The sequence below is a fragment of the Ranitomeya imitator genome, chromosome 4 (genome assembly GCF_032444005.1).
Source record: "Ranitomeya imitator isolate aRanImi1 chromosome 4, aRanImi1.pri, whole genome shotgun sequence".
NCBI classification, from domain to species: Eukaryota; Metazoa; Chordata; class Amphibia; order Anura; family Dendrobatidae; genus Ranitomeya; species Ranitomeya imitator.
In genome coordinates, this window is record NC_091285.1 from 176,245,756 (window position 1) to 176,389,934 (window position 144,179).

General features: G+C 44.2%; 1 long non-coding RNA gene across 1 annotated transcript; it reads left to right on the plus strand.

Moving 5' to 3' along the window:
• The first annotated feature begins 18,245 nt into the window (after positions 1-18,245).
• On the plus strand, positions 18,246-98,394 carry LOC138674007 (uncharacterized). The gene is made up of 3 exons (XR_011320425.1): positions 18,246-18,293; positions 27,300-27,391; positions 98,136-98,394. It is a non-coding gene; the product is annotated as an uncharacterized lncRNA (long non-coding RNA).
• The last annotated feature ends 45,785 nt before the right edge of the window (positions 98,395-144,179 follow it).

A 144,179-nucleotide genomic window follows, 5' to 3' on the forward strand; every position in this document is an offset into this window, starting at 1 on the left:
TGAGGAGGAGTCAATGGAGGAGGAAGACATCTGTCCAGAGGAGGGCGGTACACAATGCTCTAGTAGTCAGTATGTAGAGAGAGGGTGGGGTGATGCAGAGCAGGCAGAGATCACGCCTCAAGCAGGGGACAGCATTTCTTGGCTAGTTGGCAGTCTGCAGCACATGGTTGATTTCATGCTGCAGTGCCTGAGAAATGACTACCGCATCGCCCACATTCTCAACATGGCTGATTATTGGGTGTCCACCCTCCTAGATCCTTGCTACCGGGACAACTTACAAAGCCTCATAACACCGTTGAAGCGGGAGCGTAAAATGCGGGAGTACCAAGATGCACTGGTGCATTCCATCATGTTCTCCATTCCACCCAAGAGTAGTGCAGCTATTGCTTTACAAAGCAGCTCAGTGTGTTGAGGCAGTAGAGAAAGCTCTGCACAAAGAGGGAGCAGAAGCAGTGCCTCAGCACAAGGCACGACCAGTATGGCCCAAATGTGGCAAAATTTTGTGTCCCCGCCACAAATGTCTACACCATCACAGACTGCTCCAGTCAGCAGGAGGCAACGTTTCCGTCAGATGGTGACAGACTACATGTCTTGCTCTCTCAGTGTACACCCAGACGGCTCTTCCCCCTTCAAGTTTTGGGTCTCTAAGCTGGATACATGGCCAGAGCTTAGCCAGTATGCATTGGAGGTGCTGGCTTGCCCTGCTGCTAGTGTATTATCGGAACACGTCTTTAGTGCCGCAGGTGGTGTACTAACAGACCGTCACATGCAACTATCCGCCGATAACGTTGACTGGCTTACTTTTCTGAAAATGAAAAAGGCCTGGATCTCACAGGAATTTGCCAGTCCTCTTCCAGATTAAATAATTGGTTGGCAACAGTATCCAGGTCTCCTGTTGTGTTCATGTTTCTACCACCTGAACGTCAGCTGATCCCCTTCTATGTGTCCGGCAATTTCTCCTGCTCTGTCCACATTCACACTATTACTGATTTTAAATTTGCTCCGATTAGGCCTCTGCCTCCACTCTGTTTCTAATATTTACCCTGGGCTCCAGCACCGCCAGCTGTTTCTCGGCAGTTTCCTTGGCACGGGTACTCCCTCCTGCCCAGCCTGGTTCAAGCAAGCCAGCTGTTTCTGGGTAGGGTCAACGTCACTTTGCCTCCAATACGTTGTCCAGTCGTGTTGTGGTTGGGTTAGCCGACTCTATGGTGCCTGCAGTTTAGGCGCTTTCTATGTGGGCTGTGGGATCTGGCAATGAAGGCTGGTTCCGTAGTGCCAATAGGACAAGCACCCCCTGTAGGACTGTGGGTTTCGGTATCTCCGGTTGGCTCGCGGCCTTGCAACTTTTTTTTTCATGTGTACCTTCTGCTGCTGCCTATGTGAGTTCCAGTACCATTAGCTGGTTCTTTGGAAGTCAGTTTTGAATATGTCCCTCCAGTACCGTCAGCTGGTTTTCGGCAGGGTCTTTGGCACGGGTACTCCCTCCTGCCCAGCCTGGTTCCAGCACGCCAACTCCGGCCGGCTCACGGCCTTGCAACTTTTTTTTTCATGGGTACCTTCTGCTGCCTATCTGAGTTCCAGTACCATTAGCTGGTTCTTTGGAAGTCAATTTTGAATATGTCCCCTTGGGTTACAGTAAAATCAGCTCGGTTCCAGGCAGTGCCTTTGGATTAAGTGCCTCCTTCTCGGTATCCGAGTTCCACCAACGTCTGCTGGTCCTTGGTTGTGCTTTCTGGCACTGGTAATTCCTGCTTAGTAACCAGGTTCCAGTACCATCAGCTGGTCCTCGGTAGTTCCATTGGCTCTTGTACCTTCTGCTACCCATCCGGGTTCCAGTACCGTCAGCTGGTTCTCAGCAGTGTCTTTGGCATGGGTACTCCCTCCTGCCCAGCCTGGTTACAACACGCCAGCTGTTTCTGGGTAGTGTCAACATCACTTTGTCTCCAATACGTTGTCCTGTCGTGTGGCAGTCAGGTTAGCCGACTCTATGGTGCCTGCAGTTTAGGTGCTTCCTTTTTGGGCTGCGGGATCTTTCAATGAAGGTTGGTTCCGTAGTGCCAACAGGACAAACACCCCTGTAGGACTGTAACACCGGCCGGCTTGCAGCCTTGCAACTTTTTTTTTCATGTGTACCTTCTGCTGCCTATCTGAGTTCCAGTACCATTAGCTGGCTCTTTGGAAGTCAATCTTGAATATGTCCCCCTGAGTTCCAGTAACTTCAGCTGGTTCTAGGCAGTGCCTTTGGATTAGGTGCCTCCTTCTCGGTATCCAAGTTCCACCAATGTCTGCTGGTCCTTGGTAGTGCTTTCTGGCACAGGTTCCTCCTGCTTAGTAACCGGGTTCCAGTACCATCAGCTGGTCCTCAGTAGTTCCATTGGCTCTTATACCTTCTGCTACCCATCCGGGTTCCTGTACCGTCAACTGGTTCTTGGCAGTTCCTCAGCCTTCTTGTACCTTCTGCTACATTTCCAAGTTCAAGCTTTTTGAAATGGGTTTTGGAAATCACTCTGGATCTCCCTGACGATGACCCTAAAGACAACCCTGAAAACCCCCCGAAGAAGACGACGACCCTGAAGATGATGACCCTGAAGACCACACCGAAGAAGACGACAACCCCGATGACGACGACCCTGAAGATGACGACCCTGAAGACGACTACCCTGAAGACCACCCCGAAGAAGACGATGACCCTGAAAACGATGACCCTGAAGACCACCCCAAAGAAGACCAAGAAGATGATCCTGAAGAAGATGACCAAGAGGACAAATAAGAAGAAGATAACCACCAAGAAACAGAAGAACAAGAGACAGAAGACCAAGAAGCAGAAGAACAAGAAGCTGCAGAACAAAAAGCAAAAGAACTTTAAGCATAAGGCTAAAAAACAGAGCAAAAGATATTATCTAAATTATAAGCAGAAGAAGACTAAGCAGTGCGTGGGGGTGAGTCCGTTCCTCCTCGTGGTGCCCCTGGAAAATACCTGCTGCTGCAGTCCAAACTGAACGCGGACAAATTTTGTTGTAAATCTTTTGTGACAGGCAGAACGGAAGGTGTAATCTTCAAAGTTTTATAGATAACAACTACAGGAATGCCTGTCACAAATAAGAATATGATGAAGAAGAAGAATATGAAGAAGATGAAGAAGTAGAATATGACTAAGAATAATAGTTGAATAAGAAGAATATGAAAAATGTAAAAAAAAAGAATAATAGGAAGAAGGTGAAGAAGAAGAAGATGAATAAGGTGAAGAAGAAGTTGATGAAAAAGATGCTGCTGCTGAGGATGATGAAGGAGAATGTGTGGGAGAAGTAAAAAAGAAGGTGAAGAGCATGGAAGTAGTGAAACATAAATATCTGACAAAATATAAAAAAGCTTAACATAGTCAAAATCTTTGTAACTCCGAACGTCTTAAAAAAATATATAATTCCTGTTATTCCATTTGATTGGGCTAAACCTCTATGCCTTTAATGTCTCCTCGACCTCCCCAATACTGTACATCCTACATTATTCTTAGTTGTTTTCCTTCATGTAGAATTAACCTACAAGGAAAGAAAGGGTTTATTTTCATTCCGATATTTGTGTCCCATTGACTTGCATTGGTTTCCGGTATCGGAATCGGCGATATCTGATATTTTTTGGGTATCGGTCCGATCCAATCCGATCCGTTATTTCCCGATATCAGAAGGTATCGCTCAACACTATTAGTGACCCTTTCTATGCTGATCAGAAACTTGCAGCTCCATTTTCAACCGCTTCTTATCTGGTCATTACCTCTCTCTATAAAACCTGATCAGACTTTATCTTCCTTGCCAGTGAAGGCTTTGCTTTCTAGCTCTTGAGACGCTGTGCTGAAAAAGATTTTGTTGTTGCTACTGGAGATTCACCTTCCTGTGCTGAGTGCTAAAGCTAGAGTGGAGTTGTTGTAGTAGTGGTCTTTCGTTTGCTGTAGTACGTGTGTGTTTATCTCCTGGTCCCTATTCCCATTTGGTTGGTACATTCCTATCCTTCTCATTATACCTTTTTTCCTTTGGTGAGTGTTTGTGTGTTTGTTGCTTTCTGTTATCCCTGTTTGTCTTTGTGTCTTCTTTGCCTTATATTTCTGTCCCAGGCCTCATGGGATGGGTGAGGAGACAGATCAGGGAATAACAGGAGCACATTAAGGTCAGATACTCACGTCTCTTTACTAGGGTTGAGCAAAACGGATCGTTCATTTTCAAAAGTCGCCGACTTTTGGCAAAGTCGGGTTTCATGAAACCCGACCCGATCCCTGTGTGGGGTCGGCAATGCGGTACGCGACTTTAGCGGCAAAGTCGCGTTTCGTATGACGCGCTTGGCGCCATCTTTTCAGCCAATGAAGGAGCGTAGGCAGAGTGATGACATAGGTCTTAGGGGCGTGGACGCCTATCGCCATCTTGTCGCTTGTGTGCTGTAGCAATTTGCAATGTGTAACACCAGCTTTTCTGTTCAGGGATGGAGGAGAGAGAGAGAGAGAGAGAGACAAAAAAAAAAAAATCCCATTGACTTTGCATTGGGTTTCGTGTTTCGGTCGATCCCCGACTTTTCGCCATAATCGGCCGATTTCACTCGACTTGACTTTTGAGATAGTCGAGTTTCGCGAAACCCGACTCGACCCTAAAAACGTAAAAGTCACTCAACCCTACTCTTTACCTTTAAGAGTACCCCCGGGACAGGGATAGTTAGGGTCCAAGAATCAGGGACAGTTTGAGGCCCCCTTTTCTTGACGATGACCGTCATAGTGTGACATATTGGCTGTAAACTGTTGGTTATGGAAGGTCTAGAAAAGTTGTTGAATATACATGTTACGTTTACATGATTATGAATTATAATTAAAGACCATGGCCAATTTTACTCTCTCAAGCAAACGTGTCAGTACGTCTATTTTGGGCTGTATAGATAAGCTATAGCAGTTGTAATTTGTAATGCCAAGTTTCAGCCTTAACATTCCGGTCTACTACAAAGCACATATCCTTTACCTGTATCTATTATTTGTTTTGCTGTTCCTTGCTCTTCCCCCTACATTTTTCGTCATTTAACCCCTCCATAAATTAACCTGTTAAATGTTTCAATCTCATCTCTTTTGAGTGTGTTCAGAGCGTGGACAGGGGCTTCCCAAGTTGACCCCTGGCAGAAGAGGAAGACCCTCCTGATTTTCTTAGAGCTCACCGTAAGATTCGGGTGGAAGCACTGCTCCATATTGAGGTGAGAACTACCAGATACAGTGCCCACAGAGGCAGATTAAAGGGGTGTCACATAAGAAACCTACAAAGTCTGAAATTGCAGTGTTGTTAATTAAGTTATTGGTTACCGTCGCTTTACATCTGTTTTTCTCTAACCAGAAAGATTGAGGTCACTTGAACATTAAAAACTCTGTGTTTCTATTACAGTGTTCAAAACAGGTTCATTCGACTATAAGGGGAATTCAGAGTGATACAGAGGTTTTTTAGTTATGCAGTTCAGATAGTGTGGGAAAACTTGGGGAAAATGGCCAAATTTCAAATGTTAAAACATTTGATCATCTTTAATAACAACCATAATTATACAATTTACAATTAAGTTGCAAGTATACATTTTAAAAGTACAAATCAATGATACATGTATTTGTCTATGTTTTTAGAATAGCAGCGTATATAATATGTTACACTTTACGGAGAAACCAAATCTAATCATTTTTTCATTTTAATATGTTGGGGTATTGAAAGGGTGGTTTGGAGGTTGGGATGTCAATGCGCCACATCAATTCTTTCACATGGGTTCAAAAAATGCCTAGCTATAAACTCCATAGATCATAATCATATCTTTTTTACTTTCTACAAGTAAAAGTCCTTGACTGTAGTTATCTATATAAACCACATTTTGAGGTATGCTATTTTGCAAAAGTTCCATGCTGCTGGAAAATGAGCAACATATCAGACAAGTGACCATAATTTATTGATTTGCAGGATTCAGTAACCCACAGTTATTAGACCATAATTTTCAGGAATTAGTGGGAACATTAATTGCCTTATTTAATGAATTCAGTCATGGAATCCAGCGGTGGAGCACAGTGGAAACTCTAGAAATCAGGACTTTCCATTGCTGGAGGAAAGCTTTGATTATGATTAGAAAAAACTTTATGATTTCTTATAGCACAGCATGTTTGACATTATATTCTTATGAAAGCAATTTATTTTAAAATACTGATTCCTACTTTATATCCTAAGTTCTTACAGAAAAAAACTGGACTCCTTCAAAGGAATCATTCATCACTATTTACGTAGCCTAGAGATCTGACCAGTATGTGTATGAAGTGTCTGAGCTTATTTTTTTTTTTATTTTTCTCTTCATCTACATTCTGCAAAGAGTAAAATGTAATAATAAGTTACTTTAAATGAAATCTGCCATGTCGGGAAACTCTATTTACTGGCAGATATAGTGTTAATAGATAAATAGTGGTAAAATCATGTCTGCCATCTTGGAAGAGGTTCTACGGGGAGAAAATGATCAGCTACTTTTATATTCTCTATGTAGCTGATCACTTTCAATCATATTGGCAGTACCCAGAGTAGTCACCGCTCAATATACAGTGAAAGTGCTGTAATCACTTCCCGACACTTTGATTGACAACCTACTCTGCATGCACACACTGCAGAGTGCCTAGAATAAAGTATATCAGTTCACTTTTCCCTGTAGCTGTGCTTCCAGTAAGGCAGATAAGCATAATTTTAATGCTATATACCTGCTGATTAACCTTGCATCTGCAGCTAAATAGCATTTCCCGAAATGACAGGTTCCCCTTAAGAAATAGTTAAGAAATATGCATTAAACATCTTTGTATTGTAGATCTGATACAATAACAGATAGTGACATTATGTTCATGCTTATTTGCCATAAGTAATATTTTTAAGACAATCGCAACCAAATAGTGTATAAGAGCATACCTATTACTCACATAGTTAATAGCACAAAGGGTACCTGGCAACAGATTCATGCTACTTCATCCAAGCGCAGCATGAATCAGAAACTGGCGCTATCATTTTAGCCAGGTATGTTTTATTTTAAATTGATGTAGTGTTTCAGAGAAAACATACAATGAAAAAGGAGGTAATTAAATATTTGGTTGCACACCCTTTGGAATAAATAATTGCAATAAATCGATTTCTACCATCAACAAGTTTCTTACACCTCTCAAATGGAATTTTGGACCACTCTTCTTTGAAAAACTGCTCCAGGTCTCTCATATTTGAAGGGTGCTTGCTCCCAACAACAATTTTAAGATCTGTAAGCAGGTGTTCAATGGGATTTAGGTCCTGACTCATTGTGCACATTGTTTCCATCTATTTATGGGTGCTTCTTGAAGTGTGTTTGGGGTAAATGTCCTGTCAGAAGACCCATGACCTAGGATGAAAGCCCAGCTTTCTGACACTGGGCACTACATTGCGACCCAAAATCCTTGGTAATCTTCAGATTTCATGATGGCTAGCCCCCAGTGCCACAGGCAGCAAAACAATCATAAAATTATCTTTGAATCTGAACCATGTTTAACTGTAGGTAATTTGTTCCTTTCTTTGTAGGCCTTGTTCTGTTTTCTGTAAACAGTAGAATGATGTGCTTTACCAGAAAGCTATAGCTTGGTCTCATATGCCCACAAGACGCTTTCCCAGCAAGATTTTGGCTTACTCACATACTTTTTGGCAAAGTTCAGTCTAGCTTTTTATTTCTCTGTCTCATCAATCTGGTCCTCGTGGTTCAAAACCCAAATGCTAAAAAATCCCAAGTTCTAATATAGTAAAGCTTTATTTCCTTAGGTCATTGGCTGTTATTACAGCAAAATTAAATATCATAATGAAACTGTTGAATTTAGCAATCATTCACTGGCCATAATGTTTTGGTCAATGATGATGTTATAAGTCATGCACTGGGGATGTTCTTCAGGTTACTGTGGAGTCACAGGCTTGTAAAAACAACCCCTAAACAGTCCACTTTCTGTAACTACTTTACTTAGCTATAAGGGTAATTTAACAAGACAATAGAAAACTCAAAAAAAAACATTATACAGACATTTAGACAGAGAGCTGAAACCCCTGTGCTGGACAGCACGGTACCCAAACGATCTGTACCTACCTTATTTTCTATAAATCTATCTACTGGCATGTCTGTCTAAACTGGCTGCCTGTTACCTGTTTACACCCTGAAGACTGGATTTATTATATGAGAGTAACGTAAGGACTAGCCTGCGATTCAGCATAGCAGTTTATAATCTTACAAACATTTACTTCTATTCTCCAACCGAATATCCCTCTCCCATCCCGATGTGATCTCAATGAACTCAGAGGAATAGTCTGTCCTCAGTTATATTGAAAATATCTCAAAATTAACCATCTGTATCAGCGAATTAGCTGTGAAGACAGTCTATCGAAGTTGAACAACTGCCATGTATTATAATTTTCCACAGAAACACTCTCTCCTGAAACAAGGGGTGTTCAAGCTTTGTTGTGATCCATAGCGTGCCTTGTCAGCACCTAAGTGTAGAATAGGATTGTTAGTTACGGAACAAAACAGGAAGCAAGGAAAATAAAACAAAAGTTCTGGGTGCTGATTTTGGCAATAAATGTGGCCTGAACAGTCAATATAACTAACTATCTAACTACAGGCTCTATTCCATCCTTAAGTATTTTGCCGCCAGAATACAGTGTGATGCATGCACGGGTATTTACTGAAGTGGCGCAGTGGACCTTAGTGTTCTTACCGACCGGGGTCTGCTATGGACAAACAATTAGTATGTATGGACGGATGTGGGGACCCACCAACAGGTGAGTGGTACCGTTGATGCCTGCGGTTTAACTTCCCAGTGGCGTCCAACACCTCTCACACTAACACAAAAAAAGGAGCAAAAACTTCCACAACAACATAATTATGTATAAAAATCTATAAAGGTTTATTAGTTATATAAATATAGTAATGTATCAATACAAACAAAGCTCCAAAACTGCATAAATGTGCTGTATGCACTATGCATAAAATGGAGGTCAATGATGAGGAGTTAGGGGGATATTACAATACATCCTTAGGGCAGCAAACATGAACCAATCCCAAATCTATAATAGGTCTCGCAGGGTCCCCAGTAACATAAGTAGCGGTGTATATACTCAGGCTAGCCGCATACATAACATCCCACAATATTCAAGGATTCATGCTTACCCATTGCAATCATCAGGGAAAACACCCCCACCGTTCTCAGCACCCCCGGACGCGCGTTTCGCGTTCTAGCTTTTTCAACAGGGTCTGATTATAGCCAGTCTCATTGTGTTTATATATCGATAAAACCGGAAATGGTGCCGGGACAATAGCGCATGCGTGGTGACGTCCAGCAGGGTGCGTCATCACCAGGGCCGTCACAGCAGGGCGTGCATGGAGGCTGTTATGAAAGGTAATTCAGTACCACAATGGACATAGAGGTCAGCACACATACAGTGACCTGGCAAAAACCCAAAAAACAAGAACGAGCTCTGAGACGTGGGAACTCTGTTGACCGCAATCCCTAATCCTCTCCAACCACACTAAAGGCAGCCGTGGATTGCGCCTAACGCTCCCTATGCAACTCGGCACGGCCTGACAAACTAGCTAGCCTGAAGATAGAAAATAAGCTTACCTTGCCTCAGAGAAATACCCCAAAGGAAAAGGCAGCCCCCACATATAATGACTGTGAGTTAAGATGAAAAGACAAACGTAGAGATGAAATAGATTTAGCAAAGTGAGGCCCAACTTTCTGAACAGAGCGAGGATAGGAAAGGCAACTTTGCGGTCAACACAAAACCCTACAAAAACCACGCAAAGGGGGCAAAAAGACCCTCCGTACCGAACTAACGGCACGGAGGTACACCCTCTGCGTCCCAGAGCTTCCAGCAAGCAGTAAAAAACAAAATGACAAGCTGGACAGAAAAAAACAGCAAACAAATAGCAAAGAGGAACTTAACTATGCAGAGCAGCAGGCCACAGGAACGATCCAGGAGGAAACAGGTCCAATACTAGAACATTGACTGGAGGCCAGGATCAAAGCACTAGGTGGAGTTAAATAGAGCAGCACCTAACGACTTCACCACATCACCTGAAGAAGGAAACTCAGAAGCCGCAGTACCACTTTCCTCCACCAACGGAAGCTCACAGAGAGAACCAGCCGAAGTACCACTTGTGACCACAGGAGGGAGCTCTGCCACAGAATTCACAACAGTACTCCCCCCTTGAGGAGGGGTCACCGAACCCTCACCAGAGCTCCCAGGACGACCAGGATGAGCCATATGAAAGGCACGAACAAGATCGGGAGCATGGACATCAGAGGCAAAGACCTAGGAATTATCTTCCTGAGCATAACCCTTCCACTTAACCAGATACTGGAGTTTCCGCCTTGAAACACGAGAATCCAAAATCTTCTCCACAATATACTCCAACTCCCCCTCCACCAAAACCGGGGCAGGAGGATCAACAGATGGAACCATAGGTGCCACGTATCTCCGCAACAATGACCTATGGAATACGTTATGTATGGAAAAAGAATCTGGAAGGGTCAGACGAAAAGACTCAGGAATAAGAACCTCAGAAATCCTATACGGACCAATAAAACGAGGTTTAAACTAAGGAGAGGAAACCTTCATAGGAATATGACGAGAAGATAACCAAACCAAGTCCCCAACCCGAAGTCGGGGACCCACACAGCGTCTGCGATTAGCGAAACATTGAGCCTTCTCCTGGGACAAAGTCAAATTGTCCACTACATGAGTCCAAATCTGCTGCAACCTGTCCACCACAGTATCCACACCAGGACAGTCCGAAGACTCAACCTGCCCTGAAGAGAAACGAAGATGGAACCCAAAGTTGCAGAAAAACGGTGAAACCAAGGTAGCCGAGCTGGCCCGATTATTAAGGGCGAACTCAGCCAAAGGCAAAAAGGACACCCAGTCATCCTGATCAGCAGAAACAAAGCATCTCAGATATGTTTCCAAGGTCTGATTGGTTCGTTCGGTCTGGCCATTAGTCTGAGGATGGAAAGCCGAGGAAAAAGACAAGTCAATGCCCATCCTACCACAAAAGGCTCGCCAAAACCTCGAAACAAACTGGGAACCTCTGTCAGAAACGATATTCTCTGGAATGCCATGTAAACGAACCCCATGCTGGAAAAACAATGGCACCAAATCAGAGGAGGAAGGCAATTTAGACAAGGGTACCAAATGGACCATCTTGGAGAAGCGATCACAGACCACCCAAATGACTGACATCCTTTGAGAGACGGGAAGATCTGAAATAAAATCCATAGAGATATGTGTCCAAGGCCTCTTCGGGACCGGCAAGGGCAAAAGCAACCCACTGGCATGAGAACAGCAGGGCTTAGCCCGAGCACAAATCCCACAGGACTGCACAAAAGTACGCACATCCCGCGACAGAGATGGCAACCAAAAGGATCTAGCCACTAACTCTCTGGTACCAAAGATTCCAGGATGACCAGCCAACACCGAACAATGAACCTCAGAGATAACTTTATTCGTCCACCTATCAGGGACAAACAGTTTCTCCGCTGGGCAACGATCAGGTTTATTAGCCTGAAATTTTTGCAGCACCCGCCGTAAATCAGGGGAGATGGCAGACACAATTACTCCCTCTTTGAGGATACCCGCCGGCTCAGATACCCCCGGAGAGTCGGGCACAAAACTCCTAGACAGAGCATCCGCCTTCACATTTTTAGAGCCCGGAAGGTATGAAATCAAAAAGTCAAAATGGGCAAAAAACAACGACCAACGAGCTTGTCTAGGATTCAACTGCTTGGCGGACTCGAGATAAGTCAAGTTTTTATGATCAGTCAAGACCACCACGCGATGCTTAGCTCCTTCAAGCCAATGACGCCACTCCTCGAATGCCCACTTCATGGCCAGCAACTCTCGATTGCCCACATCATAATTTCGCTCAGCAGGCGAAAACTTCCTGGAAAAGAAGGCGCATGGTTTCATCACCGAGCAATCAGAACTTCTCTGCGACAAAACAGCCCCTGCTCCAATCTCAGAAGCATCAACCACGACCTGGAACGGAAGCGAAACATCTGGTTGACACAACACAGGGGCAGAAGAAAAACGATGCTTCAACTCTTGAAAAGCTTCCACCGCAGCAGAAGACCAATTGACCAAATCAGCACCTTTCTTGGTCAAATCGGTCAATGGTTTAGCAATACTAGAAAAATTGCAGATGAAGCGACGATAAAAATTAGCAAAGCCCAGGAACTTTTGCAGACTTTTCAGAGATGTCGGCTGAGTCCAATTATGGATGGCTTGGACCTTAACAGGATCCATCTCGATAGTAGAAGGGGAAAAGATGAACCCCAAAAATGAAACCTTCTGAACACCAAAGAGACACTTTGATCCCTTCACAAACAAAGAATTAGCACGCAGGACCTGAAACACCGTTCTGACCTGCTTCACATGAGACTCCCAATTATCCGAGAAGATCAAAATGTCATCTAAGTACACAATCAGGAATTTATCCAGGTACTCTCGGAAGATGTCATGCATAAAGGACTGAAACACTGATGGAGCAATGGCAAGTCCGAATGGCATTACTAGATACTCAAAATGGCCCTCGGACGTATTAAATGCAGTTTTCCACTCATCGCCTCGCTTAATACGCACAAGATTATACGCACCACGAAGATCTATCTTGGTGAACCAACTAGCCCCCTTAATCCGAGCAAACAAATCAGATAACAATGGCAAGGGGTACTGAAATTTAACCGTGATCTTATTTAGAAGGCGGTAATCTATACAAGGTCTCAGCGAACCATCCTTCTTGGCTACAAAAAAGAACCCTGCTCCCAATGGCGACGATGACGGGCGAATATGCCCCTTCTCCAAAGACTCCTTCACATAACTCCGCATAGCGGCGTGCTCAGGCACAGATAAATTAAACAGTCGACCTTTTGGGAATTTACTACCAGGAATCAAATCGATAGCACAATCACAATCCCTATGCGGAGGTAGGGTATCGGACTTGGGCTCATCAAATAAATCCCGGTAATCAGACAAGAACTCAGGAACCTCAGAAGGGGTGGATGACGAAATAGTCAGAAATGGGACATCACCATGTACCCCCTGACAACCCCAGCTGGACACAGACAAGGATTTCCAATCTAAAACTGGATTATGGACTTGTAGCAATGGCAATCCCAACACGACCACATCATGCAGATTATGCAACACCAGAAAGCGAATAACCTCCTGATGTGCAGGAGCCATGCACATGGTCAGCTGGGTCCAGTACTGAGGCTTATTCTTGGCCAAAGGCGTAGCATCAATTCCTCTCAATGGAATAGGACACTGCAAGGGCTCCAAGAAAAACCCACAACGCCTAGCATACTCCAAGTCCATCAAATTCAGAGCAGCGCCTGAGTCCACAAATGCCATGACAGAATATGATGACAAAGAGCAGATCAAGGTAACAGACAGAAGAAATTTTGACTCTACCATACCAATGGTGGCAGACCTAGCGAACCGCTTAGTGCGCTTAGGACAATCAGAGATAGCATGAGTGGAATCACCACAGTAGAAACACAGCCCATTCAGACGTCTGTGTTCTTGCCGTTCAACTCTGGTCAAAGTCCTATCGCACTGCATAGGCTCAGATTTAAGCTCAGGTAATACCGCCAAATGGTGCACAGATTTACGCTCGCACAAGCGTCGACCGATCTGAATGGCCAAAGACATAGACTCATTCAGACCAGCAGGCATAGGAAATCCCACCATGACATCCTTAAGGGCTTCAGAGAGACCTTTTCTGAAAATAGCTGCGAGCGCACCTTCATTCCACTGAGTGAGTACGGACCACTTTCTAAATTTCTGACAATATACCTCTATTTCATCCTGACCCTGACACAGAGCCAGCAAATTCTTCTCTGCCTGATCCACAGAATTAGGCTCATCGTACAGCAATCCGAGCGCCAGGAAAAATGCATCAATATTACTTAATGCAGGATCCCCTGGCGCAAGGGAAAATGCCCAGTCCTGAGGATCGCCACGCAAAAAAGAAATAACGATCCTAACTTGTTGAACTGGGTCACCAGAGGAGCGAGGTTTCAAAGCCAGAAATAGTTTACAATTATTTTTGAAACTCAGAAATTTAGTTCTATCTCCAAAAAACAAATCAGGAATAGGGATTCTCGGTTCTAACATAGAATTCTGAACCACAAAGTCTTGAATACTTTGTACTCTTGCCGTGAGCTGATCCACACATGAAGACAGACCTTTAATGTCCATTGCTACACCTGTGTCCTGAACCACCCAAATGTCTAGGAGAAAAAAAAGGCAAAACACAGTGCAAAGAAAAAAAAATGGTCTCAGAACTTCTTTTTTCCCTCTATTGAGAATCATTAGTACTTTAGGCCTCCAGTACTGTTATGAAAGGTAATTCAGTACCACAATGTACATAGAGGTCAGCACACATACAGTGACCTGGCAGTAACCCAAAAAACAAGAACGAGCTCTGAGACGTGGGAACTCTGTTGACCGCAATCCCTAATCCTCTCCAACCACACTAAAGACAGCCGTGGATTGCGCCTAACGCTCCCTATGCAACTCGGCACGGCCTGAGAAACTAGCTAGCCTGAAGATAGAAAATAAGCCTACCTTGCCTCAGAGAAATACCCCAAAGAAAAGGCAGCCCCCACATATAATGACTGTGAGTTAAGATGAAAAGACAAACGTAGAGATGAAATAGATTTAGCAAAGTGAGGCCCAACTTTCTGAACAGAGCGAGGATAGGAAAGGTAACTTTGCGGTCAACACAAAACCCTACAAAAACCACGCAAAGGGGGCAAAAAGACCCTCCGTACCGAACTAACGGCACGGAGGTACACCCTCTGCGTCCCAGAGCTTCCAGCAAGCAGTAAAAAACAAAATGACAAGCTGGACAGAAAAAAACAGCAAACAAATAGCAAAGAGGAACTTAACTATGCAGAGCAGCAGGCCACAGGAACGATCCAGGAGGAAACAGGTCCAATACTAGAACATTGACTGGAGGCCAGGATCAAAGCACTAGGTGGAGTTAAATAGAGCAGCACCTAACAACTTCACCACATCACCTGAGGAAGGAAACTCAGAAGCCGCAGTACCACTTTCCTCCACCAACGGAAGCTCACAGAGAGAACCAGCCGAAGTACCACTTGTGACCACAGGAGGGAGCTCTGCCACAGAATTCACAACAGGAGGCGTAACTCTGCCATAGGACGTCCAGTGACACGCACGCCCAGCTTATACTGATAGCCATAGTGAGAGACGAGCACGGTGGACGGCAGCGGGCATGCGCAACACCCGGCAGCCATACTCTAGAAGACCACGGCGGCGGCCATATTTGTAGTGATAAAATTGCTGCAGATTTCCAAATAAAATCACTATATGAAATGAATACCTCGTGCAGGGCAGTGAGTGAAATAAGGGGATATAATTAACCAACGCATTTATATAAATCTGCTAATGTGGGGGACTGCAATCATAATATTCTATAATCATGAACATAAACAAGTGCAATATACGCAAATCACACATATTACAAAAGATAAAGTGACAAGTAATAATATAATTAGTGCACATACATCGTAGTGGACATAATTGGTGGACAGCAATAACTTCTTATTTCTTTATAATTTCCACATGTGGAAGCAGGAGAATCCAGCGCAGCCTATATAACGTCTAAAGCCATGGTCATCTACAGACTATATACTAAAATAAAAAAGACACACAAGACAACAATTAATGCAAAAATATTAAAAAGAATGGTGGATAGACTCGCATTAGGGAGAGAAGGGAGACAAATACGTCAAAATATCTGCAATTCATCTAATATCACACAGGCACAATGGAACAAAAAAAGTGGTGCCCAGTATACCATATAAAATTATAAGGCGGGGTTAGTCACAGGAAAGGGGTGAAGCTAAGCTTCTCGTTCAGTCCTTTAGGGGCAAGGGTATCAAGGGTGATAATCCATTTGCACTCACATTGTGCCAATATTTTAATCATATTGCCACCCCTGATCCCTCCATGTATCCTATCTATGCCTCTCACTTTTAGGCCTCGGGGATCTGATCCGTGAAACGTTCGAAAGTGTCTCGGCAACGTCTTCAGACTAGAAAGATCCACCACTTCTTTAGCAGCCAGGATATCTCGTACATGTTCGCATGTCCGAACTTTCAGTTACCTAGAAGTGAGACCAATATAGATCAAGGAGCAGGGACAGGTGGCATAGTATATCACAAATGTCGTATTACACGAGATAAATTCCCGTATTTTGAATTCCCTGCTCCCATCTGAGGTTTTAAAGGTCTCACATCTGAGAATGTTCGGACACGCGACACATGATCCACAGAGAAAACATCCCTGTCTTGGACTCCTCACATCAAAGAAGTTTTTATTGATCGCTATATAGTGACTCCTCACCAAATTGTCTTTCAAATTCTTTCCCCTTCGCTGTGTCATCAAGGGGAACTCTGTCAAATGTGAAGCCAAGACACCATCAGTATGTAGTATGGGCCAGTGTCTATTAAATATTTCCCGGATACAATTCCACTGGCAATTAGAGGTAGAAATAAATCTAACTCCTATCCATTGTCTGATCTGAACTTCTTAGACTGTAACAATAAATCATCTCTTCGTGTTGACTTAGCCTGTCCATACCCTGCCCTGATACACCGGCGACTGTATCCCCGTGCCTTGAAACATTCAGTGAGGATGGCAGACTGCCTCTCAAAGCGGGCCTCCGTAGAGCATACCCGCCTATTCCTCAAGAACTGCCCAACTGGGATGGCCTTAATAACCGAGTAGTTGTGTGCCGAGGAGGCATGTAACAACAAATGTATGGATGACTCTTTACGATAAAGATCAGTTTCAATGGAGCCATCCTCGGCAACACACAAAGTAATATCCAAAAAAATCAATTTTGTTAACATGCCAAGTGTAACTGAATTTTAAATTAAATATATTATTGTTTAACTCCTGCATAAATTTGGATAGGCTGGTCTCGCCACCGTTCCAGATCATTAGAACATAGTCAATGTAGCGAAACCAGCCCACCACAGGGTCCACGGCATGTGCCCCATCGCCCTGGAAGATATGTCTCTCCCAGTAGCCCAGAAAGAGATTTGCATACGATGGAGCACATTCCGCGCCCATCGCAGTACCTTGCAACTGTAAATAAAACCTGTCTTTAAAAACAAAATAATTGTGAGTCAAAATAAATTCAAGCAAATCCACAATGAATTCAGTAAAATGACCATCCCAGTTGGCGGTCTCAAGGAAAAAGCGGGCAGCTCTTAGTCCATCCTCGTGTCTAATTGATGTATACAAGGATTCAAAATCGATAGTGACCAAAATCATACCCGCTTCAAGAGACAGCCCATCAACCCTCCTCAGCACATCAGTAGTGTCTCTGACATAGGAGGGGAGTGTCTCCACCAAAGGTTTCAAATAGAAATCAACAAATTTACAAATGTTATCACACAACCCCCCTATGCCAGAGACAATTGGCCGACCAGGCGGGTTAACAGCGTCCTTGTGTATCTTGGGCAGGGCATAAAAAATAGCAACCCTGGGAAATTTGGGCATAAGTCCATCAAAGACCTTCTTAGGAACAATACCCCACTCGTTCGCCAATCCCAAGATGTGTTCCAATTTATCATAGAAAATTTGAGTGGGGTTCTGAGGTAATACACGATATGTGTCCTTATTACTCAATTGCCGCAATACTTCCCTTTCGTATTTTTCAATTGGCCAGATCACCACATTCACATTAGGTAGGGACCTTTTCCGTCTCTTAGTCTTAGCAGTGTTACTGGCAGTAATTTCCTCAAATCTGGACAGGTTCTGGTCATGGGCAAGTTCAGCTCCAATCTGCTGCTGCTCTGGTCTCCTTGAGGTGCTTCCACAAGAGTATGTTGTCAGATTCCTCTCCAGCACATCCTCTCCCTGTTCTCAGTACCTACAGACTGCCCTTAAGATGGACCCACATCCTCTTCCTGTATTTTGCATCAGTCACATTTTATAAGCATATCACAGTCTTTGGGCAATGCTTAGGCAACAGCGATATCTTTTGACTGAATAACATTTACAGTAGGTAAGCAAATCTATTTACAACAGGTACAGAGGTTATACTGTTGTGGATACAGGTATACTCAATTATACCACTCTAATGAGCCGACACACCTTTCACAATGTCACTATAGAAGATATGTTCAACAGAAAGCAGCAAGAGACTCTATCGAACAACACTATGTGGTAAGTATAATAGTAATTTTAGCCTTTTGACATTTTAAGCTACTTGACTGAGATTTTTAAAGATCATAAAAACTTTTTATCTTGCTCTGGTCCAACTCATTTTCAAAGTTTTGATAGTATTTAGTATAATTACTATATATCAATATGGAAACTTTGGGGTAAAATAATGGTGTATAGCAATAATAATCATATTTGTGAAGGGAATAATAAAAATACTGGTGCAGATGTATTATATTACAATTCTTTCACAAAGTTCTGGTACAAAATAACCTCTTAACCCCTTAAAGACCAGGGGTATTTCAGTTTTTGAATTTTCGTTTTTTGCTCCCCTTCTTCCCAGAGCCATATCGTTTACATTTTTTGGTCAATATGGCCATGTGAGGGATTGTTTTTTGTGGGACAAGTTGTACTTTTGAAAGACACCATTTCTTTTAACATATTGTGTACTGGAAAACAGGAAAAAAAATTCCAAGTCCGGTGAAATTGCAAAAAAATGCAATTCAACAGTTAGTTTTTTTCACCATGGTCATTACATGCTAAAACTGACCTGTCACTATGATTTTCCAGGTCAGTATGAGTTAATAGACACCAAACATGTCAAGGTTCTTTTTCATTTATGTGGTGAAAAAATAATCCAAAATTTGGTTAAAAATGGTGCCATTATACAATATAGAGTCTACCTATGGGGAGCGCATTATATTATATAGAGTCTGCCTATGGGGTGTGTATTATACTATAAAGTCTGAATATGGGATGTGTATTATACTATATAGTCTGCCTATGGGGAGAGCAGTATACTAAAGCGTCTGCCTATGAGAAGTGCATTATACTATAGAGTCTGCCTATGGGGAGTGCATTATACTATAGAGTCTGCTATGAGTAGTGCATTATAATACATAGAGTCTGCCTATGGGAAGTGCATTATACTATAGAGTCTGCCTATGAGGGGTGCATTATATGATAGAGTCTGAATTATATTATAGAGTCTGTCTATGGGGTGAATTATACTATATAGACTATGTTTATGGTGAGTACATTATACTATAGAGCCTGCCAATGGGGAGTGGATTATAATATACAGAGTCTGCCACTGACAGTGGGCGCGATGATGTCACTACTCGGCGCCCACTGTATGGAAATGTGTAGGCTGTCAGAGCGGCAGGGGAACCATGAAGAGAGGGGAGTATTGTATTTACTTTTTATGATGGTGCTTTTTATTATATAGAGTCTGCCTATGGAGGGCTACATTATACTATAGATTTTGCCAATGGGGTGCATTATATTGTATAGAGTCTGCCTATGGGGGTGCATTATAAAATATAGAGTCTGTCTATGGGGGGTGCATTATTCTATATAGTCTGCCTATGGGAGGTGCATTATACTAAAGAGTCTGCCTATGGGTAGTGCATTATACTATAGAGTCTGCCTTTCGGGAGTGCATTATACTATATAGAGTCTGCCTATGGCAAGTGCATTATACTATAGAGTCTGTGTATGGGGGGTGCATTATACTAAAGAGTCTGCCTATGGGGAATGTATTATACTATAGAGTCTGCCTATGGGGAGTGCATTATACGTACCATAGAGTCTGCCTATGGGGAGTGCATTATAATATATATAGTCTGCCTATGGGGAGTGCATTATACTATAGAGTCTGCCTATGAGGGGTGCATTATACTATAGAGTCTGCCTATGGGGGTGCATTATACTGTACTATATGGAGGTTATTTAGGGGGCCATCATACAGTGTAGAGACTACAGTGATAGGGCCATCATACAGTACAGTATTGGAGCCATCAAACAGTTTGGGGGAACTAAGGCGTCATTATATATACAGTAAGGGGGCATTAGACTGTATAAGAGAAGAGAGGATCATATTGTGTAGAGCAGGGGTCCCCAACCTTTCTTATCTTGAGAGCCACATTCCGCTATGAAAATTGGTCGAGAGCCACAATGCAGATAAAGTCATAGAAAAATCTAGAGAAGGCACAAATAATAACATGCAGATTTTCACTTTCACTCTAGCCTTATGTATTTTACATTATTGTTATGCAAATTGCTTAGTCAAAGAGGACTTGAACTCTAGTGCCACCTATTGGAAGTAGCAATCTTAAAAGTCAATACCCTTTAACAGTCCCATAAGATGCTTCATATATTATTGGCCCCATATACAGCTCCATATGTAATTGGCCCCATATACTGCTCCATATTGAATTGGCCCCATAAGATGCTCCATATAGAATTGGCCCCATAAGATGGCCCAAATAGAATTGGCCCCATTAAGAAGCTCCATATAGAATTGGCCCCATAAGAAGCTCCATATAGAATTGGCCACATTAAGAAGCTCCATAATACATTGGCCCCATTAAGAAACTCCATATAGAATTGGCCCCATTAAATGCTCCATATAGAATTGGCCCCATTAAAAAGCTCCATATAGAATTGGCCCCATAAGATGCTCCATATAGCATTGGCCCCATTAAGAAGCTCCATATAGAATTGGCCCCATTAAGAAGCTCTGTATAGAATTGGCCCCATAAGATGCTCCATATAGCATTGGCCCCATTAAGAAGATCCATATAGAATTGGTCCCATTAAGAAGCTCCGTATAGAATTGGCCCCATAAGAAGCTCCATATAGAATAGGCCCCATAAGATGCTCCATATTAAATTGGCCCCATTAAGAGGCTCCATTTAGAATTGGCCCCATTAAGAAGCTCAATATAGAATATGCCCCATAAGATGCTCCATGTAGAATTCACCCCATTAAGAAACTCCATATAGAATTGGCCCAATTAACCCCTTCATGACCCAGCCTATTTTGACCTTAATGACCTGGCCGTTTTTTGCAATTCTGACCAGTGTCCCTTTATGAGGTAATAACTCAGGAACGCTTCAACGGATCCTAGCGGTTCTGAGATTGTTTTTTCGTGACATATTGGGCTTCATGTTAGTGGTAAATTTAGGTCAATAAATTCTGCGTCTATTTGTGATAAAAACGGAAATTTGGCGAAAATTTTGAAAATTTCGCAATTTTCACATTTTGAATTTTTATTCTGTTAAACCAGAGAGTTATGTGACACAAAATAGTTAATAAATAACATTTCCCACATGTCTACTTTACACCAGCACAATTTTGGAAACAAAATTTTTTTTTGCTAGGAAGTTATAAGAGTTAAAATTTGACCAGCGATTTCTCATTTTTACAACGAAATTTACAAAACCATTTTTTTTAGGGACCACCTCACATTTGAAGTCAGTTTGAGGGGTCTATATGGCTGAAAATACCCAAAAGTGACACCATTCTAAAAAATGCACCCCTCAAGGTGCTCAAAACCACATTCAAGAAGTTTTTTAACCCTTCAGGTGCTTCACAGCAGCAGAAGCAACATGGAAGGAAAAAATGAACATTTAACTTTTTAGTCACAAAAATTATCTTTTAGCAACATTTTTTTTATTTTCCCAATGGTACAAGGAGAAACTGAACCACGAAAGTTGTTGTCCAATTTGTCCTGAGTACGCTGATACCTCATATGTGGGGGTAAACCACTGTTTGGGCGCACGGCAGGGCTTGGAAGGGAAGGAGCGCCATTTGACTTTTTGAATGAAAAATTGGCTCCACTCTTTAGCGGACACCATGTCACGTTTGGAGAGCCCCCGTGTGCCTAAAAATTGGAGCTCCCCCACACGTGACCCCATTTTGGAAACTAGACGCCCCAAGGAACTTATCTAGATGCATAGTGAGAACTTTGAACCCCCGGGGGCTTCACAAATTGATCCGTAAAAATGAAAAAGTACTTTTTTTTCACAAAAAAATTCTTTTAGCCTCAATTTTTTTCATTTTCACATGGGCAACAGGATAAAATGGATCCTAAAATTTGTTGGGCAATTTCTCATGAGTACACCGATACCTCACATGTGGGGGTAAACCACTGTTTGGGCACATGGTAAGGTTCGGAAGGGAAGGAGCGCCATTTGACTTTTTGAATGAAAAATTATCTCCATCGTTAGCGGACACCATGTCGTGTTTGGAGAGCCCCCGTGTGCCTAAACATTGGAGCTCCCCCACAAATGACCCCATTTTGGAAACTAGACCCCCCAAGGAACTTATCTAGATGCATATTGAGCACTTTAAACCCTCAGGTGCTTCACAAATTGATCTGTAAAAATGAAAAAGTACTTTTTTTTTCACAAAAAAATTCTTTTCGCCTCAGTTTTTCATTTTCACATGGGCAATAGGATAAAATGAATCCTAAAATTTGTTGGGCAATTTCTCCCGAGTACGCCGATACCTCATATGTGGGGGTAAACCACTGTTTGGGCACACGGCAGGGCTCGGAAGGGAAGGCGCGCCATTTGACTTTTTGAATGGAAAATTAGCTCCAATTGTTAGCGGACACCATGTCGCGTTTAGAGAGCCCCTGTGTGCCTATGCATTGGAGCTCCCCCACAAGTGACCCCATTTTGGAAACTAGACCCCCCAAGGAACTTATCTAGATGCATATTGAGCACTTTAAACCCCCAGGTGCTTCACAGAAGTTTATAATGCAGAGCCATGAAAATAAAAAATAATTTTTCTTTCCTCAAAAATGATTTTTAGCCTGGAATTTCCTATTTTGCCAAGGGTAATAGGAGAAATTGGACCGCAAATGTTGTTGTCCAGTTTGTCCTGAGTACGCTGATACCCCATATGTGGGGGTAAACCACTGTTTGGGCGCACGGCAGGGCTCGGAAGGGAAGGCACGCCAATTGGCTTTTTAAATGGAAAATTAGCTCCAATCATTAGCCGACACCATGTCACGTTTGGAGAGCCCCTGTGTGCCTAAACATTGGAGATCCCCCACATATGACCCCATTTTGGAAACTAGACCCCCAAAGGAACTAATCTAGATGTGTGGTGAGGACTTTGAACTTCCAAGTGCTTCACAGAAGTTTATAACGCAGAGCCATGAAAATAAAATAAAAATTTTATTTTCTCTAAAATGATATTTTAGCCTGCAATTTATTATTTTCCCAAGGGTAACAGGAGAAATTTGACCCCAAAAGTTGTTGTACAGTTTCTCCTGAGTACGCTGATACCCCATATGTGGGGGTAAACCACAGTTTGGGCACATGTCGGGGCTCGGAAGTCAAGTAGTGACATTTTGAAATGCAGACTTTGATGGAATGCTCTGCGGGCGTTACGTTGCGTTTGCAGAGCCCCTGATGTGGCTAAACAGTAGAAACCCCCCACAAGTGACCCCATTTTAGAAACTAGACCCCGAAAGAAACTTATCTAGATGTGAGGTGAGCACTTTGAACCCCCAAGTGCTTCACAGAAGTTTATAACACAGAGCAGTGAAAATAATAAATACGTTTTCTTTCCTCAAAAATAATATTTAAGCCCAGAATTTTTTATTTTCCCAAGGGTTACAGGAGAAATTGGACCCCAAAAGTTGTTGTCCAGTTTCTCCTGAGTACGCTGATACCCCATATGTGGGGGTAAACCACTGTTTGGGCACACGTCGGGGCTCAGAAGGGAAGTAGTGACTTTTGAAATGCAGACTTTGATGGAATGGTCTGCGGGCGTCACGTTGCGTTTGCAGAGCCCCTGGTGTGCCTAAACAGTAGAAACCCCCCACAAGTGACCCCATTTTGGAAACTAGACCCCCCAAGGAACTTATCTAGATATGTGGTGAGCACTTTGAACCCCCAAGTGCTTCACAGACGTTTACAACGCAGAGCCGTGAAAATAAAAAATCATTTTTCTTTCCTCAAAAATGATGTTTTAGCAAGCAATTTATTATTTTCTCAAGGGTAACAGGAGAAATTGGACCCCAGTAATTGTTGCCCAGTTTGTCTTGAGTACACTGATACCCCATATGTGGGGGTAAACCACTGTTTGGGCACACGTCGGGGCTCGGAAGGGAAGGAGCACCATTTGACTTTTTGAATAAAAGATTGGCTGGAATCAATGGTGGCGCCATGTTGCGTTTGGAGACCCCCTGATGTGCCTAAACAGTGGAAACCCCTCAATTCTAACGCCAACACACCCCTAACCCTTATCCCAACTGTAGCCGTAACCCTAACCACAACCCTAACCGCAACACACCCCTAACCACAACCCTAACCCCAACACACCCCTAACCCTAACCACAACCCTAATTCCAACCCAACCCTAACCCTAAGGCTATGTACCCACGTTGCGGATTCGTGTGAGATTTTTCCGCACCATTTTTGAAAAATCCGCGGGTAAAAGGCACTGCGTATTACCTGCGGATTTACTGCGGATTTCACCTGCGGATTCCTATTGAGGAATAGGTGTAAAACGCTGCGGAATCCGCACAAAGAATTGACATGCTGCGGAAAATACAACGCAGCGTTTCCGTGCGGTATTTTCCGCACCATGGGCACAGCGGATTTGGTTTTCCATAGGTTTACATGGTACTGTAAACCTGATGGAACACTGCTGCGGATCCGCAGCGGCCAATCCGCTGCGGATCCGCAGCCAAATCCGCACCGTGTGCACATAGCCTAATTCTAAAGGTATGTGCACACGCTTCGAAAAACGCTGCGGATCCGCAGCAGTTTCCCATGAGTTTACATTTCAATGTAAACCTATGGGAAACAAAAATCGCTGTACACATGCTGCGGAAAAACTGCACGGAAACGCAGCGGTTTACATTCCGCAGCATGTCACTTCTTTCTGCGGATTCCACAGCGGTTTTACAACTGCTCCAATAGAAAATCGCAGTTGTAAAACCGCAGTGAAATGCGCAGAAAAACCGCGGTAAATCTGCCATAAATCCGCAGCGGTTTAGCACTGCGGATTTATCAAATCCGCTGCGGAAAAATCCGCAGAGGACCAGAATACGTGTGCACATACCGAAACCCTAACCCTAGCCCTAACCCTAACCCTACCCCTAACCCTACCCCTAGCCCTAACCCTAGCCCTAACCCTACCCCTAACCCTACCCCTAACCCTACCCCTACCCCTACCCCTAACCCTACCCCTAACCCTAACCCTAGTTCTAACTCCAACCTTAGTGGAAAAAAAAAAAATTCTTTATTTTATTATTGTCCCTATCTATGGGGGACAAATGGGGGGGGTCATTTACTGTTTTTTTATTTTGACCACTGTGATAGATTATATCACAGTGATCAAAATTCACATTGGAACGAATCTGCCGGCCGGCAGATTCGGCAGGCGCACTGCGCATGCGCCCGCCATTTTGGAACATGGCGGCGGCCGGGGAAGAAGACCCCGCCAGGATCGGTAAGTATAAGGGGGGGAGATCAGGGCACAGGGGGGGGAGATCAGGGCACGGGGGGGCGTCGGAGCACGGGGGGGAGGGATCGGAGCATGGGGGAGAGTGATCGGTGTGCGGGCGGGTGGATCGGTGTGCAGGGGGGGTGGATCGGTGTGCAGGGGGGGTGGATCGGAGCACGGGGGGGGGATCGGAGTGCGGGGGGGTTTGATTGGAGCACGGGGGGGTGTGATTGGAGCACGGGGGGAGCGGACAGGAGGACGGGGGAGCGGAGCACAGGACGGAGGGGAGCGGGCCACAGATCGGGGGGCTGGGGGGGCGATCGGTGGGGTGGGGTGGGGGCACATTAGTATTTCCAGCCATGGCCGATGATATTGCAGCATCGGCCATGGCTGGATTGTAATATTTCACCATTTTTTTAGGTGAAATATTACAAATCGCTCTGATTGGCAGTTTCACTTTCAACAGCCAATCAGAGCGATCGTAGCCACGAGGGGGTGAAGCCACCCCCCCTGGGCTAAACTACCACTCCCCCTGTCCCTGCAGATCGGGTGAAATGGGAGTTAACCCTTTCACCCGATCTGCAGGGACGCGATCTTTCTGTGACACAGCATATGCGTCACAGGTCGGATTGGCACCGACTTTCATGACGCATACGCTGTGTCACAGGTCGGGAAGGGGTTAAGAAGCTCCATATAGAATTGGCCCCATTAAGAAGCTCTATATAGAATTGGTTCCATTAAGAAGCTCCATATAGAATTGGCCCCATGAGATGCTCCATATAGAATTGGCCCCATAAGATGCTCCATATTCAATTGGCCCCATAAGATGCTTCCTATAGAATTGGCCCCATACGATGCTCCCTATATTATTGGCCCCCTAAGATGCTCCATATAGAATTAGCCTCATATAATGCTCCATATATGGGCCCCTTCTGATGGTCCCCATATATCGCTCCAAATATAAAAAAATGAAATACTCACCTCTCATTGCTTGTCGCTGCTCTGCTCTGGAGTCCTCAGCATCTTCCTGCTCTGTGCTGTGACTGCTCAGGCAGAGGGCGCACTCTGGGGACATCATCGCGCCCTCTGACCTGGACGTCACAGTCAGAGGATGGAAGAGGTTGCAGCGCTGGACCAGGGAGAGGTAAGTATCGCAAGTGATGGGGCCCGGAGCAAGCGGGGGGCGGCACCAAAGCACGACAGTGTCCCCGATGACGAGTGGGGCCCCTGCCTGCTCAGGGCCCCGGCACTTGCTTGGGTGCTGACGCCGGCCCTGGGTGGGTATTACAGGCAGCGGGGCAGCTCCCTGGGGACTTCTTTTCTGTGACCATTGGTGAGCCACATGTGGCTCGCGAGCTACGGGTTGGGGACCCCTAGTGTAGAGGATAGCTGTACAGGGGGGCACACTCGGGACATTATTAAATGTAAAGTGAGCACTTATTGTTATAGAGGAACTCAGGTTATTGTGACTGTCAAAGGGGCACACAGAGGGCATTATTACTTTCTAGGGGACAAAATGTGGGCACGATTTTCTCGAGCACTTGCACACAGCATTGATATATTCTAGAGGTTTGTTTTATCATCTACAGGGCACACAGAACCACACGGTAGGTGCAGTAATAGGGTCACATATGGCAGCAGCAGCTCAGTATTGGGGTATCAGCAGAATGAGGAGTTTGTGCATGTTGGCAATAGTCCCATTGGTGACAGTGCTGAAAATGTGAGAAGTGAAATGTGTGTTTGTTGTAATCTCTGCAGCCCAGTCGTGGCTGGAAAAAGTTGTCGTGTCGGTCTGGGCCAGATGGAGAAGACGGGAAAAATGAGCGATTCCATCAGAAAGAACGTCAGCAGTAAGTCACCATCTATAACAATGCTGTGATCTTTTATATGTTCTGTAGGACTGGTATCTACTATTGACCATATGGCAGTAATATCAATATTGCTCTTTATATAGAGATTATTTTTAGCAACAGTGTGGTCATCGTCCGAGGTTAATATTATTATTAAAGCACCATTTATTCCGTGGCGCTTTACATGTGAGGAGGGTTATACAAAATAAAAAACGAGTACAGTGATCTTAAACAATAAAAGTTATGACTGGTACAGGAGGAGCTTCTCCGACATCCATTATTAGGGTGCGTCACCCAGTTGTAATCAACGTTACCTGGTTAGGGGCCCACTGAGAAGTTTTGCCCCCTGAACCAAAACCCTGTCTACGCCTCTGAATGTATCCTAAATGTTATGCAGCAGTAGTAAATTTGCCCCATCACTGCTGCCTGTGTTACTGCAGTTACACCAGAACATAAGGCGAGCACAAACGCTCCTGAATTTTGGAGTTCGGGTTTGGCAAGCGGCTTAAAAATCTTTCTAATGACATAGCTGATATTTTACAGCTGCTAAATATATCTAGTTTTATCTGACGTTAATTATACAGTTCTAGGCAACGTAAAATGTTGATAAATACGCCCAACGTTTCAATCAATACCATGTGTGAATAGAATGACATAAAAACTATCACTGGCCAGGAAATCAAACAAATGTCTGTAAGCTAATGAAAAATTGCTCTTACTTCCTTTATAGATCATGGTCAAAGTCTGTAAAACGTCTACAGTGAAGAAAATTGTATACATTGGCTTTGTTTTTCCACGTGATACAAATACCTTTAGCTAATATTTGTTCTTTATGCACAATATTTGATACATAAAACCTTAATATCTTTAGTCTAAATATACATATTAATGCCGAAATGATTCTCTTCTGTGTTCATATAAGCTTGCCCTTGTGTTGCTCTTTATGAATGTTCTTAAAAAGAACCTGCCAACAGGATTTTGCTATGTAAAATACAGACATGGCTGTAATGGTGCTGTAATACTGATTACGTTGATAGCTTGGATGGAGAAATCAACTTTGTAGTTCTTCTTTAATCACCATTTGAAGTTATCTGCTAATTAGGTTTTGGTGCACAGGGGCCGGACAGTGCACTGAGTCTTCTCCTCTCAGTCTACAATTCCCCATTCCCTCGGTATGTCAATAACCTGCCTCCTCTGTTTGAAATCTCAGCAGTGACCTGTCATTCAAAACTGGAGGCAGGCGGAAGATGAAAATTTCAAATGATGATTACTAAAGAAGCACTAAGTGGATTTATTCACCAAAGGTATCAATGTCATCAGCGTTGCAGTACCCTTACAGTCATGTATTTCTTTCACATTACAAAATTGTGCTGACAGGTTATCATTAAAGGGTTATTCCCAATTCTGCAAGTTATCTACTTATCCATAGATCGCTGGAGGTCCAGCCACTGGGACCACCACCAATTTTAAGAAAGGGCTTTAAAATGCTCTGTTATAATGAATTGATGGACACACATGCTGAATTTTCAGCTATATTGGGAAGTCCATTAGACAATGAATTGAGTGGTGACCCAGGCGTCCACTACTCCATTCAAACAGGGCATTTTAAAACCCCATTCTAGGGATTGATCTGGTCTACAATCTTCATACTCCAAATAGTAAATGGCAAAAATCAGCCCAATACAGCTCTGGCAAAAATTGAGACCACTGCAAAATGTTCAGTTTGTCTGATTTTTATATAGGTATATTTTTGAGTAAAATGTAAATTGTTCTTTTATTCTACTGCCAACATGTCTCTGAATTTCCAAGCAATAAATTTTGTCTTTTTTTCTGACAAAGAAAAATGGTCAAAATAAAAAAACAGTGCTTTCAGACCTCAAATAATGCAAAGAAAACAAGTTCATAATCATTAGAAACAACAATACTAATGTTTTAACTCAGGAAGTGTCAATGTCACGCCGCTAACGGCGATTAAGGGGCAGGACGGCATACTGGGACCCGCACCTGTCCCTGCCATTATAATGGGGCCCTGACTTTCCTTTATCTCAGGGGTACCTATAATGGTTAGGAGGCCTGAGCCGCCAGCGTATCCCTGTCTCCTGTGCAGGCCCTATCAGTGGCCCCCTCTCCCCCTCAAGGGAGGTGGACTGCACCAGTGTATAAATACAACAATTAAACAGGGTATGCAGACAAGGTAACTAAAATCTTAAACTCACCAAATGCTCACACAACCACAGAGGAAACACAGAGAAGGGAAGAGAAGGAAAAAACTAGGAAGTAAAACAGGTTTAACATGCAACCAAAACAGCAGACACCAATCTCTGTAAAAAAAAAACCTCCAAGCTCCTAACTCCACGCTCCTTCCCACTTCAAGCCAGGCAGCAGAACTGATCACTGACAACAGTTGTAGTCAAAGCTGAGTCTATATAGGAGCGGAGATTACAAAAACCAAATCAGCTGAGAGACCAAGCTCTCAGTAACTTCAGTAACAAGGTTTAACTCCTGCCCTGCTGGCACAAGACAGCCAGGTAAGAATTCAGGAGAAGAGCTTCTGTTCATCATGTGTGAACGAGGCCCAGAGCGCTGCGGTTCTCTGGAACCTCTCTGTCGCGGTAGCCCTATGACAGGAAGAGTTCAGAAATCACCATCCTCTTGATTACATTCCAGACGTTTTCAATATGGTTCAGGTCTGGACATTGGGCTGCCATGACAGGGTTTTGATGTGGTGGTCTCATAATTTTTGCCTGAGCTGTAGTATCCCATTGTATTATATCAGCATTCAAATGTCCACAGATTGAAATCTCCTAGGGAGATTAAACAAAAAATGCAAAAAAAAATAACCTTTGAAAAAAAAAATGTTGAAAACCAATACAATTAATACATCTGCAAGGAGTTTGTATGTTCTCAAAGTGTTTGCGTGGGTTTTCTCGGGGTACTCCAGCTTCCTCCCACATTCCAAAGACATACTGATAGGGAATTTAGATTGTGAGCCCCATCAGGGACAGCGATGATAATGTGTGCAAACTGTAAAGCGCTGCAGAATATGTTAGCACTATATAAAAAATAAAGATTATTAGTAGAGAGGAAGCAGGTCTGCACCTATCAGAGCTTACCTACAGTGCAACAGTGAGGCCACCACAGGTGGCAGCAGAATAGTCAAAACAAGCAGGGTCAAATCCTAGACTGTAGCGCAGTACCAGAAAAAAAAGGAAAATCGAGGTCAGAGATATGCCAGGGTTCAGTAACAGTCAGGAGCGGATAAGCCAAAAGACAAATGACAGAAACGGGTCAGGATACAAGCCAAGTTAAAACCCGGGGAGTCTGCACACTAAAGGGGAATACTGAGCCAAGACGGGAACAGGGGAAAACAGAGACACGGGTTCAGAAAGCAAACGCAGCAGGACAAATCAGAGCAACCAGAGTCAGCTTACAGCAGCACCAGGCACAAACTATAACTGACATGATCTGCAGGACACAGCACGGCTCAATAGCAAACCTGTGACCAGATTGAGGCCGAGAAAAGTTAACCCTTGACATGAGTAAACTGTCATGAACCAAACCGGGAAAAGGGAAGACAGGACTCAACAACCGGTCTGGCTCATGACTGTTTACTGTCTAGATCAGTATTTAGCCAGTAAGTCAGTAGGTCATAAAGTAAATTGCCAAAGGTCACAAAGACATGATATGTATATACAAAACACAGTTACTATAGAACCTTAACGTATCTAAGTGTCCTGGTTCCATGGCCAAATGCAAAGGATTTTGTGTGTATCAGTCTTGTTGTGTATCAGTGGAGCTACATTTTCTAATAAGTGACAAATATATTCTATTGATACACAGTAAATACTATACACAGAAGAGCCAAAATATCTAAATGAGATTTGATCACCCTCTTGGAAGCTTGGCACTGTGTTTTTAGTGGGAGCTGGGTTGGATGGATATCACAACTAGACTTAACGCCTGGAGATTGACGTCATTTGTGACCCCTCATAGAAGCCAAGTATCATGTTGCAGATTGATGACATGCCTTCCAGTGAGTAAATTAATTTGTGTTATACCTTGCAGACTTAACTCCTTAAATAATAATCCATCTGTTTCAAAGCACACAAGGAGAAAAAAATGACAGGCATAAATATATAATAAAATAGTAAGAAAAATATAACTCTGCCTAGTTCATGAAAACTCAAATTTTTATCAAGTTCATTCAAAATGATCAATTTTCTCTCTTAGAAAACAAAAATAAAGGAAAAAAATATTCAAACAAACCATTCACAACATATTTTATAGATAAACTAAAATGACTCATTTCAAAATAAAAATAACTAATAATAAAAAAAATCCATGTGACTTTTATAATAATACAAGTAAAATATTATTATAGCGTGTCCGTAAAGTCATGGTGCACTTTTGACCAGTCAATGGAAAGAAACAAAAAACGATAGAAATGTGAAATCTGCTCCAAATAAAAGAAAAACTCTCCCAGTTTCATACGTATTCAGTGCAGTTCCATATGGGCTCCATTTGTTGCCCTACACACATCCAAACGATAATGAAATTCTTGCCACACATGGGTAAGGACGTCTGGTTTAACAGAGTGAAATAACGTCTGTGATTCTCTGGTTTAAGTGATTAATGTTGTTGATACGTTCAGTGTATACATGTTGCTTCACATAACCCCAAAAGTAAAAGTTTAAGTGCGTCAGATCTGGGGATCGTGGTGGCCATGGCTTGGCAGAATGCCTGCCTATCCACCACCGGGGGAATGTTCTATCCAGAAACTCACAAACAATTGGAAATTGTCGCACTGCATACTACAAACTTTGGCCCCAGTTTTTTAGAAGAGATCTTCAAACACAGATTCCTAGAGGATAACTAGACCATGTCCCCAAATGCAAACGATGCCTCCCTTCTTTTCTTGTCAAAATATTTCTTTGACCTCCTATTTGCCTCTTCCAGATTATGGCGTACATTGGTCCAAACCCTGTCCAAATTTGCAGAAAAAATCTCCTCCTCAGGCACTGCTGCCCCAATCTTCCAATCTTTGAAAATGGACCAAAAGATGGATGCCTCCCTGTACAGCAAAAAAAGGAGAACACCCAGCCAAGGAAGACGTATGATTATTAAGAGCAAACTCAGCTAGTGGTAGATATTTCGACAACATCTCCTGATTGTCTGCTACAAAACATCTCAGAAACTGCTAGATGTCCTGGTTCTTCGTTTCGGTCTGTTCATTGGACTCCGGATAATAACCTGACAAAAATAACAAATGAACCTTTAATCTTTCACAAAAAGCACGCCAAAAGCGAGCCACACACTATGGAGACAATGTCCGTGGAAAGCCCATGGAGCCTGACAATCTCATTAACAAATGCCTTAGCTAGAGTCTTGGCGCAGGGTAATTTATTGAACGGGACCAGATGACACATCTTACTAAACCGGTCCACAACAACCCAGATGACAGAAAAACCCTCAGAGACCGGCAGATCAGTGATAAAATCCATAGCAAGATGTGACCATGGTGAACTAGGAACCTCCAAAGGGCACAGCAACCCTGCAGCCGGGGCATGTGGGGCCTTAGACCTAGTGCAAACAGTACACTGATGCACCCACTTGATGATTTCTCTTTGCCACCCTGGCAACCAGAAACTTCGACCGATCGACTTTCTAGTTTCTGAAATCCCTGGATGACCCGCCAACCAAGACTCATGACATTCAGCAAACAAAGCTCTCCGCAAGGCTCGAGGCACAAGTAATTTACCATACGGAGTGTTATTTGGTGCAGCATTTGGGGCCTCTAAGATGCTACTCTCCAACTCAGAACCCAATGCTGCCACCACCACCCCTCTCAGCAAAATACATTGCTCCTTCTCAGTATTAACTGCTGGAGATAAACTACGAGACAAAGCATCCGCTTTAAATTCTTCGTCCCAGGGATACATGTTACGGAGAAATGAAACCGGGCAAAAAACAGTGCCCACCTAGCTTGACGGGCATTCAAACGTTTAGCAGCATCCAGATATATCAGATTCTTATGATCAATAAAAACCGGTGTCAGATGTCTAGCCCCCTCAAAAAAATGTCGCCAATGCTCAAACGAAAGTTTAATAGCCAGCAACTCTCTGTTCCCAACATCATAGAAGCACAGGGATGCACCCCATCCTCTCCCTCTTGAAACATAACTGCCCCACCCCTATTGAAGAGGCATCAACCTCTACCAGAAATGGCTTGGTCTCATCTGTCTGGATCAAAACAGGAGCAAAGCTAAACCTCTCCTTGAGATGCTCAAAAGCCTTAACAGCATCAGAGGACCATTGGACAGTATTGGAACCCTTCTTGGTGAGATAAGTTATAGGTTTAGCGATCACAGAAACATTCTTTATGAATTTTCTGTAATAATTAGCAAACCCTAAAAATCTCTGAACCGACTTCAAACATTCAGGCCTAGGCCACTCCAGCACTGCCTGAACCTTCACCGGGTCCATCTCAAACCCATCACTGGAGTCAAGGTACCCAAAAAAACTCATTTTCTGTACCGCAAACACACACTTCTCCAATTTAGCAAAGAGTGAGTTTTCTCTCAAAATCTGTAGAACTTCGTGGACTCTCTGCCAATGTGACTCCAGATCAGGTGAGTAACTCAAAATATCATCCATATAAACAATAACACTCCTACTGATCGACGACCTCAGAATGGCATAACCAGACACTCAAAATGACCTTCCAGGGTATTAAGAGCTGTCTTCCATTCATCACCCTCCTTCACCTGCAGCAAATTATTTGCCCCACGAAGGTCAATCTTAGAGAACCACTTCGCTCCGGTTAGTTGGTTAAACAAATCCAGAATCAGCGGCAACAGGTAAGGATTGAGCACAGTGATCTTATTAATCTCCCAAAATCCCAGATACGGCTCCATCATTCTTTTTGACAAAAAAGAATCCTACAGCCACAAGGGACTTAGAGGGTCTTATATGACCTGCAGCTAAACTAGTCTTAAGGTATTCCTTTAATGCCTCCCTCTCGGGAATCATCAGATTAAATAAACGACTCTTAGGAAGTGTGGCACCTGGGACGAACTCAATAGTGCAGTCGTAATCTCTATGGGGTGGTAGAGCATGAAGAAAGAAGAGCAGCACATGCACAAAAACGGTTGGAACACCACTGTTCAATAGTTTCAAAATATATCAAATTTTATTTAAACACAAAAAAAGTACTACACACAGATAAAAACATCTAAAAAGCTACTCCAACGAGTAGATGTAACCAAAATTCCATGTTCCAATTCAGTACATCTGGCCATCAATATTAGTTTGCACGACAATAATTATACACATAGTCACCATGCTGCATATATCTGAGACAACAAGAGAGGTTCTGTTTACCAGATCGACAGTATTCTCATGGGGGCTTTTGCTAGATCTCTGACCGCTCCATAAATGTGGATGTAGGGCAAAGAGACCGCTCACTTAATAACCCAAAAATACCTATAATCCAGCTATTTTTGAGTGTTACTCCTACTGACCTTTTTTTTTCTTTCCTTATGCGAACCTCACATTGCTTAATAAAATGGTCAGCCTTACCACAATACAAGCATAGCCCTTCTGAAAACCTCTTCTCCCTCTCCTGGGAACGAGAGGGCATCGCCCCAAGTTGCATCTTTTCCCCGCAGTTGACGGGGCTATCCTGAGAGATGGGGCTCAGCATTATAAGAGCCTTCTCTTCATTCTGTCTGCCTCTCAATCTTCTATCCATACGGATAGCTAACTGCATAGCAGTTTCCAAAGTATCAGGTGCAGGATATGCAATGAGCAAATCTTTAACTCTTTCACTCAAACCTGCTAAAAACTGACTCTTGAGTGCTGGCTGATTCCATCTGACCTCTGCGGACCATCGTCTGAACTGGGTGCAATAACTCTCAGCCTCAACAGAACACTGGTTAAGCCGTCTGAGCTCTGCCTCAGCTGATGTCACCCGATCAGGATCATCATATAACAACCCCATAGCAGAAAAAAATGCTTCTACTGATGTCAAACAAGGATCATCAGGATGTAATGAAAAAGCCCAGATTTGGGGTTCATTTTGCAATAAAGACATAATAATCCCCACATGCTGTAATTCACTCCCAGAGGATCTGGGTCTAAGCCGAAAAATAGTATACATGCATTTTAAAACGTAACAAAATCCTGCCGTTTACCAGAAAAAAACTCAGGTAATCCTACCTTAGGTTCTTCAGAGCATGCTCCAGAGTAATTACTTACATGCTGTTGCAGGTCGGCTACTTCCACAGTTAACCCTTGCAAGCATTGAGCAAGTTCTTGGATGCTGCATTTATTAAATATATATTAAAAAAATATATTTTTTTATATGTGTGGCTGGACAAACTGTTAGGGAACTGCAACACAGAACTAGAATAGAAGGGGGGAAACTGACCCTGCAATGAGACTAGGCTGATACCCTACGATGGAGTGGGCGACCCATTCCTAGCGAACAGACCCACAGAAGATCCTAGGTTAAACTCAAGCAAAGACCTATAGACAGGGGGAGGAGGTCCCTGAAAGAACTAAGGACTGGGTATAAAAACAGGTCACCTCCTAATAGAAAACACAGAGATGGTTGCAGGAACCAACCGAAAACAGAAACTAAGGATGGCAGAACCAGAGATCCCAGAACTGCACAATATCAAACACAGAAAGCTATCAAAGCACCTAGCCAGAACTCTAGCGGATAAACACTGTTGTCCAGCAAGGAATGGGAGGCAGGTGCTGGGTAATAAAGAGTGATTCAGTCACCTGACCTAAGACAACCCAGCACCAGGGGAAAAAGACCAGCAGCCAGAAAACCACAACAAGATGGCAGATGGTCAAAAAACAAAACAGATTCTAACACCTTCTTCTTCTCCCGCACCCATTTAGGACTGACACACTTCACCAAGGGACGTGGCTTTCTTCTTTTAGTGCCAGACTGCTTAGTTGATGCCCACGACAAACAGCCTCATCCTTAGTTTACGCTCCAACGACCGCCTTCTTTTACGTAGCGGTCGGCGCCATTTGTAAATCAGCAACATCCACCATCTTCACTTCTTTTAAAGCAGTCCACTGCTCAAAGACTCTGACAGTCACCTGCGAGTGAAAACACAAGTCCCAAATTCACAGTCACAAATCTCAGGATTGCTGTCAGCCAACAGCTCCATTTCTTCCAGTATGGGCAGCACATCACAAACTTCAAGCTCACAGTCACGGTCAGCCACCATCTCTATTTCTTCTATAGCAGACAGCATTCCAAAATCACTAGTCTTAGGTCTTCCATCAGTCCCCGAGTTGCAAGGCTGTTCAGGTCCATCCTGCTGCGCTACGCCAAGTGTAGCAAGGGCAACCGGGAGGATAGTTATGGCCGAGTTATTTAAAGACACAGTTCACAGAGTCCACTGAGCAAATGGTTAGCGAACCCCTAGGCCCCTTGTACATAAATAGACGGTACTGACACAGCTTCTCCCACAGTTTACCTTGTTCTCTCTCCAGCCATGGTAGTCCAGGTAGAGTCCAATAAGGCAACTGTTGTCCAACAGTGAATAACGTTTAATGAATAGAGATGGAATAAAATGAAAAGAGTACAACACTGAATTTCCTGATCTCTCCCTGCACTCTCTACAGCAGCACCCACAGCAACTGCAGCGGCCAAAGATGTTCAGTTGTCTACACGCTGGAATCTGGACACTTAAAACCCCATTCAGCGGGTGCCCTTCCAGAGTCCTGGGGCCCGTGTTGCTGTCTTTAGTCCTTTTTAGTCTTTGGTACCCCTCTTGAGTCCTCTCGTGTCCTTTCAAGCTCCTCTGAGTCCCTTGAGCCTGGGGCAACAGATCTCTCCCCATCTGGGAGTTTGGCAATGCCCTGGCTGTTACAATACATCTGCTCAGGGCTAATGTACCCGAGCTTCTGACTAGGGACAGCAGCTTCCTGCCGCCTTTCCTGCTGCTGGCCCAGCCCACAATTTAACTATCAACTAAATTAAATGGTACATAGCATTACACATGACAATACACAGACATTTTACAATACGGTATGCAACATATTTATATATCATGCACGGGGGCCACACTGACAAGGAGAGAGTGCAACTGAGGGGACCTGCCACCTCTGTACACTGACACCAATGACTACTATCAACAAGAGTGAGTATGGCTGCATACCTACTTTTTAAAGGGACTCACAGTTAGTATTTTAATGCTAGTTCAGGAGCTGAGCTCCTTTCCTTTTAAGTGAAAGTTTATGAGCAGATTACAAAATGTCTGCATGGAGGATTCAAAAGTAGCTCTTCTTACCCATCTTTTCCTCATATCTGGACAAACATAAGAAAGAGCAGAGGTTATGTCTGGGTTGTTCATGTGACTCTGGTTGCTGCGTGTTGCATACAAAAACTTTTCCCTAAACATTTCTTTTGCTATAGCAGTGGTCCCCAACTCCGGTCCTCAAGAGCCACACACAGGTCATGTTTTCAGGATTTCCTTAGTATTGAAGTGATGCAATTTTTGGCTGTCCAGGTGATACAATTTTCATCTGGGAAATACTGAGCAAATCCTGAAAACATGACCTGTGTGTGGCTCTTGAGGACCTGAGTTGGGGAACACTGTGCTATAGTCAGCCACATCTTGTCCTGGGTACAGCTAGTGTCACTTGCAGAAGCTAGTTTTCCTGAATTAGAAGAAGCACCTTCTTGTTGTGCCTCTCCCTGCACAACTGCCCATAACATTCCTAGAGTTGGTAAAGAAAGTCTTGCTGCTGGAACCCAAAAGTTTTGATGCATTTTCTGAGGGATTTTCTCTATTTTTTTTAGAGTCTCCAAGAGATTCCAGGGGAATTTCCAAGAAAAATAATTTACTTTAGCTTGCTAAGAAAAAATTATATAAATGACAGCATAGTTGACATTTTGCTTTAACTCCTTGCCACTATAGGGCATACAGTTACATTCTATCGCAGTTCCCTGACTTTGATACAGGCTCAGAAGGTGAGCCTACATCTTTCCCGGCAGAAGATGGCGGTGATAGTCAGCCATAAGCTGCCTCTAACAGCCACAGATCCAGTGGAGCTGTAATGCTGTTAAATGCTGTTGTTTATGTCTGACAGCAGAATTTACAGCATGTCGGCATGGGGTGCAGCCCTGCTATGTATAGCTAAAATGATCACCTGCTGGGCAGCGCTCATAACTAAACAGCAATGACAACCACAGGGGTCTCATGCAGACCCTGGGTTTTCATGCCAAGTCATCGGTGACCCGCGGGCATATAACAGAGGGGTTCGTGACGCTCTTCCGGCATGTTAAATGCCGCTGTCAGAGATTGACAGTGGCTTTTAACATGTTAACAGCCACGGGTGGAAGGCGATTCCATCTGTGGCTGTTAGGGACACATGTCAGATAATTAAATCAGCTGACTTGTGCCTGAAAAGTTGCGGACCCACCCCTGGAGAATGCAGCAAATGGGGGAAGTGACCTTAGACGTACATATACAGTTAGGTCCATATATTTGGACAGAGACAACATTTTTCTAATTTTGGTTATAGACATTACCACAATGAATTTTAAACAAAACATTTCAGATGCAGTTGAAGTTCAGACTTTCAGCTTTCATTTGAGGGTATCCACATTAAAATTGGATGAAGGGTTTAGGAGTTTCAGCTCCTTACCATGTGCCACCCCATTTTTAAAGGGACCAAAAGTAATTGGACAGATTCAATAATTGTAAATAAAATGTTCATTTTTAGTACTTGGTTGAAAACCCTTTGTTGGCAATGACTGCCTGAAGTCTTGAACTCATGGACATCACCAGACGCTGTGTTTCCTCCTTTTTGATTCTCTGCCAGGCCTTCACTGTGGTGGTTTTCAGTTGCTGTTTATTTGTGGGCCTTTCTGTCTGAAGTTTAGTGATAACAGAAATAAACGGAGATGTCTCCGTTACTTTTGCACAGATACATACAGTCCATGAAAAAACACAGTCATGTGAATAGCACCGTAGATTATAATAGGTGCATGCAAAAAAATGGATGGAAAACATGAGTCCAGCACACATACTCGAAATTGTATGCTAATGAATCACAAGTGCAATGGGGTTGGACATTAGATTTGAAGTTCTCCTGTTTCTCTACCTATTCCATGACTGCTGCCTGACTCCTGCCTCTGACATTCTCCTGTTTTAGTCTTGAAGACCTTAAGGCCGGGGTCACCACTAGCGTATGAAAATACGGTCCATTTTTTACAGTCTTAATGCGCAGAAATGTTCCCTGAACAGTGATCCGTATGTCAACTGTTGGCAAGGTGTGGCTGCGTATTTTGCGTATGTAATTTTGAGCTAATTAGCATGTCTAAGCTTCCTGATGGCTTGGCCCATTTCCTGTCACCTGGAAAAGTAATGCGTTTTTCTCGCACGTCATACGCATGGCCCATGTGTATTCCGTATTTTTCTTGCCCTCATAGACATGCATTGGCGTGTTTTTGTGCCTCTCACTCATCCGTATTTTTCTCTAGTGTGACCCCGGCCTAATACAAGACAAGAATAAAATACAGTAGATAACACATTTATAGAGAACAATGAAGATTACCATCTAAAAATAATATTACCATTTAAAAAGAATATACAGTATGTCATCTGTATGCCATCCCTATAGCATTTTTTCTTGCAACCTTCCAAAATGGACATTTAACGGTTTTGAGGCCTGCAAATAATTTAAATCATCATCAGCAACCCTATTTATTGCCTCTACAACAGGTGGCAGCCTCCAATCTGGCCATTTTATTGCTGTTCTTGTGTTTGTGTATTGGTGGTTTGTTGGCAACATGTCAGACAGACTTAGGTTCACCCCATCTGAGCGTGTTCTATACAACTGGGTTTTGTCATGCCACTTTGGCCAGCCATACCCAGTGATAGTGGATATGAGGAGGAGGAGACGAATGTGGGTCCATCCGCTTTTGAGGCAACGTCTCACTAAAGGCCATTTCCACCGTCTCTATGCATCTCTGCGGACACATTCCGAAAAGTTTTATCAATATTGTCACGAGTCTTGCCACCCTTGATCTTTTGTTGGAAACAGTGCGCCCTGGGATCACCTTTCAGGACACTAGGATGCATAAATGTATATCTGCTGAGGAGCATCTTCTCCTTATGTTACGGTATATATTCCTCCTCCTCATACTCTATGTTGATGATGTGTCTCTAAATGTCTTATCTAGTTCTGCTTACTAGCTTCTGCTACTTTTTTCTTAATATATCTCAAATCTCTACTCTTAGTAATAAGAATATTTTATTAATGTGAAAATCACATAGCCAGTGTCAATTTTTTAAGGTAGTGATAGCCTGGCTTGTTAGTTCCACACAGTACTTGTGCTCTATATGAATTGTTTAAAACCTTGAAACACATTTAATGTTTTGCTTTTCTTTTAGCTTCCTGACAACTGGTCTATCCTATGCAGCACTCCATCATGAATTTACTACAATCTCAGGCATAGTCCAGTTTATCTGTTAAGTAATCTGGTCCCGACTTCATCAAGTGGTCATGCCTGAGCCCAAGATGGAAGACTGGTTGCAGATTGCCTGTGGATTTGAGGAGCACTGCCAATTTCCCAATTGTATTGGAGCCCTTAAGGCTATGTTCACACCTAGGATGCGGGCTGCGGGTTCTCCCACGGGTTTTCCCGCAGCGGATTTGATAAATCTGCAGGGCAAACCCGCTGCGGTTATCCCTGCAGATTTATCGCCGTTTGTGTTGCGGGTTCCGCTGCTGGATTTACTCCTACTATTGATGCTGCATATGCAGCAATATGCAGCATCAATAGTAATGTTAAAAATAATAAAAATAATGATATACTCACCTTCTGACATCCCGATCGCCTCGGCGCTGCAGGCGGCGGTCCGGTTCCAAAGATGCTGTGCGAGAAGGACCTTCGTGACATCACTGTCATGTGACCGCGACGTCACCGCAGGTCCTGGTCGCATAGCACACCTGAGGCCGGACGGCCGCGTGTAGCACTGAGAGGTGAGTATATCATTATTTTTTATTTTAATTCTTTTTTTTTTACCCACAAATATGGTTCCAGGGGCCTGGAGGAGAGTCTCTTCTCCTCCACCCCGGGTACCACCCGCACATTATCCGCTTACTTCCCGCATGGTGGGCACAGCCCCATGCGGAAAGTAAGCGGATCAATGCATTTATATGGGTGCAGAATCGCTGCGATTCTGCACAAAGAAGTGACATGCTGCGGGTTGTAAACCGCTGCGTTCCCGCACGGTTTTTCCCGCAGCATGTGCACAGCGGTTTGCGGTTTCCATAGGGTTTACAGGTTACTGTAAACGCTATGGAAACTGCTGCGGACTCGCAGCTGCAAAATCACCGTGGTTCTGCGGTAAAAACCGCAAAGTGTGAACATGGCCTGATGGGAAGCACATCCATGTGCGTAAGTTGCCAAACTCAGGGTCCCAATTCTATAATTATAAACAATATTTTTCTGTAGTGTTGTTGGAGCTGGTTGCCAGTCACTACAGGTTTATAAATGTAGACATTGGTGGCTATGAGAGAACTGGAGACTCTAGAGTCTTAAATTCTTCCATTATGGGTTGGCGGCTGCGCAATAATCAGTTGGACCTACCACCACCTCGTCAGCTTCCAGGCTCCAATCAAGATTCTGTGCCTTATGTCCTTGTTGCAGATGAGGCCTTTCAATTAACCAGGCATGTGATGAGGCAATATCCTTGTCAAAACCTGGACCACCGGCATAGGATCTTTAACTTGCGCCTATCACGCGCACGGCATCTGGTGGAGTGCGCCTTTGGCATTATTTGTGCCAAATGGCGGGTCCTCCAGTCAGCGATTCAGCTGAATGAATGTCATCAAATGAGGTAATCAAAGCATGTGTGGTCCTACATAACTTCACCTGACTTCATTAATGCTCATCATCTGATGGTGCTGAAGGTGTTTTGGGCAATGTGGGTAGGCCTAGACCACATTTGATCCCTCAGCGTCATCCGCTTTCTGGACTGAAAGTACATGATGGTTTCACTAATTATTTTGTGACACCTCAGGGTGCTACTCTCTGGCAAGAGCATGCTGCATCTATGTTGTAAGTTTAAAATGTTTGTGTATATACATCTACTTTTTACATTTAAGTTGTTGGGTGTGTTCATTTGATTTATGTACTAGATGTTTTTGTTTTTCATTTGGTATCTTGTATTAATTATTGTAAGAGGAGACAAAAGTTGGCATTTCAAAAATTTTTATCAATCCAAAACAAGACTCTTTTTTAGAAAAACCATATTTAAGTCATATGGCTTTTGTGGCTATAGAACTTTGGCCATACCCTTTTTTCAAATGTTATAAAACATAACAATAAAACTTACACATTACTTTGCAAGAGCAAAATCACATAACAAAATACATTATAAATTTTGGAACGTTGGTGGAGGTGATGGCAGGAGTTCAGCCTCTCTTTCTTGCTGGCTTTGGTGTACAACTTGGCCTTCACCCTGTGTGGGTGCATAATCTTGGCCATGATGTATGTTCTGGCCAGGTCAGATTGGTGAGCGGAAAAGTGACCATAGGGAAAATGGAGATGAGACTCCTGGGGATTCTGGACTCATACCCCCAATATGGCCATGTCGTTCAAAGCCAGGTTGGGACCAGCCTCCAACACTGGGTCTGCACAAGTGGCCATATTGGGCAGGTTGGTTATAGGATGCCATTTGGGCCTGTTGTGGCCAAGGTTGGTTTTTGGGGGGAATGGGTTGAGGTGTAGGAACCCGTGGAGCAGGTGCATCAGATCCATGTTGCCCATGCACTTCTGGGTTTAGGTTAAGTCTGAGCAGGTGACGGGGTGACAGCTGCCACCTCTCCAAGAACTCAAAGACCTCATATGGGGTATTGGGGAGTGTATATGCATCAATGAGGATCTGTATTGATCCTCACACACGTAGCCTCACCTCACGGGGTAGGGGACGGAGGTATCGGGCCAGACTGCGGGAATATGCCTCCTTACCCTCATCCTGGGCAGCCCTGGACAGGTAATTGAGAACCTCCATGTCAACATGCCTCCTGGTATCAGAGGCAGGGATCTCTCGCCTTCGTCGCCCAAGGCGGGATATGACAGCAGTCTGCGAGGAGGCCTCCAGAGGAACAGTAGGGCTGCTGCTGTTGCCTTGTTCTTCAAGGCTGATGGGTGCTGGTGCAGCTGCTGGTCCAGGCCCTGTTGCAGCTACTGAAGCTGGTTCAGGTGGACCTTGGGTGATGAAGCTGGAAGGCTGAGAAGATGGGCTAGCCACCTCTTCACCTTCCCCAACAGGATCAATAATGGCCTCAGAATCCGACCCTGTCTCCCTCTCAGTGAGGTTGGACTGAGTTCTGTTTGGAAATGTTATTTTAAAAATAAAAATTTAGACATATGACCCTAAAAAGCATATGTGTAATGTGGTGTGATGTATATACTTACGGTCTGAGATCCATAATGGGAGCCAGAAATGCCAGGACTGCATTATACTATATATGTAAGGGGCTGAATTATACTATATATGACTGGGAGTGCATTATTCTGCTATGGGGGTGCATTATACTACTACGGGGGTGTATTATACTGCTACATATGACTATAGGGTACATTATACTATTGTAAATGATGATGGGGTCAATATGGAGAGACATGGGAGAAGTATGGAGAGACATGAGGCACAATGGGAGGAAATGTGAGGTCCAGAATGGGAGGACATGTGGGGTCCAGAATGTGGAATATTATTCCTGTAGGGGCTAGTTAAAGGATATTATTTTTGAGGATACTGCTTTCAGTGTGGGGGAGGAGAGGTCGTGTTACTGTGCAGGGTGACATGGTCGCTTTTATTCTTCATCTGGCGTAGTATAGAGGTTGGGGAAAAATTGGGGAATGTTCTCTAGATAACTGTCATTTTCTGCAGAGACGAGTCCTGGCTGGAGAAAGTGATGGTGGTGTGCGCTGGATGAAGATGAAAAGCAAAGATGAAGGATTTCAACTAGAGACGTCACTGGTGAGTCATTGTGTTAGGCCGGGATTATACTTAACGTATGGAAAATCAGTCCGAGTCTCCCTGCTAAGAGTCACACAAGTTTTCTCCATATGGCCTTCCATGTGTAATGCGTTTGCAATGAGATTATGCAATTTTCTTGCACCTATGCATCCGTATGACATCCGTATGACATCTGTATGACATGTGTATGGTTTTACATTTCTCACTGCTTTTCCCATTGAATTTGTTGGCTCAATGGGCTGAAATGAGGAAAATATGTGCGTATTTGCCGCAAGTCACACAAATGGTCCGTGTGGTGTCTGAGTTTTTCTCACACGCATAGGCATGCATTGGAGAGTCTCAGACGATATACGCTGACATGCATGTTGAATACGCCTGAGAAAAAATATGGTGATGTGAACTGTCTCATAGATTAACACTAGTCCGAGTGCTAGGCGATGTTTTCTCGCCTAGCACTCATCTGTATTTTATGGCAGTGTGACCCTGGCCTTACCTGTACACTGACACTATATACTGTATACTATACACAGAGCTCCTGTGTATAATGTCACTGGTGATTGCTGTATTACCTGTACACTGACAATAATATGCAGAGTTCCTGTGTATAATGTCACTGGTGTTCACTGTATTACTTGTACACTTACACTATTCCGTGTATATCACCGGTGATCACTGTATGACATGTATGCTGACACTAAACACTGTGCACTATATACAAAGCTCCTGTGTATAATGGTGCTTATGGTTAAATTTGTATTTTTTTTTATTAATGATCAGTATTGTAGTATTCGGTCACTATGTGGTTGTAATATGTGGTCCAGCCAGGGTGTGGCCATATTTGTCCCTTGTATGTGGTATTATTCGGTCACTATGTGGTAGTAATATGTGGTCTGATCATAGTGTGGTGGTACTTGTCCCTTGAATGTGGTATTATAGGCCAATACCTGTTGTCCAGCCATGGTGTGGCAGTATTTTTGCCTTGTATGTGGTATTATTTGGTCACTATGTGGTAATAATGTGGTCTGGTCATGGTGTGACAATATTTATCCCTAGTATATAGTGTTATTGTTCATTTTAAAAATTGTATATGACACATTCTCTTAAAGAAGCATAAATAAAAATATGGCTAAAAAGAGTATAGGATATTTTAACAATATGGCCTGGCAAAAAGAGACTACCTAGTCGTGATGGCAGCTTTTAATTTTTTTTTTGGCCAAAACAAAAGCTGATGGTTGTATATGTGATCTGGTGTTAGATGGGGACTGATAACGTGTGATTGGTGAGGATGTGGTGCAGATGTCTAATTTTTCTATATGTGGGTGTTGGGACTGTGGAAGGTTAGAGGTGGAGCTGGGGTGGAGCCTGGTTGGAGTCTCAAGGGGGTCAAAAAATTTGCCAGTGTGGTGCAACGAAACTCCTGGTGATAGCCCTGCCGGTGACTGCCTAGTAGTGGTACCTGGCGGCTACCTGCAGCTCAAGCATGAATGCATCATCAGGAGCTCCAGTAAAAACCAGGTAGCCCTTTAACTATGCCCATCTTAGGTAAGCCCGGCCCTTTGGCACAGTAGGTCCATGAACCACGTGCACCACCCGTATGTGTGACAATAGCAACAGAGGCTCATCATGTTGAAGCAGTGATTCTGCATCTTCACTACAATGACCTCATATTTTTCACAAACGCAAATATCACAACAGACAAATGGAAGGACATGTCCAAAAAGTGGCTGCTTCATGTGATTCCATTTTCCCTATTACATATTGAGTGCCGTAGTTGCCTACTCTATATTCATTGGATATCTATATCCTAGTCTTCAGCGCAAGAAGCTCATTAAGACCAACAAGGATCTGAGCAGATAATAAGATATGGTCACTGAGCACCTGAGAACTAGTAATACCGGCTTAAAGAATAGTGCACAAAAGTCTCATAAATTACATATTTTATTATAGTGACTTTGGTAAATAAGTAACAACAATTAAATAAATGGTAGAGAAACCCAATGGAGGACCACAAAAGCAATGTGTAGGAATATTTGTAAATTGTATACGATATATCCCAGTGCCAAAATGTGTGTCCCTGTGGACAATGCAAAAGCGTCATGCAATTTACACTAAAGGCAACACTTACAGCTTTTGATGAAGGGAAGAGATGGTTGCTATGTGGCCCTGGCACCCCAAAGACACGAAGCACAAGAAGCTCACCATGTGTGCTGACCATATTTCAACCCATTGATATGTCATTACAACTTAAGATGAGAGAGTGTCTTTAAATAATCAAGGGATTATTATTATGACTATTATTATTATTATTATTATTATTATTATTATTATTGTTATTATATGAAAGAAACTGGTAGAAGAGGTACCAAAAATTGGGACTTCCAGGAATCCCAAGAATAGGGTTATAAAACCTAGGAACCAATCATTGCAGAGTATCATATTGAATGGAGCATTGGTGTGTAATCTCCATTTCATTTATTATCTATGGGACTGCCTGAGAAATTCTAGCACAGCGCTCATAGAAAATAATGTAGGCCTTCTACAGTATGTCCAAATGACTACTCATATATTTTTGATATGTACAAAGTTTATATTTATTCTGTTCCATTGATTTACTGTGCATTCAAGCATGTTACACATGATTAGGATGACAGTATTGCTACATTGCACTTTGTTATGTTTGCATTGTGTAGTGGTTGTGATTGTCCCAAGGACATAGATTAGCCTGGGGTAAAGGTACCTTCACACTAAACAACTTCACAACGATATCGCTAGCGATCTGTGACGTTGCAGCGTCCTGGCTAGCGATATCGTTGTGTTTGACACTCAGCAGCGATCTGGATCCTGTTGTGCTGTCGTTGGTCGCTGCAGAAAGTCCAGAACTTTATTTCGTCGCTGGACTCCCTGCAGACATCGCTGAATCGGCGTGTGTGACACCGATTCAGCGATGTCTTCACTGGTAACCAGGGTAAACATCGGGTTACTAAGCGCAAGGCCGCGCTTTGTAACCCAATGTTTACCCTGGTTATCATCGTAAAAGTAAAAAAAACAAACAGTACATACTTACCTTCCGCTGTCTGTCCCCGGCGCTCTGCTTCTCTGCACTCCTCCTGCATCCTGTGTCAGCGTCGGCCAGCCGGAAAGCACAGCGGTGACGTCACCGCTGTGCTTTCCGGCCGCTGTGCTCACATTCAGAGCAGGAAAGCAGAGCGTCGGGGACAGACAGCTGAAGGTAAGTATGTAGTGTTTGTTTTTTTTACTTTTACGATGGTAACCATGGTAAACATCGGGTTACTAAGCGCGGCCCTGCGCTTAGTAACCCGATGTTTACCCTGGTTACCGGCATCGTTGGTCGCTGGAGAGCTGTCTGTGTGACAGCTCTCCAGCGACCAAACAGCGATGCTGCAGCGATCGACATCGTTGTTGGTATCGCTGCAGCGTCGCTGAGTGTGAAGGTACCTTACAGTACTTTAGGAGCGATCTCCTATTTGTAAGTGGAGGCGTGATGGAAAGAACAGAAGTCCTTTCCACCATTTCCCAGGTTTGTCAGGCACAGATTCCATTAGCTGAGAACCCTATGATGACAATCTTCAAATTCAGTGATGTATCACAGTGTTAATAGAACATGTAGAAAAGAACTTTGTCAAGAGAGTTAAATTCACACCAATAGGGTGGTTGGGTAGAAGCATATTGTATGCATAGGTTTATGCAGGAATAGATATAAATTATGTGAAGCAGTAGAAAGAAAATATGTGCTGGAACAGAAAGCAAGATTGTTGCAGGATGCAGCAGATGCCTACATGGACTGTAAAATAGTGACTAAATAGCTAGATAGTGGATGCTTTCCTGAAACGGAAAGTACTTGCAAGCAGCATAATACAAAGAATAGCAGGTTTACCCAGAATCCTTTGCAGTAGGCGGAGCTATGCAAATCATCTCTTTCCACCCCAGTCTAATCCACAGCGCTCGGAATCGCCAAGCGTGCAATGCTGCGGATTAGTTTCTAAATTTACACAGCCAACCAATTCCTACCTGTGGACACGTGTTTCGGGCTTTAGGCCCTCATCAGCACAGGGCTGGAAGGAAAGCATCCACTATGTATTTCCTTTAAGTAGAGGGCTTTTCGGTCTCTTTCGTCCCGCTACATTTAGCCCAACTTGGGTCTCTCCCTAAGGTGGCTAGCATGTATGTATCGCTTGCTCACCGAGCCTCACTCCATACAGCCAACCAATTCCAGCCCTGTGCTGATGAGGGCCTAAAGCCCGAAACACGTGTCCACAGGTAGGAATTGGTTGGCTGTGTAAATTTAGAAACTAATCCGCAGCATTGCACGCTTGGCGATTCCGAGCGCTGTGGATTAGACTGGGGTGGAAAGAGATGATTTGCATAGCTCCGCCTACTGCAAAGGATTCTGGGTAAACCTGCTATTCTTTGTATTATGCTGCTTGCAAGTACTTTCCGTTTCAGGAAAGCATCCACTATGTATTTCCTTTAAGTAGAGGGCTTTTCGGTCTCTTTCGTCCCGCTACATTTAGCCCAACTTGGGTCTCTCCCTAAGGTGGCTAGCATGTATGTAAATAGCTAGAGAAAGACAAGGTCTAACCAAGGTCTAGTGGCAGTAGGAAGAGAAAATCATTGTAAAAACTGTAATGAGCCAGTAATGTGCACAAGAGACCACCGAGTCTTCTGGTACAACAGAATGGTGGAAAGCCACCACCACGACTTAATGATCAGCAGCTAATGTAAATTCATTTGTTTTATGCCAGATTAGTGACCTTTGAGGAGAATATAAATTTGAACAGGTTCTAACTGGCTAAAGGACTTCCCTGTATTTCTGCCACGTTGTCGATTCTAACATGGATTGCTCTTGACTAAACAATCATGGCCGAAAGCGTTGGCAGTGGAACCCTTGAAATTATTCGACAAAATTATTTATCCCAGAAAATTATTACAATTGCGCATGTTTTGTTATACACATGCTTAGCTCCTTTGTGCTTATTGGAACAAGACAATAAAACTGAAAAAGGGCAAATTGTACAAAATTATTAGCACTTTTCCAAAAATGTGGGTAAACAACTTTGCTTCAAGCATGTGATGCTTGTTCAAACTCACCTGTGGCAAGTAACAGAAAATAACACCTGAAATCATTTAAAAAGGATAGAATTTGACGCAATCTTTGCATTGTGTATCTGTGTGTGGCACACTAAGCATGGAGAACAGAAAGAGGCGAAGAGAACAGTCTAAAGAATTGAGAACACAAAATGTAAAAAAAAAAAGAACAATCGCAAGGTTACAAGACCATCTCCAATTATCTTGGTTTTTCTTTGTCTACGGTGCTCAACATAATCAAGTTTACAATCCATGGCCCTGTAGATAATCTCCCTGGACATGGACGGCCGAGAAAAATTAATGAAAGGCTGAAATGCAGGTTAGTCCAGATAGTTGATAAGCACCTCCAACCAAGTTCCAAAGAAATTGAAGCTGTCTTGTAGGCTCAGGGTGTATAATTGTCAGCAAGAACTATCTGTCGACATTTGAATTAAATGAAACACTGTAGCCGGAGACCCAGGAGGACCTCACTGCTGACATATACATAAAAAAGCTTGACTACATTTAGCCAAAATGTTCGTGAGTCGCCCGCCAGGTCCGTGGGGTACTCGGTACTGGGTCTTGTACTTAAAGGGGAATGTCATGGTGGCGGGGTCCCAGTCCATGGCCCTGAGCGTGCATGTAAAAGGGAATGTCCCTAAAGGGGTTTGTAATAAAGTTTGTGTTTGTGATGCCACCTGTGGTATTCGGTCAGAGGGGACTGATGCTGCTTAAAAGGGGTCCCCTGGGTAATTTTATGGCAGCTAGATGGTATAAATTCTCACAGGTGGAGTAGGTCCCCAGGGCTCCCGGTGTATGGATGAATGTGAGTGGGGCAGTAAAGAACGGAGGACACAGGTTTGCAGTCTCTTTACCTGGTTTACAGAAGACTTCAGGCAGCCACAGTCCAGGGCACCAGATCACAGGTACAAGCAGGGTCTAGCCAGCTTGGAAGCGAGTTCTGAGCCCCCTTTACCAGGTGGAGTTAGAAGCCTTCCTACTAGCGTGGTGGTGTTGTAGTCCCTTACTGCCTATGACTTCTGGCAAGGTCCTCACAGTTCTCTCTGTCCTCGTTAAAGGTGGTGGGGCACAAACCCGTATGACAGGTGGCTTGAGCCTTTTTACAGGGTCTCTATCATGACCTGAGCTCTATGCACCACTCTATCTTCAGGTGTTAGAGTGGACAGGTGACATGTAGTCCAGCTGTCCTTCCTCCTGCTGGTTTCTGCTGTAAGTCTTGGAGTCCGACACAACCTCAGTCTTCCGGCTACCGGTATCTGCGCTTTTCAGGGAGGTTGCTCAATCACAGCTGTTCTCCCCTGGTGTTGCTCACTTGTGCTTTGCTCTCCTGCATGCTCACTACAAATCTGTTAGTCTTTCTGTGTTATCTCTGTCCAGAAGCTGCAGCTCTTTCTCGTGGCTGTACGGCCCCTCAGTCCTTTAACTCTTTTTCTGCCAGGAGCTGCAGACTGCCACATCTGCTCAGCTATACTCCTTTCTTACCAGATCCGCCTAGCTGAAGTTCCATGACAAGCTCCTCTCTGGCTTCCTCTGACTCACTGACTGACTTTCCCTCCAAACCAGAATGTATATATCTAGGGGAGCCACCCAAAAGCTGGATCAGAGCTCCTCCTTCTGGCATGGAGTGTGAACATGTTGTATGCTTGTGTTTACCTGGTGAAAGAGATCTTCCTTCACTTCCAAGCGTGACATCACTCTCCCCGTGAGGAAAGCAATGCCACTGTGACAAGCAGGACCCTGGGGTGTCAAATACATGAGTAGGGATGGGCGAACCTGTGGATGTTCGGGTCCTTTGGGTGCAGACAAACTTTAAAAAAGTTTTGGTTTGGGAACCTAAACTTGATCCCGAGCCCAAATCCCATTCAAGTGAATGGGGGGGCCTGCTTGGCAAGGTTGATAATAAAATGATCCTGCAAAGTAATCCACATTCATCTTCTTCTATGTCTCCGGTGCCTATGGAAGGCAGTAAAGCTACCGCTATGCACAGACTTTGGGTGATGACTACTACTGTCATGAGCGTCTCTTGCGCTTGCTGATAGCAGTGAAAGCAGTTGACGCTGATGAAGGTATTCATCAGCTGGAGCCTGTGCATAGTGGTAGTTTTACTGCCATCCAAAGGCACTGGAGACATAGAAGAAGATGAACGTAAAAAACTTTGTGGGATCATTTTCTTAGTAAATTGGAGAACGAGGGGAAGTGTGGGAGAATCTTTATTCAAATAAAGATTTTTTTCTGTGTGTGTTTATTTTTACTACTTGGCTGAGGGTGTCTGACTGACAACCCCATTATCAGTCCGCAGCTGTCTGTAATCCCTTAGCTGGTTATTAAAAATAAAGGAGACCACATGTCGTTTTTTAATTTATTTATTTAATACTAATAAACAGATACATGAAAAATGCTAACAAATAAATAGTCAGGTAGCAGCTGTGTGTTTTCCCTCAGCTGGTTATTAAAAATAGGGGTTATTTTTAATTACCAGCCAAGGGAAAACAGACATCTGTGAGCTGGTCTTATTATTCTGGGAAGAGGCCAATATCCATGGACATTCCCAACCTATTACTATCATCCTCCAGCTGCATGCTTTGCATTTGCTGGTTATTATTAATCCCCCTTATTTTTAATAGCCAGCTAAGGCAGACAAACAGCTGGGGGCTGATATTAATAGGCTGGAAAGGTCAATGGATTTTGTCCCTTTCCATTTTGTCCGTAAGATGCATCAATTCTGTCTCTTTCCACTTGCCTTAATGTGTTGGCATGCAGAGTAATATTTTGGGATTGATTTCAGCTGTGTAATGTCCACTGACATCAAGTCCAGAGGATAGTTATGGGGCAGCACCTATGAGACATTGCCATTACTAACACGGCAAGTGAGTAGTTAAAACAACACACACACGAAAAAACTTTATTTGAATTAAGGCTCCCCCACTCCTTTGTTTTCCCATTTATTAGTTAAAAATAAATCCAGGAAGTTCTGACGGTAATTCAATAGTGAAATGTCCCATGATGCCCATTGAATCCTATGGAGTCTTGTTACGAGAAAGTTCTAAGAACAAGACTTTATAGTTAACTCTCGGTCAGCAGCAGGCACTGAAATTCAAACGCTTGTGCCTGCCACTGCCTGCGAGTAAGACTACTGAGCCTCGCTCTGAGAACGAGGCTCAATAGAGTTACTCACAGTCACAATCATGAGAGATTTCCTTGCCTGCCACTGAACGGGTGTCAACTATAAAGTCTAGTTCTGTGCACTTTCTGAGAATGAAACTCATGTTATATGAAATAGATGGGGACCCAATGTCTTTTTTTTTTATTTTATTTTTACATACTGAGCCGATCAATCACAGCCATGCCAATACTTGGCATGGCTGTGATAGGTCCGGAAGTGCCCACATCGGAAAAGATTGTTGATTGGCTGCACTGCAGTCTTTCAACAAGCGTTGAACCAGAACAGTAACATGGGCTTTCCTGAGAAGTCAGACAGCAAACTTTACCATTCGGATTCAGCCATCATTATATGTGAGTAAGCAAAAATCCTTCTTGGAAAGTGTCTTGTCGGCAGATAGACCAAGATAGAGCTTTTTGGTAAACACATCATTCTACTGTTTATCAAAAATGGAATGAGTAATACAAAGAAAAGAACACAGAACCTACATTCAAATATGGTTGAGGTTCAAAGATGTTTTGGGGTTGTTTTGCTGCCTCTGGCACTATGTGCGTTGACTGTGTGCAAGGCATCATAAAATCTGAAGATTATAAAAGGATTTTGGATTGAAATGTAGTGCCTAGTGTCAGAAAGCTGGGTTTGCATCTTTGTTTATGGGTCTTTCAGAAGGACAATAACTCCGAGAAGCACCCAGAAATGGATGGAAACAAAGCACTTAAGAGTTCGGAAGAGGCCAGCAATGAGTCCGGATCTAAGTCCCATTGAACACCTGTGGAGAGATCTTAAAATGTTGGGAGAAGGCATTCTTTGAATATGAGAGATCTGCAGCATCTTGCAAAACAAGAGTGGTCCAAAATTCCAGTTTAGAAGTGTAAGAAGCTTGTTGGTGGTTATAGGAAGTGACTGATTACAGTTATTTATTTCAAATGTTGTGCAACCAAAGCTTAGGGTGCCAACAAATTTGTCCTGCCCATTTTTAGGGTTTTGTGTGAAATATTTCTAATTTGACTTTTTTTCTCAGTTTTTTGGGGTTGTTTCATTACACATTGGAAATAAACGTGTGCTATTTCAATAATTTTCTGGGAGAAATACTTAATTTTCTGGAAAAATTTCAATGGTGCAAGCACTTTCATCCGTGACTGTATATTGATACTCTCAGTGTGTACCAATAAGCTTTGTGCCCATTGTAAGTAAACACTACTTTGCAATACTCCTAAATTCTCCCCGACCATCAATATTGCAGTGAACCTGTGAGTTTCAATGAACCACGAATTCATTACATTAATGTACAGTATGCATCCTCCCACTGGCAGGTACTATGGCATGTAATTCAAAGATAATATGCTGTGCCTGGATGTGTGTCCTGACATATGGCACAATATATCCAAATAGCTTATCTTTTAATAATAAAGTGGATAAGTTATCCTCATAGCTTCAAAGCTCATGAACCATGCTTAAATGAACATTTCTTCTTTCACATCATGTTGAGAATTGAGTGACTTATTTTTACACATTGGCATTTTCAATTGACTTTAATCAGGATTTTTTTATTTTAAATTTAATTTTTCATTCAGACAAAATTGATATATTTACTAAAAAAATATAATCTTTTCCTTTTTCTTTTTGTTTAGCAAGGAATGCATTCAACGGGATGTGAGACCAAGTAGTTATGACTATAAAAAATACAGTAACAGATTTCAGATTAGTTTAGTCTTTTACAGAACACATTAGCACCTGATTCCCGTAATACAACATCAGATGAAGTATGCCATGATTCTATATGAAACTATTTTATGGGTGCATTATTATGGCCTCCAACCAATATGGACTGTAATATGACCATGTGCATAAAGATGCACTTTAATAAATAGACATCTTCTTGTGTCAGTAGGTGGTGAGTCTGCAGGATCATCTCTTTCTCCCTGTTGTATGTAAAGGGTAATTAATGTTTTTGCCTGTTTGGATTTCAGAGGATTAGATGGTAAATCCTTACAATTGTCATCTTCTGCAGGTGGCGAGTGAAAGCAAAATTGATTTGAATATAATATTAGATGAATCGTTTTTGTCTAAATCCAGTTTTACACCAACGTATTAAGGCTCAGTGCAGGAACCGTACATTTTGAGTATGGGGCTTACCTGATCTCATAGGGCAGGATCTAATCCTATCCGTTGCTGTAAATATACAGCGATAATGAGCTCATGTAAAATCTGCCTTATGTTGCATTCGAATGGCTGTACTGCAATATGTTCGGCAACCATATTCAGGTGCTTCTCACAATATTAGAATATCATCAAAAAGTTACATTATTTAACTTCTTCAATACAAAAAGTGAAACACATACATTTTATAGAGTCATTACAAACAGAGCGATCTATTTCAAGTGTTTATTTCTGTTAATGTTGATGATAATTGCTTACTGCCAATGAAAAGTCACTTTCTCAGTAAATTAGAATACTTTATAACACCAGCTGGAAAAATTATTATAATATCCGAAATTGTTGGCCTACTGAAATGTATGTTCAGTAAATTCACTTCAGTAAATGCACTCAATACTTGGTTGGGGCTCCTTTGCATCAATTACTGCATCAATGCGGCGTGACATGGAAGCGATCAGACTGTGGCACTGCTGAGGTGTTATGGAAACCCAGGTTGCTTTGATAGCAGCATTCAGCTCGTCTGCATTACTGAGTCTGGTGTCTCTCATCTTCCTCTTGACAATACCCCATAGATTATGGGGATAAGGACAGGTGAGTTTGCTGGCCAATCGAGCACAGTGATACTGCTGTTTTTAAACTATGTATTGGTACTTTTGGCATTGTGGACAGGTGCCAAGTCCTGCTGGAGAATTAAATTTTATATCTCCAAAATGCTTGTCGGCAGAGGGAAGCATGAAGTGCTCTAACATTTCCTTTTAGACGGCTGCACTGACTTTGGTCTTGATAAAACACAGTGGACCTACACCAGCAGATAACATGGCTCCCCAAACCATCACTGATTGTGGAAACTTCACTCTAGACCTCAGGCAGCTTGGATTGTGGCCTCTCCATTCTTTCTCCAGACTCTGAGACCTTGATTTCAAAATGAAATGCAAAATTTACTTTCATTTGAAAACAATACCTGGGACCACTGAGCAATAGTGATGAGCGAGTATACTTGTTACTTGGGTTTTCCAGAGCATGCCGAAGCTGCATGATTTGTGACTGCTAGACAGCCTGAATACATGTGGGAGTTGCCTGTTAGTTAGGAAATTCCCACATGTATTCAGCCTGCCTAGCAGCCGCAAATCATGCAGCTGCAGTGACGAAAACTAATTCTCCGAGCATGCCAAAATACTCGGAGACCACCGGATCATGCTTGGGGAAACCCGAGTAATGAGTATACTCGCTCTTCTCTACTGAGCAACAGTCCAGTTCTTTTTCTCCTTGGCCCAGGTAAGATGTTTCTTGTGTTGTCTATTAGTCATTAGTGGCTTGACACAAGGAATGCGACATTTGTAGCCCATGTCCTGGATATACCTGTGTCTGGTGGCTCTTGAAGCAATGACTCCATCAGCAGTCCACTCCCTGTGAATCTCACCCAAATTTTTGGTTGGCCTTTTCTTAACAATCCTGTCAAGGCTGTGGTTATCCCAGTTGCTGGGGTACCTTTTTCTACCACACTTTTTCCTTCCACTTAACTTTTAATTAATATGCTTGGATACAGCACTCTGTGAACAGCCAGCTTCTTTAGCAATTACCTTTTATGGCTTACCTTCCTTGTGGAGTGTGTCATTGACTGCCTTCTGGACATCTGTAAAGTCAACAGTCTTCCCCATGATTGTGGAGCCAACTGAAACTGAATAAGGAACCTTTCAAATGCTTAGGAAGCCTTTGTATGTGTTTTTGTTAATTATTCTAATTTACTGAGATAATGACTGTTGGGTTTTCATTGGCTGTAAGCCGTAATCATCAACATTAACAGAAATAAACACTTGAAATATATCACTCTGTTTGCAATGACTTTGTATAATATATGAGTTTCACTTTTTGTATTGAAGAACTGAAATAAATTAACTTTTTGATGATATTCTAATTTTGTGAGAAGCACTTGTATTTAGTGCTAAAATTATGTTGAATCCCAGCAATTAAAAATATTTCCCAAACCTTTTTATGGGAGCATTCCTCATTGTGCATGATGGATATGATATTTTTCCTGGCTGAATATTTGACCACTGCACAAAGTTATCTGAATGCAAAAATGAAAAGAGCAATAAGAAGCAAATGAAAAACTGGAAAAAAGGAACAAGGTAATCTAGACAAAAAAAGGTGCAAATGCAATAATGAAACAAGCCTAAAATGACATTACATATGATCTGATTCAATATCATTATTTACTTTTAATTTGCATACCTCTAGTTTTAAATTTCAGAAATATTATTGTTAAAATAATTTTAGAATATATTGTTAATATTTTATTACCTAGAGATGAATTGAATCTGACAAGATTCAAATGTGGTAAATCACACAAATTTAACAGGTTAATTCAATTCAAATCAACGTTATTCAATGCGAATTGAAAGTACCTTATTATGTTCTGGAGTCTCTCCAGACACCTGGGCATAAAATACATAGGATGTAAAAAAAAGTGATTTAATACTCAACACTGCTGTCCAGTTCTTTGTGCCTCTTGTTTTTGCGTGCAGTCTTTTTTTTATGCCTTGCTCTGCATTGAGGATTCTGGTGCAAAATAGATCTCTATTGTCACACTGCGTCATTTCAAAGAAAAACATACATTATTAGCTGCTGGGGGCCAAGATTGTGCTATAGACTAGTCGGACAAGTGGGCCCTGTCAGGTGGACAGGCGGGTATGCTCACGTAGGCAGAAATCTGTCAATCCAGAGCAGTGGGTAGGGAGAAACTGACCGGGATCCGTCTTTGCTGCTATTAAGGGTATGTGCACACATTGTGGATTTGGCTCTGCGGATCCGCAACAGTTTTCCATGTGGTGTACAGTACAATGTAAACCTATGGAAAACCAAATCCGCTGTGCCCATGCTGCAGAAAATTCCGCGCAGAAACGCAGCAGTTTATTTTCCGCAGCATGTCAATTCTTTGTGCGGATTTTATACCCATTTCATTATTGGAATCCGCAGGTGTTAAAAAGCAGGCGAAATCTGCGCAAAATCTGCACTAAATCCGCAGAAAACCCGCAGGGAATCTGCAGGTAAAACGCAGGTTATTTTACCTGCGGATTCTGTAGAATCTGAGTTGAAAAAAACGCAATGGAATCTGCAATGTGTGCACATACCCTAAAGCATGTTTTTCTCTGAAACAAAGTAGAGTTTCAGAGTCAAGCATACCTTGCTTATATCATGCAGACATTGTCTGAAACATACTACCCATGACTTGGATATCATGTAGCAGGTGTCAAGTTCTCTTTAAGTGTTATTGGAGCGCTCCTAACCATAGCAGCGGGGTACTCGATGCCGGGTCCAGTCATAAAAGGGATGTCACGGTGGCTGCAACCCGGTCCGTGGCCCTGGGCATCCAATTAAAGGGGAAAGGTCTTGTAAGGGGAATTGTGGTGAAGGGGTCCTAAGGTGTGTGGCAAGGTGGGGAATGCCGACGAATAAGTGGAGGACGCAAGTTGTAAAGTCTTTACCTGGTTTGCTGTAGTTAGCAGGCCACAGTCCAGGGTACCAGGCATGGATGATGGTATGTCCCTGCCGGCCTAGAGGCAATAGAGGGTTCCATTGTTCCAGTAGAGGTCTGTGAGCCTTTCCAACTAGCGCTTGCTGTATGTGAGGTCCCTGCTGCCTGAAGCTTCCTGCAGAGTCCTCTATCCCCCCTGTCCTGAGACAGGTACCTGCATGATGGGCAGCTTGAGACTTTTTACAGGGACTCTATCATGCTCCGGGCTCATCAGGTGCATCTGAGACTCAGGTGAGGTGTGGGCAATGTCTGTATGATCTTATGCCCTCCGGTTCTGCCAAGTGTCGTACAGTTCCACTAAGGCCTCGGGCTCCCGGTACTCGGCTTCTGCACTATGGCTCTGAGGGTGCCCAGTCACAGTTCCCCTCTGAGCCCTGTTCCTCTCCTTTGCTCCTTCCCTTCTGGCTCCTCCAAATTCAACTCCTCAGGTCTTTCTCCTTCCAGAGGTTGCAGCTCCCTTGTGGTTGCCGGGCCTTTCTGTCTGCTCTCAGTTCCAGAGTTCCTTCTACTTCAGTGGCTCTGAACCACTGTCCTGTCCCTTTGGTCTCCCTGGACCAACTGCCTAGCTCCTCCTCCAGGTCAGGATGCATATAGCTTAGGGAAGCTTTCCTGAATCCTTGTACTGAGCTCCCCTTCCTGGCCTGGATTTGAAATATGTTGTGTGTGAGTGTCTTACCTGGTAAAGAGAACTCCATTGCCTCTGAGCATGACATTACCCTCACCGAAAGGAAATAAACATCACTGCAGCAACCGGTCACCTGGGGTGCTGCACTATGTTTAAGTGCGCTATAGTTTTGAAGTTGGTACACACACCCTGTGTGGACTATATGCTAAACAAAATTAATGAATGTGAATTTGTTTTCTACACATATTTTAACTGAGAGAGCCTCTCACCTCATCTGATATGTACAGCTCTGGCAAAACTTAAGAGACCACTGCACAGTTTTCTAAAAATCACCATCTCTACTTGTCTGACAGCTATTGACAGCTTGTAGTTTCAAGGAGGGCTCCTACTGTGGGAAATTTAGAACTGCTGGGCTTCGGCTTCGGTACGGTCCTCACTGCACCTTGCGGTGCTCTCCCTACTTCCTCGCTGGCCTGTGTTCTGTGCTTAAACATCCCCTAGACTCCACCTCCGTTCACTGACCTGAACTTTTCAGGGGGCACCTTTCGTATGTCATGGATCTGCTCAGTACTCTATTGGATCAGGTGACCTACCTGACTGAAATGATGCAAAATTTGTCTGTGGAACAAAGGCCCTGGTTGCTTCTCACCAACAGGTGCAGAGATAGTTGTCTGAAACTGTTAACGCTGTGTGGGGTGCCTTCTTTTCATCTGGTGGTGTGTCAGATGTTTCCCTACCCTGTCCTGAACCCTCTGTCAAACTTCTGGATACCTTTTCTGGGAATAAAAGTAAATTCCGTTTTTTTAAAGAGAATTGCAAGTTACTGTTTTCTCTGTGTCCTCGGTCCTGGGGTGATGAGAGGCAAACGTGGTGGGGATAATTATAACTCTTTTACAGTAAGAGCCACAGGCTTGGGCCTTCTCCACATCCCCCACCTCCCTTAGGAGATTGTCTGTGGATCGGTTCTTTGAGGCCTTGGGTCTGATTTATGATGAACCTGATCGAGTGAGGTTGACTGAGGACATGATTATGGATCTGACCCAGGGAAAGCGCTCTGCCGAGTGGTACTGTTCTGAGTACAGACGATTTTACAGGATTGTACAGGCTTTTCCGAATGGGCCCTTTCCGAGCAACTAAAGGACACGTTGGCTCTACACCCACCTCCCGACTCTTTGGAGGAGGCCGTGACACAGGCCATCCGCATGGACCGCAGGTTGCCAGAGAGAGGAGTGGTGCAATGTGACTTTCCTTTTTTCCTGACTAAGTCTGAACCTTCACCATCAGTAGAGCCCATGGATGTGGGAACCGTCTCTGTGAAGGAAAAAGAGAGGAGATGTCGAAGGGAGAAAAAAATCTCTGCTTTTACTGTGGAGCCCCAGGACATTTGAGAAAGGACTGTCCCTCCTGTTCCCAAGGTCTCGGAAAATGCTTAGGTCTGGTTGGCTGCTGAGGAGGCTACCCAGACCCTCAGGTACTTTTTTCCTCAGTATTAAAATTGTTGCTTAAAGTGGAAATTGGTGTGAACAATTGTGTTTTTCCCACATCTTCTTTTGTGCATTGCAGTTCCTCAGTGAATTTGAATGACTCTAAGCTGGTGGACCATTGTGAGATAGGGACAGCTAGGTTGGGGACCCCCATGAAGGTTGTTGCTAATGACTCTACTCCTCTCACCAAGGATGGGGTCCGTTCTGTTTCTAAAGAATTCATACTTAATGTGGGCTCTGTTCATCTGGAGCACATAGCCTGTTTTGCTCTGGACAACCTCCCAGCTGGGTTGGTTTTCAGGTTCCCTTGGTTGCAATGTCATAATCCAGTCATTGACTGGGAGGCCCGTGAGAATGTTAAGTGGGGCCCTTAGTGTGTTAATAAATGTCTAATGTCTGCATCTGTGGTGTCCATCGGTCTGAAGAGTAGGGTTGAGCGAAACGGGTCGAACATTTTCAAAAGTCGCCGACTTTTGGCTAAGTCGGGGTTTCATGAAACCCGATCCGACCCCTGTGCGGGGTCGGCCATGCGGTACGCGACTTTCGCGCCAAAGTCGCGTTTCAATGACGCGAAAAGCGCCATTTCTCAGCCAATGAAGGTAAACGCAGAGTGTGGGCAGCGTGATGACATAGGTCCTGGTCCCCACCATCTTAGAGAAGGGCATTGCAGTGATTGGCTTGCTGTCTGCGACGTCACAGGGGCTATAAAGAGGCGTTCCCGCCGACCGCCATCTTACTGCTGCTGATCTGAGCTTAGGGAGAGGTTGCTGCCGCTTTGTCAGAAGCAGGGATAGCGTTAGGCAGGGTCCATTAACCACAAAACCGCTTGTGCTGCAGCGATTTGCACTGTCCAACACCACCCTCGGTGTGCAGGGACAGTGGAAGTTTTTTTTTTTTTTTTTTTCCCCTCAGCGCTGTAGCTCATTGGGCTGCCCTAGAAGGCTCCCTGATAGCTGCATTGCTGTGTGTACGCCGCTGTGCAAACCAACTGCTTTTTTCAAAGCACAAATCCTCTTGTTCCTTCCTTTCTGCACAGCTATCTTTTTTGTTTGTCCACACTTTTTATTTCATTTGTGCATCAGTCCACTCCTTATTGCTGCCTGCCATACCTGGCTGAGATTACTGCAGGCAGGGAGATAGTAGCTGCCTGCCATACCTGGCTGAGATTACTGCAGGCAGGGAGATAGTAATTGTAGGACATTCCCTGTTTTTTTTTTTTTTTTTTTTTTTTGGTGGGAGATTAAGATTGGCAATTTGGCATTTCTGCTAGAGTGCCATCCCTGTGTGTGCCATCTCTCTCACATAGTGGGCCATAGAAAGCCTTTTCATTTTTCTGTATTTTTTTTTGTGGGGTGTATAAATTCTCCCTGATAAAAATACAGTGGGAGATTAATATTGGCCTTTGGGCTTGTGTGCCAGTCCTGAGTGTGCCATCTCTCTCACAAATAGTGGGCCATAGAAAGCCTATTTTATTTTTTTTTGGGTTTTATAAATTCTCCCTGAAAAAAAGGGAGATTAATATTGGCCTCTGGGCTTGTGTGCCAGTCCTGAGCGTGCCATCTGTGCCAGCCCTGAGCGTGCCATCTCTCTCACAAATAGTGGGCCATAGAAAGCCTATTTAATTTTTTTTTTGGTTTTATAAATTCTCCCTGAAAAAAAGGGAGATTAATATTGGCCTCTGGGCTTGTGTGCCAGTTGTGAGCGTGCCATCTGTGCCAGTCCTGAGCGTGCCATCTCTCTCACAAATAGTGGGCCATAGAAAGCCTATTTAATTTTTTTTTTTGTTTTATAAATTTTCCCTGAAAAAAGGGAGATTAATATTGGCCTCTGGGCTTGTGTGCCAGTTGTGAGCGTGCCATCTGTGCCAGTCCTGAGCGTGCCATCTCTCTCACAAATAGTGGGCCATAGAAAGCCTATTTAATTTTTTTTTTTGTTTTATAAATTTTCCCTGAAAAAAGGGAGATTAATATTGGCCTCTGGGCTTGTGTGCCAGTTGTGAGCGTGCCATCTGTGCCAGTCCTGAGCGTGCCATCTCTCTCACAAATAGTGGGCCATAGAAAGCCTATTTAATTTTTTTTTTGGTTTTATAAATTTTCCCTGAAAAAAGGGAGATTAATATTGGCCTCTGGGCTTGTGTGCCAGTTGTGAGCGTGCCATCTGTGCCAGTCCTGAGCGTGCCATCTCTCTCACAAATAGTGGGCCATAGAAAGCCTATTTAAATATTTTTTTGGTTTTATAAATTCTCCCAGAAAAAAAGGGAGATTAATATTGGCCTCTGGGCTTCTGTGCCAGTCCTGAGCGTGCCATCTGTGCCAGTCCTGAGCGTCCCATCTCTCTCACAAATAGTGGGCCATAGAAAGCCTATTTTTTTTTTTTTTTGGGTTTTAGAAATTCTCCCTGGAAAAAAAAAGGGAGATTAATATTGCCCTTTGGGCTTGTGTGCCAGTACTAAGCGTTCCATCTCTCTCTCTCTCTCAGTCAGTGGGCCATAGAACGCCTATTTTTGGTTTTATTTGTTTTCTAAATTCTCCCTGAAAAAATCATTTTATTTTATTTGGTTTCTAAATTCTTCCTGATAAAATCATATTTTTTTTATTATTTTTTTTTCTAAAGTCTCCCTGAAAAAAAAAAAAAAAAAAAAAAAACAGTAGGAGATTAATATTGGCCTTTCTGCTTGTGTGCCAGTCTTGACTCCTGGGTGCGTCATCTCTCAGTCAGTGGGCCATAGAACGCCTATTTTTGGTTTTATTTGTTTTATAAATTCTCCCTGAAAAAATCATTTTATTTTATTTGGTTTCTAAATTCTTCCTGATAAAATCATATTTTTTTTATTATTTTTTTTTCTAAAGTCTCCCTGAAAAAAAAAAAAAAAAACAACCAAAAAAAACAGTGGGAGATTAACCCCTTTACCCCCAAGGGTGGTTTGCACGTTAATGACCAGGCCAATTTTTACAATTCTGACCACTGTCCCTTTATGAGGTTATAACTCCGAAACGCTTCAACGGATCCTGGTGATTCTGACATTGTTTTCTCGTGACATATTGTACTTCATGATAGTGGTAAAATTTCTTTGATAGTACCTGCGTTTATTTGTGAAAAAAACGGAAATTTGGCGAAAATTTTGAAAATTTCGCAATTTTCAAACTTTGAATTTTTATGCAATTAAATCACAGAGATATGTCACACAAAATACTTAATAAGTAACATTTCCCACATGTCTCCTTTACATCAGCATAATTTTGGAACCAATTTTTTTTTTTGTTAGGGAGTTATAAGGGTTAAAAGTTGACCAGCAATTTCTCATTTTTACAACACCATTTTTTTTTAGGGACCACGTCTCATTTGAAGTCATTTTGAGGGGTCTATATGATAGAAAATGCCCAAGTGTGACACCATTCTAAAAACTGCACCCCTCAAGGTGCTCAAAACCACATTCAAGAAGTTTATTAACCCTTCAGGTGTTTAATAGGAATTTTTGGAATGTTTAAATAAAAATGAACATTTAACTTTTTTACACAAAAAATTTACTTCAGCTCCAATTTGTTTTATTTTACCAAGGGTAACAGGAGAAATTGGACCCAAAAAGTTGTTGTCCAATTTGTCCTGAGTACGCTGATACCCCATATGTGGCAGTAAACCACTGTTTGGGCGCATGGGAGAGCTCGGAAGGGAAGGAGCGCTATTTGACTTTTCAATGCAAACTTGACAGGAATTGAGATGGGACGCCATGTTGCGTTTGGAGAGCCACTGATGTGCCTAAACATTGAAACCCCCCACAAGTGACACCATTTTGGAAAGTAGACCCCCTAAGGAACTTATCTGGATGTGTGGTGAGCACTTTGACCCACCAAGTGCTTCACAGAAGTTTATAATGCAGAACCGTAAAAATAAAAAATCATATTTTTTCACAAAAATTATATTTTTGCCCCCAATTTTTTATTTTTCCAAGGGTAAGAGAAGAAATTGGACCTCAAAAGTTGTTGTCCAATTTGTCCTGAGTACGCTGATACCCCATATGTGGCAGTAAACCACTGTTTGGGCGCATGGGAGAGCTCGGAAGGGAAGGAGCGCAGTTTGACTTTTCAATGCAAAATTGACAGAAATTGAGATGGGACGCCATGTTGCGTTTGGAGAGCCACTGATGTGCCTAAACATTGAAACCCCCCACAAGTGACACCATTTTGGAAAGTAGACCCCCTAAGGAACTTATCTAGAGGTGTGGTGAGCACTTTGACCCACCAAGTGCTTCACAGAAGTTTATAATGCAGAACCGTAAAAATAAAAAATCATATTTTTTCACAAAAATTATATTTTTGCCCCCAATTTTTTATTTTTCCAAGGGTAAGAGAAGAAATTGGACCTCAAAAGTTGTTGTCCAATTTGTCCCGAGTACGCTGATACCCCATATGTGGCAGTAAACCACTGTTTGGGCGCATGGGAGAGCTCGGAAGGGAAGGAGCGCCGTTTGACTTTTCAATGCAAAATTGACAGGAATTGAGATGGGACGCCATGTTGCGTTTGGAGAGCCACTGATGTGCCTAAACATTGAAACCCCCCACAAGTGACACCATTTTGGAAAGTAGACCCCCTAAGGAACTTATCTAGAGGTGTGGTGAGCACTTTGACCCACCAAGTGCTTCACAGAAGTTTATAATGCAGAACCGTAAAAATAAAAAATCATATTTTTTCACAAAAATTATATTTTTGCCCCCAATTTTTTATTTTTCCAAGGGTAAGAGAAGAAATTGGACCTCAAAAGTTGTTGTCCAATTTGTCCCGAGTACGCTGATACCCCATATGTGGCAGTAAACCACTGTTTGGGCGCATGGGAGAGCTCGGAAGGGAAGGAGCGCCGTTTGACTTTTCAATGCAAAATTGACAGGAATTGAGATGGGACGCCATGTTGCGTTTGGAGAGCCACTGATGTGCCTAAACATTGAAACCCCCCACAAGTGACACCATTTTGGAAAGTAGACCCCCTAAGGAACTTATCTGGATGTGTGGTGAGCACTTTGACCCACCAAGGGCTTCACAGAAGTTTATAATGCAGAGCCATAAAAATAAAACAAAATTTTTTTCCCACAAAAATTATTTTTTAGCCCCCAGTTTTGTATTTTCCCTAGGGTAAGAGGAGAAATTGGACCACAAAAGTTGTTGTCCAATTTGTCCTGAGTACGCTGATACCCCATATGTGGGGGGGAACCACCGTTTGGGCGCATGGGAGGGTTCGGAAGGGAAGGAGCGCCATTTGGAATGCAGACTTAGATGGAATGGTCTGCAGGCGTCACATTGCGTTTGCAGAGCCCCTAATGTACCTAAACAGTAGAAACCCCCCACAAGTGACACCATTTTGGAAAGTAGACCCCCTAAGGAACTCATCTTGATGTGTTGTGAGAGCTTTGAACCCCCAAGTATTTCACTACAGTTTATAACGCAGAGCCATGCAAATAAAAAATATTTTTTTTTCCACAAAAATTATATTTTAGCCCCCAGTTTTGTATTTTTCCAAGGTTAGCAGGAGAAATTGGACCCTAAATGTTGTTGTCCAATTTGTCCTGAGTATGCTGATACCCGATATGTGGGGGGGAACCACCGTTTGGGCGCATGGGAGGGCTCGGAAGGGAAGGAGCATCATTTGGAATGCAGACTTAGATGGATTGGTCTGCAGGCGTCACATTGCGTTTGCAGAGCCCCTAATGTACCTAAACAGTAGAAACCCCCCACAAGTGACCCCATATTGGAAACTAGACCCCTCAATGAACTTATCTAGATGTGTTGTGAGAACTTTGAACCCCCAAGTGTTTCACTACAGTTTATAACGCAGAGCCGTGAAAATAAAAAATCTTTTTGTTTTCCCACAAAAATTATTTTTTAGCCCCCAGTTTTGTATTTTCCCAAGGGTAACAGGAGAAATTGGTCCACAAAAGTTGTTGTCCAATTTGTCCTGAGTACGCTGATACCCGATATGTGGGGGGGAACCACCGTTTGGGCGCATGGGAGGGCTCGGAAGGGAAGGAGCATCATTTGGAATGCAGACTTAGATGGATTGGTCTGCAGGCGTCACATTGCGTTTGCAGAGCCCCTAATGTACCTAAACAGTAGAAACCCCCCACAAGTGACCCCATATTGGAAACTAGACCCCTCAATGAACTTATCTAGATGTGTTGTGAGAACTTTGAACCCCCAAGTGTTTCACTACAGTTTATAACGCAGAGCCGTGAAAATAAAAAATCTTTTTGTTTTCCCACAAAAATTATTTTTTAGCCCCCAGTTTTGTATTTTCCCAAGGGTAACAGGAGAAATTGGTCCACAAAAGTTGTTGTCCAATTTGTCCTGAGTACGCTGATACCCCATATGTTGGGGTAAACCCCTGTTTGGGCACACAGGAGAGCTCGGAAGGGAAGGAGCACTGTTTTACTTTTTCAACGCAGAATTGGCTGGAATTGAGATCGGACGCCATGTCGTGTTTGGAGAGCCCCTGATGTGCCGAAACAGTGGAAACCCCCCAATTATAACTGAAACCCTAATCTAAACACACCCCTAACCCTAATTCCAACGGTAACCCTAACCACACCTCTAACCCTGACACACCCCTAACCCTAATCCCAACCCTATTCCCAACTGTAAATGTAATCTAAACCCTAACCCTAACTTTAGCCCCAACCCTAACTGTAGCCCCAACCCTAACCCTAACCCTAATCCTAGCCCTAACCCTAGCCCTAACCCTAACCCTAGCCCTAACCCTAGCCCTAACCCTAGCCCTAACCCTAGCCCTAGCCCTAACCCTAGCCCTAACCCTAGCCCTAACCCTAGCCCTAACCCTAGCCCTAACCCTAACCCTAACCCTAGCCCTAACCCTAGCCCTAACCCTAGCCCTAGCCCTAACCCTAGCCCTAACCCTAATGGGAAAATGGAAATAAATACATTTTTTTTTATTTTTCCCTAACTAAGGGGGTGATGAAGGGGGGTTTGATTTACTTTTATAGCGAGTTTTTTAGCGGATTTTTATGATTGGCAGCCGTCACACACTGAAAGACCCTTTTTATTGCAAAAAATATTTTTTGCAATACCACATTTTGAGAGCTATAATTTTTCCATATTTTGGTCCACAGAGTCATGTGAGGTCTTGTTTTTTGCGGGACGAGTTGACGTTTTTATTGAAAACATTTTTGGGCACGTGACATTTTTTTATCGCTTTTTATTCCGATTTTTGTGAGGAAGAATGACCAAAAGCCAGCTATTCATGAATTTCTATTGGGGGAGGCGTTTATACCGTTCCGCGTTTGGTAAAATTGATAAATCAGTTTTATTCTTCGGGTCAGTACGATTACAGCGATACCTCATTTATATCATTTTTTTATGGTTTGGTGCTTTTATACGATAAAAACTATTTTACAGAAAAAATAATTATTTTTGCATCGCTTTATTCTCAGGACTATAACTTTTTTATTTTTTTGCTGATGATGCTGTATGGCGGCTCTTTTTTTGCGGGACAATATGACGCTTTCAGCGGTACCATGGTTATTTATATCTGTCCTTTTGATCGCGTGTTATTCCACTTTTTGTTCGGCGGTATGATAATAAAGCGTTGTTTTTTGCCTCGTTTTTTTTTTTTTTTTCTTACGGTGTTTACTGAAGGGGTTAACTAGTGGGCCAGTTTTATAGGTCGGGCCGTTACGGACGCGGCGATACTAAATATGTGTACTTTTATTGGTTTTTTTTTTTTATTTAGATGAAGAAATGTATTTATGGGAATAATATTTTTTTTTTTTTTCATTATTTTGGAATATTTTTTTTTATTTTTTTTACACATTTGGAAATTTTTTTTTTTACTTTTTTACTTTGTCCCAGGGGGGGACATCACAGATCAGTGATCTGACAGTGTGCACAGCACTCTGTCAGATCACTGATCTGATAGGAGTGCAGGCTGCTTCACAGTGCCTGCTCTGAGCAGGCTCTGTGAAGCCACCTCCCTCCCTGCAGGACCCGGATCCGCGGCCATCTTGGATCCGGGGCTCGAGCAGGGAGGGAGGTGAGGAGACCCTCGCAGCAACGCGATCACATCGCGTTGCTGCGGGGGGCTCAGGGAAGCCCGCAGGGAGCCCCCTCCCTGCGCGGTGCTTCCCTGTACCGCCGGCACATCGCGATCATCTTTGATCGCGGTGTGCCAGGGGTTAATGTGCCGGGGGCGGTCCGTGACCGCTCCTGGCACATAGTGCCGGATGTCAGCTGCGATAAGCAGCTGACACCCGGCCGCGATCGGCCGCGCTCCCCCCGTGAGCGCGGCCGATCGGCTATGACGTACTATCCCGTCCAGGGTCAGATAAGCCCAGGGCACCTCGACGGGATAGTACGTCTAAGGTCACAGAGGGGTTAATATTGGCCTTTCTGCTTGTGTGCCAGTCTTGACTCCTGGGTGTGCCATCTCTCTCTCTCTCTCTCTCTCCAATTGTGGTCCATAGAAAGCCTATATTTTTTTTCCTTGATTTGGGTTCCAAAATCTACCAGAGAAAATAACTCCATCAATCATTGGTAGAAAAATATTGGCCTCTGGGCTTGTGTGCCACTCCTGATTCCTGTGTGCGTCATCTCTCACTCAGTGGCCCATAGAAAGCATATAGTTTGTTACATTTGTTTTCTAAATTCTCCCTGCAAAAATCTATTTATTTTTTTTTGGGGGGTTTCTAAAGTGTTCCTGAAAAAAATAAAAATAAAAAAAAAATAATAGTGTGACATTAATATTAACATTTGTGCTTCAGTGACAGTCCTGCGTGTGGGGCATCTCTCTAATTTGCAGCCACCAAAAAAAGAGTGTGTAACATTGGGCCTGATTTTCGCTGTGGTCTCACCAACCTGTAAAGGGGTAGCTAAATCATACTGAAGTTATAGCTCACCGTGTAAGTTGTGTGACTGCAACAAATAACGTTAGTTTGGTTACGTTTTTAAAACAATGAGGAAGTCTAGTGGAAGAGGTCGTGGCCGGGGGCGTTCATTGTCAGCTGGTAATGAGGGTAGTGGTAGTGGTGGAGCATCAGGTGGTCGTGGGGAAAAAAATATTGCACCTAAGTCTGGAGCTGTGGAGCCAGGTTCGTCGTCCGGCTACACAAGGCCTCGAACGCTCCCTTTTCTGGGATTAGGAAAACCGCTTTTAAAGCCGGAGCAGCAAGAGCAAGTTTTGGCTTATCTTGCTGACTCAGCCTCTAGCTCTTTTGCCTCCTCTCGTGAAACTGGTAAAAGTAAAAGCAGCGCGTCGTTAGTGGATGTTCACGGTCAGGGACAAGTCACTTCCTTGTGCTCTTCAGCAAAAACAACAACAGAGAAGAATGCAGCAGGCGACACAACGGGTTACTCCATGGAGCTCTTTACACATACCGTCCCTGGCTTAGAAAGTGAAGCAGTTAACAGTCCATGCCCATTACAAATTGAATCTGACATGGAGTGCACTGACGCACAGCCACAGCCAGACTACTATGCTGGTCCTTTGACTCAGACCACAACATTGCCCTCGCAGGGTGCTGATCAAGAATCAGACCCTGATGAGACTATGTTGCCCCATCACGAACGCTATACCACCGAACGACACGGTGACACAGACGAAGTTGCGCAGGAGGTACAAGAAGAGTTATTAGATGACCCAGTTCTTGACCCCGATTGGCAGCCATTGGGGGAACAGGGTGCAGGCGGCAGCAGTTCTGAAGCAGAGGAGGAGGAGGGGCCGCAGCAGGCATCAACATCGCCACAGGTTCCATCTGCCGGGCCCGTATCTTGCCCAAAACGCGTGGCAAAGCCAAAACCTGGTGGAGGACAGCGTGGCCATCCGGTTAAAGCTCAGTCTGCAATGCCTGAAAAGGTATCCGATGCTAGAAAGAGTGCAGTCTGGCATTTTTTTAAACAACATCCAATTGATCAGCGCAAAGTCATCTGTCAAAAATGTTCTACTTCCTTAAGCAGAGGTCAGAATCTGAAAAGTCTCAATACTAGTTGCATGCATAGACATTTAACCACCATGCATTTGAAAGCTTGGACTAACTACCAAACGTCCCTTAAGGTTGTTGCACCCTCGGCCAATGAAGCTAGTCATCAACGCAACATCCCTTCCGGCAGTGTAGGACCACCATTTAGCGCACCACCTGCTGTATCTGTGCAGGTATCTTTGCCAGGCCAAAGCAGTCAGGGTCAGGGAATCACCAGTTTCGTAGTAGGAAACACTGCATCTAGGGCACCGGCGGCAACAATACCATCTCCCACCGTCTCTCAGTCTGCCATGTCCACCGGCACCCCCGCTAGTTCCACGATCTCCAGCTCTCCAGTCCAGCTCACCCTACATGAGACTATGGTTAGAAAAAGGAAATACTTAGCCTCGCATCCGCGTACACAGGGTTTGAACGCCCACATAGCTAGACTAATCTCGTTAGAGATGATGCCCTACCGGTTAGTTGAAAGCGAAGCTTTCAAAGACCTGATGGACTACGCTGTACCACGCTACGAGCTACCCAGTCGACACTTTTTTTCCAGAAAAGCCATCCCAGCCCTCCACCAGCATGTTAAAGAGCGCATCGTCCATGCACTCAGGCAATCTGTGAGCACAAAGGTGCACCTGACAACAGATGCATGGACCAGTAGGCATGGCCAGGGACGTTACGTGTCCATCACGGCACACTGGGTAAATGTGGTGGATTCAGGGTCCACAGGGGACAGCAAGTTTGGGACAGTTCTGCCTAGCCCACGGTCTAGTAAACAGTTGTCTGTAGCCGTTCGCACCCCCTCCTCCTCCTCCTCCTCCTCGTCCTCCTGCAGAAGCAAGAGCTCGTCCACAGACCGCAGTCGCACAAACACTCCATCCGCACCTGCCACTGTTGCACACCAGGTCTCCCATTATGGGGCAGCTACTGGCATACGTCAGCAGGCTGTATTGGCTATGAAGTGTTTGGGCGACAATAGACACACCGCGGAAGTTCTGTCCGAGTTCTTGCAGCAAGAAACGCAGTCGTGGCTGGGCACTGTAGATCTTGAGGCAGGCAAGGTAGTGAGTGATAACGGAAGGAATTTCATGGCTGCCATCTCCCTTTCCCAACTGAAACACATTCCTTGCCTGGCTCACACCTTAAACCTGGTGGTGCAGTGCTTCCTGAAAAGTTATCCGGGGTTATCCGACCTGCTCCTCAAAGTGCGTGGACTTTGCGCACATATCCGCCGTTCGCCTGTACACTCCAGCCGTATGCAGACCTATCAGCGTTCTTTGAACCTTCCCCAGCATCGCCTAATCATAGACGTTGCAACAAGGTGGAACTCAACACTGCACATGCTTCAGAGACTGTGCGAACAGAGGCGGGCTGTTATGTTTTTGTGGGAGGATACACATACACGGGCAGGCAGTAGGATGGCAGACATGGAGTTGTCAGGTGTGCAGTGGTCGAAGATTCAAGACATGTGTCAAGTCCTTCAGTGTTTTGAGGAATGCACACGGCTGGTTAGTGCAGACAACGCCATAATAAGCATGAGCATCCCCCTAATGCGTCTGCTGATGCAAAGTTTGACGCACATAAAGGATCAGGCGTCTGCACCAGAGGAAGAGGAAAGCCTTGATGACAGTCAGCGATTGTCTGGTCAGGGCAGTGTACATGACGAGGTACCGGGCGAAGAGGAGGTGGAGGATGAGGAGGATGATGGGGATGAGTATATTTTTAATGAGGAAGCTTTCCCGGGGGCACGGGAAATTGGTGGCGTGGCAAGGCCGGGTTCTGGTTTTTTGAGGGACACAAGTGACGTAGATTTGCCTGCAACTGCCCCTCAACCAAGCACAACCGCAGATTTGACAACGGGAACTTTGGCCCACATGGCGGATTATGCCTTGCGTATCCTCAAAAGGGACACACGCATTACAAAAATGATGAACGATGACGATTACTGGTTGGCCTGCCTCCTTGATCCTCGCTATAAAGGCAAATTGCAAAATATTATGCCACATGAGAACTTGGAACTAATATTAGCAACAAAACAATCAACTCTTGTTGACCGTTTGCTTCTGGCATTCCCTGCACACAGCGCCCGTGATCGTTCTCACACGAGCTCCAGGGGCCAGCAGACCAGAGGTGTTAGAGGGGCAGAAATCAGAAGTGGCGTTGGCCAGAGGGGTTTTCTGACCAGGTTGTGGAGTGATTTTTCTATGACCGCAGACAGGACAGGTACTGCAGCATCAATTCAAAGTGACAGGAGACAACATTTGTCCAGTATGGTTACAAACTATTTTTCATCCCTTATCGACGTTCTCCCTCAACCGTCATTCCCATTTGATTACTGGGCATCCAAATTAGACACCTGGCCAGAATTGGCAGAATATGCATTGCAGGAGCTTGCTTGCCCGGCAGCTAGTGTCCTATCAGAAAGAGTATTCAGTGCTGCAGGTTCAATACTAACAGAAAAAAGGACTCGTCTGGCTACCCAAAATGTAGATGATCTAACCTTCATTAAAATGAACCACAACTGGATTTCAAAATCTTTTGCCCCACCCTGCCCGGCTGACACCTAGCTTTCCTATGAAAAGGTCTTGCCTGTGGACTATTCTGAATGACTTTTCCAATCTCGTAATTTTCTTCACCTGATTGTCCAGCATACGACATGTTTCCACCTCACGAAATGGCCAAACTCCCCACACGGGGCCGTGCTATCGCCACTTTGCGCTTGGACCCTTGAGAGTGCTGTTTGTCTGAAGAGGTGGGTGTGGCCGCTTTTGGTCGACGGCACTGCCACTGGGTCCCTCATAGTACAATAAAGTGTCTCTGGCGGTGGTGGTGCGCACCCAACGTCAGACACACCGTTGTAATATGAGGGGCCCTGTGCCTGTACCGCCGGCCACAAGACAGTTCCCCCCCCAGCTCAAACAGTGCTCTACCACTAGCAAAATTATCTCTCACAGCTTCACCAATGTGTAGTCTAGGCGCTGACATCCTTCAATGCCTGGCACTGACAATACCATTGTTTTGACATTTTTGTTATGTTAGGCCTTCGAAGCCTGTCTGCGGTCCCTTCTTTCTACAACTACTACACTGACCAGGCCACTGCTGGCCGTGTTACCCTGGAACCAATTTAAAAGTGCCTACAGTCAGCCCAATTTTGTTATGTTAGGCCTTCGAAGACTGTCTGCCGTCACTCCTTCCACTAGACTTCCACTGACCAGACCACTGCTGCCCGTGTACCCCTGGAACCAATTTAAAAGTGCCTACAGCCAGCCCAAGTTTGTTATGTTAGGCCTTCGAAGCCTGTCTGCGGTCACTCCTTCCACTAGACTTCCACTGACCAGACCACTGCTGCCCGTGTACCCCTGGAACCAATTTAAAAGTGCCTACAGCCAGCCCAAGTTTGTTATGTTAGGCCTTGGAAGCCTGTCTGCGGTCACTCCTTCCACTAGACTTCCACTGACCAGACCACTGCTGCCCGTGTACCCCTGGAACCAATTTAAAAGTGCCTACAGCCAGCCCAAGTTTGTTATGTTAGGCCTTCGAAGCCTGTCTGCGGTCACTCCTTCCACTAGACTTCCACAGACCAGACCACTGCTGCCCGTGTACCCCTGGAACCAATTTAAAAGTGCCTACAGCCAGCCCAAGTTTGTTATGTTAGGCCTTGGAAGCCTGTCTGCGGTCACTCCTTCCACTAGACTTCCACTGACCAGACCACTGCTGCCCGTGTACCCCTGGAACCAATTTAAAAGTGCCTACAGCCAGCCCAAGTTTGTTATGTTAGGCCTTCGAAGCCTGTCTGCGGTCACTCCTTCCACTAGACTTCCACAGACCAGACCACTGCTGCCCGTGTACCCCTGGAACCAATTTAAAAGTGCCTACAGCCAGCCCAAGTTTGTTATGTTAGGCCTTGGAAGCCTGTCTGCGGTCACTCCTTCCACTAGACTTCCACTGACCAGACCACTGCTGCCCGTGTACCCCTGGAACCAATTTAAAAGTGCCTACAGCCAGCCCAAGTTTGTTATGTTAGGCCTTGGAAGCCTGTCTGCGGTCACTCCTTCCACTAGACTTCCACTGACCAGACCACTGCTGCCCGTGTACCCCTGGAACCAATTTAAAAGTGCCTACAGCCAGCCCAAGTTTGTTATGTTAGGCCTTCGAAGCCTGTCTGCGGTCACTCCTTCCACTAGACTTCCACAGACCAGACCACTGCTGCCCGTGTACCCCTGGAACTAATTTAAAAGTGCCTACAGCCAGCCCAAGTTTGTTATGTTAGGCCTTGGAAGCCTGTCTGCGGTCACTCCTTCCACTAGACTTCCACTGACCAGACCACTGCTGCCCGTGTACCCCTGGAACCAATTTAAAAGTGCCTACAGCCAGCCCAAGTTTGTTATGTTAGGCCTTCGAAGCCTGTCTGCGGTCACTCCTTCCACTAGACTTCCACTGACCATACACTGCTGCCCATGTACCCCTGGAACAAATTTAAAAGTGCCTACAGCCAGCCCAAGTTTGTTATGTTAGGCCTTCGAAGCCTGTCTGCGTCCCGTTCTTTCAACTACAACTACACTGACCAGGCCACTGATGGCCGTGTTCCCTTGGAACCAATTTTAACTTGCCTACAGCCAGCCCTATGTTATTATGTTAGGCCTTCGAAGCCTGTCTGCGTCCCGTTCTTTCAACTACAACTACACTGACCAGGCCACTGATGGCCGTGTTCCCCTGGAACCAATTTTAACTTGCCTACAGCCAGCCCAATGTTAGGCCTTTGATGCCTGTCTGCCGTCACTCCTTCCACTAGGCCTCCACTGACCTGTCTATTGCTGCCCGTGTACCCCTTGAACCAACATCATTAAATATAAAAAAAATTAATTTGATTATAAAAAATAAGATCGTGTTGAGATCTCAAATGCAGACATTTTAACAATCAAAACAAACACACAACAAATATCTGGAACTGTACTACAAAGGTCCAACAGCTACAATTTCTTTCTCCTGCAAGAAGTTAACTGAAAGTTTTTTGGAGTTGTTAACACAGATATGGCATCCACCGAGTGTTGTCCTGTCGCGTCTCCTTTAAATTATTTCCAATAAGATGTTAAACTATTAATTTAATAAAATCAATAATTAAAAAAATAATTGAGTACCGTATATACTCGAGTATAAGCCGACCCGAGTATAAGCCGACCCCCCTAATTTTGCCACAAAAAACTGGGAAAACTTATTGACTCGAGTATAAGCCTAGGGTGGAAATGCAGCATTTACCGGTGAATTTCAAAAATAAAAATAGATCATTATTTCCCCATAGCTGTGCCCCATATAGTGCTCTGCACCGTTCACTGTGCCCCCTAGCTGTGCCATATACAGTGCTCTGCACCGTTCACTGTGCCCCATAGCTGTGCCATATACGGTGCTCTGCACCGTTCATTGTGCCCCCTAGCTGTGCCATATACGGTGCTCTGCACCGTTCACTGTGCCCCCTAGCTGTGCCTTATACGGTGCTCTGCACCGTTCACTGTGCCCCATAGCTGTGCCATATACAGTGCTCTGCACCGTTCACTGTGCCCCCTAGCTGTGCCATATACGGTGCTCTGCACCGTTCATTGTGCCCCCTAGCTGTGCCTTATACGGTGCTCTGCACCATTCACTGTGCCCCCTAGCTGTGCCTTATACGGTGCTCTGCACCGTTCATTGTGCCCCCTAGCTGTGCCTTATACGGTGCTCTGCACCGTTCATTGTGCCCCCTAGCTGTGCCTTATACGGTGCTCTGCACCGTTCATTGTGCTTCCTAGCTGTGCCTTATACGGTGCTCTGCACCGTTCACTGTGCCCCATAGATGCTCCACATTAATCTCTGCCGCCGCCGCTGCTGCAATAAAAAAAAAAAACCACATACTCACCTCCCTTGATTGCAGCTCCCAGCGTCTCGTTCCGGCGCCTCCATCTTCCCGGCGTCTCTGCTCTGACTGATCAGGCAGAGGGCGCCGCGCACACTGTATGCGTCATCGCGCCCTCTGCCTGATCAGTCAGAGAGCGCAGACGCCGGGAAGATGGAGGCGCCGGCCGGGAAGATGGATCGGCGCCCGGCGGCTGGAACGAGGACAGGTGAATATAACATACTCACCTAGTCCTGGCGATCCTCGCGCTGTCCCCTCCTGTCTTCGGCGCTGCAGCTTCTTTCTCTATCAGCGGTCACCGGCACCGCTGATTAGAGAAATGAATAAGCGGCTCCGCCCCTATGGGAGGTGGAGCCGCTTATTCATTTCTGTAATGAGCGGTCCCACGTGACCGCTGAAGAGAGGAAGAAGCTGCAGCGCCGAAGCCCGTGGGACGGCAGGGACAGCGCGAGGATCGCTGGGACTAGGTAAGTATACCTCAGCGCCCTCAGCCCCTCACCCGCCGACCCCACCGCTACCGTGACTCGAGTATAAGCCGAGGGGGGCACTTTCAGCCCTAAAATTTGGGCTGAAAATCTCGGCTTATACTCGAGTATATACGGTAAGTCAAAAGCACATTGCAAATAAACATTAATTACAAATCAAGAAGCATGGCGCGTCCGAGGGTGAGTAGATACCGAATAAGAATATAATCACCCTCGGACGCGCAATGCTTATTTACAACAGCCTTCCTTCCTAAGAATCAGCCCTTTCGTGGTGTAGAGAGAGGTTGTGTTACACTCCAAGGTGTTCCCCGGGTTGCCTTTCATGAGCTTCGATCTTCCGGCTCTCGTTTAGTAGTTGGTGGAAACTACGCTGCATTAGGCCTACAAATTTGGTATGGGGTGTAGAGACAGGTTGTGTTACACTCCAAGGTTTTCACCAGGTTGCCTTTCCTGAGCTTCGATCTTCATGCTCTCGTTTAGTAGGTGTCGGAAAGTAGGCTGCATTAGGCCTAAAAAATGGGGAATGGGGTGGAGAGAGATGGTGTGTTACACTCCAAGGTGTTCCCCAGGTTTCCTTGCCATTGCTTCGGTCTTCCGACTCTCGTTTAGTAGTTGTAGAAAAGTACACTGCATTAGGCCTAAAAAATGGGTATGGGGTGGAGAGAGATGGTGTGTTACACTCCAAGGTGTTCCCCAGGTTGCCTTTCCTGAGCTTCGATCTTCATGCTCTCGTTTAGTAGGTGTCGGAAAGTAGGCTGCATTAGGCCTACAAATTGGGTATGGGGTGGAGAGAGATGGTGTGTTACACTCCAAGGTGTTCCCCAGGTTTCCTTGCCATTGCTTCGGTCTTCCGACTCTCGTTTAGTAGTTGTAGAAAAGTACACAGCATTAGGCCTACAAAATGGGTATGGGGTGGAGAGAGATGGTGTGTTACACTCCAAGGTGTTCCCCAGGTTGCCTTTCCTGAGCTTCTATCTTCAGGCTCTCATTAAATTGTGGTTAAATGGAACAACTGCATTTGGCGTACTAGTTGGTTTGGGGCCTACTATCGGTGTCTGCCACTCCTTGCTGTTCTCCTGGTTTCCTGTCCTGAAATACCATTTTCAGCCTCTCGTTAAGTAGTTGTTAATGTTAGACTGCATTTGGCCTACTAGTTGGGTTGGGGCCTACTATCGGTGTCTGCCACTCCTTGCTGTTCTCCTCCACTGAACAAATCTGTGCCGCCTGTTTACTACGGTTGCCAATTTTGAACTGCATTTCGACTACTTACTGATTTGGCCCTACTCTCTGTGTCAGCCTCTCATTCCAGTTGTCCTCCACTGCAATGCCCCCTGGTTATTCCTGTGTTACCAATTTTGAACTGCATTTAGCCCACTTTCTTCTTTGGGCCTATATCTGTGTTTCCACTTCATCGTGCCCATTGCCCAGCCAGTGATAGATGAGTCTGCTGGTACATTGACCCATAACGCAACATTCCCCGTGCACGCTACACAACAACATTGTGACCCTGCTGAAAGTCAGGTTGCTCTTCCCGCATACCATACCACCTTACACGGGGACAAAGAGGAAGGTGCAGATGAAAGTGCAGGTTCCTTCATCAGGTGGGGGGAGGAATACTAGTTGGCGACGTCACTGGCACAGGGCCGCTCATAGTACGCAAAAGTGTTGCTGCCGGTGGGAGGCGCCCCCGCCGTGCAAACACACCGCTGTACTTTGAGGGGCCCTGTGCCAGTGCCAATGCCAACGAGTGGGCCCCCCCTGCTTGCTCAGGTTCACAGCACTTGCAAAGTTGAAATACTTACCTCTCCCTGCTCCACTGCCGTGACGTGGTCCAGATTTCCTGGGCCCACTAATTACTTGAACCAGCCCTACCCCCCACAACTTTAGCCAAATGACCCCCAATTTCAAATGCCTTCCAATTATTATAAGGTAAATTACGCTTGACAAGCTTCATTAAGAAGAATGGATGGTTTTGACATTAAAATGGCCACTCTAGGTGTTTTCCTGGCCCCCACTCACTGCCGACTATGCTGCCCCATTGACTTGCATTGGGTTTCGTGTTTCGGTCGATCCCGACTTTACGTCATAATCGGCCGATTTCACTCGACCCGACTTTGGACATAGTCGGGTTTCGCAAAACCCGGCTCGACTCTAAAAAGGTCAAGGTCGCTCAACTCTACTGAAGAGTATTCTGGACTACCTGAAGGACTTCGAGGACGTGTTCTCCGAAAGTGAGGCTGAGGTGTTACCACCGCACTGCCCTTTTGATTTTGTTATTGACCTGATTCCTGGGGCTACATTGCCTAAGGCCCGATTCTTCAACCTTTCTGGCCCTGAGCAGACTGCCATGAAGAAATATATATCCGAGAGTCTCTGCAAGGGTCATATCTGCCCTTCTGCATCTCCTGTAGCTGCAGGATTCTTTCTTTGCAAAAAAAAGACAGTGGTCTCTGCCCATGTCTCAACTTTCTGGAACTTAATAAGATTACTGTAAGAAACACATATCCTCTTCCACTCATTCCCGATTTGTGTAATCAATTGTCCGGGGCCAAATGGTTTTCGAAGTTGGACTTGCGGGGGGGCATATAACTAGTAATGAGCGAGTGTACTCATTGCTCGGGTTTTCCCGAGCACGCTCGGATGGTCTCCGAGTATTTGTAACTGCTCGGAGATTAAGTTTTTGTTGGTGCAGCTGCATGATTTACGGCTTCTAGCCAGCCTGAGTACATGTGGGGATTGCCTCTTTGCTAGGGAATCCCCACATGTATTCAAGCTGTCTATCAGCTGGAAATCATGCAGCTGCATCAACTTAACAAAAACTTAATCTCCAAGCAGTTACCAATACTCAGAGACCACCCAAGCATGCTCGGGAAAACCTGAGCAATGAGTATACTCGCTCATCACTACATATAACCTTATCTGGGCATGGGGTTTTGAGTGGAAGTCTGCATTTCTCACTTCTGAGGGTTTATTTGTGATCTTGTGATGCCATTCGGTCTGACTAACGTGCCAGCGGCCTTCCATAATTTCATCAATTATGTGTTTTCTGATTTCATAGAGTGGTTTGTGGTCATTTACGTAGATGATATTCTGGTTTATTCTTCAGATAGGCAGGCCCATATTGGTCATCTGCGAGCAGTTCTCCAGAGACTCAGGGAGAACAAGCTCTTCGCTAAGTTAGAAAAATGCAAATTTTTGTCCAAGAACTGTCTTTTTTGGGGTTCATTGTATCAGGTGAGGGGTTTCGTATGGATCCCAAGAAGGTTCAATCCATTGTGAATTGGGTGCAGCCCCGTGACCCGAAAGGATTTCAGTGCATTTTGGGATTTGCCAATTATTACGGGAGGTTTATTAAGTGGTTCTCTCAAGTCGTCAAAACCCTCACTGATTTGACTACGAAGGGGGCTGATGTTAAGAACTGGTCAGTCTCAGCTGTTGCGGCATTTTCATCTTTGAAAAAATGCTTCATGACTGCTCCGGTCCTGGTTTAACCAGAACCCTTTGTGGTAGAGGTGGATATCTCAGAGATGGGGGTGGTGTTGTCTCAGGGGCCCGCCACGTTGACTAATCTGAGGCCATGCGCCTTCTTTTCTAAGACGTTTTCTCCCAGCAGAGAGGAACTATGACGTGGACAATCGGGAACTTCTGGCCATTAAATTGGCTTTTGAAGAGTGGAGGCATTTTTTGGAAGGGGTGGTTCATCCCATTAATGTGGTTACTGGTCACAAGAACCTAGCGTACATTGAGTTTGCCAAAAGATTTACCCCGAGGCAGGCTAGGTGGTTGCTTTTTTTTCTGGTTCCAGTTCTCGATCACTTTTCACCCTGAGTCCAAGAATGTTAAAGCCAATACCTTGTCCCGGAGTCTGGATCCGGTATCTCCCCCAAACCTCCATCCTCTGTTCTTCAACCTGGGGTGGTGGTGGCTGATGTGTCATCGGGGTTGGAACAGGAGATTTGAGAGGCTCAGTCATAGGCTCCTCCATCTAAACCAATGGATAATTTGGTTGTTCCCATTCAGTTTTGTCTCAAGGTTCTCAGGGAGTTCCTCGACTAGGTTCTGAGTGAACATCTGGGGTTCTCTGTTACTCGTTGGGCCATCGCAAGGGATTTTTGGTGGTCCTCGCTTGCGTCAGATTTAAGGAGGTTTGTGTATACCTGTGAAGTTTATGCCCATGCTAAGAGCTCCCACAACTGGCCAGCCGGGGAATTGGTGCCTTTGCCAATTCCTGATAGACCATGAACACATTTGTCCTTGGATTTTATCACCAATCTTCCCCCTTTCAAGGGGAATACTTTCATATGGGTGGTGGTGGACAGGTTTTCTAAACAAGCACACTTCGTACCTTTGGTGGCTTTGCCCTCTGCAGAGACCTTTTGTAGGTTGATTGTGCAGCATGTGATTTGGTTGCATGGGGTACCCTTGAGTGTGGTGTCTGATAGAGAAGTGCAGTTTGTGGCCAGGTTTTGGAGGGCATTTTGTAGGAGGTTGGGTGTTATGTTGTCCTTTTCATCTGCATACCACCCAGAGTCCAATGGTCAGACTGAGCAGACCAACCTGTCACTGGAGCAAATTTTGTGCTGTATTTCTACTACTAGATAGGATGATTGGTTTGATGCCATGCGGTTAGCAGAGATTGCATTCAATAACCATCTTAATCACTCCATAGGCATGTCCCCGTTTTTCTGCAATTACAGGTTCATCCCACAATTCAGGCAGTTCTCCCATTTGGACTCTGGTTGCCCTTGGGCTGACGTTGCGGTAAAACTGTTGGGGAAATTATGGCGGCAGGTCCAGAAGAATATGGGGAAGGTTCAGTGGAAGTTTAAGGTTTTTGCGGGCAGAAGACAGGCTGTGGGACCCATTCTCCGGGCTGGGGATACAGTTTGGCTGTCCCCTAAGAATATTAAACCTAAGTTTCCCTTGGTGAAACTGGGGCCTAAGTTTATTGGTCCATATGAAATCATAGAAGTAGTTAACTCAGTGTCATTTCGGTTGCGTCGTCCGTTGTCCTTTAGGATCCCCAATGTATCCATAGGGTCCAGTTGAAACCATTGGGGGCTGTTGAGGGGAAATCATTGGTTCCCTTGCCACCCATTTCGGTTGAGGATCAGATGGAGTATGAAGTGGAACACATAGTGGATTCTCGGATTGTCCATCATACCCTTTAGTATCTTGTAAGCTGGAAAGGTTATGGCCCAGATGACCATACTTGGGTTCCAGCCCGGTCGGTTAATGCTGATCATTTGCTTTGCTCCTTTCATGCCCTATATCGTGGGAAACCTGGGGGTTTGGTGTCCCCCCTGTTATGATCAGGTGACCTTGGAGCAGCATGAAAACTTTCACTGGAGTAGGTGGTAACTATATTGACCGCAAACCCTGATCTTAACACCGCAACTAGAAGTAGCCGTGGGGTGTGCCTAACAAAACCTAGACACCTCGACACAGCCGGAGGACTAAATACCCCTATAGATGGAAATAGGAATTCTACCTTGCCTCAGAGCAGAACCCCAAAGAATAGGCAGCCCCCACAAATAATGACTGTGAGTAGTAGGGGAAAAGACACACGCAGGCAGGAAACAGGATTTAGCAAAAGAGGCCACACTAGCTAAAATAGGAAAGGATAGGACAGTATACTAAGCAGTCAGTATTAAAATCCTTCCAAAAATATCCACAGCAGAAAATACAAAAACTCCACCATCTAACTAAAGATGTGGAGCGTATATCTGCAACTCCAGAGAGTCCAACAAGACTGAGAAAACACTGACACAGTCTAAGCTGGACAAGAGAAAACAAATGAATAGCACAGAATATAAACACACTGCATGTGTGCCACAGAAAAAGAAACAGACACTTATCTTTGCTGAATTGGCAGCAAAGCAGGAGAAGCCAGACAAAGATCCAACACTTCACATGAAACATTGACAACTGGCAAGGACTAATGAATCCTGCACACCTAAATATCCCAGTCAGAACTGCAATCAGCAGATACACCTGGCCAGGACTGCGCCTCAGAGACAACTGCATTCCCACCTACAACCACTGGAGGGAGCCCAAAAGCAGAATTCACAACAGTACCCCCCCCTTGAGGAGGGGTCACCGAACCCTCACCAGGGCCCCCAGGACGATCAGGATAAGCCAGATGAAAGGCACGGACCAAATCAGCAGCATGGACATCAGAGGCAAAAACCCAAGAATTGTTCTCCTGGCCATAACCCTTCCATTTGACAAGGTAGTGAAGCCTTCGCCTCGAAAAACGAGAATCCAAAGTCTTCTCAACTACATACTCCAACTCTCCATCAACCAACACAGGGGCCGGAGGATCAACAGAGGGAACAACGGGCACCACATATTTCCACAATAAAGATCTATGGAAGACATTATGGATAGCAAAAGAGGCCGGAAGCGCCAAACGAAAAGACAACGGATTAATAATCTCAGAAATCTTATAAGGACCAATAAACCGAGGCTTAAACTTAGGGGAAGAAACCTTCATAGGAACATGACGGAAGACAACCAGACCAGATCCCCAACCCGAAGCCGGGAACCAACACACAATGACGACGGTTAGCAAAACGTTGAGCCTCCTCCTGAGACAACACCAAATTGTCCACCACATGAGCCCAAATCTGCTGCAACCTGTCAACCACAGAATCCACACCAGGACAGTCAGAAGGCTCAACCTGCCCAGAAGAAAAACGAGGATGAAAACCAAAATTACAAAAGAAAGGCGAAACCAAAGTAGCCGAACTAGCCCGATTATTAAGGGCAAACTCGGCCAATGGCAAGAAGGCCACCCAATCATCCTGATCAGCAGACACAAAGCATCTCAAATAAGTCTCCAAAGTCTGATTAGTTCGCTCGGTCTGGTCATTTGTCTGAGGATGAAATGCAGAAGAAAAAGACAAATCAATGCCCAGCCTAGCACAAAAGGCCCGCCAAAACCTAGAAACAAACTGGGAACCTCTGTCGTACACAATATTCTCCGGAATACCATGCAAACGAACCACATGCTGAAAAAACAACGGAACCAAATCTGAAGAGGAAGGCAATTTAGGCAAAGGCACCAAATGAACCATCTTAGAGAACCGGTCACAAACAACCCAGATAACAGACATCTTCTGGGAGACCGGAAGGTCAGAAATAAAATCCATCGAAATATGCGTCCAGGGCCTCTCAGGGACTGGCAATGGCAAAAGCAACCCACTAGCACGGGAACAACAAGGCTTGGCCCACGCACAAGTCCCACAGCACTGTACAAAAGAACGCACATCACGCAACAAAGAAGGCCACCAAAAGGACCTACCAACCAAGTCTCTGGTACCAAAAATGCCAGGATGACCAGCCAACACGGAACAGTGAACCTCAGAAATCACTCTACTAGTCCATCTGTCAGGAACAAACAGTTTCCCCACAGGACAGCGGTCAGGTTTGTCAGCCTGAAATTCCTGAAGAACCCGTCGTAAATCAGGGGAAATGGCAGAAAGGACCACCCCTTCTTTCAGAATACCGACCGGTTCTAAGACCTCAGGAGAATCAGGCAAAAAACTCCTAAAGAGGGCATTAGCCTTAATATTCTTAGAACCTGAAAGGTACGAGACCACAAAATCAAAACGGGAAAAAAACAAAGACCATCGAGCCTGTCTAGGATTCAGCCGTTTGGCAGACTCGAGGTAAATCAAATTCTTATGATCGGTCAAGACCACAATACAGTGCTTAGCTCCCTCAAGCCAATGGCGCCACTCCTCAAACACCCACTTCATAGCCAACAACTCCTGATTGCCGACATCATAATTGCGTTCAGCAGGCGAAAACTCACGGGAAAAGAAGGCACACGGTTTCATCAAGGAACCAACAGGATCCCTCTGAGACACAACGGCCCCTGCCCCAATCTCAGAAGCGTCAACCTCAACCTGAAACGAAACAGAAACATCCGGTTGGCGCAACACCGGAGCAGAAGTAAATCGACGTTTAAGCTCCTGAAAGGCAGAGACAGCCGCAGAGGACCAATTCGCCACATCAGTACCTTTCTTCGTCAAATCAGTCAAGGGTTTAACCACACTGGAAAAATTAGCAATGAAACGGCGATAAAAATTTGCAAAACCCAAAAATTTCTGAAGGCTCTTCACGGATTTGTGGGCTGAATCCAATCATAAATGGCCTGAACCTTAACCGGATCCATCTCTATAGACGAGGGAGAAAAAATAAAGCCCAAAAAAGAAACCTTCTGCACCCCAAAGAGACACTTAGATCCTTTCACAAACAAAGCATTGTCACAAAGGATCTGAAATACCATCCTGACCTGTTGCACATGAGACTCCCAATCATCGGAAAAAATCAAAATATCGTCCAAATATACAATCAAGAATTTATCAAGATAATTCCGGATGATATCATGCATGAGGGACTGAAAAACAGATGGAGCATTAGAGAGTCCGAATGGCATCCCAAGGTATTCAAAATGGCCTTCAGGCGTGTTAAACGCAGTTTTCCATTCATCACCCTTCTTAATACGAACAAGATTATAAGCCCCCCGAAGGTCAATCTTCGTAAACCAATTAGCTCCCTTAATCCTAGCAAATAAATCGGAAAGCAAAGGTAGAGGGTATTGAAACTTGACCGTGATCTTATTCAAGAGGCGATAATCAATACAGGATCTCAAGGAACCATCTTTTTTAGCAACAAAAAAGAACCCCGCTCCCAACGGTGAAGAAGATGGTCGAATATGCCCTTTCTCCAAAGACTCCTTAATACAGCTCCGCATGTTGGTATGTTCAGGCACAGACAGGTTGAAAAGTCAACCCTTAGGAAACTTACAGCCTGGAATCAAGTCAATAGCACAATCGCAGTCCCTGTGCAGTGGAAGGAAACTGGACTTGGGCTCATCGAATACATCCTGAAAATCAAACAAAAACTCTGTAATTTCAGAAGAGGAAGAAGAGGAGATTGACATCAAAGGAACATCATTATGAACCCCCTGACAACCCCAACTAGTCACAGACATGGACTTCCAATCCAACACAGGATTATGTACCTGCAACCACGGAAAACCCAGCACGATAGCATCATGCAAATTATGCAACACCAGAAATCGACAATCTTCCTGATGGGCTGGCGCCATGCGCATGGTCCCCTGTGTCCAAAACTGGGGCTTATTTTTAGCCAAGGGTGTAGCATCAATGCCCCTTAAAGGAATAGGGTTCTGCAAAAGCTGCAAGGGAAAACCACAACACTTGGCAAACTCAAAGTCCATTAAGTTCAAGGCGGCGCCTGAATCCACAAACGCCATGACAGAAAATGATGACAATGAGCAGATCAAGGACACAGATAACAAAAATTTAGGTTGTACAGTACTGATGGTAATTGAACTGGCGATCCTCTTTGTCCGCTTAGGGCAGACAGAAATGACATGAGAAGCGTCGCCACAATAATAACACAACCTATTCTGACGTCTGAAACCTTGTCGTTCCGTTCTAGACAGAATCATATCACACTGCATTGGCTCAAGAATTTGCTCTGAGGATAGCGCCACAGTGCGCACAGTTCTGCGCTCCCGCAAGCGCCGGTCAATCTGAATGGCCAGAGACATAGAATCACTCAGACCGGAAGGCGTGTGAAACCCCACCATAACATCTTTAATGGATTCAGAAAGACCCTTTCTGAAAATTGCCGCCAAAGCATCATTATTCCATTTAGTCAACACAGACCATTTTCTGAATTTCTGACAATACAATTCTGCCACCTCTTGACCCTGAGACAGGGCCAACAAGGTCTTCTCAGCTTGATCCACAGAATTAGGTTCATCATATAATAATCCTAAGGCCTGAAAAAAGGAGTCTACATTAAGCAAAGCCGGATCCCCAGATTCCAGGGAAAATGCCCAATCCTGCGGGTCGCCACGCAGCAGAGAGATGACGATTTTATCCTGCTGAATGGAATCACCGGAGGATCGAGGTCTCAAAGCAAAAAACAGTTTACAGTTGATTTTGAAACTCAAAAATTTGGACCTGTGACCGAAAAACAAATCAGGAGTAGGAATCTTAGGTTCTAAAACAGGAGTCTAAACAATATAATCAGAAATACCCTGTACCCTAGCAGCAAGCTGGTCTACATGAGAAGCTAATTCCTGAACATTCATGCTTGCACAAGGCTCCTCAGCCACCCAGAGATTAAGAGGGAGGAGAAGACAAAGTAGACTGAAGAAAAAAAAAATGGCTCAAGACCTTTCTTCCTTTCTTCTGAGATGCATTTAACTCATTATTGGCCAGTTGTACTGTTATGATCAGGTGACCTTGGAGCAGCATGAAAACTTTCACTGGAGTAGGTGGTAACTATATTGACCGCAAACCCTGATCTTAACACCGCAACTAGAAGTAGCCGTGGGGTGTGCCTAACAAAACCTAGACACCTCGACACAGCCGGAGGACTAAATACCCCTATAGATGGAAATAGGAATTCTACCTTGCCTCAGAGCAGAACCCCAAAGAATAGGCAGCCCCCACAAATAATGACTGTGAGTAGTAGGGGAAAAGACACACGCAGGCAGGAAACAGGATTTAGCAAAAGAGGCCACACTAGCTAAAATAGGAAAGGATAGGACAGGATACTAAGCAGTCAGTATTAAAATCCTTCCAAAAATATCCACAGCAGAAAATACAAAAACTCCACCATCTAACTAAAGATGTGGAGCGTATATCTGCAACTCCAGAGAGTCCAACAAGACTGAGAAAACACTGACACAGTCTAAGCTGGACAAGAGAAAACAAATGAATAGCACAGAATATAAACACACTGCATGTGTGCCACAGAAAAAGAAACAGACACTTATCTTTGCTGAATTGGCAGCAAAGCAGGAGAAGCCAGACAAAGATCCAACACTTCACATGAAACATTGACAACTGGCAAAGACTAATGAATCCTGCACACCTAAATATGCCAGTCAGAACTGCAATCAGCAGATACACCTGGCCAGCACTGCGACTCAGAGACAACTGCATTCCCACCTACAACCACTGGAGGGAGCCCAAAAGCAGAATTCACAACACCCCCCGTTGAGAGGGGTGTACTGTCATGACTCAGGATGGGATGGTTCTGCCTCCATCTTGGTCAGGTCTGGGTTAATTCTAGTTAGTCTCTCTTGGGTTCTGGGGTGGCTATTTAATACTGGTTGTTCCTGGGTCTGGTGTTGATAATACTTTTGTTTCACTAGGCTAGTGTAGCTGACCCAGGTTACTCAGTTAACTATTGTTGTTCCTCTGTATACATGTGCTTATCTGTGAAAGGCCCGGTTTGTTCCTTAACTCGTTTCTGTCTCCTGTTTCTGTACCATCCTGACTTCGCTGTTTCTGACACTTGGCTCCTTTCCTGTCTATTCTCCTGTCCTGCACTTCGGATACCGTGCTCCCTCCTGGTCTCTGACCCACGGCTTGTTATTGGCTTCTCTCTTGTTTCACCCTTCGGCACCAATGAGCCCCGTCTGGCTTCCGACCCTCTTCTTGCTCCTGACTATGCCCCCATTACCACTTCCAGCCGGCTCCCATTTCATCGCGTGGTTGGCTCCACCCCCATCCTTCCCTCATGACCTCGCAAGTCCTGCTGGGCTTGGGTATGGTACTCACGGCACTTGCATTGCTCTTGCTACTTCCTCACTGGACTGTGTTCTCTGCTTAAGCACCCCCTAGACTTCATCTCCGGTTACACACACGCTATGTATTCATTACAGATGGTATTTGGATGTTGCTGCCTTGTTTGCCTCCTCATCATGGTTACCATATCCCTGTGGGATGCCAAGGTACTTATAGCATGTCTGTACATCTGCTATGTGCCCTACTGGTAATTCCAGGACATCAATCTTGACTACATTGCCTCTCTTTATTACCAACATCCGCACTTCTCGAGTCTGAAGGACATCCCAATGTCTTTGCTGTAGATCCTTGTCAGGTGGATCAGTGAATTGATGTCTCGTTAATTTTTCGCATGCAGCCTGATGTCATCCGTGTAGAGAGGGAGCCTGATGGAGCTTCCTCTCTTGTATCCACTTGTATCCTTAACAATACTCTGTAATTATCTCACTGAGGGGGTTCAAGACTATGCAGAACAGCAATGGGGACAGTGCATCACCTTAGTATATGCAGCATTTGATGGTCACTTGTGCTAGTTGTCTTGACTTCCAATTTTGTTCTCCATAGCCCCAATCAGTTTTTGAGGAAGGTTTTTAATTTCCTGTTGACATTGTAGAGAGCCAAGCATTCACAGATACATGTGTGTGGCATTGAGTCATGGGCTTTCCTGTATTCAATCCAGGCTGTGCGGAGATTGGTCTGTCTGGATCCTGAGTCTTGAGTGCCTGCTCCATCTACTAGGAGCTGGTGCTTAGAGCCTCTGGTGTTGGTCCAGCCTTTGCGAACTGGATTCATGTACTGGTTCATATGGTTCCGTAGCTTGGTGGCTATGATGCCTGACAGGAGTTTCCTTGTTGTTGCAAGGCAGTATTAGGTAGTAGTTTGATAGAAATTTTCCTTTGTGAGGATTCTTCATGATTGCCGCTGTTCTTTCTTGTGTTAGCCAAGCTGGGTGGTGGCCTGCTTTTAGCCATTGGTTCATCTGCTTTGCCATGCGTTCATGTACTGCTGTTAATTTCTTTAACCAGTAGGTGTGGATCATGTCTGGGCCAGGTGCTGTCTAGCTCTTCATGTTCTTGACCCACTGTTGGATGTCTGCTTCTGTAATGGTGACTGGTTCTTTTTCTAGGTGGTTTCTGTGTTTCATTCTCAGATCTTGCAGCCACACTGCACTGGTATTTTGTTTCTTTCCCTTCTCCCATATGTTCCTCCAGTATTGTTCAGTCTCTGCTATTGGTAGATTTGCTGCCTTTGTGCTATTACTCTGTAGTTTGGAATACATCTTGGATTAATCTTTGGAGAACAGGGCATTTATCTTCTTGGCCTCAGCTTTTCTAGTATATCACCCTAGTCTTGCAGCGTGAGCTTTGAGCCTTTGTTTAGTAGTCTCTCTAGTGCTTTAGTTGGGCTCAGGCTTTTGTACTTGTCCAGCTTGGTCTTATTCTTGATCTTTACACCCTTCTGTATTTCTGTTAGTTGGGTGACTACTAGTTTTGAGCGATACCGTCCGATACTTGAAAGTATCGGTATCGGATAGTATCGGCCGATACCCGAAAAATATCGGATATCGCCGATACCGATATCCGATACCAATACAAGTCAATGGGACATCAAGTATCGGAAGGTATTCTCATGGTTCCCAGGGTCTGAAGGAGAGGAAACTCTCCTTCAGGCCCTGGGATCCATAGGGATGTGTAAAATAAAGAATTAAAATAAAAAATATTGATATGCTCACCTCTCCGGCGGCCCCTGGACTTCACGCTGGTAACCGGACGGCTTCTTTGTTTAAAATGAGCGCCTTCAGGACCTGCGAATGACGTCACAGCTTCTGATTGGTCGCGTGCCGCCCATGTGACCGGCACGCGACCAATCAGAAGCCGCGATGTCATTCGCAGGTCCTTAATTCCTAGAATTAGGAGTTTTGTGAATGAGAATGACGTCGCGGCTTCTGATTGGTCGCGTGCCGGTCACATGGGCAGCACGCGACCAATCAGAAGCCGCGACGTCATTCGCAGGTCCTGAAGGCGCTCATTTTAAACAAAAAAGCCGGCCGGTTACCAGCATGATGTCCAGGGGCCGCCGGAGAGGTGAGCATATCAATATTTTTTATTTTAATTCTTTATTTTACACATCCCTATTGATCCGATACCGATACCCGATACCACAAAAGTATCGGATCTCGGTATTGGAATTCCGATACCGCAAGTATCGGCCGATACCCGATACTTGCGGTATTGGAATGCTCAACACTAGTGACTACCTTCTTGTCACCTTGATCTTTGTCTCCAGTCTTTTTTTCCAAGGGGGCACGTACTTCTGTTGTTCTTGCTGGTTGTATAGACAAGCATTTCCATGATTGCTGAGGCAGTAGTATACAGTAGATCAGTTTATTAGTTTGCGTTATGGTGGTGGCAGGTCTTGATTAAAGTGGTCTATTGGCATCTTCTGGCATACTGTCTGGTAATGTTTATTTGCTTAGCCTTGGCTGTCGATCTCTGGTGTTGATGGTATTTAGTTTATCTAAGAACTTGTGTTTCAGATCAGCTGCAGCGTTCTCTAGTTGCAAAATTGGATTATGATTTTCAGGGGATTGCACATGTTGTTTTTCCAGGTCTTCATGTGGGGTGGATCTACAGTTGATCCATCTGAAGTTGTGATAACACCTTTCTCTTTATGACATTGAACCTCTCACTCAGCCAAACCAGATCTCCACTTTGCACTGATGAGGGGCAGTACCCCAAAACACAGTGTCTTCAAATTGAGATTCTGGTTAGGCTTTTATCCTAAGTCATGTGACAGGGTTAGTAAAAAGATCAACATTGACTGTTAGGATTGCTACTTTCAATATGTAGCACTAGAATTCTAGTCCTCTTCCTCTCTGAAGAAACAATTTGCATATTTCCCAGAGGAGCATTGCGGCTTTAAGTCTCCTCACCTCGACATGCTTAACATGTCACTCTCCGCAAGGAGAAATTATACTTCTTGGATCCCGGTCAGACGCCTCTCACTCAGCCAAATCAGATCATCATTTTGCACTGATGAGGGGCAGTACCCGAAACACAGTGTCTGCAAATTGAGATTCTGGTTTGGCATTTATCCCAAGTCATGTGACAAGGCTCATTAACTTCGTCAGGCTGCATAATTTTACAACGTTAACAGGCTGCAGAGGTACAATTGTACCTTCATATATATTTTATTGAAATTTGGACAATATATTCTGGACCAAAACTGCAGAGATGTCACAAAATTTCAACCCTCTACGGCTTTTCGAAAAAAAAAGTTATTGCAATTTTAAAACGGAATAGTTACAATTGTACCTACTCAGCCGGACGAAGGTTAAAGGGTCGACATTAGCTGCTAGGATTGCTACTTCCAATATGTGGCACTAGAGTTCTAGTCCTCTTCCTCTCTGAAGAGACAATGTGCATCTTTATGACATTGAAAGGTTAGGTGACTAGTTGTTTCTCAGTCAGTGGACAAGCAGGACAAGCAGGTCTTGTATCCATCCAGAGTTTCCTCATATGCTTCATATATTCTCTCTCATTTGGTCTGCTGTTATAGTAGCATTTCATCAGATCCAGGTTCTCTTGGCTTGCCAATGTATGGTTGGTTCCAGTAGCCCATTTATCATCAGATCGTCCTGGTTACTCAACATCTTGCAGACCTTGTTAATCTGGGCAACTAGTGAGCTGGCATGACTCTTTTTTGTGACACTCTCATGTTTATTGAGGTAGGCACTATAGAGTTAGTAGTCTTGCCGAAGAATATATCACTACTCAGATTTGAACCCAATTGGTGGTTGTGCACTTTAACCACTATGCTATAATAGCCACCTAAGGTAGGTATTATAGTGATAGGAGCCTTGGTATATAATTTATTCAATTAATCTTCCACAGAGCCAGCATTTGAACCCCAGTCTCCCAGGCTGTTCACTTAGCCATTACACTATACCAGTCTTATATGGCCAGTCAAGTGGTATTGCAATTAAAAGCACAAAACATCCATATACCTCATAGTCACGTTTCTATGGACATGGACTGATATGTTCCATATCTACTCGAGTATAAGCAGATTTTTTTAGCACATTTGTTGTGCTGAATATGCCCACCTTGGCTTACACGCAATTCATTGTCCCAGAAGACAGTGGGGGAGGGGGAGTGGCGGTGCAGCAGATCACAGGAGGCAGGAGCTGGCGGCTGTGGCTAAAGCCTGTTCCCGCTGCTAAAGCGAAATTTATATTCACTGCACTGGCAGTAAATATTCATTTCTCTCACTCTTTCTCTGCATATTATCACTCGCATCCGTCACTCATTTCCTTAATGAGCGGGGACACATGATTGCCGCTAGAGCTGCTGGCACCGGGAACAAGGATGCTGCGAGGGAGCGCAGGGAATGTAAGTAGTATAAACATAAGGATGAATGACCTCGGGGAAATCAAAACATCCAACACTGCGGAGACACCATCACGTGTTTCTCAACGCAGTGAATCGTAAGTAGGATTTTTTTTATGCTAGGGATGTGGAACCATGCATACAAGGATAGGAATGAGGAACCATGCATACAATGATAGGGATGAGGACCCATGCATACTAGGGTGGGGATGCGGAGCCATGCAGGCAAGGATGAGGATAAGAAGCCATGCACACAAGGATGGGGATAAGGAGCCATGCAGACAAGTATGGGGATAAGGAGCCATGCAGACAAGGATGGGGACAAAGAGCCATGCAGACAAGGATGGGGATGAGGGGACAATACATATCCAGCTTACTTATACTCGAATCAACAAGTTTTCCCAGTTTTTCGTGGCAAAATTAGGTGCCTCTGCTTATACTCAGGTCAGCTTATACATGAGTATTTACTGTGTATATATTGTGACAGATTCACTGGTGTCATACATGAGTGGAGATATGTGTCACAAAGATTGTTTTCCTGTGTGATGTGAAAGCCATAAGTCTTTTCTCCAGCATGATATGTGCTGAGAGCAATCCAGTTGCTATATGGGCCTGGCTTTCATGGTGGGTAGGTCAGAGATGGGCGGGACACCTACCCACCACATCTCCACCTCCAGGGTGTGGCTGGAGGGAGTTAAATGTCCAGCCATTTTTTTCTCTGTCTGTATTGTGTGGAGAAAGGCAGTCTACATACTGAAGCTCATTTGAGAGCTGTCATAGGTGTTGTCCCATTAGTACTGGGCAGGACTTTATAGGAACATTTTACTTTCTTTTTTTGAGCAAGACAGACTGTTTTGTGTTACCAGTTTTGATTCCGGGTTAATGATGCAATAAACCACCCAGAGTCTTTAACCAAATGTGGTCAGGTGTCTACCTCGAGGAGCAGCTAGGCATCTCAACCCCTCACACATGGTGTTTCAGATGCGGGCAATGTTCCAGGAACATGTGTCGCAGCAGTGGATAAACCGTATGTCCTTGATGAAGGCTGCTACAGGAATGGAACCTACTCAAGCACCTCATCCTGAGCCAACAGCAGCAGCACCAGGTACAGCAGGAGACTAATAAACTCCTAATACAACAGATACAACAACAACAAAGGCATATGGAACTCCTGGCAGGGGATGTCCGCAGCAGAGAAACCACCCTCCCACATCAAGGTGATGAATCCTGCGTCCCAAAAGCGGTAAGACAAGCCATGCAAAAGTTGACCCCAGTGGATGATATAAAGGCATTTTTGACTGTGTTTGAGTGGGTGGCAGTGCGTGAGAAGCTACCACAAGAGCAGTGGGCAGAGATGCTGGCCTCCTATTTGACTGGTGAGCTCCAGAAGGTCTATTATGATTTAACAGGATGACCAGGAATATGCCAAGTTGAAAACAGAGATACTGGCACACTCAAGGGTCACTATATTTGACAGAGCCCAAAGGGTTAATCACTGGGTGTATTGTGGTGATAAACCTCCATGCTCACAAATGTTTGACTTGTTGCATTTAGTACAGAAATGGTTGCAGCTGAGTCCTCCACTCCATCCCAGATGGTCGAGCAGGTGGTCATGGACTGGTTTATTCAATTCCTCCCCAGGCCAGTTGCTCAGGGAGAACCCCGGAATGCAGATGACCTGATGGGCCTCGTAGAAAGGTAAAAGGTGATCGAGAGGTCCATAAGGAAAAATTGGGGTGGTACATCTCCATACTGGGGTACCCAGCAGGAGTCTGAGTTTCAGAAGAGGGATAACAGTGCAACCACTGGATGGCATCTGAGGTCCCCAGGAGCTGCTGAGGGGCTACCAGAGACTGTTGCTAAAGACCTGATCTGCTAGCAGTGTAACAGTTCGGGATACATAGCGGTCCATTGTCCTATGTCTTCTGAGCAGATGGATTGCAGCCTCGTATTATCCCTACCCAGCCTGCAGTGTCGACTGTCAGCCCGGAGACGGTCCACAGTCATGTCCCGTTACCATAAACGGAGTACTGGTGTCAGAACTCTTGGACTCTGGGAGTTTGGTGACCCTGATAAGGGCCACGCATCCCAACCAGTTGATCACAGGGAAACGTGGGCATCTGCTGTATCCACGGGGATGACAAAGACTATGAAGAGAAGGAATATAAACCAGCTCACCCGTGATGCATAAGCTGAGTTTCGGGATCACGGACCCGCTGTGTCCAGGCGTGTTGAATCCAAAAGAAAAAAATATCCAGCTTCACCGAATCCGTTAATAAAACTTTTAAGGGAGCTTAGTCTCCAGAAACGAGTTTAGTTTCTTACCCATATGGTTTGTACTGCTCCATGTTTAAGTTTGTGAATAAAGAAAACTTTTTTTCACGGATTCGGTGAAGCTGGACATTTTTTTCTTTTGGATGCCAAAGACTACCCTGTTGCCAGAGTGCTGATTAAAATGAGTCATGGTATGGAGATCCATGAGGTTGAGGTAGTCAGAGACATACTACACCCAGGGAGCTGTCTGGAGCTGTTGCAGCTGAAGCGGGACCTATTATAAGAGTTGCCGAGGCATACGCAGGTGGTCATGCATGATGTGGTGATGGAACTGCATATAAAGGTGAACCTCAAGCCCTTTAGAATTCCGGAAGCATGGAGAGAGGTGATATTCAATGAGGTGAAGAGGATGCTAGACCTCAGGATGATAGGTGATAGAGGAGTCGAAAAGTGGATGGTCGACGGTGAGTGGTGGTTTTGCAATGACTACTGCAAGCTGAATGAAGTCTCTAGTTTTGATGCTTACCCGATGCCTCATGTGGATGAACTTATTGACAAACTTGGACCTGCGAGATACATTACAACACTGAATCTAATAATAATAATTTTATTTATATAGCGCCAACATATTCTGCAGCGCTTTACATTATAGAAGGGATTTGTACAGACAATAGACATTACAGTATGACAATAATAAAATGCTTTTTTAGGGCACGCTTAAAATTGTGAGGATTGGGGATTAATTGTAGTAACCTGGGTAGTGTATTCCAAAGAATTGGCGTAGCACATGAAAAGTCTTGGAGACGGGAGTGGGAGGTTCTGATTATTGAGGATGTTAATCTCAGGTCATTAGCAGAACGGAGGGCACGGGTAGGGTGGTAGACTGAGACCAAGGACGAGATGTAGGGTGGTGCTGAGCCATGGAGTGCTTTGTGGATGAGGGTAATAGTTTTGTACTGGACTCTGGAGTGGCTGGGTAAACAGTGTAATGGCTGGCACAAGGTAGAGGCATCGGTATAATGATTGGTGAGGAATATGATCCTGGCTGCAGCATTCAAGACAGATTGGAGAGGGGAGAGTTTTGCAAGAGGGAGGCTGATTAGTAGAGAGTTAAAATAGCCCAGACAAGAATGAATAAGTGAAACAGTAAGAGTTTTTTACAGAGTCTAAAGAAAAAAGGGCGAATTCTAGAAATGTTTTTGAGATGCAGATAAGAAGAGCGAGCCAGTGATCGGATGTGGGGGGTGAATGAAAGCTTGGAATCAATTATGACCCCACAGCAGCAGGCATGTTGCTTGGGAGTAATGGTGGAACCACACATGGAGATGACAATGTCAGGAATGGGTAGGTTAGTAGAGGGAGAAAACACGAGGTCTTCAGTTTTGGCAGGTTCAGTTTCAGATAGGGGAAGACAGCGGTAAGACAATCACTGGTGTTTTCTAAAAAGGCAGGCGTGATATTAGAAGTGTATGAGTATAATTGGGTGTCATCACCACAGAGATGGTACTGGAAACCAAATCTACTGATTGTTTGTCCAATACAGGGCAGTATACAAAGAGAAGAGAAGGGGGTCTAGGACTGATCCTTGAGGAACCCCAACAGTAAGGGGAAGGTGAGAGGAAGAGGAACCAGCAAAATATACAGTGAAAGAGCGGTCAGATAGATAGGAGGAGAACCAGGAGAGAATGGTGTCCTTGAGGCCGATGGAGTGTAGCATAGTGAGGAGGAGCTGATGATCCACAGTATCGAGTGCTGCGGAGACATCCAAGAGAATTAGCATGGAGTAGTGATCATTAGATTTAGCTGTTAGTAGATCATTAGTGACTTTAGTGAGGGTAGTTTCAGTAGAGTGTAAGGAGCGGAAACCAGATTGAGGAGGGTTGAGAAGAGAGTTATCTGAGAGATAGCGGATAAGACGTGAGTGGATCAGGTGCTTGAGGAGTTTGGAAATGAAGGGAAGATTAGAGACCCCCTTTAATTCCTGCGTTGGCAGCATAAAGCACTAAGCACTTTATATTATGCTCCCACTGGTTTCTGGTCAGGACACATTAGCCGGTCTACCTGATCCTTCATTGTTTGTGTCTCTCTGATGTAAATTATGCATTTATGTATATTTTTGGATTAAACATTTGCTGTTTTTATTGATATTATTATTAAAATTGTACTTTTCATAATGATTGTGGAGTCTATACTCCGGGTTTTTTGGTGTTCAAGATTAGAGACAGGTCTTTAACACTGGTCTACAAAAAAAAAAAATTTCTCGCATGGACTTTAAGAACAGTTTTAGACTAATTTGAGGGTGCTGAATTCAAATCTGATCTTATAATTTCTCTATCACATCACGTTTTTGCGCTATAGTTATAAAGCCCATTTTCATGAATTCTATGATAAATATAAGTAGTGTATAAAAAGTGCCGGTTTATACGGTTCACTAAGGTAAATTTAGTTTTCATTTAGTCTCCCAATAAATGTGAGAATATCTTTGTTTTCTTTGAACATGCATAATTCCCATTTGTTATGATAACACCTTTGTTTTTTGTGCTACTGGGACAGTAGAGCTACAGCAGAGCATTGAAGGAAAACTGAATGGCTTCAGTGACAGAGTTTGGCATCTGGCGATAAGAATGTCATCCATGATCCTCTAGTGGATAGGAAGGACATTGTCTTTCCTCCCTTCCACATAAAACTTGGATTGATGAAGCAGTTCGTCAAAGCTCTCAATCACAGGGGAGAATGCTTTAACTATATATGTTCAACTTTTCCTGGTCTTAGTGAAGAGAAGAAAAAGGCTGGAATATTTGATGGACTTCAAATAAGAACACTTATGAGAGACCCAAATTTTATCACATCAATGAATGAGACAGAAGAAAGAGCTTGTAATGCATTTTGTAATGTGGTGCAGAATTTTCTATGGAATAAGAAAGCAGACAACTATGAAGAGATTGTGGAAGAGCTACTACTGAGTCTGTGAAATCTTGGATGTAGATTGAGTATCAAGATTCACTATTTACACATTTGGACTTTTTTTCAGAGAACCTTGGGGATGTGAGCGAGGAACAAGGGGAGCATTTTCATCAGGACATTAAAACAATGGAAGAATGGTATCAAGGCCTGTGGGACTCACATATGATGGCTGACAATTGCTGAAGCTTAATGAGAGACAACCCAGAAGCTGTACATCACAGATCAGCCAAGAAAAGAAAGTTCAAATAACTGCCATTTGTCATTCATCTGTGTGCCATAAATATGTGTTTTATATTTTGTAGTTTAATTCTGTAAGTATATTTGATTTGCCGTACATAGACTTTGTAACCTTTGTTATTCCTTGATTAAAAATATACAAAATGTAGTACCGAAAGTCATGTGTTTTTATCATAAAACATTAGGAGTAATTTTCATCAAAAATTGAAAATATCTCGAAATCCTGATGTGATAGCCAAAAATGGAGTTTATATTCGTAATCAGCAGCCAAAATTGACTTAAAATATGTTTAAAAAACCTTTTGCAAGAAAAATTGCGTTGACCCGTGTAATTAGCGGCACAGTTTTGGTCATGGGATGGTTTTTTAAGTAATGGATGTATGATGGCATGCTTAAATGAGGAGGGAAAGATACCGGAAGAGAGAGAAAGGCTGAATATTTTTGTTCGGTGAGAGGTAACAGCATTGGAAAGGGACTGGAGGAGATGTGATGGAATGGGGTCACTGGTACAAGTGGTCGGGTGAGAAGATGCAAGGAGCCTGATTACTTCTTCTATAACTGGTTCAAAGTGAGAGAGTGAACTAGATGCAGTGGGGGAGGGAGGACAGTGCATGGTATGAAGGGATTGGGAGATCATTTCCTGTTGGATGTGGTCAATTTTTTCTTTGAAGTAGTTGGCCAGATTATCAACACGGAGATCCGTGGTTGGGGTCTGCACTCTTGAGTTGAGTAGGGAATGAAAAGTGTCAAAGAGTCGTTTGGGGTTATTGAACAGTGAGGTGATGAGGGTGTTAAAATAGGTTAGTTTAGAGAGGTGAAGGGCAGAGTTGCATATTTTAAGCATGAACTTATAATGGATGAAATCTTCTGGAAGATTAGATTTTCTCCACAGACGTTCGGAGCACCTGGAGCACCACTGCAGGAAACGTGTCTGCAGCGTGTGCCACGGTGGTCGCCGTCTGTGCCGAGTTGTTCTATGTATAGGAGGTGCAATTTTGTCCAGGGCACTTTGTAGGGTTTCATGGTAATGCTTCAGTGCAGAATCAGGACATGAGATGGAGGAGATAGGGGACAATGATGACTGTAAGTTCTTCATAAGTTCCTGGATGTTAATGGCCTGTATGTTTCTATAAATGTGGAAAGTGGGGGTGACCTGAGCGGGATGACAGTTCTTGATAGAGAATGAAAGAAGCTTGTGGTCAGAGAGCTGGAGAGGTGAGTTTGTGAAATCGTCCACTGAGCAAAGCTGGGGGAAGACCAAGTCTAGGGAGTGTCCGTCTTCATGCATTGGAGAGTTAGTATGCTGCGAGAGGCCGAAAGAGGAGGTAAGAGATAAAAGGTGAGAAGCAGATGGGGAGAGGGGAAAAGCAATGGGGATGTTGAAATCACCCATGATGAGGGTGGGGATGTCACAGGATAGAAAGTGTGGAAGCCAAGTGGCAAAGTGATCCAGGAACTGATGAGAGGGGCCGGGAGGATGACACACCACCACCACCACTCACATGGAGAAGGGGATGTAGAGTCTGACAGCATGGACCTCAATAGATCGGAAGACAAGTGAGGGTATTTGGGGGATAACTTGGAAGGTACATTTGGTTGATAGGAGCAGACCAACACCTCCACCTGCTCTGTTGTCCAATCTTGGGGTATGAGAAAAGTGTAGTCCACCATATGAAAGAGCAGCAGCAGCGGTGGTGTCTGACTGCTGGATCCAGGTTTCAGTTAGAGCCAGGAGGTTAAGAGAATTAAAATGGAAGAAATCATGGATGAAAGGGAGTTTATTGTTATGAAAGGCAATTCAGAATCACAATGGACATGGAGGTCAGAGCACATACAGTGAACTGACAATAACCCAAAATAATAGAACGAGCTCTGAGACGTGGGAACTCTGCAGACCGCAATCCCTAAGCCTATCAAACCACACTAAAGGTAGCCGTGGAGCGCTCCTGACCAGAACCTAGGCGCCTCGTCACAGCCTGAGAAACTAGCTAATCCTGAAGATAGAAAAATAAGCCTACCTTGCCTCAGAGAAATTCCCCAAAGGAAAAGGCAGCCCCCCACATATAATGACTGTGAGTAAGATGAAAACACAAACATAGAGATGAAACAGAATTAGCAAAGTGAGGCCCGACTAGCTGAACAGAACGAGGATAGGGAAGATAACTTTGCGGTCAGCACAAAAACCTATAAAAAACCACGCAGAGGGGACAAAAAGACCCTCCGCACCGACTAACGGTACGGAGGTGGTCCCTCTGCGTCTCAGAGCTTCCAGCAGGCGAGAAAAACCAATAAAGCAAGCTGGACAGAAAAATAGCAACAAAATAACATAAGCAAAACTTAGCTTTGCAGAGCAGCAGGCCACAGGAATGATCCAGGGAAAAAACAAGTCCCACACTGAAACATTGACAGGAAGCATAGATCAAAGCATCAGGTGGAGTTAAGTAGAGAAGAAGCTAACGAGCTCACCAGATCACCTGAGGGAGGAAACTCAGAAGCTGCAGTACCACTTTCCTCCACAAACGGAAGATCCCAGAGAGAATCAGCCGAAGTACCACTTGTGACCACAGGAGTGAACTCTGCCACAGAATTCACAACAGTACCCCCCCCCTTGAGGAGGGGTCACCGAACCCTCACCAGAGCCCCCAGGCCGACCAGGATGAGCCACATGAAAGGCACGAACAAGATCGGGAGCATGGACATCAGAGGCAAAAACCCAGGAATTATCCTCCTGAGCATAACCCTTCCATTTAACCAGATACTGGAGTTTCCGTCTTGAAACACGAGAATCCAAAATCTTCTCCACAATATACTCCAACTCCCCCTCCACCAAAACCGGGGCAGGAGGCTCAACAGATGGAACCATAGGTGCCACGTATCTCCGCAACAATGACCTATGGAATACGTTATGTATGGAAAAAGAATCTGGAAGGGTCAGACGAAAAGACTCAGGATTAAGAACCTCAGAAATCCTATACGGACCAATAAAACGAGGTTTAAACTTAGGAGAGAAAACCTTCATAGGAATATGACGAGAAGATAACCAAACCAGATCCCCAACACGAAGTCGGGGACCCACACGGCGTCTGCGATTAGCGAAAAGTTGAGCCTTCTCCTGGGACAAGGTCAAATTGTCCAGTACCTGAGTCCAAATCTGCTGCAACCTGTCCACCACAGTATCCACACCATGACATTCCGAAGACTCAACCTGTCCAGAAGAGAAACGAGGATGGAACCCAGAATTGCAGAAAAACGGTGAAACCAAGGTAGCCGAGCTGGCCCGATTATTAAGGGCGAACTCAGCCAAAGGCAAAAAGGACACCCAGTCATCCTGATCAGCAGAAACAAAGCACCTCAGATATGTTTCCAAGGTCTGATTGGTTCGCTCGGTCTGGCCATTAGTCTGAGGATGGAAAGCCGAGGAAAAAGACAAGTCAATGCCCATCCTACCACAAAAGGCTCGCCAAAACCTCGAAACAAACTGGGAACCTCTGTCAGAAACGATATTCTCTGGAATGCCATGCAAACGAACCACATGCTGGAAGAACAAAGGCACCAAATCAGAGGAGGAAGGCAATTTAGACAAGGGTACCAGATGGACCATCTTAGAAAAGCGATCACAGACCACCCAAATGACTGACATCTTTTGAGAAACGGGAAGGTCAGAAATAAAATCCATAGAGATATGTGTCCAAGGCCTCTTCGGGACCGGCAAGGGCAAAAGCAACCCACTGGCACGAGAACAGCAGGGCTTAGCCCGAGCACAAATCCCACAGGACTGCACAAAAGCACGCACATCCCGCGACAGAGAGGGCCACCAAAAGGATCTAGCCACTAACTCTCTGGTACCAAAGATTCCAGGATGACCAGCCAACACCGAACAATGAAGTTCAGAGATAACTCTATTCGTCCACCTATCAGGGACAAACAGTTTCTCCGCTGGGCAACGATCAGGTTTATTAGCCTGAAATTTTTGCAGCACCCGCCGCAAATCAGGGGAGATGGCAGACACAATTACTCCTTCCTTGAGGATACCCGCCGGCTCAGATAAACCCGGAGAGTCGGGTACAAAACTCCTAGACAGAGCATCCGCCTTCACATTTTTAGAGCCCGGAAGGTACGAAATCACAAAGTCAAAACGGGCAAAAAACAACGACCAACGAGCTTGTCTAGGATTCAAGCGCTTGGCAGACTCGAGATAAGTCAAGTTCTTATGATCAGTCAATACCACCACGCGATGCTTAGCTCCTTCAAGCCAATGACGCCACTCCTCGAATGCCCACTTCATGGCCAGCAACTCTCGGTTGCCCACATCATAATTACGCTCAGCAGGCGAAAACTTCCTGGAAAAGAAAGCGCATGGTTTCATCACCGAGCAACCAGAACCTCTCTGCGACAAAACAGCCCCTGCTGGTTGACACAACACAGGGGCAGAAGAAAAACGACGCTTCAACTCTTGAAAAGCTTCCACAGCAGCAGAAGACCAATTGACCACATCAGCACCCTTCTTGGTCAAATCGGTCAATGGTTTAGCAATACTAGAAAAATTGCAGATGAAGCGACGATAAAAATTAGCAAAGCCCAGGAACTTTTGCAGACTTTTCAGAGATGTCGGCTGAGTCCAATCATGGATGGCTTGGACCTTAACAGGATCCATCTCGATAGTAGAAGGGGAAAAGATGAACCCCAAAAATGAAACCTTCTGCACACCAAAGAGACACTTTGATACCTTCACAAACAAAGAATTAGCACGCAGGACCTGAAAAACCGTTCTGACCTGCTTCACATGAGACTCCCAATCATCCGAGAAGATCAAAATGTCATCCAAGTACACAATCAGGAATTTATCCAGGTACTCTCGGAAGATGTCATGCATAAAGGACTTAAACACTGATGGAGCATTGGCAAGTCCGAACGGCATCACGAGATACTCAAAATGACCCTCGGGCGTATTAAATGCAGTTTTCCATTCATCACCTTGCTTAATTCGCACCAGATTATACGCACCACGAAGATCTATCTTTGTGAACCAACTAGCCCCCTTAATCCGAGCAAACAGATCAGATAACAATGGCAAGGGGTACTGAAATTTAACCGTGATCTTATTAAGAAGGCGGTAATCTATACAAGGTCTCAGCGAACCATCCTTCTTGGCTACAAAAAAGAACCCTGCTCCTAATGGCGACGATGACGGGCGAATATGCCCCTTCTCCAGGGATTCCTTCACATAACTGCGCATAGCGGTGTGCTCAGGCATGGACAAATTAAACAATCTACCTTTTGGGAATTTACTACCAGGAATCAAATTGATAGCACAATCACAATCTCTATGCGGAGGTAGGGTATTGGACTTGGGCTCATCAAATACATCCCGGTAATCAGACAAGAACTCTGGGACCTCAGAAGGAGTGGATGACGAAATTGACAGAAATGGAACATCACCATGTACCCCCTGACAACCCCAGCTGGACACCGACATGGATTTCCAATCTAATACTGGATTATGGGCTTGTAGCCATGGCAACCCCAACACGACCACATCATGCAGATTATGCAACACCAGAAAGCGAATAACCTCCTGCTGTGCAGGAGCCATGCACATGGTCAGCTGGGTCCAGTATTGAGGCTTATTCTTGGCCAAAGGCGTAGCATCAATTCCTCTCAATGGAATAGGACACTGCAAGGGCTCCAAGAAAAACCCACAACGCTTAGCATATTCCAAGTCCATCAAATTCAGGGCAGCGCCTGAATCCACAAATGCCATGACAGAATATGATGACAAAGAGCAGATCAAGGTAACGGACAGAAGAAATTTTGACTGTACAGTACCAATGGTGGCAGACCTCGCGAACCGCTTAGTGCGCTTAGGACAATCAGAGATAGCATGAGTGGAATCACCACAGTAGAAACACAGACCATTCAGACGTCTATGTTCTTGCCGTTCAACTCTGGTCAAGGTCCTATCACACTGCATAGGCTCAGGTTTAAGCTCAGGTAATACCGCCAAATGGTGCACAGGTTTACGCTCACGCAAGCGTCGACCGATCTGAATGGCCAAAGACATAGACTCATTCAAACCAGCAGGCATAGGAAATCTTACCATGACATCCTTAACCCCTTCATGACCCAGCCTATTTTGACCTTAAAGACCTTGCCGTTTTTTGCAATTCTGACCAGTGTCCCTTTATGAGGTAATAACTCAGGAACGCTTCAACGGATCCTAGCGGTTCTGAGATTGTTTTTTCGTGACATATTGGGCTTCATGTTAGTGGTAAATTTAGGTCAATAAATTATGCGTTTATTTGTGATAAAAACGGAAATTTGGCAAAAATTTTGCAAATTTCGCAATTTTCACATTTTGAATTTTTATTCTGTTAAACCAGAGAGATATGTGACACAAAATAGTTAATAAATAACATTTCCCACATGTTTACTTTACATCAGCACAATATTGGAAACAAAATTTTTTTTTGTTAGGAAGTTATAAGGGTTAAAATTTGACCAGCGATTTCTCATTTTTACAACGAAATTTACAAAACCATTTTTTTTAGGGACCACCTCACATTTGAAGTCAGTTTGAGGGGTCAATATGGCTGAAAATACCCAAAAGTGACACCATTCTAAAAACTGCACCCCTCAAGGTACTCAAAACCACATTCAAGAAGTTTATTAACCCTTCAGGTGCTTCACAGCAGCAGAAGCAACATGGAAGGAAAAAATGAACATTTAACTTTTTAGTCACAAAAATTATCTTTTAGCAACAATTTTTTTATTTTCCCAATGGTAAAAGGAGAAACTGAACCACGAAAGTTGTTGTCCAATTTGTCCTGAGTACGCTGATACCTCATATGTGGGGGTAAACCACTGTTTGGGCACACGGCAGGGCTTGGAAGGGAAGGAGCGCCATTTGACTTTTTGAATCAAAAATTGGCTCCACTCTTTAGCGGACACCATGTCACGTTTGGAGAGCCCCCGTGTGCCTAAAAATTGGAGCTCCCCCACAAGTGACCCCATTTTGGAAACAAGACGCCCCAAGGAACTTATCTAGATGCATAGTGAGCACTTTGAACCCCCAGGTGCTTCACAAATTGATCCGTAAAAATGAAAAAGTACTTTTTTTTCACAAAAAAATTCTTTTAGCCTCAATTTTTTCATTTTCACATGGGCAACAGGATAAAATGGATTCTAAAATGTGTTGGGCAATTTCTCCTGAGTACACCAATACCTCACATGTGGGGGTAAACCACTGTTTGGGCACATGGTAAGGCTCGGAAGGGAAGGAGCGCCATTTGACTTTTTGAATGAAAAATTATTTCCATCGTTAGCGGACACCATGTCGCGTTTGGATAGCTCCTGTGTGCCTAAACATTGGCGCTCCCCCACAAGAGACCCCATTTTGGAAACTAGACCCCCCAAGGAACTTATTTAGATGCCTAGTGAGCACTTTAAACCCTCAGGTGCTTCACAAATTGATCTGTAAAAATGAAAAAGTACTTTTTTTCACAAAAAAATTCTTTTAGCCTCAATTTTTTCATTTTCACATGGGCAACAGGATAAAATGGATCCTAAAATGTGTTGGGCAATTTCTCCTGAGTACACCAATACCTCACATGTGGGGGTAAACCACTGTTTGGGCACATGTTAAGGCTCGGAAGTGAAGGGGCGCCATTTGACTTTTTGAATGGAAAATTAGGTCCAATTGTTAGCGGACACCATGTCGCATTTGGAGAGCCCCTGTGTGCCTAAACATTGGAGCTCCCCAACAAGTGACCCCATTTTGGAAACAAGACGCCCCAAGGAACTTATCTAGATGCATAGTGAGCACTTTGAACCCCCAGGTGCTTCACAAATTGATCCGTAAAAATGAAAAAGTACTTTTTTTTCACAAAAAAATTCTTTTAGCCTCAATTTTTTCATTTTCACATGGGCAACAGGATAAAATGGATCCTAAAATGTGTTGGGCAATTTCTCCTGAGTACACCAATACCTCACATGTGGGGGTAAACCACTGTTTGGGCACATGGTAAGGCTCGGAAGGGAAGGCGCGCCATTTGACTTTTTGAATGGAAAATTAGGTCCAATTGTTAGCGGACACCATGTCGCATTTGGAGAGCCCCTGTGTGCCTAAACATTGGAGCTCCCCCACATGTGACCCCATTTTGGAAACAAGACGCCCCAAGGAACTTATCTAGATGCATAGTGAGCACTTTGAACCCCCAGGTGCTTCACAAATTGATCCGTAAAAATGAAAAAGTACTTTTTTTTCACAAAAAAATTCTTTTAGCCTCAATTTTTTCATTTTCACATGGGCAACAGGATAAAATGGATCCTAAAATGTGTTGGGCAATTTCTCCTGAGTACACCAATACCTCACATGTGGGGGTAAACCACTGTTTGGGCACATGGTAAGGCTCGGAAGGGAAGGAGCGCCATTTGACTTTTTGAATGAAAAATTATTTCCATCGTTAGCGGACACCATGTCGCGTTTGGATAGCTCCTGTGTGCCTAAGCATTGGCGCTCCCCCACAAGAGACCCCATTTTGGAAACTAGACCCCCCAAGGAACTTATTTAGATGCCTAGTGAGCACTTTAAACCCCCAGGTGCTTCACAGAAGTTTATAATGCAGAGCCATGAAAATAAAAAATAATTTTTCTTTCCTCAAAAATGATTTTTTAGCCTGGAATTTCCTATTTTGCCAAGGATAATAGGAGAAATTGGACCCCAAATATTGTTGTCCAGTTTGTCCTGAGTAGGCTGATACCCCATATGTGGGGGTAAACCACTGTTTGGGCGCACGGCAGGGCTCGGAAGGGATGGAACGCCATTTGGCTTTTTAAATGGAAAATTAGCTCCAATCATTAGCGGACACCATGTCACGTTTGGAGAGCCCCTGTGTGCCTAAACATTGGAGATCCCCCAGAAATGACTCCATTTTGGAAACTAGACCCCCAAAGGAACTAATCTAGATGTGTGGTGAGGACTTTGAACCCCCAAGTGCTTCACAGAAGTTTATAACGCAGAGCCATGAAAATAAAAAATAAAAAATTATTTTCTCAAAAATGATCTTTTAGCCTGCAATTTTTTATTTTCCCAAGGGTTACAGGAGAAATTGGACCCCAAAAGTTGTTGTCCAGTTTCTCCTGAGTACGCTGATACCCCATGTGTGGGGGTAAACCACTGTTTGGGCACACGTCGGGGCTCAGAAGGGAAGTAGTGACTTTTGAAATGCAGACTTTGATGGAATGGTCTGCGGGCGTCACATTGCGTTTGCAGAGCCCCTGGTGTGCCTAAACAGTAGAAACCCCCCACAAGTGACCCCATTTTAGAAACTAGACCCCCCAAGGAACTTATCTAGATATGTGGTGAGCACTTTGAACCCCCAAGTGCTTCACAGACGTTTACAACGCAGAGCCGTGAAAATAAAAAATCATTTTTCTTTCCTGAAAAATTTTGCTTTAGCAAGCATTTTTTTAGATTCACAAGGGTAACAGGAGAAATTGGACCCCAGTAATTGTTGCGCAGTTTATCCTGAGTATGCTGGTACCCCATATGTGGGGGTAAACCGCTGTTTGGGCACACGTCAGGGCTCGGAAGTGAGGGAGCACCATTTGACTTTTTGAATACGAGATTGGCTGGAATCAATGGTGGCGCCATGTTGCGTTTGGAGACCCCTGATGTGCCTAAACAGTGGTAACCCCTCAATTCTACCTCCAACACTAACCCCCCCACACCCCTAACCCTAATCCCAACTGTAGCCATAACCCTAATCACAACCCAAATTCCAACCCTAACCCTAAGGCTATGTGCCCACGTTGCGGATTCGTGTGAGATATTTCCGCACCATTTTTGAAAAATCCGCGGGTAAAAGGCACTGCGTTTTACCTGCGGATTTTCCGCGGATTTCCAGTGTTTTTTGTGCGGATTTCACCTGCGGATTCCTATTGAGGAACAGGTGTAAAACGCCGCGGAATCCGCACAAAGAATTGACATGCTGCGGAAAATACAACGCAGCGTTTCCGCACGGTATTTTCCGCACCATGGGCACAGCGGATTTGGTTTTTCATATGTTTACATGGTACTGTACACCTGATGGAACACTGCTGCGAATCCGCAGCGGCCAATCCGCAGCCAAATCCGCACCGTGTGCACATGGCCTAATTCTAAAGGTATGTGCACATGCTGCGGAAAAGCAGCAGTTTCCCATGAGCTTACAGTTCAATGTAAACCTACGGGAAACAAAAATCGCTGCACACATGCTGCGGAAAAACTGCACGGAAACGCAGCGGTTTACATTCCGCAGCATGTCACTTCTTTGTGCGGATTCCGCAGCGGTTTTACAACTGCTCCAATAGAAAATCGCAATTGTAAAACAGCAGTGAAATGTGCAGAAAAAACACGGTAAATCCGCCATAAATCCGCAGCGGTTTAGCACTGCGGATTTATCAAATCCGCAGCGGAAAAATCTGCAGAGGACCAGAATACGTGTGCACATACCGAAACCCTCACCCTAGCCCTAACCCTACCCCTAACCCTACCCCTAACCCTACCCCTAACCCTACCCCTACCCCTAACCCTACCCCTAACCCTAACCCTACCCCTAACCCTATTCTAACAGTGGAAAAAAAAAATTTCTTTATTTTTTTATTGTCCCTACCTATGTGGGTGACAAAGGGGGGGGTCATTTATTATTTTTTTTATTTTGATCACTGAGATATAATCTATCTCAGTGATCAAAATGCACTTTGGAACGAATCTGCCGGCCGGCAGATTCGGCGGGCGTACTGCGCATGCGCCCGCCATTTTGGAAGATGGCGGCGCCCAAGGAGAAGACGGACGGGACACCGGCAGGATCGGTAAGTATGATGGGGTGGGGGGGGGCCACGGGGGGGGGATCGGAGCACGGGGGGGGGGAATCGGAGCGCGGCAGGCGTGGAACGGAGCACGGGGGGGCTGGAACGGAGCACGGGGGGGTGGAACGGAGCACGGGGGGGTGGATCAGAGTGCAGGGGGGGTGATTGGAGCACGGGGGGTGATTGGAGCACGGGGGGAGCGGACAAGAGCACGGGGGGGAGCGGAGCACTGGATGGAGGGGAGCCGGAGCAGTGTACCGGCCAGATCGGGGGGCTGGGGGGGCGATCGGTGGGGTGGGGTGGGGTGGGGGCACACTAGTATTTCCAGCCATGGCCGATGATATTGCAGCATCGGCCATGGCTGGATTGTAATATTTCACCCGTTATAATGGGTGAAATATAACAAATCGCTCTGATTGGCAGTTTCACTTTCAACAGCCAATCAGAGCGATCGTAGCCACGAGGGGGTGAAGCCACCCCCCCTGGGCTAAACTACCACTCCCCCTGTCCCTGCAGATCGGGTGAAATGGGAGTTAACCCTTTCACCCGGCCTGCAGGGACGCGATCTTTCCATGACGCCACATAGGCGTCATGGGTCGGATTGGCACCGACTTTCATGACGCCTACGTGGCGTCATGGGTCGGGAAGGGGTTAAGGGCTTCAGAGAGACCCTTTCTGAATATTGCTGCCAGCGCAGATTCATTCCATTGAGTGAGCACTGACCACTTTCTAAATTTCTGACAATATACCTCTATCTCATCCTGAGCCTGACAAAGAGCCAGCAAATTTTTTTCTGCCTGATCCACTGAATTAGGCTCATCGTACAGCAACCCAAGCGCCAGGAAAAACGCATCGATATTACTCAATGCAGGATCTCCTGACGCAAGAGAAAACGCCCAGTCCTGAGGGTCGCCGCGCAAAAAAGAAATGACGATCCTAACCTGTTGAATTGGGTCACCAGAAGAGCGAGGTTTCAAAGCCAGAAATAGTTTACAATTATTTTTGAAACTCAGAAATTTAGTTCTATCTCCAAAAAACAAATCTGGAATAGGAATTCTCGGTTCAAGCAAAGAATTCTGGACCACAAAATCTTGAATATTTTGAACTCTTGCAGTGAGCTGATCCACACATGAAGCCAGACCTTTAATGTCCATTGCTACACCTGTGTCCTGAACAACCCAAATGTCTAGGGGAAAAAAAAAGACAAAACACAGTGCAAAGAAAAAAAAATGGTCTCAGAACTTCTTTTTTCCCTCTATTGAGAATCATTAGCACTTTTGGCTTCCTGTACTGTTATGAAAGGCAATTCAGAATCACAATGGACATGGAGGTCAGAGCACATACAGTGAACTGACAATAACCCAAAATAATAGAACGAGCTCTGAGACGTGGGAACTCTGCAGACCGCAATCCCTAAGCCTATCAAACCACACTAAAGGTAGCCGTGGAGCGCTCCTGACCAGAACCTAGGCGCCTCGTCACAGCCTGAGAAACTAGCTAATCCTGAAGATAGAAAAATAAGCCTACCTTGCCTCAGAGAAATTCCCCAAAGGAAAAGGCAGCCCCCCACATATAATGACTGTGAGTAAGATGAAAACACAAACATAGAGATGAAACAGAATTAGCAAAGTGAGGCCCGACTAGCTGAACAGAACGAGGATAGGGAAGATAACTTTGCGGTCAGCACAAAAACCTATAAAAAACCACGCAGAGGGGACAAAAAGACCCTCCGCACCGACTAACGGTACGGAGGTGGTCCCTCTGCGTCTCAGAGCTTCCAGCAGGCGAGAAAAACCAATAAAGCAAGCTGGACAGAAAAATAGCAACAAAATAACATAAGCAAAACTTAGCTTTGCAGAGCAGCAGGCCACAGGAATGATCCAGGGAAAAAACAAGTCCCACACTGAAACATTGACAGGAAGCATAGATCAAAGCATCAGGTGGAGTTAAGTAGAGAAGAAGCTAACGAGCTCACCAGATCACCTGAGGGAGGAAACTCAGAAGCTGCAGTACCACTTTCCTCCACAAAAGGAAGATCCCAGAGAGAATCAGCCGAAGTACCACTTGTGACCACAGGAGTGAACTCTGCCACAGAATTCACAACAGTACCCCCCCCTTGAGGAGGGGTCACCGAACCCTCACCAGAGCCCCCAGGCCGACCAGGATGAGCCACATGAAAGGCACGAACAAGATCGGGAGCATGGACATCAGAGGCAAAAACCCAGGAATTATCCTCCTGAGCATAACCCTTCCATTTAACCAGATACTGGAGTTTCCGTCTTGAAACACGAGAATCCAAAATCTTCTCCACAATATACTCCAACTCCCCCTCCACCAAAACCGGGGCAGGAGGCTCAACAGATGGAACCATAGGTGCCACGTATCTCCGCAACAATGACCTATGGAATACGTTATGTATGGAAAAAGAATCTGGAAGGGTCAGACGAAAAGACACAGGATTAAGAACCTCAGAAATCCTATACGGACCAATAAAACGAGGTTTAAACTTAGGAGAGAAAACCTTCATAGGAATATGACGAGAAGATAACCAAACCAGATCCCCAACACGAAGTCGAGGACCCACGCGGCAACGGCGATTAGCAAACTGCTGAGCCCTCTCCTGGGACAACTTCAAATTGTCCACTACATGACTCCAAATCTGATGCAACCTATCCACCACCATGTCCACTCCAGGACAATCAGAAGGCTCCACCTGACCAGAGGAAAAACGAGGATGAAACCCCGAATTACAAAAGAAAGGAGAAACCAAGGTAGCAGAACTAGCCCGATTATTAAGGGCAAATTCGGCAAGCGGCAAAAAGGTAACCCAGTCATCTTGATCAGCAGAAACAAAACACCTTAAATAAGTTTCCAAGGTCTGATTAGTTCGTTCCGTCTGGCCATTCGTCTGAGGATGGAATGCAGACGAAAAGGACAAATCAATGCCCATCTTAGCACAGAACGTCCGCCAAAATCTAGACACAAACTGGGATCCCCTGTCAGAAACGATGTTCTCCGGAATCCCATGCAAATGAACCATGTTCTGAAAAAACAGAGGGACCAACTCAGAGGAGGAAGGCAACTTAGGCAAGGGTACCAGATGAACCATCTTAGAAAAGCGGTCACACACAACCCAGATGACGGACATTTTTTGAGAGACAGGGAGATCCGAAATAAAGTCCATGGAAATGTGCGTCCAAGGCCTCTTCGGAATAGGCAAAGGTGACAACAATCCACTGGCCCGAGAACAGCAAGGCTTAGCCCGAGCGCAAACTTCACAAGACTGCACAAAAGAACGCACATCCCTCGACAAGGAAGGCCACCAAAAAGACCTGGCCACCAAGTCTCTAGTACCAAATATTCCAGGATGACCTGCCAACGCAGAAGAATGGACCTCGGAGATGACTCTACTGGTCCAATTATCCGGAACAAACAGTCTTTCAGGCGGACAACGATCAGGTTTATCCGCCTGAAACTCCTGCAAAGCACGTCGCAAGTCTGGGGAGACAGCCGACAAAATCACCCCATCCCTAAGGATACCAGTGGGCTCAGAATTTCCAGGGGAGTCAGGCACAAAACTCCTAGAAGGAGCATCCGCCTTCACATTCTTTGAACCTGACAGGTATGAAACCACAAAATCGAAACGGGAGAAAAACAGTGACCAACGAGCCTGTCTAGGATTCAGACGCTTGGCAGACTCAAGGTAAATCAGATTTTTGTGATCAGTCAAGACCACCACACGATGTCTAGCACCCTCAAGCCAATGACGCCACTCCTCAAATGCCCACTTCATAGCCAAAAGCTCCCGATTACCAACATCATAATTCCGCTCAGTGGGCGAAAACTTTCTAGAAAAGAACGCACATGGCTTCATCACTGAGCAATCGGAGCTTCTCCGTGACAAAACCGCCCCCGCTCCAATCTCGGAAGCATCAACCTCAACCTGAAAAGGAAGCGAAACATCTGGCTGACGCAACACAGGAGCAGAAGAAAACCGGCGCTTAAGTTCCTGAAGGTCTCCACAGCCGCAGGAGACCAATCAGCAACATCAGCACCCTTCTTAGTCAAATCCATCAAAGGCTTAACAACACTAGAAAAATTAGTTATGAAACGACGATAAAAATTAGCAAAGCCCAAGAACTTCTGTAGACTCTTAAGAGATGTAGGCTGCGTCCAGTCACAAATAGCCTGAACCTTGAAGGGATCCATCTCAATAGTAGAAGGGGAAAAAATATACCCCAAAAAAGAAATCTTCTGGACTCCAAAGAGACACTTTGAACCTTTTACAAACAAAGAATTGGCCCGCAGGACCTGAAACACCTTCCTGACCTGCTGAACATGGGACTCCCAGTCATCCGAAAAAACCAAAACATCATCCAAATACACAATCATAAATTTATCCAGATATTCACGGAAAATATCGTGCATAAAGGACTGGAAGACAGAAGGAGCATTAGAAAGTCCAAAAGGCATCACCAAATACTCAAAATGGCCCTCAGGCGTATTAAATGCGGTTTTCCACTCATCACCCTGCTTTATCCGCACAAGATTATACGCACCCCGAAGATCAATCTTAGTGAACCATTTAGCCCCCTTAATGCGAGCGAACAAATCAGTCAACAATGGCAAAGGATACTGATATTTGACTGTAATCTTATTCAAAAGACGGTAATCTATACAAGGCCTCAAGGAACCATCTTTTTTGGCCACAAAAAAAAAAAACCTGCTCCCAAAGGGGACGAAGATGGACGGATATGTCCCTTTTCCAAGGACTCCTTAACATAATCCCGCATAGCAGTATGCTCTGGCACTGACAGATTGAACAAACGACCTTTAGGAAATTTACTGCCAGGAATCAAATCTATAGCACAATCCCAATCCCTGTGAGGAGGAAGCGAATTGAGCTTAGGCTCCTCAAAAACATCCCGATAATCAGACAAAAATACCGGAACCTCAGAAGGAGTAGATGAAGCGATAGAAATCGGAGGTGCATCATCATGAACCCCCTGACATCCCCAGCTTAACACAGACATCGTTTTCCAGTCCAAGACTGGGTTATGAGTTTGTAACCATGGCAGACCAAGCACTAAGACATCATGTAAATTATACAGTACCAGGAAGCGAATCACCTCCTGATGAACGGGAGTCATACGCATGGTCACTTGTGTCCAGTACTGAGGTTTATTCATAGCCAAAGGTGTAGAGTCAATTCCTTTCAAAGGAATAGGGACTTCCAGAGGCTCCAGACTAAACCCACAGCGGTTGGCAAATGACCAATCCATAAGACTCAGGGCAGCGCCTGAATCCACATAGGCATCGACGGAAATGGCTGATAATGAACAAATCAGAGTCACAGACAGAATGAACTTAGACTGTAAAGTACTAATGGCAACAGACTTATCAACCTTTTTTGTGCGTTTAGAGCATGCTGATATAACATGAGCTGAATCACCACAATAAAAACACAACCCATTTTTCCGCCTATAGTTTTGCCGTTCACTTCTGGACTGAATTCTATCACATTGCATTGTCTCAGGTGCCTGTTCAGAAGACACCGCCAAATGGTGCACAGGTTTGCGCTCCCGTAAACGCCGATCAATCTGAATAGCCATAGTCATAGACTCATTCAGACCTGTAGGCGCAGGGAACCCCACCATGACATCTTTAATGGCCTCAGAAAGGCCATCTCTGAATCTTGCAGCCAGGGCGCACTCATTCCACTGAGTAAGCACCGACCATTTCCGAAATTTCTGACAATATATTTCTGCTTCATCTTGCCCCTGAGAGAGAGCCAATAAAGCTTTTTCAGCCTGAATCTTTAGGTTAGGTTCCTCATAGAGCAAACCCAATGCCAGAAAAAACGCATCCACATTGAGCAACGCAGGATCCCCTGGTGCCAATGCAAATGCCCAATTCTGAGGGTCACCCCGCAGGAAAGATATAACAATCTTGACTTGCTGAGCAGGGTCTCCAGAAGAGCGAGATTTCAAAGAAAGAAACAACTTGCAATTGTTCCTAAAATTCAGAAAACTAGATCTATCTCCAGAAAAAAACTCTGGGATAGGAATTCTAGGTTCAGACATAGGAGCATGTACAACAAAATCTTGAATATTTTGAACCTTAGCAGCAAGATTATTCAGGCTGGAAGCCAAACTCTGGACGTCCATGATAAACAGCTGAGGTCAGAGCCATTCAAGAATTAAGAGGAGGTAAGACGCAGCCAGGCTGCAATTAAGGCTATGCAGCAAACTCTGAGGGAAAAAAAAAAAAAAAAAACTTCCTCAGACTACTTTTCCTCCTACTTCAGCCAATACGATTACCACTTTTTGGCCGGCTATACTGTCATGATCCCAATGGCAGGGGATCACAAAAGGACAAGCACAAAAAACAAAACAAGCTCTAGGGTGATGGAAACTGAGCTGACCGCGATCCTGAACCTCAACACACAACTAGATGTAGCCGGGGAACGTGCCTACGATGATTCTAGACGTCTCGCGCCAGCCGAAGAACTAACTTTCCCTATTAGAAGAAACACAGACCTCTCTTGCCTCCAGAGAAACACCCCACAGAAATAGCAGCCCCCCACATGTAATGACGGTGAAATGAGAGGAAAGCACATACGTAGTTATGAAAAACAGATTCAGCAAAATGAGGCCCGCTAAAGCTAGATAGCAGAGGATACAAAACTGAACTGCGCGGTCAGCGAAAAACCCTACAAAAAACCATCCTGAAATTACTTGAACTCATGTTCCAACTCATGGAACATGAGGAGTAATATCAGCCCACTAGAGCAACCAGCAAAAAGGAATCACATACAGTGGGGCAAAAAAGTATTTAGTCAGTCAGCAATAGTGCAAGTTCCACCACTTAAAAAGATGAGAGGCGTCTGTAATTTACATCATAGGTAGACCTCAACTATGGGAGACAAACTGAGAAAAAAAAATCCAGAAAATCACATTGTCTGTTTTTTTAACATTTTATTTGCATATTATGGTGGAAAATAAGTATTTGGTCAGAAACAAAATTTCATCTCAATATTTGTAATATATCCTTTGTTGGCAATGACAGAGGTCAAACGTTTTCTGTAAGTCTTCACAAGGTTGCCACACACTGTTGTTGGTATGTTGGCCCATTCCTCCATGCAGATCTCCTCTAGAGCAGTGATGTTTTTGGCTTTTCGCTTGGCAACACGGACTTTCAACTCCCTCCAAAGGTTTTCTATAGGGTTGAGATCTGGAGACTGGCTAGGCCACTCCAGGACCTTGAAATGCTTCTTACGAAGCCACTCCTTCGTTGCCCTGGCGGTGTGCTTTGGATCATTGTCATGTTGAAAGACCCAGCCACGTTTCATCTTCAATGCCCTTGCTGATGGAAGGAGGTTTGCACTCAAATCTCACAATACATGGCCCCATTCATTCTTTCATGTACCCGGATCAGTCGTCCTGGCCCCTTTGCAGAGAAACAGCCCCAAAGCATGATGTTTCCACCACCATGCTTTACAGTAGGTATGGTGTTTGATGGATGCAACTCAGTATTCTTTTTCCTCCAAACACGACAAGTTGTGTTTCTACCAAACAGTTCCAGTTTGGTTTCATCAGACCATAGGACATTCTCCCAAAACTCCTCTGGATCATCCAAATGCTCTCTAGCAAACTTCAGACGGGCCCGGACATGTACTGGCTTAAGCAGTGGGACACGTCTGGCACTGCAGGATCTGAGTCCATGGTGGCGTAGTGTGTTACTTATGGTAGGCCTTGTTACATTGGTCCCAGCTCTCTGCAGTTCATTCACTAGGTCCCCCCGCGTGGTTCTGGGATTTTTGCTCACCGTTCTTGTGATCATTCTGACCCCACGGGGTGGGATTTTGCGTGGAGCCCCAGATCGAGGGAGATTATCAGTGGTCTTGTATGTCTTCCATTTTCTAATTATTGCTCCCACTGTTGATTTTTTCACTCCAAGCTGGTTGGCTATTGCAGATTCAGTCTTCCCAGCCTGGTGCAGGGCTACAATTTTGATTCTGGTGTCCTTTGACAGCTCTTTGGTCTTCACCATAGTGGAGTTTGGAGTCAGACTGTTTGAGGGTGTGCACAGGTGTCTTTATACTGATAACAAGTTTAAACAGGTGCCATTACTACAGGTAATGAGTGGAGGAAAGAGGAGACTCTTAAAGAAGAAGTTACAGGCCTGTGAGAGCCAGAAATCTTGATTGTTTGTTTCTGACCAAATACTTATTTTCCACCATAATATGCAAATAAAATATTAAAAAAACTGACAATGTGATTTTCTGGATTTTTTTTTCTCAGTTTGTCTCCCATAGTTGAGGTCTACCTATGATGTAAATTACAGACGCCTCTCATCTTTTTAAGTGGTGGAACTTGCACTATTGCTGACTGACTAAATACTTTTTTGCCCCACTGTATCTGCAAGCTGGACTAAGACAAAAATTAAGCAAAACGTGGAACAGGAAAATAAAAAACTTAGCTTGTCCTGAAGAATACAGAAGCGGGAAGCAGAGGTAACAAGACACACTGATTACATTGATAGCCGGCGAGGAAATGACAAGAAAGCCAGGTTAAATAGGAAACTCCCATATCCTGATAGAACAGGTGGACGCCAGAGACCGCAGAGAACACAAGTCACCCAGTACCATCTGTAACCACCAGAGGGAGCCCAAAAACAGAATCCACAACAGAGGTCCTTGCATGATTCCCATCCTCCTCTCCTTTGGCAGGCACACTGACTCACTCATTGCCATGGCCCTCAGCCCATGCTTCCTTTTGCTTCTGCAGTTTCCCAGGGTCTGCGCATATCTGGCAGACCCCTGAGAACTGCGCCTTGGGTGCGCACATGCTCTCGGTCTCTTAAAGAGAAAGCACTCATTGTCCTAAAGTGTCCCCAGCCAATGGTTGGGAGATACTTATTATTTAGGGCTTCTCAAAATGTTGGGAGGTGCCTAAGCAATGTGTTCTGACAGTTTTTACACGCTTGCTAGTTGTCAGGTCCTCTATTCTTGTACCCACCACTTCCTGCCCGTACCTATTTGTAACTGCCTGTTCTTGCCATGCTCACCCATTCCTGGCCATTCCAGCTTCATACCCCTTTGGGAGACAGCTGCCATGTGTCTGAGGTATGTCCTGGAGAAGCATCTAGTGTCCATCTGGAGCCAAGTCTAACCACACCATCAGAGGCTCTAGCAATGAGTCAGCTGTTCTCCTAGTCACGCCTTTCCATGGCACAGTGGTTCCACTATGACGTGTGTTCCAGTGAGCAGTTCAACCCTGAGGATTGAGTCCTTTTACTAATTCCCAGTGGAGAGTATGTTTTTGGCCTAATAGCCAGGCTTCTAAGAGGTGGTGGAGAAGTTTGATGAAGCAAACTACAAGGTTCATCAATCAGGAAGATGAAAACCATATGTGTACCACATCAATATTATCAAGCCGAGGCAAAACTCCATGTTTGATGGTAAAGTGAGAAGCAGATGTTGAAGGAGTCACAATAGCGGAGACATTGTCAAAGGCCCCAAAACAGCTGTCAGGAGTTGCAGCAACAGAACAGAGACATGTTTTCAGATTTGCTGAGGTGTACAAAGGTCATAGAACACAAGATTCTGACGGAATCCCATGTTTTGAGTGAACTTGAAGCCTTATCGAATTCCTGAGGCCAAGTGAGAGTTGATCTCCAAGGAAGTAAAGCATACAGTATGCTGAATCTCAGAGTCTAACCCAATTGTCCTGGTCCCAAAACCTTATGGCGAATGAAGGTTCTTTAACGATTATAGAAAATTGAATGAGGTCTCCAAGTTCGACACATATTCGAGGAATCGGTGAGCAGGTCAAGAGACTTGGTCCTGCAAGGTACATAACTACCTTGGATTTAACGAAGGAATACTGGAAAATCTCAATGTCACAAGAATGCTTCCAGTACGTGCTGATGCCTTTCAGACTGCAGGGAGCCCTGGCCACCTTCCAGAGGGCCAAGTACCAGATCCTCGTACCCTAGACGATATTGTAATCTTCAGTTCAGATTAGGGAATTCCTTTGCGAAAGGTCCAGAGGTATTTGATGTTCTCAAGAAGTCAGTGTTTTCTGCAAATCAAAAAAAATGTGCCAAGGGGAAAGAAGAGGCCAAACACCTAGGCTATGTAGTAGGTAAAGGGTAGATCAAAGCCTAAATCACTAAGGTGGACACAATTAAAACCTGCCTGAGACCACTCTCAAGGAAGCAAGTTAGAGCCTGTCTGGGAATGATGGGTACTACAGGAGGTTCCTTCCAAGCTTTGCCTTGATGGCGGCACCCCTGACCAATCTCCTTAAGGGAACGAAATCAGCTATTGCCAAATGGACTGTGGAGGCGGTGATGGCCTTCCAAGAACTGAAAGTATCTCTTTGTAAGCAGCCAGTTCTGGTTACCCCGATCTTTAAGAAGGAATTTGTTTTCCAGAAAGAAGCCTCAGAAGTCAGTCCTTACTAAGGAGAATACACAATGAGGAGCACCTAGTTCTCTATCTGAGCAGGAAGCTGTCGACATGTGAGAAGAATGATTCCATCGTAGAAAAGGAATGCTTGGCCATAAAGAGAGCAGTGGACATATGGCGATACTATCTGTTACGTTGACTATTCAAATTAGCATCAGACCATGCCCCACTCAAGTGAATAACGGAGAAAAATGAGAAAAATGTTTGAGTTACCCGCTGGGTTCTAGCTCTGCAGGATTTCAGCTTCCATGTGGAACATAGAGCCAGGAAGCAACATGGAAATGCCAATGCCCTCTCGAGAATAGCGTGCTAATCTCCACAACTTTAGTCAGAGTATTTTAGGTGGCTACCAGACACTTATTTGATGGGAGGCATGTGCCATGGAGGTGGTTGTCCTCTGTGGTGTAAACCTGGAGTAATGCTTTAGTGCACATAGTACTAAAAGGCTTGCTTTATGTACCTTGGTCACATTTACTGGTAGTATCAAGGGAAACTATCAGGAGAAGCCGCCAGTTGGGCATTTCCCAGCAGTTTATGCTACCCTGACAGTGAGAGCCCGGAGCCTCAGATGGCCTGTGGCAGCTGTACTCACAGCGCCCGAGAGCTGGGCAAGAAAACACCAAAACCGCAGAGCTGGAGTGAGCAGAACACCAGGTGGTGAGTGTGCTGACAGGACCTGTGATCACATAACTACAGGGGGCGGGGCTTAGCATCCTATTGCTAGAGAATGCAGCATACAACAGGGACACTGAGTAGAGGAGAAGGGAAAGAGGGTATGTCGACACCAGGGAAAGGTTGGGGCACCAGAGGGAGACACAATCCAAGACAAGCCGAGGTCAGTAAACGAGAGAGGTAACGCGGTACCCAAGGAACAGGCTAATAAAGAATAGTCAAGGATGTAGCAGGAGTCAGAAACCCGGAGAAGCAGATATACAGTACAGAATCAAAAGGCAAAACCACACCGAGGAACAGAAATGAGTCAGAACCATACAAGCAAGCTAAAACACAGGCACATGGCACAGGCACACAGGGGTCAACACACTCATCCAATAGCAAAAGTATAACTGATGGAGATTGGAGCTTCCCAGGGCTATATGAAGCTCACCCCGAACCAAGGAGAGGCCACAATAATAAACTACAGGTGTGCAGGTCAGAGCCTGCACTGTGATCAAAACATTAATTCCTGGCATGCAGGTAAAAACCTGCACTGGAATCATGACAGGTAGCCTGATAGATGGATGCGTTTGGCTGCTCACATACACCACCTACCTTTTGGTGTGGCTCACATGTTAAAATGGAGTCTGCTTGATTGACACATGGTCTATGTGTGCAGGTAAAAAGACCTTCTGTGTGATGTCTTCAGACTGAGCCAGTATTGTGGATGCTGTCCAGCCTGTGTGTCTCTAAAGTGATTTTGTTGGAAATATTTTCTTTCTTTTGCCTCCACTGAAAGGCAGTTTATTTTCCTTGTGGCAAGGTTTATTAATCACCAGTAAACCAGCCTGGACATGGAAACGGTTCCTGTGTTACCTCACCACGCAACCAAGTGAATAACATTCCCACACCTCCTAAAAAAGATTTTTGGCTGGTCTCCAAGCCACAAATGCACCACTGTCTTCAACTCTTCATCAGACGTTAATGTGAGTTCTCGTAAGGCCACTGTCACTTTAATAATTTACTGTTACTCGTAACATAACCAATATAATCAGTCATAGGCAACGAAGTGTAGGCAGGCACCACCGCCAGGGATCACCTAAAGCATGCTACAAAAACATAGTACAACGAACAAAAGAAAAGAGTGGCATGCAAAAAAGAAGGGATCACCATAGAAATTATAACAAAATATAACAATTTTACTAGACCACACTAAAGAACACTACAAAAAAACATTAAAAGCAATTAAAAATCTACTATATAAAGCTGAATGTGTGTGTGTGTGTGTATGTGTGTATGTCCGGGATTGGCATCTGCACCGTCGCAGCTACAGCCACAAAATTTTGCACAGTCACACGTCTGGACCCCGAGAGCGTCATAGGCTATGTTGTGAGGCGAAATTTTAACCCCGCGCGTTCCAATTCACCAAACAATTTTGCCCCTATCTACATAATGGGGAAAAAAGTGAAAGGAAAAGTGTTGGAGGCGTCGCAGCTACAGAAACAAAATTTTGCACAGTCACACGTCTGGACCCTGAGAGCGTCATAGCCTACGTTGTGAGGTGAAATTTTAACCCTGCGCTTTCCAATTCACCAAACAATTTTGCCCCTATCTACATAATGGGGAAAAAAGTGAAAGGAAAAGTGTTGGAGGAGTCGCAGCTACAGCCACAAAATTTTGCACAGTCACACGTCTGGACCCTGAGAGCATCATAGGCTATGTTGTGAGGTGAAATTTTAACTTCGCGCTTTCCAATTCACCAAACTATTTTTCCCCTATCTACATAATTGGGAAAAGTGAAAGGAAAAGTGTTGGAGGCAAATTGACAGCTGCCAGATGTGAACAAGGGGGACTTAAAGAATGAGAGCGATGGCGCAAAAGAGTATATACCGATCAGTTGCTAAGGTGGGGCCCCGACATGGGATACTCACCACACACGGGGATATGAACACACACACAAAATGCGCCACACACTACCACGTGCTTGAACACATATACCACCCTCAGCACACATTTCACCACACATACACCAACCTCGCCACATAAAAGTCGAAACACAAAAGTCGCCGCTCAAAACTCGCCACGCGCAAAGCTCGCCACATGCAAAAACTAGGCTCACGCAAAACTCGCCACAAGTGCAAAACTCCCCTCATGGAAAACTCGACACACGCAAAACTTGCACACGCGGAAAAATTGCCACATGCACAAAATTTGCAACACATGCAAAAGTTGCCTCACACAAAACTTGCACATACTCAAAAGGCACCAGACATAAAACTCACCACGCGCAAAACTCACCATGCGCAAAACTTGCTGCACACAACTTGCTGCACTAACCTGTCACATGCAACTCGACACACAAAAAGTTGCTACACGCATGTTGCCACACAAAACTCATCTCACAAAAGTCGCTACATGCATGTCGCCACACACAACTCAACACGCACAACTTGACAAACGAAACTCGCCCTAAAACACACACAAGTCTGGTATTAGCCTTCAAAAATAAAAATCTGATTAATAAGCAGACAAACTACAAGAGCAACAAATGTACCATATAGGAAATACAGCAGCTGTCAGTCACATGACCTGTCTATTATGTGTATGTGTGAGCTAATATATACTGCCAGGGGGAGGGCTTCCTGTTGGCTGGGGATTTATCAGGCTGCCAATTTATCTTACAAATACTGAGGTAAAAATACTGAGCAAATAACGTGTTAATGAGGTCTAATACAGGAGATCACACAGGTATATAGTATATACAGGGGAGATGACACACAGATATATACTATATACAGGAGAGATGACACACGGGTATATACTATATAGAGGAGGAGATGACACAGGTACATAATATATACAGGAGGAGATGACATACAGGTATATACTATATACAGGAGGAGATGACACACAGGTATATACTATATACAGGAGCAGATTACCTACAGGTATATACTATATACAGGAGGAGATGACATACAGGTATATGCTATATATAGAAGATGACATACAGGTATATACTATATACAGGAGGAGATGACACACAGATATATACTATATACAGGGGAGATGACACACAGGTATATATTATATACAGGAGGAGATGACATACAGGTATATACTATATATAGAAGGAGATGACATACAGGTATTTACTATATATAGGAGGAGATGACATACACATATATACTATATACAGGGGAGATGACACACAGCAGGTATATACTATATACAGGGGAGATGACATACAGGTATATACTATATACAGGAGATGACATACAGGTGTATACAATATATAAGGGAGATGACAAACATGTATATACTGAGGTGAAAATGAGAGGTGTGAGGTGAAAATGAAAAGGTGTGAGTGCAAAATGAGAGGAGTGAGGGAAAATAGTGTAGTGATCGGAAAATGACAGATGTGAGGTAGAAATGACAAGTGTTAGGGGGGAATGAGAGGAGTGAGGGAGAAAATGAGAGGTGTGAGGGAGAAAATGAGAGATGTGAGGGGGAAAATTAAAGATGTGATTGGGAAAATGAGAGGCGTGATGGGAAAATAAGAGAAGTGACGTGCTATAACTAACCACAGATATTTACTATGCCCAGGCAATGCCGGGCTCTTCAGCTAGTGCACTATAAAGTACAGAACAATGAATACAGGACCCAAGATAAGGTCAAACCACAGTGCCCCCCTATGTGTAGGCTACCTGGTTAGTTTGTGCTAATATTGCTTTCCTCCATCTGTCCTGACATTATTTCCAGGAATGCTGCCTTGGAAGCCTGATTTATACTATCAGGTAGTATAGGACGTTCTATTTTGTCCGGTCATCCTCTATAGGGGTCCTTGGTACTGGGGTATTGTTGTTTCCCTAGCAGACCTCTTGTATATGGACTCACCAGGTAGCATACACATAGGTGGGCACTGTGGTTTGACCTTATCTTGGGTCCTGTATTCATTGTTCTGTACTTTATAGTGCATTTTTAATTGCTTTTAATTTTTTTGTAGTGTTCTTTAGTGTGGTCTAATAAAATTGTTACAATATAATCAGTCAAGTGCATGCTCAAGGTTGTCATCAGTCATAGATGTGGATGGGCACCTGATTCCTTCTTCATGGCTGACACATGAGTGATTTTCCTTGAACTTCTCTCTCAAGTCATTCATTGTACTTTGTGACAGATCTATTGCCATACTGTACACAGTCTTCAATTAATATTAGCATCATATACCCACAGACCACAAAAAAAACGAATTACTGCACGCTGCAAAATCAAAAGTAGGGCAGTCGTTTTACCTTTAATTGTAGTCACAAACTTACTGACATAGCAGGTTCTTGTGGCCGAGGGCGGGGCTTCACGGAGGAAGTCCGCAGCCCTCCGCAGCTCCTCAAAACGCTAGTGTGAAACTAGCCTAAGACAGTGCAGCCTGCAGAAGTTTAAACATTTCTTTGTATTTATTTTTCTCTTATTTATGCTAGAACTTTTGCATGTACATTTTTCATTCACTGTGACAAATTGGCTAAGGTCTAGTCTACGTTTAGGCTGTTTAAATATGATATAGGATTCATAAATCTGAACCACTATCTGAAGTAGTCCTTGACCTTTTCATACCAATTGCTGTTGGCTATGTATGCTTGAAAATATGCAGTTGCTGATATTTTTTTTTTTTCAAATAAAATATTCTTATTGTTCAGGATGGTTTTAATAATAATAATAATAATAATAATAATAATAATAATAATATATTTATTGAATCAAATGTTCAAAAAAAAGTACCGGTATCTTGATTTTCTGAGCCATCCTATTATTTTGAGCTATTGCCCATGCCACTATTTATTCATACATAATAATAACTATTTGTAAAACACAAAGGTTTGGCTGTATAACCTACTTTCAAATTATTATGCCATTTAAACAAGTGATTAGGGTTAATTTCAGTGTTGAGTATTAATAATGTATGATGTGTTAGCAGTGTGACCTTTTTCAGAAGTATGCCCACTGTAAGCAATATCCATTGCTATAACGCATTTACATTTAGATGGCAGGCATGCAACTTTCCTTGTCAGCTGTTTATGCTCTATAGATTGTCCTACATATAGAAGTCATTGACTTTACTTCAGCAGCATATAGTTTAGAAGTATTATTATTCATTAAATGGTGGTTATTCATTGCACAAAGAAAATGTGTCAAATGTAATATATGTTCCGTATGAATTACAGATTTTTAGATATTTGCGTTTAGTTGGAAGCGTCACTGTTCTCCAGAAATAGAAAAAAAAATAACTAAAAGATATGTCAATATAAATAAACGTAATTAGCAAATCACACTTGTTTTGTCTATCGAGGTAATTACTTGAATTAAAATGGCTATAGTCTTTCTACAGTGACAAAACCTGCCTTAGAATGTTATCAGGCAGGTTCCTGCATTTGTAGTCGGAAGGTCTGCTGCTTTGACCTAAAGAAAATCTTTACCATATAATGTCCACTGAGAATTCAGAAATATAAGGTGGATCACAGTGGGAGCTGTCTTTTCTTACATCCATACAGTCTTAATAAGTGACCAACTCATTTTGCAATACAGTGCGCTGAAAGACTTTACATGGATTTTAATATAAAAAAGGTTAAAAAATGACCTCTTGGTCATTTGTGATCAGATATACTCTTCCGTGCAGAACAATGACTCAAACCCAGAGTGTCGCTGTTAGCCTTTACATCATCCTGCTGTAACTGAGATGAATGATGTGATTCCATAATGCTCTTTGCTTCTTCCCCATTCATACACTTGCTGAAGACAAAAGAGGCAAAATGTGTTCTGCGCTTAGTATTATTCTGCATGGGCGGCTGGTGCCAGTGGTGGTGGTGCCAGTGGTGGTAGTGGTGCTTGTGCTGCCTGCACTTTCTTAGGCATGGTTTGGCTTTTTTTGTTTGACAATCTTTTTACCCCAATTACTCAACCCTTGCAAAAAAAAAAAAATACATAAGAAATGCTAGGTAGATATGTACAAGTACAGCAGGCAAAACGAGACACAACGTCAGAGTGTAGGTGTTGTATGTACAATTGTCACAGTAAGTCAAGTGTACAAAAACAGTCATGCACAGTTAAATGTCTATTTTTTTTTTCAAACAAAATTCAATCTCTTTACGAAAATGATGCAACATGAAATACTACGTAGGTACGTGACCAAAACATCTGCAAAAGTATGCTGCATTAGAGTGGTGTGTGTGGATGTAAAATTTGACTAGCAAAACAGTTGTGCAAAAAATTGTTAGCAGCACACAATTGTGAGGTAGACGGCCACAATTAAAAAGCTGTATTTGGGCAAATGGTCTTTATGTATACAAAAAAATATTTTTAGTGCATTAGTAATGAAAAAAATGTGTATTTGTAATCAGAATGCAACAGGACAGATGCTAGCTCTGCAATATCAATGATTAATGACATTGGCACTACCTATCAACTGAATCTGTATTATTTGTAGACCACTACTCTCATTTTCTTCACGGGTGCAGTTATTCAACATATCACTGTCTGGAGTATTTCTCTAATTATTTTGGGGATTTCTTCCTCTCTCTATTGCAGAGCTGTGAAAACTGACAAACTGTCGCTATCCTTAAAATCACCCTAAAATGGTTGCTACATTCCTTACTTAGGCTTTTATACAGCCTCACAGACTATGTTAGTCCCTCCTCATCTGTTGCATTATACCATGTAATAGCTACAAAGTATTTCAAGGAAGCCCTTGTGGTTGTGCCTGAGATTATGTCAGCTTTCTGTGTCTTCTGCAATGTGTAAACTAGTGACAGGTAGTTTTTTGTAGTTTCTCAACATGCTAAAATTTGACCTGCAAATTTCATAAAGTATTACTTGAATTTGCATTGCATTGATTCAATTATCTCGACATATGGAATAATAGGTCATATCAAAAGCAGTTGTCTTCAAGATGGAACTTCTTTCAATTAAAGGGAACCTGCCATTAGATTAAGGTTGCTCAAGCAACGCGCAGCATAAAAAACACACTGTCTGTGCGATTACAGCCAAGTATATTTTATTTTGAAGCACTGTGACTTTCTAGAGAAAACAAGGGATAAATAGCCAACCAGGGACTACAGGTAAAGACCTGACTAGTCTGACATGGCCACAGCTGGCTTCTTCCCACCCCAAGCTTTTCCTGAGAGACCTGTTATGGGAGAGACCTGTCAATCAAATGGAGCAGGGCGATGAGAAGTCAAATGGGGACATCATCAGACTAGTCGGGTGTCCCTATATTTCTCAGTGGCTTTTTATACTATGTTGTCTCTGAAATGATGCAACGTATCAGAATAAAACAATATAACTGGCTTTAATTACTGAGTAAGGCTCTGATTCATGCTGCATATGATTCGGGCCTTGTGAAACCAATTATAGGTTCCTATTAAAAAAGCTGCAAACAAATCATGGCAGATAATATTGTTTTGCTTATTTATGTAAATGATTTACAGCAGACAAAACATTGGTCATTAGCAGCTTGTCGTCAAATCACATTGAGACAAGGTCATTGTACGTGACATTACTGGACTTTCTACTAATCTTTTCTGTTATTTATACACTGCGAGTTGGACAAGCTAAATATAGAGGTCTAGATAAGAGTATTCAGAGAGGCAGCAGACAAAATCCTTGACATTAATTTTGTGCTACTGTTCAACACTTAACTTGACAATCACCTGGACTGTGAAGTCAAGCACACATCCAAACTCCAAAAACAATCTTTTAATACAAACTGTTGCCCGCTTATGCAATAGTACTAAAAATATCATTGACAATGGTTCAGCAGTCACTGTTCACCTTATGTGCTTCTTCAATTAGATAATTATCTTTTAAAAGGAAATAATTATAGGGTTAAAGGACAGACATACTAATGAGGTGTACTAGTGACAGATTGATGTAGTGTACATGTACATTTTGTCTGTACGATTGCATGAGAACAGGAACTCCTGTATGCCTGTGGGATAACTACATGACTTTTGGATATGGGATGGACCCCACTCCTTCTTAAAACCACCATAACTACTGTAAACCTAGGTACTAAAATAAATACACAAAACACATTATTTTGGTTGTCAAAATGGCCACAGCTTTTATTCAAATCACAGGATTAAATAATCACAGTAGGAGTCAGGTGGAGTGCTAGTACATTGGGATTCACAAGTACTGCGATATCCCCAGCTGTCTGACATACAGCACCAGGACAGACAGCCATAAAGGGGCGGCACGCACTGGCTTGCCATTCAAGAAGAGCCAGTAAACTTTCAGGGCACCAATGACCCTATTATCCTCACTCCTGTGCTTAACCACTGTGCTCGCCCCTGATTGATGTTACCATTACAACGTCCTTGAGGCTGGCCACCAAAGCCGAGCCTTCTCACCACCATGAGGTTTTACATCCTCTATTAGGTAAAATGAGTCCACCTTAACTTGTCTGCAACTTCCACCTGACTCCTAAACCGCAAAGCCGTGACGGGTTAAAAATTCCAAGTCTCATTTGACACTTTTTTTTTTTTTTTTTTTTAATAATTAAATCATTTTTGCAAACTTAAAAACTAGGAGTCCTTGCAAAAGCATTAATGGGACTAAACTTGGCAAACCCCCGACTCACAAAGAGTCATCCTACAGCGCTCAGGAGAGGAAAAACCCCCTGTGGAGGAAACCTCCAGGGAACCATGGCTGAAGGATTGCCCTTCCCTGGGGCTTAGAAGGTTACCGCAAATAATAACTCTTTATAGCCAATATACAATTGAACCTGGTACAAGATATACAATGACAAATACAAAAATACAATAAAGCATTTATCATTATACAAGCAATAATTAAAAAGTTTAAGGACAGAGATTATAAACAGGGCGGGAGGGCGGGTAATGTTTCCTCCTGTCCATCATGTGAGAGAAAGAGGGAGAGCCAGAGTTGCGTCCCCTAAATAAGCCCCACCCTCCTCACAGTAATACACCAGGCACAAACATCTAAACTCCTTCCTCTTAAAGCAACAACACTCTTGTTTAAAATCTACACTGCAATACAAACAAAGGCTGCAGGAGTTCTCAGTCCACCCATACCCAAGTCATGTCCACCTCCGTCTAGTCTCCGGTGGTTTCTTGACTTTTGGATATGGGATGGACCCCACTCCTTCTTAAAACCACCATAACTACTGTAAACCTAGGTACTAAAATAAATACACAAAACACATTATTTTGGTTGTCAAAATGGCCACAGCTTTTATTCAAATCACAGGATTAAATAATCACAGTAGGAGTCAGGTGGAGTGCTAGTACATTGGGATTCACAAGTACTGCGATATCCCCAGCTGTCTGACATACAGCACCAGGACAGACAGCCATAAAGGGGCGGCACGCACTGGCTTGCCATTCAAGCAGAGCCAGTAAACTTTCAGGGCACCAATGACCCTATTATCCTCACTCCTGTGCTTAACCACTGTGCCCGCCCCTGATTGATGTTACCATTACAACGTCCTTGAGGCTGGCCACCAAAGCCGAGCCTGCTCACCACCATGAGGTTTTACATCCTCTATTAGTTAAAATGAGTCCACCTTAACTTGTCTGCAACTTCCACCTGACTCCTAAACCGCCACCAGCGAGGCCATTTGACACCTTGAATGGACTCGACCCCCATCACCCATGCCTAATAAAGTCATCAACCAGATCTGCATGCTATGGAAAGACTGTGCATATAAGGAACAAAATTCCAGGACTGCAACAGATTAATTTTAACAATGCAACACTACCAAATTATGATCGATAATATGGTAACTACAGCAAAATACCAGCCGCTAAACATCCTGCAATGTGGATCCTATAATAGGGAATGCAGAAACTAAACCATAACAAAGGGGTAGCCACAGTCTGACTACCTGTATAATGACATCTGTGATGCTCAAAAACTATTATACTGCATGTATTGTAGCTAGCTCTAATAACTCACTAATTCACAGATTTCAGTTCAAGAAACCACCATTACATACAGTAGCTGGGCTGTGCAGTAACCAAATCTTAAACCCACTTACTATTACTACACAAAAAGTGATGAGTGTATATAAAGAGAAAGATACTATAAACAAGGAGTAATTAAAAGCCATACACAATATAATATCGACATTATAACTGATCATTAAATAATTTCTGCAATATTTGGACATGGTAAATGAAATAAGCCTATAGCAGAAAAGTCTACAAAGACATTATTAACCCTCCGTCACATACAATATTCGGACTAACGAGTTCACATACAATGTGCCTGTCAGGCGCCTGCTGGAAAAATACCTATAATATCTAATGTTTGCAATTTCAGTGCTCTAAAAGTGATCAGTGACCTTCATAGGGATGTAATAAAAGAGACTACACATAATCAGTTGCAAAAAAAAACATTTACTTAACATAAAACTAATAACTATGAAATACAAACTTTTCAAAACTCCCGCCAAATAGTCCCCAGTTCGACTCTCTCAAAAAAATGTACAAAGAAAATTTTTGAACACAAACTTAATTTTAAGGTACCTTAAGTACTATTAACCCCTTCCCGACCTTTGACGCATACGCTGCGTCATGAAAGTCGGTGCCATTCCGACCCATGACGCAGCATATGCGTCATGGAAAGATCGCGTCCCTGCAGGCCGGGTGAAAGGGTTAACTCCCATTTCACCCGATCTGCAGGGACAGGGGGAGTGGTAGTTTAGCCCAGGGGGGGTGGCTTCACCCCCTCGTGGCTACGATCGCTCTGATTGGCTGTTGAAAGTGAAACTGCCAATCAGAGCGATTTGTAATATTTCACCTAAAAAACTGGTGAAATATTACAATCCAGCCATGGCCGATGCTGCAATATCATCGGCCATGGCTGGAAACACTTATGTGCACCCACCCCACTCCTCCGATCGCCCCCCCAGCCCCCCGATCTGTGGTCCGCTCCCCTCCGTCCTGTGTTCCGCTCCCCCATCCTCCTGTCCGCTTCCCCGTGCACCAATCACACCCCCCGCGCTCCAATCAAACACCCCCGCACTCCGATCCCCCCCCCGCACACAGCGACCCCCCCGTGCTCCGATCCACCCCCCCCGCACAGCGATCCCTCACCCCGTGCTCCAATCCTTCCCCGTGCTCCAATCCTCCCTCCCGTGTTCCGATCCACCCCCCCCCCATGATCCGATCCACCCCCCCGTGCTCCGACGCCCCCCCCGTGCCCTGATCTCCCCCCCCTTATACTTACCTGGCCGCCCGAGGTCCGTCCGTCTTCTTTCCTGGGCGCCGCCATCTTCCAAAATGGCGGGCGCATGTGCAGTGCGCCCGCCGAATCTGCCTGCCGGCAGATTCGTTCCAGAGTGAATTTTGATCACTGAGATATAACCTATCTCAGTGATCAAAATAAAAAAAATAGTAAATGACCCCCCCCCTTTGTCACCCCCATAGATAGGGACAATAAAAAAAATAAAGAATTTTTTTTTTTTTCACTAAGGTTGGGGTAAGAACTAGGGTTAGGGGTAGGGTTAGGGGTAGGGTTAGGGTTAGGGGTAGGGTTAGGGGTAGGGTTAGGGTTAGGGCTAGGGTTAGGGTTAGGGGTAGGGCTAGGGTTAGGGTTAGGGTTAGGGTTAGGGGTAGGGTTAGGGGTAGGGTTAGGGGTAGGGTTAGGGGTAGGGTTAGGGCTAGGGTTAGGGTTTCGGTATGTGCACACGTATTCTGGTCCTATGCGGATTTTTCCGCAGCGGATTTGAAAAATCCACAGTGCTAAACCGCTGCCGATTTATCGTGGATTTACCGCGGTTTTTCTGCGCATTTCACTGCGGTTTTACAACTGCGATTTTCTATTGGAGCAGTTGTAAAACCGCTGCGGAATCCGCAGAAAGAAGTGACATGCTGCGGAATGTAAACCGCTGCGTTTCCGTGCAGTTTTTCCGCAGCATGTGTACAGCGATTTTTGGTTCCCATAGGTTCACATTGAACTGTAAACTCATGGGAAACTGCTGCGGATCCGCAGCGTTTTCCGCAGCGTGTGCACATACCTTTAGAATTAGGCTATGTGCACACGGTGCGGATTGGCCGCTGCGGATCCGCAGCAGTGTTCCATCAGGTTTACAGTACCATGTAAACATATGGAAAACCAAATCCGCTGTGCCCATGGTGCAGAAAATACCGTGCGGGAACGCTGCGTTGTATTTTCCGCAGCATGCCAATTCTTTGTGCGGATTCCGCAGCGTTTTACACCTGTTCCTCAATAGGAATCCGCAGGTGAAATCCGCACAAAAAAAACTGGAAATCCACGGTAAATCCACAGGTAAAACGCAGTGCCTTTTACCCGCGGATTTTTCAAAAATGATGCTGAAAAATCTCATACGAATCCGCAACGTTGGCACATAGCCTTAGAGTTGGGTTGGAATTAGGGTTGTGGTTAGGGTTAGGGGTGTGTTGGGGTTAGGGTTGTGGTTAGGGGTGTGTTGGGGTTAGGGTTGTGATTAGGGTTACGGCTACAGTTGGGATAAGGGTTAGGGGTGTGTTGGAGGTAGAATTGAGGGGTTTCCACTGTTTAGGCACTTCAGGGGGTCTCCAAACGCAACATGGCGCCACCATTGATTCCAGCCAATCTTGTATTCAAAAATTCAAATGGTGCTCCCTCACTTCCGAACCCCGACGTGTGCCCAAACAGTGGTTTACCCCCACATATGGGGTACCAGCATACTCAGGACAAACTGCGCAACAATTACTGGGGTCCAATTTCTCCTGTTACCCTTGAGAAAATAAAAAATTGCTTGCTAAAACATCATTTTTGAGGAAAGAAAAATGATTTTTTATTTTCACGGCTCTGCGTTGTAAACGTCTGTGAAGCACTTGGGGGTTCAAAGTGCTCACCACATATCTAGATAAGTTCCTTGGGGGGTCTAGTTTCCAAAATGGGGTCACTTGTGGGGGTTTCTACTGTTTAGGCACACCAGGGGCTCTGCAAACGCAACGTGACGCCCGCAGACCATTCCATCAAAGTCTGCATTTCAAAAGTCACTACTTCCCTTCTGAGCCCCCACGTGTGCCCAAACAGTGGTTTACCCCCACACATGGGGCATCAGCGTACTCAGGAGAAACTGGACAACAACTTTTGTGGTCCAATTTCTCCTGTAACCCTTGGGAAAATTAAAAATTCTGGGCTAAAAAATTATTTTTGAGGAAAGAAAACGTATTTATTATTTTCACGGCTCTGCGTTATAAACTTCTGTAAAGCACTTGGGGGTTGAAAGTGCTCACCACACATCTAGATAAGTTCCTTTGGGGGTCTAGTTTCCAAAATGGGGTCACTTGTGGGGGGTTTCTACTGTTTAGGCACACCAGGGGCTCTGCAAACGCAATGTGACGCCCGCAGACCATTCCATCAAAGTCTGCATTTCAAAAGTCACTACTTCCCTTCTGAGCCCCCACGTGTGCCCAAACAGTGGTTTACCCCCACACATGGGGTATCAGCGTACTCAGGAGAAACTGGACAACAACTTTTGTGGTCCAATTTCTCCTGTAACCCTTGGGAAAATAAAAAATTCTGGGCTAAAAAATTATTTTTGAGGAAAGAAAACGTATTTATTATTTTCACTGCTCTGTGTTATGAACTTCTGTGAAGCACTTGGGGGTTCAAAGTGCTCACCTCACATCTAGATAAGTTCCTTTCGGGGTCTAGTTTCCAAAATGGGGTCACTTGTGGGGGGTTTCTACTGTTTAGCCACATCAGGGGCTCTGCAAACGCAACGTGACGCCCACAGAGCATTCCATCAAAGTCTGCATTTCAAAACGTCACTACTTCACTTCCGAGCCCCAGCATGTGCCTAAACAGTGGTTTACCCCCACATATGGGGTATCAGCGTACTCAGGAGAAACTGGACAACAACTTTTGTGGTCCAATTTCTCCTGTAACCCTTGGGAAAATTAAAAATTCTGGGCTAAAAAATTATTTTTGAGGAAAGAAAACGTATTTATTATTTTCACGGCTCTGCGTTATAAACTTCTGTAAAGCACTTGGGGGTTGAAAGTGCTCATCACACATCTAGATAAGTTCCTTTGGGGGTCTAGTTTCCAAAATGGGGTCACTTGTGGGGGGTTTCTACTGTTTAGGCACACCAGGGGCTCTGCAAACGCAATGTGACGCCCGCAGACCATTCCATCAAAGTCTGCATTTCAAAAGTCACTACTTCCCTTCTGAGCCCCCACGTGTGCCCAAACAGTGGTTTACCCCCACACATGGGGTATCAGCGTACTCAGGAGAAACTGGACAACAACTTTTGTGGTCCAATTTCTCCTGTAACCCTTGGGAAAATAAAAAATTCTGGGCTAAAAAATTATTTTTGAGGAAAGAAAACGTATTTATTATTTTCACTGCTCTGTGTTATGAACTTCTGTGAAGCACTTGGGGGTTCAAAGTGCTCACCTCACATCTAGATAAGTTCCTTTCGGGGTCTAGTTTCCAAAATGGGGTCACTTGTGGGGGGTTTCTACTGTTTAGCCACATCAGGGGCTCTGCAAACGCAACGTGACGCCCACAGAGCATTCCATCAAAGTCTGCATTTCAAAACGTCACTACTTCACTTCCGAGCCCCAGCATGTGCCTAAACAGTGGTTTACCCCCACATATGGGGTATCAGCATACTCAGGAGAAACTGGACAACAACTTTTGGGGTCAAATTTCTCCTGTTACCCTTGGGAAAATAAAAAATTGCGGGCTAAAATTCATTTTTGAGAAAATAATTTTTTTTTTTTATTTTCATGGCTCTGCGTTATAAACTTCTGTGAAGCACTTGAGGGTTCAAAGTGCTCACTACACATCTAGATTAGTTCCTTTGGGGGTCTAGTTTCCAAAATGGGGTAATTTGTGGGGGATCTCCAATGTTTAGGCACACAGGGGCTCTCCAAACGCGACATGGTGTCCGCTAATGATTGGAGATAATTTTCCATTTAAAAAGCCAAATGGCGTGCCTTCCCTTCTGAGCCCTGCCGTGCGCCCAAACAGTGGTTTACCCCCACATATGGGGTATCTGCATACTCAGGACAAACTGGACAACAACATTTGTGGTCCAATTTCTCCTATTACCATTGGCAAAATAGGAAATTCCAGGCTAAAAAATCATTTTTGAGAAAAGAAAAATTATTTTTTATTTTCATGGCTCTGCATTATAAACTTCTGTGAAGCACCTGGGGGTTTAAAGTGCTCAGTATGCATCTAGATAAGTTCCTTGGGGGGTCTAGTTTCTAAAATGGGGTCACTTGTGGGGGAGCTCCATTGCATAGGCACACAGAGGCTCTCCAAATGCGACATGGTGTCCGCTAACAATTGGAGCTAATTTTCCATTCAAAAAGTTAAAAGGCGCGCCTTCCCGTCCGAGCCTTACCGTGTGCCCAAACAGTGGTTTACCCCCACATATGAGGTATCGGCGTACTCGGGAGAAATTGCTCAACAAATTTTAGGATCCATTTTATCCTATTGCCCATGTGAAAATGAAAAAATTGAGGCGAAAATAAATTTTTTGTGAAAAAAAAGTACTTTTTCATTTTTACGGATCAATTTGTGAAGCACCTGAGGGTTTAAAGTGCTCACTAGGCATCTAGATAAGTTCCTTGGGGGGTCCAGTTTCCAAAATGGGGTCACTTGTGGGGGAGCTCCAATGTTTAAGCACACAGGGTCTCTCCAAACGCGACATGGTGTCCGCTAACGATGGAGATAATTTTTCATTCAAAAAGTCAAATGGCGCTCCTTCCCTTCCGAGCCTTACCATGTGCCAAAACAGTGGTTTACCCCCACATGTGAAGTATCGGTGTACTCAGGAGAAATTGCCAAACAAATTTTAGGATCCATTTTATCCTGTTGTCCATGTGAAAATGAAAAAATTGAGGCTAAAAGAATTTTTTTGTGAAAAAAAAGTACTTTTTCATTTTTACGGATCAATTTGTGAAGCACCTGGGGGTTTAAAGGGCTCACTATGCATCTAGATAAGTTCCTTGGGGCGTCTAGTTTCCAAAATGGGGTCACTTGTGGGGGAGCTCCAATTTTTAGGCACACGGGGGCTCTCCAAATGTGACATGGTGTCCGCTAAAGAGTGCAGCCAATTTTTCATTCAAAAAGTCAAATGGCGCTCCTTCCCTTCCAAGCCCTGCCGTGCGCCCAAACAGTGGTTTACCCCCACATATGAGGTATCAGCGTACTCAGGACAAATTGGACAACAATGTACGTGGTTCAGTTTCTCCTTTTACCATTGGGAAAATAAAAAAATTGTTGCTGAAAAATCATTTTTGTGACTAAAAAGTTAAATGTTCATTTTTTCCTTCCATGTTGCTTCTGCTGCTGTGAAGCACCTGAAGGGTTAATAAACTTCTTGAATGTGGTTTTGTGCACGTTGAGGGGTGCAGTTTTTAGAATGGTGTCACTTTTGGGTATTTTCAGCCATATAGACCCCTCAAACTGACTTCAAATGTGAGGTGGTCCCTAAAAAAAATGGTTTTGTAAATTTCGTTGTAAAAATGAGAAATCGCTGGTCAAATTTTAACCCTTATAACTTCCTAGCAAAAAAAAATTTTGTTTCCAAAATTGTGCTGATGTAAAGTAGACGTGTGGGAAATGTTATTTATTAACTATTTTGTGTCACATAACTCTCTGGTTTAACAGAATAAAAATTCAAAATGTGAAAATTGCAAAATTTTCAAAATTTTCGCCAAATTTCCGTTTTTATCACAAATAAACACAGAATTTATTGACCTAAATTTACCACTAACATGAAGCCCAATATGTCACGAAAAAACAATCTCAGAACCGCTAGGATCCATTGAAGCGTTCCTGAGTTATTACCTCATGAAGGGACACTGGTCAGAATTGCAAAAAACGGCAAGGTCTTTAAGGTCAAAATAGGCTGGGTCATGAAGGGGTTAAAAACATATTCAATCAGAAGTAGATGCTGTGGTTTCCCCAGAAAAGTCACACTTGCAGAGCAAATAGCAAGAATTACACACCATTTTTGCATGTGTCAGGCAAATTGCTTTATGACATTTGAGACATTCATAATTTGAAAGCCTTCTGGTTCCGCTTTCCGTTTGGCAGGTGGTGCATCTCCTTCTTTTGTGAGGTGGTGCAGATGGTGACTTTTCACCATCATCTTCTGGGCGGAACCTTTTGAGCTGAACTTGAAGGCGAGAGGGGATACCGATTGTTTTCACGCTTCTCCTGCGTAGCTCTCCAAGTACTAGTTCATGGGCCAATTTTTTCAGATACAATTGTCTACGGAGTGGTTCAAGCTTGTTTTCAAGATAAATTACTTGTGAATTTATACCACCCAAAATCAACATAGCAAAAAATATGACCATTGGCCAGCGTTTGATGTTTCTGCTGACGTTGAAAGTGGAGCACATCTGATCTGCTGTATCCACACCCCCTTTGGTGGCATTGTAAAATGTAATTATCTCCGGTTTTTTTTCTGCCCCAGTCCCAGGATCGATGGCAGCATCATCATGAAGTGTTGATAGAAGAAGTACGATTTTTTTGGCATGTGGTACATAGGAAACTAAAGCCTTTCCATTATGGAATGCAAACATACTGCTGTACTGTTGTCTCTCTTTCACACTTACAAACTGTGGCGGCAATTCCCTTTTGTTTTTTCTTACAGTTCCCACATATGACAGCTTCTGAAATTTCAGATAATCAATCAGATCACAACTTGTAAACCAATTGTCAGCTGTAATATTGCGACCCGATCCAAATAAGGGTTCAGCCAGTCTTTTTACAACATCAATGGGTTTGTTGCTCACACAGTAAGGACCTTCTGGTTGTTTTCCTGCATAAACTTCCAGGTTGTAAGTGTAGGTCTTACTGGCATCAACAAGGGCATACATTTTTATTCCATATTTGTTTGGCTTTGATGGAATATATTGACGAAAGGCACATCTACCACGAAAACCAGGGAGCATTTGTCAATAGTGAGATTCTCTCCAGGGTAATAACTTTGTTTACAGTTTACAACAAATCTTTGAAATATATCACGAATTGGAGCAAGTCGGTCATGTGTTTTGCGTTCGGTTCGGGTAGTTCTGTCGTCAAACCGAAGGCAACGAATTAGAATCTTGAATCTGTTTATGGACATAACAAGGCTAAATTTTTCAACTCCATCCCCATCTTTACCCCAAAGTTCCTCCAAACTTTGTCTATTTGCCCTATAAGCTCCTGCAAGGTACAGTAATCCAAAAAAAGCACGCAGTTCTATTTCATCTGTGGGCTTGATGGTTCTGTTGCAGATGTACTTGTCCTTTATAATGTCTATATATTGGTTGGTATATGTGACAATAGAGTCCAGAATGTCATCTGTAAATATACTGTTCCAGCATTCAACTGCAGTTTTTGCATTACGTGCAGTTCCTATTACTGCAGGAAGGTGAGTAATAATGTTTAAAGGTTCCCTACGTTTTTTCTGGAATGGCTTCTTGTTCCATTTAGTATTTTTATCTTTTCCAATATAATATGATCCAACTTCTTCATCCTCACCACTGTCACCATCTTGCTCTGTTTCAGAATCCAGGACACATTCTTCCACCTCATCATGAGAATCAATCTCACTTTCCTCTCCTAAATCCTCATTCAGTGTGAGGTCTCTATCATCTAACAGCATGTTTGTTACTTCCTCAACATCAAGTTGTTTGGATAAATTGTACATTTTCCTCTCCATTTCAGCAGATAATCTGAAGCAAGAGAAGGAATATGTTAGGGAACTACTGTATATGCCTGAGCAGCACACTTTCTTTTATAAAATCTCCCTTATTTCTATGAAATATCCTCACATTTTGTGCTATACATTCATAAAACAAGCTAAATAAACTATTGTGATGAATAAAAACATAAAATACCAACCTTACTGAATGTGACGTATTCACATACAATGAGCCTGAGAGATCTGTGCAGCTATATCCTCTCCCCTGAAGCTCTGAAATCCAACTGTGATATCAGGTTTCACAGACCTTCAAGAGACAGGAGACTACCTGGAGGGAGGGGGTTTCCTCACAATCTGGTGAGGAAGGAGAAATGAAAGTAAAAGAGAAGCGCCTGTCAAATCAGTTGTATGTGACGGAGGGTTAATAACCTTGCCACGCCATTGTTAATTGCTTTACAGGCACTTGATAACATATACCATTAACCTTCTCCAATTGGGACAAAGGCATTGGAAATAGGCATATTGCCCTTCGTGTTAATGCACTTGATGTCTTCACCCCTAGCCGCTCCCACTGGCTCAAGGGCATCGGGATGCACTTTATTACTTTTCTCTTAGTCACTCCCACTGACTCCAGGGCACCCATATTAGGTACATTGCTCTAAAGTTTAATGCCCCAGATTACTGCATTGTCCAGGCAACAACCTTGAAAGAAATAGGAGTTGGTCAATATAAACAGTCAAAATCTGTGCCTCAGCATTCTCAAGTCACAGGTACTATTCAGGACCTCGTCCAACACCCCAGGCATATGACCTGTCCAGGTGCTATTCAGGACGTCAGTCCAACACCCCAGGCATATAACCTGTCCAGGTGCTATTCAGGACATCAGTCCAACATCCCAGGCATATGACCTGTCCAGGTGCTATTCAGGACGTCAGTCCAACACCCCAGGCATATAAGCTGTCCAGGTGCTATTCAGGACATCAGTCCAACATCCCAGGCATATGACCTGTCCAGGTGCTATTCAGGACGTCAGTCCAATACCCCAGGCATATAACCTGTCCAGGTGCTATTCAGAACGTAGTCCAACACCCCAGGCATATGACCTGTCCAGGTGTTATTCAGGACCTCGTCCAACACCCCAGGCATATGACCTGTCCAGGTGCTATTCAGGACGTCAGTCCAACACCCCAGGCATATAACCTGTCCAGGTGCTATTCAGGACATCAGTCCAACATCCCAGGCATATGACCTGTCCAGGTGCTATTCAGGACGTCAGTCCAATACCCCAGGCATATAACCTGTCCAGGTGCTATTCAGGACATCAGTCCAACATCCCAGGCATATGACCTGTCCAGGTGCTATTCAGGACCTCGTCCAACACCCCAGGCATATAACATGTCCAGGTACTATTCAGGACCTCGTCCAGCACCCAATTTGTATGCATGTAGAATATGATTGCCATGACAACAGGGACTTTACCCTAACAGGGTCTTGTAAGATATAAATGCTTCTGGAGACTAGGGGGCCATACCGTGATGGTCACTCCTCCACACCAGGGGGCCATACCAAAGATGGTTACATCACCATTCCAGGGGGTCATACTATGATGAACACCCCCCCTAAACAGAGGGTCCATACCTGAGCTGGTTACCCCTACTGACCAAATTATAATTAGCTTCAAGGACCCACTAAAAAAGAAACAAGTGCTTTTTTTTTTTTTTTTTTTTTAAATACACACCTTTATTAATACAAACATACAATAACCCAACAAAGCATAAATAACCTTAGCTAGCTGGGAGGAATCCTTAAAGCTCATAAGATCTGGAGGTTACCAAGCATAAAGTGAACATAAAATGTACCAACAATTACTCCCAGCCGTTACCCCACTAGCTCGGGAGCACCATAACCACAGGGTTCCAATGTTCACTTGAACTTCCTGAGGATCCGACAAACCTTTGCCGAAACTCCCCTCCACATTTCACCAGATCAGAACCATATTTAATACCAAAAGGAAGAATCCATATCCCAATGGATCCCCCAGACCAATTTGTAACCAACTTCAAGGAACCCCCCAACTGCCCGGCTCCAGGTAATCCACTTAGTCTGTGCTATCCACCATCTTAGGTAATATAAAATTTAGCACTCAGTGGATATACACCATTCCTGCAAATATATGAAGGGAACAATATAAGAATTAAAAACAGCATACAATAAAACATCAAAGCACAAAGAACATTAACATGCTGGGAGGAGTCCTTGAAGCTCATAAGATCTGGTGATTACCAAACAAAAAGTGAACATAAAATGTACCAACAATTACTCCCAGCCGTTACCCCACTAGCTTGGGAACACCACAACCACAGGGTTCCAATGTTCACTTGAACTTCCTGAGGATTCAACAAACCCTTGCTGAAAATCCCCTCTACCATTCACCAGATCAAGAACCAAATTAAATTCCAAAAAGAGGAATCCATATCCCAATGGATCCCTAGACCAGTTTATAACCAACTTCAAGGACCCCCCCCCCCCAACTGCACAAGATGTGGGATAAGTGAAGATGAAAACACCATGTAAGTTTACAACCAAGGTATATTACAGGTTGATACTGGAAAATATCCCATCATAAGGTCAGATACATTCGATGATGGGCAATGCTGTTATATGCTGTAACAATAAAGAAGCCGCCTGCTCCTCTACAGCAGTTACAGACAGGCTCTGTAACCACCAGCTGCACATACATCATAAGAAAATATAATATGTAGGTCTAGTATAAGCTGCCTGCAGCCATAAGTGTATGTGCAGAAAACTGCAAGGTCTGTGTCCCCAGTCAGTCACACTACCTACATACAATAGACGAGAGACAGGGCTGAAAACTGGGCCCATGATGTGTTCTCCAGAGCAAGGTGCAGCATCACACTAGGAGTGCCCACTCACTGCCCGCCATGTGCTGAGTTATTAGTGCCCACTCACTGCCCGCCATGTGCTGAGTTATTAGTGCCCACTCACCACCCCACCATGTGCTGAATTACTCCCCGAATAATTATTGACACCTGATAAAATATATATAGTAAGGCTCCAGGTAATCCACTCAGGCTTGTGATAAGCTGCCTGCAGCCATAAGTATATACAGAAAAAGGGGTGGATATATCAGGCAGGACAGCATGCAACATAATGAGACTAAAGGCTGCCTTATCTCCAGAAATAAAGCACGGATTTGGAAGTCATGCACAGATTATATGTGCAGCAAGGAAAATAACCTGGAGACCCAGGATCTAACATGTACTCAAAGTCTGTATACATGATAAGCATGCTGCGCAGAGATGGAGCCTTTTCTCATATATCACATATAGATAGTGAGAGTAACCTGGTTATCACCGAGCATCATCAGACTGTACTGCAGCAGAGATGAGGTCACATACAGGTCACCAGACTCCATAATTGGGAAGAGGGGAATCAGCAGACAGCAGAATGAAGCCTCTTACCCTCATATATATATACGGTATATATATACCACCCCGTTACTGCTCTCTCTCACCAGTGACTTGTCCCTGTAACTGCCCAGCTCCAACGCTACCAATAGCAGACACTGTATGTGTCAATGCTCTGACCTATCACACATATACCCAAAACTTATGAAGACTCTGTATAATACAGCAGAAATAAGACACAACAGCCATGTCTGTAAGGAGGTCACACAGGAGCTGTCTCTGCAGTGTGTGAGGCAACTTGTAACAGACCCATGAAGGAACATGGCAGCTACATGAATCTCTGAGGTAATATTGCTCCCAAATAAGATGTAAGAGCTGAGACTACACTAATACATAATGAATGTGGAGTAGTATATCAGCCATGTCTGCAGGGAGGTACACATGAGGGAACATGGCAGCCACATGAATTTCTGAGGTAAAATTGATCCCATATATGATGTAGGAGCTGATACTACACTAATACATGGTGTGTGAGGTGAATGTACTCCTATCAGCTATAATGTGAGGTGCATTCTAGAATGCATTTGGCTACTCATCACTACTACAATATTATCATCATCTGCACCATCTAATCGAGCTGTTCTCCTCTTCCCACAGGTATGCACTGACTTTACCCAGCTCTCCCTGGCTCCAGAATATCTCTGTATACTGCATTGATTTTCCATGGTATGCACTGACTTTACCCAGCTCTCCCTGGCTCCAGAATATCTCTGTATACTGCATTGATTTTCCATGGTATGCACTGACTTTACCCAGCTCTCCCTGGCTCCAGAATATCTCTGTATACTGCATTGATTTTCCATGGTATGCACTGACTTTACCCAGCTCTCCCTGGCTCCAGAATATCTCTGTATACTGCATTGATTTTCCATGGTATGCACTGACTTTACCCAGCTCTCCCTGGCTCCAGAATATCTCTGTATACTGCATTGATTTTCCATGGTATGCACTGACTTTACCCAGCTCTCCCTGGCTCCAGAATATCTCTGTATACTGCATTGATTTTCCATGGTATGCACTGACTTTACCCAGCTCTCCCTGGCTCCAGAATATCTCTGTATACTGCATTGATTTTCCATGGTATGCACTGACTTTACCCAGCTCTCCCTGGCTCCAGAATATCTCTGTATACTGCATTGATTTTCCATGGTATGCACTGACTTTACCCAGCTCTCCCTGGCTTCTGAATGTCTCTGTATATTGCACTGGCTTTTCTATGCTTCCCCTGGATCTGAGTGTCTTGGTGCAGCACATATAATCCTTTTAGTATGCTTTCTCACCTATGAGCTTGTTTCCACGACCTGTTTTCATGTCTCTCATTGTGTGATCCTGGCATCTCTTTGAGTGGTCAGTCTTACCCCTCCCTCACTTTATGACCTTTGCTTAACTCTCTACATCTGGTCTCCCATACCCAGCCACCCCCTCATTCACACCTGATTGCCCTTAACTGGGGATATATTCAAATGCAGGAGTCTGCTATAGACTCAGTCTGCTGAAAATCGTCTTTTAACTTCCATCTTTTAAATTACATCTTTTTAATTATGATTCTGAATTGGACTGGAATTGACTGGAAGGTAACAGATTACTAACCACTACAATGTTTCGGTTTCTTTTCTCTTTCACCCCCATACTACTTTCCTTCTTACAATCTCCTGCAATCACTCCACCTAGTAAGGAACTAGTCATTTCTTCCTCCATACTCCCCAGCCATCTCACCTTCCCCTCAGAA